General features: G+C 36.4%; 2 protein-coding genes and 1 non-coding gene across 3 annotated transcripts; 2 read left to right on the top strand and 1 right to left on the bottom strand.

Annotated features, from left to right (window-relative positions):
- Positions 1-25,104: 25,104 nt before the first annotated feature.
- LOC122676211 lies at positions 25,105-25,213 on the top strand. Its single transcript, XR_006335495.1, has one exon. It is a non-coding gene; the product is annotated as a U6 spliceosomal RNA (small nuclear RNA).
- A 930-nt stretch (positions 25,214-26,143) lies between these two features.
- Positions 26,144-42,059, top strand: UTS2B (urotensin 2B). Its single transcript, XM_043874596.1, has 5 exons — positions 26,144-26,281; positions 31,162-31,260; positions 32,442-32,479; positions 33,669-33,762; positions 40,759-42,059. Exons 1-5 carry the CDS (start codon positions 26,179-26,181, stop codon positions 40,782-40,784), a joined length of 360 nt encoding a protein of 119 aa, XP_043730531.1. The 5' UTR covers positions 26,144-26,178; the 3' UTR covers positions 40,785-42,059.
- Positions 42,060-43,846: 1,787 nt separating this feature from the next.
- OSTN (osteocrin) lies at positions 43,847-85,870 on the bottom strand. Its single transcript, XM_043874595.1, has 5 exons — positions 85,768-85,870; positions 70,352-70,450; positions 67,630-67,844; positions 48,577-48,673; positions 43,847-44,823 (listed from the first exon to the last, which is right to left on the bottom strand). Exons 2-4 carry the CDS (start codon positions 70,448-70,450, stop codon positions 48,589-48,591), a joined length of 399 nt encoding a protein of 132 aa, XP_043730530.1. The 5' UTR covers positions 85,768-85,870; the 3' UTR covers positions 43,847-44,823; positions 48,577-48,588.
- Between the last annotated feature and the right edge of the window lie 37,542 nt (positions 85,871-123,412).

Raw genomic sequence — 123,412 nt, 5'->3', positions numbered from 1 at the left:
GCAAGCACAAACATTATTTTGGAATCATGCCTTGAAGCACCATTGTACAAATTAAAGACTGTAAGGTTCTCTTGGTTCTTATACCCTACCCAAATAAGAGTGGGGAATTTCTTTAAAATATTTCAGCCAATTCACATATCTATATATTTCAAATATCCCCAAATTTAAACCGATTTCTAATATTCACTATATTGTGCTATGAAATTTCTGTTATTAATCTAAAATTTTTGAAAATAGCTTAATGTTCCTATTACAATTTTCTTTAGGGTGTAGCCTTCTGGTAAAAGCCTAGGTTATAACACCTGCAGTTTGTATTCCTAGTCAGGCAACTGACCACCCCTAGAATGTACACCAAAACTAAACACACATACACACACACTCCTATGTGACATTCTTTAAGGGTTCCTCCCAATTTCCTAGACCTTCAAATGCTGGAGTGTTTCAGACCACACTTTAGTATTCAAACTATTCCTTCCTAACTATTCTCATTACTTTTAGTTACTAACCCAGTCTCTTTGCTTTAATTATTAAGTCTCGGGTAAATGAAATTGCCAGTATGGCAAAATTTGACTGAAAAATAATTGACAATTAATGTGATTCAACCTAATATTCCGACAAACCCCAAAACTTGTATTTTCAACCCAAATTCTCCATGAGTTCTACCTTCATGTATCCAACTGCTAAGTTTCATATTCATTTAAAGGTTTGATTGGCTGTAGTGTCAAACATGTTGACAAAATAAGGGCAACAAGGACTGGAAAAGAGAACTTTTGGTTGACATCCAGGTTATTCATAAGGAAGTAGTAATAGGAGAGTTGAGAGAGAGTAATCAGATTACAAAGTTTTTTGTGTACATATCAGTTCAGTTCAGTTGGCCGTGTCCAACTCTTTGCATCACCATGAACCACAGCACGCCAGGCCTCCCTGTCCATCACCAACTCCCGGAGTTCACCAAAACTCATGTCCATTGAGTTGGTGATGCCATCCAGCCATCTCATCCTCTGTCGTCCCCTTCTCCTCCTGCCCTCAATCTTTCCCAGCATCAGGGTCTTTTCAAATGAGTCAACTCTCCGCATCAGGTGGCCAAAGTATTGGAGTTTCAGCTTCAGCATCAGTCCTTCAGTGAATATTCAGGACTGATCTCCTGGTTCAAAAGCATCAATTCTTCGGCACTCAGCTCGCTTTATAGTCCAACTCTCACATCCATACATGACCACTGGAAAAACCATAACCTTGACTAGACGGGCCTTTGTTGACAAAGTATTGTCTCTGCTTTTTAATATGCTATATAGGTTGGTCATAACTTTCCTTCCAAGGAGTTATACATATATACATATATATATATATATATATATATATATATATATAGTATGTATAATATTTATATTTTAGAAAACATGAGTTTTTGCCTAACTAAAAAATTTGTGATGTTTTGATTCCACCTGTTTGACTCAGTATGAATAGAATGCTAGATTTCTACTTTAAAAAAATGGACATGTAACAAGCAACAAAGGGAATAACCTATAATGGAAAATAATCTGAAAAAAATTGATGTGTATATGTGTAACCAAATCACCTTACTGTGCACCTGAAACATAATAAGGCAATTAAACATCAATAAAATATATTTATTAAGAAGAAAAAAGTGAGTGGAGATGTTTCAGTAAAGATGGGGGATTGAATCCAGGTATCCAATTCACTCTCTGCTGAAAATGCACCAAAGCCACACTCCCATTGAAATATAAATTAAAAATAATTTTTTTAGTGTGTGTGTGTGTGTTTGGTTTTATTATCTCCATTTGACAGAGGAGGAAGCTGAAGAAGGGAGAGGTAAGGTCATGTGCAGAGTCATTGGTGAGGATCTAAGATGCAGATCCTGTCTGGCAGCAGGCTGTTGATGCTTATGGTCAATAGACTAGAATTCCTTTCAAACTGATGACAATCAAGACAACTGGGGAGAACAGTCTCCGGGAAGCTCACCCTATGGCAATCCTAAAAGATCTCAAGTGCCTAGCAGAGGATTTACTGGGACTGGAATGTCAGGCCCGTACCTGCCAGCTGAACTCAGCCCTGGGACCCCTTGGGGTTCACCAGCCCCAGGGAAGCGAGGAGAGAAGAAGCCAGGTAGTCCTGTTCATCATGAACCCAAACTGCCCTGAAAGGAGCACAAACTGGTAAAACGTTTGCGGAAATAAGTGTTGAAGCAGGATGTCTGTATTTACAGAGACTGTGATTCAGAATCAGTTTCCACCCCATGCTTCCGGCAACTGGTGGACATGATCATAAACACGTCAGTATCCAGAAGCAAGTTTGCCAAAGACCCTCTGTTTCAGGAAGGACGCCCAGCCCTCACTGCTTGGAGAGCAGCTGAAATCAGCTGATGCCAGGTGATGTTCTCAGCTCTAACAGTTCCTGGGATCCATTCCTCCAGGATTTTGAACAGTGTATCCTCCAAAGGTGGTCTTTCCTCTCTCAGAACATGATGTGACTCTCCAAACCTAAGCCTCAAATGGTTTGCAGATCTTCTGGGGTGACTGTTTCCTGTGTTCTGAGATGCCAGGTGGTGACAGCTTTCTGCCTGAGAACTGTGGACAGCATGTACATGGAAAGCTGCTCCTAGCAGGCAGGAGGTGCCTGGTGGCAAGTATCAGAAAACATGGCCCATACTGATGTGCACGAGAGAGGGAAGCTTGTTGGCTCCTGTAACTGAACATCTCTGGACAGATTTCAGGTGAGGATGGATATAGTGACTCAATCATGTGAAACACACAAAGAAATACCTTTCTTTTTATCTCTTTTCTCTGCTTTCTGAGTTTTTAATGAGTTATAGTTTATATAAGATATTATACATTACAGGTGTGTAATAGAGTGATTCACAGTTTTAAGGGTTGTACTTCATTTATAGTTGTTATAAAATACTGGCTACATTTCCTGTGTGGTACCATATATCCTGTGGTTTATTTTATACTTTATGGTTTGTAGCTCTTAATTTCCCATCTCTATGTTGCTCCTGTCTCCTTCCCATTCCCTCCCCACTGGTAACTACTAGTTTTTTCTCTATATCTGCAGAATCACCCACATTTTCAAATATGAGTCAAAGAATGTCACTCCTTTGTACCTGAATCTCTGTGGCATTCCATCTTCTTTAGAATATAATCCAAAGTGCATACCATAGTCTACTGGAATCACCCTTACCACTCTGATTTCATTTCCTTCCTCTTGTAGGAAAGGAAGAGGCCTTCTCTCATCCTGACACCTTGCTGTTCCTCCTAGGCTGTGCATATTCTTGCATCAGTACCTTTGACTTAAGTGGTCCCTCTTCCTGGAAAGCCTTCGCCCTACACAACCTCGTGCCAAACAACTTCATGACGTGATCCCCTAATTTCATTCAAGTGTCTACTCAAATGCTACCTTCTCAGAGAGATATTTCCTGACCTTATCTGTCATTCTGTATTTGTCCACTCATTTTTTCTCTCTACATCAGTTATTCTTGCAGATATTACAGGTTTATTTGTTTATTCAATACATCTGTCTAGTTGGGTGAGAAGATTGGATCTTTGCCTATGTGAATTATTACTGAATCCTAAGTACATAGAATACTGTTGGCACATAATAATTGCTCATGAAACTGTACTGAATACATTGTTGAAGGAAGTATTTGGTAAAGAAGTATTAAAATGCTGATCAAACAATATTTTAAAAGTAAATTTCTTAATATTTTCTTTTCAAAAATGAGTTTTAAGAAAAAAATCTAGACCTTACCAGATTGTTGACATCCTTGAAAAGATTTAGAGAAACAACTAGGTTAAAAAGACAGAACTCTAACTTTGCCAGGAGGAAACTTTAACTTATTTATAACCATGGCTTGAAGTCTAACTTATGGGGCATTTATTTCTTACATACAAATACATTTCTTAAGTGAAATAATAAGGACCATAAAAAGTAAGTATGGATACCACTGTCATTTGGAAGATTTTTCATGGCTGCCACGAGAGAACAGGTAAGAGACGACAATGAAGAAAGTGACTCCACGTGGAGCCAGAGCAAGGGATTCTCATCCAAGAGACTTGGCAGCAATGAGGTAAGATGCCAACAGGCTTCACATCCAGGGGTGTTAAGTACTCTGGCACAGGTTCTGACTCATGCAAGGAGGAGGATCATGACCTAAGACAGAGCTAAAGCAAGATACAGTGGTGTGAGCTATGGCAAAAAATTCCTAGCCTCTGGGGGAAGAATATCTTGTGTGATGGAGTTACTATCATTTCTGCAAATTGTATAAATAATAAATCTCTCATAAAACATAATTCCATTTTTTTACTGAACTCAGGTACATTTGTGATTCACATATAAAATTGTTTATAAACATCACTAAGATCAGCATAACTTTCTGTGGATATATTTTTTTTCAACCAAAAGTAACTGCAAACAATTATGAATGAAGGAAGGTCTAAATTAAAAGATCTTCCACCTAGAAAAGATTGGAATGCACTCTTAAAGATGAACTGCATACTCAGTTTTTCTGCAGGACACCCATAATTTAGGAATCTTCTTTCTCCATGTTATTTTCCCCATGGTACCTATAACTAAAAGGGCAAGACTATAAATTCAAATTGAGAGAAGGAAATAGGATAAACTTGTGTAACTCAAGTTGTTAGCACTGTAATGGCCTTAGAAGATTCTTAGATAAATACATCTAAGGAATTTCTGTCATGTTACACATTTGTGAAATTTCTTTAATATTTTGTTTGGCTCTATGTAAAGAATGCTTGAAGTATGAAAGGTGTTCAGTGCTAGAGAGAGCTTTAATAAAGGTGTAAAAATATGAATAAGAAGTTTAAACATTGATTACAGTGGCTACCTCTGAGTAGAGGAGGAGGGGAAGGAATAAGGAATGCAGAAGATTATGAGTTGTAGATTATATTTGCAGAAAATGACCACAATCTTGGTTCCTATCATACATGCCCTCTTGTATAATAACATCATAGACCTTCATCGACACATGGAGTCTAATTCTCCTCCCACTGAATCTGGGCTGGATCTGTGACTACATTGACCAGTAAAATGCAGCAGAAATAACATTCTGAGACTTGAAAGCCCTGGCATTAAGACTAGGCAATTTCTGCTTCGATTCTCTGAGAGAAGTAAGTTGCCTTGTAAGAAATGTGACTATCCTAACATCTCCATGCTGTGAGAAGCTCATCTAGCCATGTGGAGAGGCTTTCTGTAGGGGAACAAAGATCCCAAGCCTGAATCCCTAGTGGAGCTCCCAATTGACAGCTAACACCAAGAGGACTGCCAAGCATTTTGAAAATGAATCTTCAAAATCCAGATGAGACATTCCAGATAAAATCATGTGGCAAAGAGATAAACTATCTCACTGATCTGGAGCAGTTTGTCAAAAAGTGAAATTGATAGTTGCTCAGTCGTGTCTGACTCTTTGTGACCCCATGGACTATAGCCCACCAGGCTCCTCTGTCCATGGGATTTCCCAGGCAAGAATACTGGAGTGGGTTGCCATTTCCTTCTCCAGAGGATCTAGATGACCCAGGGATCAAACCTTCATCTCCTGCATTGCAGGCAGATTCTTTACTGTCTGAGCCACCAGGGAAGCCCCCAGTTTGCTGAATATCGAATAAAGAAATGAATGTTGTTTAAAATTAAGAAGCTGTAGAATGGTATATAGTGCTCACTTGCTTCAGTTGTGTCTGACTCTTTGCAACACCATTGACTATAGCCTGTCAAGCTCCTGTATCCATGGGAATTTCCAGGCAATACTGGAGTGGACTCCCATGTCCTCCTCCATGGGATCTTCTCAACCCAGGGATTGAACATGAGTCTCTTGCATCTCCTGCATTGCAGTTGGAGTCTTTACCACTAAGCCATTAGAGAAGCCCTGAGTGGTATACACAGCAGTAAATAACCAAAAGAGTGTATTTCAATTATATCTGCAAAGTTTTGATTCTTTGAGAAAAAGCCACATATTTGAGGCAAGTATGGAAAAATACTGACTTTGGTCTGGGTGTGGTGATATTTTCCATTTTTTTCTTTACATATAAAATATTACATATTTCATCATTCAAAATTTAAAAGCCTATTTAGACTTGCACTTCTTGCTCGGATAGAGTCAATAGTTCCAAGTATGTCCTCCTTCTGTAACAAGTATAATGTTGGAAAAAACATATATGGCAAATGTTTTAAAGTCCTGGGCTTTAGGCAATGTGATCCCTGGGAGAAGGCAAATATGTGAATGAGCTCCCATGCTCTTATTAACTTTTTAGTTTGGTACAAATTCCCAACTTTTATAAAGGGAGTGGAGTCCCAGCACTCTCCCTGGGGAATCATAAAAGAGAGTTCAGGGCTTCTGACACAATTAGAACTTGTGGGGCAGGGGATTGAAGAAGTAGGAACTGCAGATAGGAGTTCCCAAGTCCTTGGTCAAAACTGGCATTGCATATCTGTCTGATGAAACCAACCCTATGAGGCCTCACAGAAAGCAGCATCCACAAAATAGAGGATGGAATGGCCATTTTAGAGGGCACCAGATGCAGGAAAATGTTAAAGATCCACTGAGAGTGGAGAGATCTCTCCACTGGTAACACACCTGGTATTCAGGTAAACTACAAAGAGGCCGTAAATTATATGGATACCCTACTTGTAAAGAATATTCTGTAGCTAATCTAATCTAACACACCCTAAAACCAAGCTTTGACAGAACTTCTGGCATATAACTGCCTGCTGAAACAAAACTCAACAGTCATTAAAAAAAAAAAAAAGGTTAATTTAACCCAGATTCTTTAAAATGTATCATTCAAAATGTTCAGGAGGGAAGCAAAGTTTTCCCACCCAAAATTACTAGACAGGTAAAAGAGTAGGAAAATGTGATGAATAATCCAGAAAAAGGCAATCGGGGAAACAAACACCAAGATGACCCAGATGTTGAATTTAGCAGTCAAGGACGTAAAAGGACTATTTTTAGCAGTTATTAGAAATATTTTTAGGGACTTAAAGCAAAATATGTGGTCATAATGAATAAATAGCTAGAAACTCTCAGTTGTTCAGTCACTAAGTCATGTCCGACTCTTCTGCAAGCTCATGAACTATAGCCTGCCAGGCTCCTTTGTCCATGGCATTTCCCAGTCAAGAATACTGGCCTGGGTTGTCCTTTCCTTCTGCAGGCCATCTTCTCAACTCAGGGATCAAACCTGCATCTCCTGCATTAGCAGGCAGATTCTTTACCACTAAGCCACAAGGGGAGCCCTTGTGAAATCGAAATTCTAAAAACAGACAGTGAACAAATATAGAATTTTAGCAGATAAAAACCAAAAACATAAGTGGAAATCCTAGAAACAAAAATTACAATTTCTAAAGTGAAAAAAATCACTGATGAACTTAATGATATATTGGAGATGGCAGATACAGACTCAGTGAACTTGAGAACAGATGAATAGAAGTTATTTAATCATAAAAAGAGAGAAAACAGATTTCTTTTTTTTTTAAAAAGCCCTTATTACCAGTGGAATAATACCATACTGTTTATAACACAGGGACTTAAGGACCCAAGATAGGAGAGAAAGATAATGAGGGGAAAAAAAAAAAAAAAACCTTGAGAAAATAATGGTTGAATATTTCCCAGACTTTATCTCAAAGCATCAGTCTGCAGGTCCATGAAGCTCAGAAAAACCCAAGAAGGAGAAATACGAAGAAAAAGCACTTAGACCACTTTAGTCGAAATGGGTAACAACCACAGAGGAACAGAAAGTCTTCAAAACATCCAAAGAAAAATGACATATTATTGGGCTGGGCAAAAAGTTGGTTTGGATTTTTCTGTAACATTATATGGAAAAACCGGAAAGAAATTTTTGACCAATCCAATATATACAAGGGAAAATGTATGTAAATGATGACTGACTTCTAACCAGAAACAATATAGGTCAGAAAATAAAAATTATTACTGTAAAGTAATAACAACAAAAAATACCTATCAAATGAATATTCAATATATTACAAAATGGCTCTTCAAGAATAAAATAAAGGTAACTTATGAAAGATGAAAGCTCAGAAAATGTGTAGCCATCATATGTACACTACAAGAAATACTAAAAGAAGTTCAAGAGGCTGAAGGAAGACTAGCTTCTTTTCTTTTTTCCTTTATTTCCCTAAAAGACAACTCATTGCTTAAAGCAAATAGTTCATTACAGGTAGTGTTTATAAAGTATTTAAAAATAAGATTCATGATAACAAAAGCATGAAGTAATATATGGAAAAATGAATTAAAGTACTATGAGGTTGAAGTGTGAAAAGACTTGAATAAATCAGGCGGTGGAAGCATGACCCTATTTATTTTATGTGTGCAGCTTAACACTGAATACAAAACCTGACAAAGATATTATGTGAAGAGAGTAATATGGACCAATAACCCTGATGAAGATAAATGCAAAAGTTCTCAACAAATGTTAGTAGGTCAGTAGAAATATACAAAAGGAATAACACATAGACGCCAATTGAGGTTACTTCTAGGAATGCAAAATTGACTTAAAAAATCAGTCACTGTAACTCAACATCTTAATCATCTCAATATAAAGTATCAAAAATAATCCTGAGAAAATGGAAAACCAATTCACACTTTTAAGAGAAGCGACTCTTACCAGGCCAAGAATAGAAAGAAGCCTCTTCAATATTGTGAAAGGTATTTATGAAAAATAAGAAGAAAAAATAGAGGTTCATGAAATATTTCACTGTTTGCTCCTAAGCTGGGAACAGTGAAAGGATATAAATTCTCCTTATTTTTATTCAGTATTTTACTGTGCAACATTCCACAGTGCAGTAGGATAGAAAATAAAGTCCACTTAGATTGGAAAAGAAATCGACTCTAGTTATATTTGACATGATTCTTTAAATAGAAACTAGAAGCAAAGCAGCTATTAGAAGTAATATATTAATAAAGGCATAGAATACAAGTTCAATACACAAAAATCATTTGTATTTTTGTATACTAGCAACATTTAGAGAATAAAAAATTTTAAATCAATTTCCTATAGCATTACCAGCAAACTTATAAGTAAGAAGCAATATCACATTCCAAAGGAACTGAAGAGATTTGAACCACCATCAGATATCTAAAAGATCTAAAAGATGTATCCTTTGGCCTTCCCATGCAAGGCAAGACACCTGGGTTCGATCCCATTAAAAGGGAATGGCTACCTACTCCAGTATTCTTTCCTGGAGAATTCCATGGACAGAGCAGACTGGCAGGCTACTCCATGGGGTCACCAAGAGTCGGACACAACTGAGAAACTAACACTTTCCCTTTCACCCTTTGGATCCACCATGGACTCTTGAGGTGCAGCGCTTCCTTGAACTCAGTCCAGATTCATCTGGCCGGACTCAGATGAGTTGTGGAAGACTGTGGCCAGCACCGCAGCACATTGCTCTGTATTTGGTTTCACTCTTTCCATACCTTACCGTCTCTTTTTGTACCATTTGGGAAGCAAAATGTTACCTCTAAGCCTCTTAGGTTTTTGGCTGGGACTCAGAATTAAATTAACATAGACAGATTAATGGAGAAATGTAAAAAATGAATTTAACATGTGTTTTACAGGCTAGAGAGCCCTCAAAAGTAACTGAAGACCCAATGAATCGGTTAGATTTGAATGCATATTTATTCTGAATTGGACGAAGAGCAGTAAATCATAAGAACGTGGCAAGATAGAGGGGCTAAGCTAGGGTAGTTAATTGAGTAGAAAAGTGACCAGCAAGATAATTGTTAGTTTAACAAGGTTTATTTTTATAGTTTTCTCTCAGATAAGAAAGTTACTATCCTCTCGGTATGAGGAGGGCATATGGGGGTTTTATTTCCTGCTTTCAGGAAGAAAAAGCGGAGGGCACAGCATCCATCTTTCACTTGCTTTTAATTTTCAAGTGTCTTTAGCTCAAAATAATCCTTATGTCAAAGTGGTATATTTTAAGGTGGTATATTCTGTCACCCTTCAGTACCATCCAATAAAACACCAGCATGTAATTTTGCCACAAGTTTTCTTTTGTAACGTACTTGGTCTAAAACACAGTGTACTGGCATATGGAGGGTATGTGGAAATGTAGTCAGCAAGGAACCTATAGGGATAGGTTGAGGCAGGCTAGGCTAGGTCAGGGAGAGCCTTCAGTGTCAAGTTTAGCATTCAAAGTAAGCACAGGTTCCAAGAAGCTATGATTCTGTATTCACACAGAGTGGTTGGAATGGAATTCTGCATCAATAAAGTGACTCGGTGCCTGTCCGGGCATTCATTAGCTAATTAAACTAGGGAACGAAGATTGCTGATTCTTTCTCTTCACATAATTCCTATGAACCTCTCTTTCACTTAATTACGTGGGTTGCACTCTCATTCCTGTCAGTAGCCCATCTCTCATGTGCTGGAGAGAAAAGGTCTGCCAGAGGTGAAGCAAAGCTTCTTTAGGGAATTAGTTAATGAGAATTCTGCAGCAACCTCCAGGGTGAAATTTCCCCATCCTTACTGGAGGGGATGATTTAGTGCTTAAGCAGCTAAAGAACCCCAAAGCAGGTCTTTTGTCCACTTATCAATATCTCTATCACACTTTAGGCAACTTCTGAAACTGATACAAATCTAGTGGTTATTGTATATTTCTGACTTAAATTTGGGCCGAGGCATAAAACAAGAAAAGATCTAAACTAAAAAAAATGCATGACAAGCAGATCTTTGCAGGACATTTGGTCCTGTCCAAAATGTCTATAAGATACTTTGTTATTGTTGTTTTTATTGTTTGCTCATTAAGTCATATCTGACTCTTTTGCATCCCCATGGACTGTAGCCCCCCCAGGCTTCTCTGGCCTTGGGATAATCCTGGCAAGAGTACTGGAGTGAGTTGCCATTTCCTTCTCCAGGGAATCTTCCCAACCCAGGGATCAAACCTGCGTCTCCTGCATTGGCAGGTGGATTCCTTACCACTGAGCCACCACGGAAACTCCATAAGACATTTGGTCCATGCCAAAATGTTTTTATATTTGCATGACCATTTGGTCCTGTCCAAAACCATTTGGTGTGGACCAAATATGCCATTGGACATTTTAGATAAGAAATGTCTATTAACCCAAACAGATTATCTGCAAATTGTAAATGTACTAGAGTTAAATCATCATTACGCCTAATCTATAGATGATGAAATCAGTGAACAGGTTGACTATGTCTCTGGAGTGAATTTGTGCTCTTTAAGTTTTTATGTTAATGTAGTCCTTCTTTATTTTATAGGGTAAGTGAGGGAAAAGATAAACAATATGTACATAACTTGTTTTTGTTGAATTTATGTACACTGGAGTTTTGAGGTTAATATTTGATGTTAATATTATATATACACTGCATTAAAGGTGTCTTGATTTGCTTTCAGCCGAAGTACAACTTTGGACAAGGATTCAATAACAGTTTATTTGGGAGGAAATACCAGAAGAGATTGATGGGGAGAGGAGAAATGAGCCTAGGAAAGGAAGAAAGCTGATAGAGTATGTTATCAAGTAGATTACTATTGTGGACACCTGGAGCATAATCTATGAGGGAACTTGGGCTGTCAGTGAAGAACATGCTTCAGAGTTGTCCCAATCAAGATCAAGGAAGCCAACACAATTATTTCTTGAATCCCTTTCATTGGATTAAGGCTGTCTCAGGAACTCTACTAGACATAATTTGAAAGCCATCAGTTAAGTCTCTTTTCTACAATAGATCCTTCACCAAGTTGGCCCTAAACAAGTATGTCTCATCTTATTCTATGTCTCAGTTCAGTTCACTTCAGTCACTCAGTTGTGTCTGACTCTTTGTAACCCCATGGACTGTGACATGCCAGGCCTCCCTGTCCATCACCAACTCCCGGAGTTTGCTCAAACTTATGTCCGTTGAGTCGGTGATGCCATCCAATGATCTCATCCTCTGTCGTCCCCTTCTCCTCCTGCCTTCAATCTTTCCGAGAATCAGGGTCTTTCCAAATGAGTCAGTTCTTTGCATCAGGTGGCCAAAGTATTGGAGTTTCAGCCTCAGCATCAGTCCTTCCAACGAACATTCAGGAATGATTTCCTTTAGGATGGACTGGTTGGATCTCCTTGCAGTCCAAGGGACTCTCAAGAGTCTTCTCCAACACCACAGTTCAAAAACATCAATTCTTCGGCACTCAGCTTTCTTTATAGTCCAACTCTCACATCCATCCATGCCACTGGAGAAACCATAGCCTTGACCAGGCAGACCTTTGTTGGCAAAGTAATGTCTCTGGCTACACAGAAAACTGTAACTCCAGGTGGCTTGGGTGCAGGTCTATATCATATGTATAATGTTCCACAGACAATGGACAGTTGCTCATTGTACCATCAGCTTGAAATACTGGGAAGAAGAGTGGATGAGGAAGAAGATAAAGAAATCAGGATTCACCGGGCATCATGACATTCATGAATAGTGCATCACAAATTGAACTTAGGCATTCTGAACCTTAGTGATAGGTTCTTACTATTATGTAGCACAGCTTATTAAATGATTTTGTCAGGGGAGTGTAATCTGCTCGGTTCTGTCTCGTCTCAATAAAAATTTGAAGCGACGGATGTTAAAGCCCTTGGCGCATCACAGCTCTTGGACAGTCTGTGTTACAGTTCTCGGACAGAGCAGTTTTATTTAGAAAATAAAGGAGAATACATCCTTGAGGTGTGAGGGCGTGCTGACCCAAAAGGCACGAAGAAAAGAGAGAGAGAGAAAGAGAGACAGCACGTGTACGTGGGGGAGAGAGACCCCCAGCCCTTTGGCTCCTCTTTTTATGTTTTTTCCTCCTCCTGGGCCTGCCCTATGTAAATTGGGCTAACCAGGAGTGCTGTTTCTTCTACCGGAGGTCCTCACTCTGGCCTTCGGACCTTCCTTTGTTCTATTTTTGCAGGCTTTTCCCTTCCTTTTCCTTTACTCACCGTCATTCTGGATTCCTTTTCCCTATTCTACCTGCCTAACATTTTTATCCTTTATATCACTTGGCTCACTGATGGTTACATCAGTTCAGTTCAGTTCAGTTGCTCAGTCGTGTCCGACTGACTTTTTGCGACCCCATGAATTGCAGCACGCCAGGCCTCCCTGTCCATCACCAACTCCCGGAGTTTACTCAAACTCATGCCCATCGACTCGGTGATGCCATCCAGCCATCTCATCCTCTGTCGTCCCCTTCTCCTCCTGCCCCCAATCCCTCCCAGCATCAGGGTCTTTTCCAATGAGTCAACTCTTCGCATGAGGTGGCCAAAGTATTGGAGTTTCAGCTTCAGCATCAGTCCCTCCAATGAACACCCAGAACTGATCTCCTTTAGGATGGACTGGATGGATCTCCTTGCAGTCCAAGGGACTCTCAAGAGTCTTCTCGAACACCACATGGTTGGGGTTAAATAGGTATTTGTGAATTAACTGTGAGATTTTTTTTTTTTTTTATAAAGAGAATATGTTCCTAGGCACGACTGTCCAATTCTTAAGTTCTCCATTCCCAGAGAAAATATTTCTTCCACGGGGTACTGATGAAGATATGTATGGAGGTGAATCTCAGCAGTCAACAAAATTGATTATTTCTACATCTTCACTTCCCAAGGGCTCTTTTCCTCTCAACTCACACATCTTAGAAAAGCTCTCAGTAGTGGCAATAAATCTGAGTTCATCCTGTTATAGAACTTAATGGACTTAAGAATAGCTGAGCTGAAAAGTCATACCCAGGCAGGAGTTACAAATTATACAAGTGAGGATAAAAGCTTCATAAATACTGACTCCACCTAATGGTTTATGTCAGAGGAAGAAATCTCATTATGATAATGGCATCTTCTTCCAAAAGCACTGCTCTTTGCACTGAAGTTCGCTGGATGCACTAATATCATCAAGAATTTACTTAATAAAACTGAATTGTTCAACATCTAATTTCATCCATTACTTAATGTATTGATAGCATAGAAAATTTCTCACAGTGAAATCATGAAAAATAATGTGATGAGAAATAAGAGGAAATTTGTGGGTGGCAAGGTAGCATTGTGAATGAACTAAAACTGAGCGAAATGGATTATGTGAAGCCAAGCAAATTTGAATGACTATGTTCCATTCAAATCTTTAGGTCACCAGTTAAAATGAGACAAATTCTTTTGCTGGTTTGACTAAGTCTTACATAAATTCTTACATTTGTTTAGCCACCCAGAAAGACTTCCTGGAATTCAACAAAAGGGGTGGAGATGACTCAGTCAAGGAGAGGAAAGTGACATATTGTGGTAACGAGTAAGTCACTACTATAAATGGAAGAAAAAGAATAATAAACTAGAATACACACACAGACACACAAAATAGACTTAGTGAGAAAAAAAAGAGTAACCATTTTAAGTTAAGGGCTTCCCTGACAATTCAGACAATAAAGAATCTGCCTGGAATGCAGGAGACCCAGGTTTGATCTCTGGGTCCAGAAGATCCCCTGGAGAAGGGAATGGCTATCCACTCCAGTTTTCTTGCCTTGAGAATTCCATGGACAGAGGAGGCTGGTGGATGACAGTCTATGGGGTTGCAAAGAGTCAGACATGATTGGGTGACTAACACACATACATATTCTAAGTTAAACAAAACAGTGATGTTTTCATAGCTTAAATTGATGAATTTTTTATGAGGCTATACTGATCTATTGTGTTCATTACTATGTTGGGTATGAAAATAAATGACAAGAATTTAGCATTATTTTAAAGATGATTTTACATGACAATATAGCTTATAAGAAAGTGTTTAGTAAAATTTTGCACAGACTATTTAAGGAGAAAGAATCTAAGATATACTTACTCTCAGCATCTTACATGGGGAAGACTGGAGTCCAGATCTTCAAAGTCCCAATATTACACGTAGAACAAATTGTATTCATTGTTTTTCTAAGGTAAGCGACAAAAGAATATTGAACCTGACTGGATAAAAATGAGCATATTTCTTTAAGTACATTTTATAATGAATAATGCTTTCTTAAATTAATTTCCTTAGTAAATAGAGATCATCTAAATGAAGATAATGAATGGTGAAATTCATTAATTCACTTTGACCAACATTTATAACCACAAACTATGTGACATGAACCATGCTAATTTTTTTACATCTCATATTTTCTTGCTTCATTCTCACCACAGGCTGGAAGATACATGTTACAGTGAAAAATAAGGAATAGCTATCCTTGTCCTCAAGCAACTCAGATTTAGACAGTGATCCAGACACTGACTTAAGTAGCAACCAATATTGTGCAACAAGTGCAGTAACACATCGAATTATATTATACTATAAATATATGGAAAAGAAACCATTTATTCTTCCCTAAGGAGATTTTATAACTGTTAATTGAAAAATACAATCTTGGATTTCTGTTTTTTAAAAATGGATTTCCAAGGTAGGTTAAACGAAGGTTAAGAATCTTCTCAATGAGGGAACTGTAGGAACAAAAGAATGATCTCTTGAAAGTATTTTCCTAACTCCACTGCAGAGTGAGGCAAATTTTAAGAAACCAGATCTCAGAGCCAAAAAAGCTGAAATCAGGGTTAGAGAAGGGCAAATAGGACTCCTGAGATTAGTTCCTAACAGGAATAAAGTCAGGAAAATGGCCAAACATATATGAATTACTCTATGAGTCAGACACTTACAAGGGACAAAATCTTAAAGTTAATCTGCAGTCCAAATCCCAAAGTCACACACAAGGAGAAAGAGAAAAACACTTATAGGGAAGCTCTTTATTTGAAGAGATTCTCATTAAAAACTGCTTTTTGCTCCTGAGCTTCTCTAAGAGAAGCCTTGATTCAGGCTGTAAGTGAACTGCAGGAAGCCTGCCAGGTTCCTTTTCTGATATCATTTGGTTTCCAACCCTGTTCTTCCCTACAGATAATAACATTCTTTCTCAAGGATAGCAAGCATAATTATAGTTTATTGCTTGGTCTATAGACACATTAAGATATTCATATATATATTATTAATTAGTTTGCCTATTAATTCAAAGTCATGCTCAATGCCAGCTATTTCCTAACTTAGGAGAACAACAAAAAATGAAACATAATATATGCCAGCCTTTGTTTTCTCTTGTCCTCTTTTCCTCTGGGCTCTGAGATTCTGAATTTGGAAATCTCAGCCCTGCCTAGTTTTAGGCATCCTCCCACTTTTCTTGAAATAGCCCTATTCTATGTCTAGAATAGTTGAGAGCCTTCTTGCCTCTAGCAGGTGGAGTTTAAATTAGTCATACTAATGGAAGACACCCAAGCACAAACAGGACTACAAATGGACCTTAATCATTAGATATTCTGTGGAAGACTGTTATGGACTAGGATCTCTTCTGGATGCTGAGGATATAGTTATAAGCAAGACAAACATAAACCTTATAGGCATAGTGAATCTTATAGTGCAATGGAGACAGTCAAGCACAAAAATGTACATGAGTAATTTATTTCAAGTTCAGATACATGCCATTCATAAAAGTATGGCACAGTGGGAGACTATGATGGGAGGACTCATCCGGTATGGAAAAATCAGAGATTTTGCTAAGGAAATGATGATTTTAACTGAGGAATGTGTGTGTGGGGGTGGGGGGGGGCAGAGAGGAGAGTGTGACTTCTTGCTGGTGCTAAGACCCTGTGGCAGAAAAAATGACATTTTTGAAGAACTGAAAGAAGGTTGTTGTGGCTGAACTGTGGTAAGAGAAAGGTGGGTCTGGACAAGATGGAAGATGTAGCTAGAAGTGGAGAGTGTAGGACCTCATCGACCATATTATGCCTTTTGATCTTTATCCTAAGTGTAATGGAAAGAAGTTGAAGGGTTTTAAGTAGGAGTATTACAGACTGGTATTTTCAGTTTCGAAAGATTACTCTAAAAGCTTTCTGGAAAATGGATTGAAAGGGACAAAAGTGGATGTGAAGAGACTTGGTAAAAAGTGTACTTCAGTAACCTAAGTGTGAATGATAGCTTGTTAGTCTAGGGAGGTGGTATTAAAGATAGAAATGGAAAGATCTGAAAAATACTTATGAGGTTTAGACAGAACTTTGTTGTTGGTTGGAAAAGATGGAAAGGAAGGGTTTTCCTGAATGAGTAACTTGGTAAGGGCCCTACAACTTACTCAGGTTGTAAACATTAGAAGAGAAACAAAGCACTAGAGTGAAAAATGAAAGGTTCTCTTTTGTAAATGGTTAAAAAAATTGTAAGAAAACCAGGTATGGTAACCAAAGAACAGTGAGGTGAGAGATACATTTTTGAGTCCCTGGTATGTAGATAATTAAAGTTATACATTTCCTAGAAGAGATTGAAGCCTGATAAGAAAAAAGAATCTAGAATCAAACCCTCAGGAGGTTCATCTTTTAAAGGTCAGAGAAGGAGGAAATGGTAAAAGAAAGTGAAGAAGAATGACTAGCAAAGTAGGAGAACACCAGGGAGTTTTTCAGTAAGAAGAGTGTGGTCAACCAAGGAGATTCTGAAAAGATATCCACGAAAAGGAAAACCTAAGTGGTAACAAGGTCATTGGGAAGGACCATTTCAATAGAGTTGGGAAGAGGAAGCTGAAAGCAAGATTGAAATAGGCTAAAGTAAATATATGAGAAAGAACTGGCAGCAGGAAATTATTTCAGGAAGTTTGGCCTTGGTGGAATGGAGAAACTTGGAATATAGTTGAAAGACTATGTGAGTAGTCTAATAAAGTTTATTTCCTGTTTGTTTTAAGATGGGAGAGAAAAAAGCCTGGAGTAAGTGATAGTGGCACATGGAATTCCTGATCCATGATAGAAGGATAGACTGTCTTCACAGCTACCATCTCCATGGAAACTGAAGGAAGATGGTGAATTTTGAGACATTTTTTATAACCCAGGTCCCCTGTTGGCCAAGGAGACCCAAACTTAAAATGAGGCCCAAACTTCTTGAGAGACTTTTCCTCTCATCTCAATTCTAAGAGTCTAACTTCCTGCTGTTTACAACATCTTTGCACTTAGAGACAGAGAAAGCAATGGCACCCCACCCCAGTACTCTTGGCCTGGAAAATCCCATGGATGGAGGAGCCTGGTAGGCTGCAGTCCATGGGGTCACAAAGAGTCGGACATGACTGAGCGACTTCCCTTTCACTTTTCACTTTCATGCATTGGAGAAGGAAATGGCAACCCACTCCAGTGTTCTTGCCTGGAGAATCCCAGGGATGGGGGAGCCTGGTGGGTTGGTGTCTATGGGGTGGCACAGAGTCGGACAGGACTGAAGCGACTTAGCAGCAGCAGCACTTAGAGAAACTTTTTTCTGTCACAAACACTGCTAATTTAATTTTACATCCTCTGGTAAATCCTGGATTTTGAACCCAAATTTTCTTTTTCTGTTCCCATAGGCTGTATTTCATATGATTTATTGCTCTGTGGTTTCACCTTGGTTACAGTTCTGAATGATGTTCTGTCTTGCATCAAGTAGTATAGGTGTGGGAGCATATATTTTAAGATCCCAATCTGGGCCAGAGTCTAAGCCCCTACTTAACTTCTACTCAAATATTTACCATGCTGTCAAACATGATAAAAAATGCTACTTGAAAATAAGCTAAACTCCCACGTTATATAATGCAGGTACCTAGAAATTCCTGCTTGGAGAAGGAAATGGCAGCCCACTCTAGTATTCTTGCCTGGAGAACCCTGTGGACAGAGGAGCCTGGTGGGCTGCTTTCCATAGGGTCACACAGAGTCGGACACAGCTGAAGCGACTTAGCATGCTTGCTTGCATTGGAGAAGGAAATGGCAACCCACTCCAGTGTTCTTGCCTGGAGAATCCCAGGGACAGAGGAACCTGGTGGGCTGCCGTCTATGGGGTTGCACAGAGTCAGACACGACTGAAGCGACTTAGCAGCAGCAGCAGCAATTCCTGCAGTAAAGCCTTTTCTGGATTCAGTTCTTATTGCTGTTTAGTATATGCTATATATGTTATTATTACTATTACTCTGCATTGGATTCTGCCAGAGAGGTCTCCATATCTTATGGCTCTTCTTGATAAAAAGTGACAAGTATCTCAGTGTTTTGTTTTTAGATTTAAAACATGTATAATCAAATTATTTATTCCAGAAATAGAAAGGCATATAAAAGAATACTATGAAAAAAATTTATGCCAACAATTAGATAATCTAGATGAAATGGATGAATTCCTAGATATACACAGACTGCTAAAACTAAATCAAGAAGTAGAATAGCCCTATGAGAAATAAGATTGAGCTAGTATTTCAGAAAAAATTTCCACCAAGAAAAGTACAGGAACAGATGGTTCTGCTGTCAAATTCTACCAAATATTTAAAGAAGAGTAAACACTAATCCTTTAGAAACTCTTTTAAAAATTAAAAGATAAGCGAACACTTCCCAGTTAATTCTATGATGCCGTTGTTCTCTTATACCAAAGCTGGAAAATGACACAGCAAGGAAAGGAAAACTACAGGATAATATCCCTTAAATGTAGGTGTAAAAAAACCCATAAAATACTAGAAAACTGAGTTTAGTAACATAGTAAAAAAAATCATATACCACGGCCAAATGGAATTTACCCCAGGAATACAAATGTCATTTAGTTCAGTTTAGTTCAGTTCAGTCGCTCAGTCATGTCTGACTCTTTGTGACCCCATGAACTGCACCACGCCAGGCTTCCCTGTCCATCACCAACTCCCGGAGTCCACCCAAACCCATGTCCACTGAGTCAGTGATGCCATCCAATCATCTCATCCTCTGTCGTCCCCTCTCCTCCTGCCCTCAGTCTTTCCCAGCATCAGGGTCTTTTCCAATGAGTCAATTCTTTGCATCAGGTGGCCAAAGTATTGGAGCTTCAGCTTCAACATCAGTCCTTCAAATGAACACCCAGGACTGATCTCCTTTAGGATTGACTGGTTGGATCTCCTTGCAGTCCAAGGGACTCTCAAGAGTCTTCTCCAACACCACAGTTCAAAAGCATCAATTCTTCGGTCCTCAGTTTTCTTTACAGTCCAACTCTCACATCCATACATGAATACTGGAAAAACCATAGCCTTGACTAGACGGACATTTGTTGACAAAGTAATGTCTCTGCTTTTTAATATGCTGTCTAGGTTGGTCATAACTTTCCTTCCAAGGAGTAAGCGTCTTTTAATTTCATGGCTGCAGTCACCATCTGCAGTGATTTTGGAGCCCAGAAAAATAAAGTCAGCCACTGTTTCCACTGTTTCCCCGTCTATTTGCCATGAAGTGATGGGACCGGATGCCATGATCTTAGTTTTCTGAATGTTGAGCTTTAAGCCAACTTTTTCACTCTCTTCTTTCACCTTCATCAAGAGGCTCTTTAGTTCTTCTTCTGCCATAAGGATGGTGTCATCTGCATATCTGAGGTTATTGATATTTTTCCCGGCAATCTTGATTCCAACTTGTGCTTCCTCCAGCCCAGTGTTTCTCATGATGTACTCTGCATGTAAGTTAAAGAAGCAGGGTGGCAATATACAGCCTTGGCGTACTCCTTTCCCTATTTGGAACCAGTCTGTTGTTCCATGTCCAGTTCTAACTGTTGCTTCCTGACCTGCATACAGATTTCTCAAGAGGCAGGTCAGATGGTTGGGTATTCCCATCTCTTTAAGGATTTTCCACAGTTAAATGTCATTTAACACACAAAAATCAATGTAATACAACATATCAGTAGAATAAAGAATAAAACCACATGACCACAATAGATGAGAAAAACCACAGTGGATGAGAGAAAAATTTGACAAAATCCAACACTCTTTTATAGTAGCAACACTCAACAAACTAGGAGTTGAAGGGAATTTCTTCAGCCTGGTGAAGGGCATCTACAAAAAGTCCAGAACTAATACCAAACTTAAAGGTGAAAGACTGAAAGCTTTTCCACCTAATATCAGAACAAGGCAAATCTATTCTCACCACTTCTATTCAACATTGTACTAAAGATTATAGCCAGAAAATTGGTGGGGAAAGTAAATAAAGTCACCTAGATTGGAAAGGATAGAGTACAACCATAGTTGTGGATAATATGACCTTCTAATTAGAAACTCTGCAGAAATCTACAAAGCAAACAAGCAAATAAAAATGTCAGGGCTAATAAGTGAGGTCAGCAAGTTTGCAAGAAATAAGACCATCAATTATATTTTATACACTGGCAATGAACAGTGCAAATATTGAGTTAAAAAAATAATTCCATTTATTATATCAACAAAAAGCTATGTAGCAGTAAATTCAGCAAAATTACTGTAATACTTGTTCACTGAAAACTACAAGACAGCTTTGGAAGTAATAAAATACATAAATAGTTAGATATCCTGGATTTATGGATTGAAAGACTTGGCGGTGATATTTCCCAAATTGATCCTACAAATTCAAGACCATTCCTGTCAAAATCCCAGTTGCTTTTTTTTTTTTCACAGATATTGACAAGCTAATCCAAAAATTTATATAGAAGTACAAGTGATACAGAATAAATGAAAATGTTGGAAGTCTCACACTCCCTGATTTCACAGCTTACTACAAAGCTACATTAATCAAGACAATATGGTATTAACAAAAAGACAATTGAATAATGAAATAATATTGAGAATCTGGAAATAAAGCCACATATCTATAGTCAACTGAGGGTAAAAGAGGAGAGTGAAAAAGCTGGCTTAAAACTCAACATTCAAGAAACTAAGATCATGGCATCCAGTCCCATCACTTCATGGCAAATAGACAAGGAAAAGTGGAAGCAGTGACAGATTTTATATTCTTGGGCTCCAAAATCACTATGAATGGTGACTGCCACCGTGAAATTAAAAGACACTTGCTCCTTGGTAGAAAAGCTGTGACAAACATAGACAGCATATTAAAAAGCAGAGACACCACTTTGCCAACAAAGGGTCATATAGTCAAAACAATGGTTTTTCCAGTAGTCATGTATGGATGTGAGAGTTGGACCATACAGAAGGCTGGGTCCTGAAGAATTGATGCTTTTGAACTGTGGTGTTGGAGAAGACTCTTGAGAGTCCCTTGGATGGCAAGGAGATCAAACCAGTCCATCCTAGAGGAAATCAGTCCTGAACATTCACTTGGAAGGACTGATGTTGAAGCTGAAGCTCCAATACTTTGACCGCCTGATGTGAAGAGCCAACTCTTTGAAAAAGACCCTGATGCTGTGAAAGATTGAAGGCAAAAGGAGAAGAAGGCAGCAGAGAATGAGATGTTTAGATAATATCACCAACTCAATGGACATGAGTTCGAGTAAACTTTGGGAGATAGTGAAAGACAAGGAAGCTTGGCATGCTGCAGTCCATGAGGTCACAAAGAGTGAGACACAGCTTGGTGATCTGAACAACAGTAACGTAGTCAATTGATACAGACACGGTGCTGAGATCATTCAATGGGGAAATTTCCACAAATGCTGCTGAGACAACTAAACGTCCACTTGTAAAAGAATAAGCTGGACCCCTTCCTCACATCATATGCAAAACTTAATACAAAATGGGTCAAATGCCTACATTTTAGAGCCAGAACTACAAAACTCAAAAAAAAAAAAAAAAAGGCCCCATGACTTTGTATTAGGCAATGGTTTCTTAGATACAATACTCAAAACACAAAATGACAGGAAAAAAAAAAAAGATAAGTTGGACTTTATCCAAATAAAAACTTTTGTGCTTCAAAGGACACTATCAACAAAGTGAAAAGACAGTTGACAGAATATAAACTAAGATCATGGCATCTGGTCCCATCATTTCATGGCAAATAGATGGAGAAACAGTGGAAGCAGTGTCAGACTATTTTTTGGGGCTCCAAAATCACTGCAGATGGTGACTGCAGCCATGAAATTAAAAGACGCTTACTCCTTGGATGGATAGTTATGACCAACCTAGACAACATATTAAAAAGTAGAGACAATACAAAGACGCTTACTCCTTGGATGGATAGTTATGACCAACCTAGACAACATATTAAAAAGTAGAGACAATACTTTGCCAAAAAAGGTCCATCTAGTCAAGTCTATGGTTTTTCCAGTAGTCATGTATGGATGTGAGATTTGGACTATAAAGAAAGCTGAGTGCCGAAAAATTGATGCTTTTGAACTGTGGTGTTGGAGAAGACTCTCGAGAGTCCCTTGGACTGTAAGGAGATCCAACCAGTCCATCCTAAAGGAGATCAGTCCTGGGTGTTCATTGGAAGGACTGATGTTGAAGCTGAAGCTCCAATACTTTGGCCACCTGATGCGAAGAACTGACTCATTGGAAAAGACCCTGATGCTGGGAGGGATTGGGGGCAGGAGGAGAAGGGGATGACAGAGGATGAGATGGCTGGATGGCATCACCAACTCAATGGACATGAGTTTGAGTAAACTCCAGGAGTTGGTGATGGACAGGGAGGCCTGGTGTGCTGTGATTCATGGGGTTACAAAGAGTCAGACATGACTGAGCGACTGAACTGAACTGAAAGTAAGTTTGCAAATCATACATCTGATAAGGCACTAGTATCTGGAATTTGAAGAAGCCTCCCAACTTAATAATAAAAAGAGAAAAAACTCAATTTAAAAAAATTTTCAAGGTATTTGGACAGATATTTCTATTTAATCTTGACAAATAAAGGCCATTCGGAATTCTTAAAAAAATCTATGTACTGACGTCAGAATTCCAGAGTCTCTGCTTTTGCCTTCTTTCTCCTGCCTGCTGCTTTTATTCACTAATTTAACTGATGTGTCAGGAATTTTACCAAGAACTAACAGGGTCAGAAAGAGGTCAGAATGAAATAGTTCAATTTTTCTACTTACTGGAAAAAAAGTCCAAGAGTTTAATAGAGTCAAAAAGTGATTATTCAAGTGTGTTAGAGTCACCATATGGACCCTGACTGTTTGCTCTTTTCCTGTTGCTCATGAGAAACAGATAAAATATATGTGAATCTTAAAGCTATCTATAAATTATAACTTGAAAATGTCTTCACTGAAAAAAATGTTATTTATCTGCTGTAATTGAAATACAGATTAAGTGACTAAAAAAACTTGTCTTCAAAATGTGAAGTGAAAGTGTTGTAAGTTTCTTAAAATTGCATGTGTGCATGCTCAGTCACTTCAGTTGTGTCCGACTCTTTGTGACCCCATGGACTGTAACCCCCAGGGTCCTCTATCCATGAGATTCTTCAGGCAATAATACTGGAGTGAGTTGCCATTTCCTCCTCTAGGGAATCTTCCCAACCCAAGCATCGAACCCTTATCTCCTGTGTCTCCTACATTGCAGGTGGATTCTTTAACCACTAGGTTACCTGGGAAGCCTCTCTTAAAGATCAGGTCTCTGTTATTGGAACAATCTGTTTTTCCCTATTTATGGACAAGAGACAACTTGGGTTAAGAATGTGACTTTGCAGTTGGATAGATCTAGGTTTCACTTTTAGTTCCACAACTTTCTCCCTTTGCCAATAAAGGTGAAATGTTACAACAATTATATAATTATTGAGGGATTGAGGTGGGAATTAAATAAGATACAGTAATGTAAAGTGCTTAGAACAGGAGCTGACATGGGATGACTGCTCACTGAATGGCAACAATAACGTCAGTATATAATATTACTGTGTCTACTAATGGCAGGCCTCCCTGGTGACCCAGCAGTAACGAATCTGCCTGCAATGCAGGAGACCCGTGTTCAATCCCTAGGTCAAGAAGATCCCCTGGGGGAGGACATGGCAACCCATTGGGTACTCTTGCCTAGAGAATCACGTGGACAGAGGAGCCTGGCAGGCTGCAGACCATAGGGTCGCACAGAGTCAGACAACTGAAGCGACTAATGGTTCCAGGAACAAACATGCTAATTTCATTTATCTAACACAGTCAATAGTGAAAACTTGTTTTTCTTTGAACAATTAATTTGGCTATACACTCATGTGAAGAATTCAGTAAAATAATTTGATTGTTAGGGAGAGAGGATTGAATGATTTAATGAAAGGTCTTTGTAAGTTTTTTTCCCAAAGAGAATGGGTGGTCGTGAATAAGGAACTTATTTGTCATTAAATTGCCAACATCAACTAAAACATAACAGAAGAAAAGGTTCAGAAAGTTGTATCAGATATCCTGAAAAAGCCTTTGTGGAAAGAAACATAACATAATGTTGTTTAAAAAGAAGTCATCAGTGCTCGCTTCGGCAGCACATATACCAAAAAATTGGAACGATACAGAGAAGATTAGCATGGCCCCTGCGCAAGGATGACACGCAAATTCGTGAAAAAAAAAAAAGTCATCAGTACCTAACCTTATCTGAGAAGACAAGTCAATTATTTAGCCTCTTATTAGAAGGCAAACCCTGTGAGAATAGGGTTCCTTGTTTTGTATAACAGAATTAAAGAAAAAAATTCAGAATAACCTTATTTACATTTAAAAACATTTTTTTTTTAAATTAGGGAACCATGAGCTGAACTTGTCTCTAATACAGTTTTAGAGCATATACATCTTAAGTCTCTTGTGAGAAAAAGTGAATGCCAAGACCAGAGGTCACTACTGCATCTTCAGTCGTAAAATTGCAACTATAGATATACCAAAAGACTTTTACTTAAAAAGAAAAGTACAATTAAAGCAAGTATTAAAGAGAGTAATTGATGGGACATCTGCCAACTTTGAATTAATTAGATTCAGCCTTAATTTTTTAAAGTGTTGGCTGCAGCAAAATGATAGAGTAAGACATTAATGTTCCCATTATGATTCACTTCAAATTTGAACTCTTCCCAGCTCAAATCTGTTTGGTTGGTTAAAAATGAAGTGATGGTTGCAAATAACAACAGTAGCCGGAAAACTATACCCAGTTCTAAATTAGCCAGATGAAAGGCATTGTTCCCATTTCATTGTTATGAAAATCTAACTGGCAGGTTCTCTAGTCTTAGTTTTAGCTTTATGAGGTGCATGTGTCTGACCACGTGTGCATGAGCAGGAACGCCTGCTTTTAGTGAAATGGGCAGATATGAGATATATTGATTGGGTTCTTCCTGCCATTGAATGAGTAGAAAACCTGTCACTTCTCCAAGTAGTGAATCATGTTGACAGAGAGCAATACATTTTATAAGGTTTTTTTTTTTTCTTTGTTCAGATCATTTGTAGTTGAAGCACATTTGCCACCTTTTAAAAGTGATCTCTGCAGCATTCCAGAGCCATTGAAATATTCGTCTTGACCTGGATAGTCAGTTTCTCTGCTAGCGCACAGAAGATTTTTAACATGAACGTGATTCTATCAACCACTCTTTGTTTTGGACTCCTAACTTTGTTATCTGTAATGATCTTTTTAGAATCGGTGCATGGGCTGCCATATTTTATTCAAGGTATGTACACATGAATGCAAAATCCTACAGGTGGGTAAATAATCCTTATTCTCTTATTTGCATTGCTTTGATTTTTCTATCATTATGGCAATAATGTTTTAAACATCAATATAATTTAATCTTCAGACAACCCTTTAGTAGTTGCTGTTTTAAATTAAATGTAATCTGTGATGCTGTTCTCAAGTTAATTAATTTTAACTGACACTGTACTAAATTAATTTCAACTGCACTTGAAATTGCATTTGAAAGGGAAATCTCTTATTTCTATTCCATTAACAAAGACGGGGATGTATAAATAGTAATACAGTGCAATGCACATTTCAAAAGTAGATCTTCAGGAAAAAATAAAAGAGTTTCATCCAGTGAGATTATTAGTAAATTACTTATAAAAGGAGAATGACTCCGAGAACATATCAAGACAACATTTTTATGTGCAGAGACCTAGGGAGAATGATACACTGGGAAATTTATATAGTACTTTCAGGAGGAGGATGTTAACACCCACATAATTCATTGACTGTAATCAGATTTCTAAATACTTAGGGTACTTATATTAAATGAAATAATGTAATTTTTGACATCTACAAATACCATGATAAATTTAGAGAAAATAAGTTTCTATTCTGGTCATATTGGAACTTGATCTTTTAAAAAAAATTTTCATTGCATTCTGTAGTGGAAATAGCTTTTAATCTGGGAATCAGTGGAGTTAGATTTAATGCTGATTTACTAGGCAAACAACCTAATCTCACTGAAACTTTTATATATGTCTTTACCTTTTAAAAATAATAACTTAAAAATAGTGCTGTTTAATATCTTGTCCAATTTGAATCAATCATCTAACTGACCTCTTTGTCAGGAAGAGGGAGACAGACAGCCTTTGCTTTTGTCTTTCTTAGGCAAACCAAGACAGAATTTAATAAATTTTGTTTACATGACTCTGGGTTGAGAAAAGGGATTAAGTTTCCTCTTTCAGATCTAATCCAACTTTACTAGACCGTTTTGCCTCAAATGTGGTTTTAAAAGTCAATGAAAATTAGAACAGTTCTTTTGATAGTGGAAATAAAATTGCATAAACCCTTGTTATTTATTTATCGGGATTTTCCCTTTGAAAAACAAATACAAGCCTGGGACCTAACTGCAAGACCTAAATACAAGCTTGGGGATGAAAATCTGGATTTTATTTTAGGCACTCACATTTTGTCTTTGGCCAGCCAAAATCATTGTACTTGGTAGGCCTTCATTGCTTTTCCTATGAAATAATGGGATTTTCAATGTTCTTAACAGCATAAATGTGTGAGGAAGGAAACATCTGGCCATTCACAGAAGACTCTGCAAAATGAGGATGTTAGTGGTAACTGTATTATAACTTCTGATATCATGTATATGAAATACAGAAAAATCCAACTCAAACTTTTTACTAGATTACAAATAGATAACATCTCTGAAACCAGAATACCACACACTGATGTCAATATATCATTGGCAACATATAGGAAAGGTTTCTCTCTGGGACCCCTTGATCTCAGTTTCACTATATGTAAATAGAGAAGACAAGTTATTGGGAAGTTTATTTTCTAATCTAAATTGTCCAGGATTAGAGTAAACTTCTCACCATTTTTCAAAGCAACTAAATGTTTGACTTATTTTAGTCTTTTAACACACTGTTTTCAAATAAGCATTTGTCCACTGATAGACCAAAGGTGGAGTATCATCCTCTCTGTGTTAGATGCCACCCAAGACCAAGAACACAATCTTCCAGCTTTCCTATGGTTTTGGGGTCACATGAAAGGTGCCTCATAAGCCTGAAACTGGGCAAATTGCCTACCGTGAAATGAACAGCTGTGAATATCATGACTAGAAAGACTATTTAAAAATTTTTTGGTATATTATCATTTGAGGATGTTCCAGGTTTCTTTCTGGCAAAATTTCTTATCTATACCCCATAAAAAGCATCACATTCAAATGACAAGCAAGGACACAACTGCATCTTTTAAGCTTCAGTGTCTCAGGTGGTCATGAGTCTTTTTTTTCCTTGTATATTGCAAAAGTAATCACTCATTTCTGAGTAACTTTGCCATCCTTTCTGGTAAAGGGACATTGGCACTTGGGTAGTTTTTTTATTCAAACAGTTTCTTTATCAACACTAACTTTTAATTCAAAGACAGAAATATTAAAAGTACATGCATCTTTTCTTTTAAAGCTGTATCTGTTTTAAGACTAAAAATAAAAATGAGAAAAAATATTTATTTTCTATTATTTTTCTTATCTTTCTAATGTCTTAATTAGAAAAAAAATTTTTTTTTAATTTCTTAAAAAAAAACTTTTCCTCAGAGTTTCCTTTAAAAGGTGGTTTTCTTAAAAGGTAGTGACAAGAATTTCTGAGGACAGTGTGTAGTCACTGGAAACCAAATGGGTAAAGAATGGTAAATACATTAATTTTCTCTTTTGAAAATGTTCCACTTAAACACACAGAGAAAGGGACTGTAAATTAAGCCAACAAAAGGTTCAGAAGGTAACATTTTCTAATTACCTTCCTCCTAGTTTTATAAATTCCCTAAATTGAAGGCAATGAATCTGTTTCTTTTATCACAGTTCTCTTTCTAAAACAAATAATCATTATCACCTGGCTTCACAGTGTCCCTCATTTTTTCAATGAAAGCATTTTAAAGATTATAGTTTAACATTTTAATGAATAGATGTAATAAAAATTGCTATACTATTGCATAGTCATATCTTTTTCTTAAACTAAATTATTCCTGAGGGTCTTTGTTTAATTGATGTTAAGCAAAAGTTCCATTGATAGTCTATTATTTTAACTACTCAAAGAAAAAAGAACCCCAGAATTTCACAAATAATTTCTATGCCTATGAAGTAATGGAAATTGAGGAACTTTAAAACTGAGGAAATTGAGCAACAATAAATGTGATTGTCAATGTAGAAACTTTGATGATGCCACCTACCCCAGGTCATTTATTGTCTTTCTAAGCAAATTGTTTGTTCCTTTAGTTAGCCATTTAGTTATCTGAGTTCATTAATTGACATTTTGGAGACACAGGGAATAGGAGACAATTTAAAGGAAGAGCCTAGTTAAATTATGAGCCATTTCTCTAACTGAAGCCTCAATATTCCCACTTTTAAATTTTAAGCTCACTAATCTATCTTTTGTCCACACAATATCAGTTATTATGACTGAACTGGAACAGGATCTTATGGTCCTTGCCCCCTAACCCCCTTGCCCATGTCCTCAGACTTTCCTTTTTTTTGTGGAAAAACTTTAGACAAAGAATAAGTTGAATCGGAGAACTGAGAAATGAAGAAACAAAGGGAAACAGTCAAAGGAAGCCCAGTAACAATAATGTAGTCTTTGAGCATAATCAAGGACCTTTAGTTCCTCCTCAAAGGCCATAGATAATATTCTGAGCCATATCCTGTGAGCTGTCTTATAGATACTGAAACATCAGGTGGAGAAATTAACCACCTGCCGACCAGACTGTAGTCATGACATAAGCAGCCACAATTCTGAGAACTGGCCTCAAAGAAATTGAAACAAACTGACACTGGAACTGAAGATTAGCAGTACCTAAAATAAGCAAGATTACACTGGTCAGACCACTGAAGACCAATTTCAAGATGACTGTCAGAGCTGACATGTTATGCATGTAGCCCCCTCCCTCAGCCTATAAAAGCTCTTGCCCCCTGACAATTAGGGGGCAGTCAGACATTGGACAGTTCTCTGCCCTCCACAACCCTCCTGGCTGCTGGCATCCAAAATAAAGCAAACTTTCCTTTCCACTAAGCTGGCCTCTTTGAATGGCTTTTGAGTGGCAGCAGCTGGGCCTGGGTTTGGTAACATGAGGAGAAAAAGAGGGAAGAATGATCCTATAGAAATTATATGACAAAGGTTTGATTATTTTAGGCCACCTTACAAAGTTCATTTTGTTTATAAGACACTAATTATTATTTTAATTCCATTACAATCCTGTTGAATCTTCATTTTTTATAGCTTGAATAAAGTCTATTGTCCTAATTTCTACCCCAGAATCAAAATATTTAGGAAAATTTGGTTGATTTTTTCTGTTTTTAGAGTGCTGAGAGAGTGGGCTGGGAGGTAAATGGACAAAGATCTAAAGCTATGAACACAGAGAAACTAGGCACCATCTGACCACTTCCACAAGGTTGCCTTGGATGGTTCAAGGCAATTCCCAGAACACAAAATAGCTCATATTTATATGTGTATAAAATCTCAAAGTCAAATTTTACATTTTTATCTTAAAAACAACTTTTAATTTATATTTTTTATGTTAAACACAATAGTAGAAAAAATTTTTAAAATACAGATGAAAAAACAAAGTACAGCTTACTATAATTCTACTAAAGCAGAAATAATTACAGGTAAATTTTAGACTGTAAACTTCCAGGTATATTCTCCATCTTTGCTTCCTTCTCTTTCTCACAATCTCTCTTTGAGGGTTCATATACATTCAATGATTTTTAAAACAGTTTGTCTTTATTTATTACACATCTCCCTCTATACACATTTTATTGGCAAGTATACACACTTTCCAGGTTGTGCAGTGGTAAGGAATCTGCCTGTCAATGCAGGAGATGCAAGAGACTCAGGTACTATCCATGGGTCAGGAAGATCACCTGGAGGAGGAAATGACAACCCACTCCATTATTCTTCCCTGGAAAATTCTATGGAAAGAGGGGCCTAGCGGGTTACACTATAGTCCGTGGCATCGCAAAGAGTCGGACATGATTGAGCAACTGAGGACACATATGCATTAATAGTTACCTGTAAAATCTATTTAATCAGAAACACATTCAAGTGACACAGATTGAAAAGAGCTTTCACTTCACTGAGGTAATTATTACAGGAAATGAATTGCTTCCAGAAAAAGAAGATACAGATGGTGAAGAACTATTGCGGGCTCTACTGAACAAAAATTTTGGCTTCCAAAGACCTTCCAACATTGGTGAGTTAAGAATAAAGTCAAACATTATTTATTCCATCTTCTGACCTGTTTTCTCTACATGTTAATTTATATTAAAGAAAGTAATAATTACTAATTTAAAGCTGCACTGAAGGCTTAAGTGTCTGTTATTTCATATTCATGCTAAAAGCAATGGCATTAATAAAAAACATTAAAATCTTATTTTGTTCAATTACAGTATTCTAATGGGGTTAGTAACTGTCGAGTTACAAAACAGTTATCCTTACTTATATTTTTCCCTCTCATCTGTGTCACTCCCCACAGGTACAGTTAGTATTTTCTTTTACTAAATGCTTCCAGGGTATTATTAAATCTTTTGAAATAGGTTTCCACTAGAAATATCTCAAGTTATCTGTGGTTTTGTGGCACTTTTTTTGCAATCAGATTCTTAGGATTTGGGAAATGACTGGAGAAGAAACCATTGAGAAATTTAGGCTCCACCAAGCTTTTCTTTTCTTTGAGGTACAGGATAATCTGATTTACAATTATGCATCAGATTGGTCTCCAAGAAATGATAGATACTGTCAGAAATTTAGCAAGTCTAACCTGAGAGACAGTGTGACAATATGATAATGTACTGCTCTCTCGGAAAACATCTCTTCTAAAAAAATGTCTATTCATGGGACAGGGTACTGGTTAAAACAATACCTTAATAAATACTTAAAAATACAGGATTTAAAAATTAGAAATAAGATGCTTCATTGAGGAAAATGGACATGATTATAAAAAGAAAAATCTGTACTCAAATTGTAAAACCCAGAGAGATTACTATTAGTATTTTGGGAAATTTCCTTCTTGATTAAATTTTACAGATAAGATTTGTGGCCTACTGTTTTTTTTTTTTCACTTAATATTTTTTCATGAGAATGTCCCCATGCCAGTGTAAAAATTTACTTCAAAAGGGTAGTCCTGATTAGAACTATGAAAAGTCTCTATTTAAGAAAACTCCATATTTATGATAGAAATTAGATGCTTGCTCATTATATTACTGATTATATTTCAACATTACAGGCACTGAAAAAATGTTTGGGCTTTATATTGGAGATACATGGATGATTTCAAATCATACCAAAAAAATACCTTATCTTTCTGAATGTGTGACCTGAAGTGAATTAAATATTACTTGCAATGTACATTTTTCATATGACAAATGTGTCTTGCAGATATAGAACTGGCTAACAAGTTGGAGGAACTTAACCAGGTGAGAATGTGAAACACATGAAATCTCAATTTTCATAATTATTATAAGACAATTTCTTTTGAAACAGTAGTTTTTAAAATTATTAATACTATATTTTAAAAAAAATACTATATTTAAAAAAGGAAAACAAGACAAAACTATAACTGAAGTGATCATGGGATAAAATGTCTAGAAATCTGGATTTTAGATCCAGCTCTCCAATTACCTAGGAGACCATGGAAGAATTAAAATTCTCTGGATCTAAATCTCCTTATCTATAAAATAGGAGGCTATAATTAGATTGGTGGTTTTCAAAAGCTATTATTACTTTTCAAAGTGGAAATATTTTTTTCCAAACAAAATTGTATGTGGTCCCAGTAAATGAAATATAAAAGTGGAGCTGTTCTCCTTGAAGCAGCTAGTTTGGGAGGAAAGGAAGTGAAGTGCTGCATCCTTGACCTATCTTTGGCCTCGGGACAGGGAACCCCTTGGCAACCTTATCCCCCAACTTCTCTCTATGAGGAAAATTGGAAAATCATTGCATTAGATTATTTCTTAACTCTTTCAAACACAACTGCATGCAAATTCATTATCATATAAAGCATGTGGCTGTGACAGAAGTATGCCCCATCAATTATTAGCAGCTAGGATATGGATACATGCAGTAGCTCAAGTTGAATTCTGTTTTGATAGAGCTAGATCTCCAGGGTTTAGGCAATCAGTGATCTTGCTAAAGATCAACTTGGCTTACGCTCTGGATGGAAACCTTCAGGTCTCAAAATACTTCTCCTTTCCCACTAGGAAGGACAAATATTTCAGGAAATTTGAACATACACATAAGTCTTCGAAACTCCTTGAAAAGGACTGGTCATTTTGGGTGACATCAAATCAGTTCCAGCTACACAGGCTGTGTTTACAGGCTTCCCATTAATGAACACTGAGACTTGACTTCCTTCACCATAAACCTGTTTGTTCCTGATTGTCTGTTGAGTCATGGACCTTTCCCAGCCAGTTACTAAATGCAAGTTTCCTTTTATTTTTCTGTTTAATTATTTTTATTTTTTTATTACTCATTTCTTTTTCTGTTGCTCTTTCCTCCTTCCTTTTGTCCATCTTTCCTTCGTCCTCCTTTTCTTGCTCTTTCTTCTTTCATAGAAAATGGTATTGCTGTTATTAAAGACTAATAATTTTCATATTTGATTTTTAACAGCTGGAAAAGCTGAAAGATCAGCTCATGGAAGCGAAGGATGCTGAGATGTCTTATGCGATAGATGGTCTATCTTCTTCCCATCCTAATAAGCGAGGTAAGTTTTCCCTTCAAAGTCTTAACATTGAATTCTAAGATTACTTTTGCAAGTATTTCTGAGAGGAAGAAATTAAGTTGACACTTCTTTATCTTATGTTGATGATCAGATCAAAGTTCATATTTAAAAAAAAAAATTCCAATGAAGGCTTCCCCAATGGCTCAGATGATAAAGAATCTGCCTGCAATGTGGGAGATCGGGTTTCAATCCCTGGATTGGGAAGATCCCTTGGAGAAGGGAATGGCTACCCACTCCAGTATTCTTACCTGGAGAATTCCATGGACAGAGGAGCCTGGTGGGCTACAGTCCTTGTGATCTCAGAGTAGGACATGACTGAGTGACTGAACACACAGACATTCAAATGAAGGCATTAAATGTCTGTGAACTCTGTCACATATACAACATGGTTAGCAAGGTCATATGTTCCAGATTTAAGTAAAATTAGACTTTCATGGTTTAAAACTGTGTCTCACCCTTGCCATTTTGCTTAAACACTGGACAGTAAGGAGTACTCTCATTGCTATAACACTTAGCCTAGGTTTTGATTCATAATATTTAATTTTAGAGAGATTTGTCTTTTGGATCCCTATAACTTTTTATAACATTCCTGGAAAATTCTTGTGTATTAAAAAATTGAATGTATGTCTCTTTATTCACGTTGTGATATGAGATTTGCTAAGGCATGCCTTATTCATTTTCATTTGAGCCCTTCCTCTCAGGTTTGTCTTTAACTGCTGTAAAAAGCAGTTTTTACAATGGAAGAGGATGAAACAGCATTCTTTAGACACTTAGCATATACTAGACATTTTATATTTTACTATTTCAGGTTGTTATGGTTAAGTATATAGAGTCTATAGTTAGACTGTCTGGGTTTAAATTGTAATATTGATATATCCTACGTGTGTGACCTTGGGCAATAATCTAACTTCCTGTGACTCATTTTCTTTGCCCCCAAATGCAAATAATAATAATCATCTTTATGGGATTGTTAGGGGGATTTTATAAGTTAATATATGAATGTCACTTAGAACAATATCTGGTATGTAATCAGTATTATGTAAGCCTCACTTTAAAAATTCATATTGATCATTATTACTATAATTATTATTTTATTTTCATCATAATCACCATAAGATAGCTTTTACTATGCCTATATTATAGATGGGAAAATTACATCTCAGAGGGGTTAAATAGCATGCTGAAAATAACCCAATTACTAAGTGATTTAACCAGTGAGCCTGAAGGACATAGATAGAGGATATATTGGAAGGTGGAAGGGAGAGAATCTTCAGGCTTTCTAAGGACTTTAGCTTTTACTAACTGTCATACTGGGTAAGACTGAAGGCAAAATGAGAAAGGGATGGCAGAGGATGAGATGGTTAGTTGACATCACCGACTCCAGGAAATAGTGGAGGATGGAGGAGTCTGGTTGCTTCTCTCAATCCTTATAATCAATTCATAGAATCACAGAGTTGGACACGACTTAGTGGCTGAACAACAATTATCATATGGGAAATCACTAAAATTTGGAGCAAGTGAGTGCTAAGAAATGTTTCAACAGAACCACTTTTGATGTTTAATGGAGAATATACTGCTGCTGCTGCTGCTAAGTCGATTCAGTTGTGTCCAACTCTGTGTGACCCCATAGACGGCAGCCCACCAGGCTCCTCTGTCCCTGCGATTCTCCAGGCAAGAATGCTGGAGTGGGTTGCCATTTCCTTCTCCAATGCATGCATGCATGCCAAGCAGCCTACCAGGTTTCTCTGTCCACAGGATTCTCCAGGCAAGAACACTGGAGTGTGTTGCCATTTCCTTCTCCAGAATACACTGCAAAGAGGAGCAAAAATGGAAGCAGAGAGACCTTTAAAGAGGCTAATTTAAGGATCTAGATAATAAATGGTGGTAACTTTAGTTAGGGTGGCAGTAGTGAATTGATAAGGAGTCTGATACCAGATATATTTTGAAAAAGGAAAAAAAAGTCAACAAAATTTGCTCTAAAATTATCTATGAGTTGTAGAAAAAAGAGGAAGGTTTGTAAATGACTCCAAGGTTTTGCTCTAAGTGACTAGGGATAAAAGGGCAATTTCTGTTTATTGAGGGCTTCCCTGATGGCTCAGAAGGTAAATAATCTGCCTGCAATGCAGGAAACTCAGGTTTGATCTCTCGGTGGCGAAGATCCCCTGAAGAAGGGAATGGCTACCCACTTCAGTATTCTTGCCTGGAGAATTCCATGGACAGAGAGTTGGAGGAGGCAACATGGAGCAAGAGTTTGGTGATGGAAAAGAGTTGGTATAGAGATTTGTTGAATCTTTTCATAGTCAATATGGCCTAGGCTATGATATGTTACAAATTTTAGTCCAAATCTCAGAGACTTAATATAAGGAAATCCATAAAGTTCAATGCACATAGTATTAATGCAAGCCTCTTTTAGTTTGTGGCTGTATCATCTAGATTGTTGCTGTAACTTGACTGCCTCCAAGATTACCAAGATGAAGGAGAGGGATAGAGGCTGCATCTCAGCTCTCAGCTGCCTCCGTTCAGGGACATGCATCACCTCTACTGATCCACTGCCTTTAATTAGTCACTTGAGCTGCCACCAAAATATTGGAAGAACAAGCTAATAAAAGTTAGAAAGCACTTATAAAAGTACATGGGGAATACCGCCTCCACCACAGTCAATCCTTTGATCTTTTCTTAACCACATAGATTATACTCAACTGACTCTCTGTTAGAGACAAGCCCAAATTCCTTTCACTGCTGCACCCCAAACAAAGAACAGGCTCTCCAGGAGATACTAAGCTTTGTCAAATACAATGTGGCTCCACTTCATTCACAGACTTATTAGCTAAAAGGACAAATTCAATAATCAGAATGGGAATAGGGAAAGGATAACAACAATCAATCATCTTATTCATAAGGGAAAAGAATGTGAGACATGAGTGGTAACCTCTAGCAATTCTGAAATCCCACAGGGCAAATATTATATAGGTCTCTTACCCTGGAGATGGAGAAAAGTTTCTTGCTTAGGACCTGCTAGTGTGTAGGAGGAGTCCTTTGTCCATAGTGTTGTTTCTCCTTTCTCTACCTTTTCCCAAGCTTTTGCTTTTTTTTTTTTTCCATTTTTTCATTTTTCAACCCTCAACACAGCTTATGTGCTTTTGGGGGACTGTTCTCTTTGAGACCTGAATGGTTTTCTCAGGCCTCCTCCTACTTTCACAAAATTGGAGGCCCAAGGTTTATTTCATTTTAAAGTGTCAAAGATGTTTTTAGTTCTAGGGTTTATGGTGTCTTTGACAATGATTTCTTCTCCCAATTTAGACAGCCTCTCAACTGTTGCTACATAGTTTTTAAAAAACTACTGTAACTATTTTGTATTCTTACCCCCAACTGAATTGCCTTGAAGAATATACTTTGAAAACTAACACTTAATCTAATTTTTTTGCCCTGAATTCCTTATTTCAATTGATTCTTACCTGACTTCACTCATTTAGAATCATTTTAAATCCCTTTTTATAGTTTTGGTATCTAGAAACAGCTCTTGAAATATTTCAAGGTCTTGTATTTCTGAACTACCTTTGTTTCTTTTTTATTTATTTGTAAAGATTCCATTTTCCCCTAAGCTTACTATTTCTTGTAATACCTGGCTAAGTGAATGCACCAGAAACCTAAAAATACTGCTAGTGTTCTATTTCCTTACCTTTTTCTTCTAGAAGTTCCAGAGGAACACATTCTGAATCTGAACTGTTCTAGATGTCAGTTTTACCACACGTTTTGCTACTTTGTAAAATGACTCTTCTTGTTTCCAGCCTGTGGTATCAATTTCCTTGTCTGCCATTAATCAGTTGCTGAGGCTGTGCCATGATTTAGCTTCCTCTTAGAGTAGCACCCTCCTTCAAGTTATTAAGGTGTATTTTGGGATAAATTAGGCAGACCACATCAACAAAAAAACCTTAAAAATTCAGTGGTGTAACCTGGTTTAAGATTTACTTCATGTTTACATGAAGCTTTGTGTACCTTGATTATTTTCCTTCACTCATGTGTCCCTATAGCAGGATAGGAAAGATATGGAGGAAAACACATCCTCACCTTCCAAAATTAGGCACATGTTCTCAATCTAACTTAATGGGATTAGGGGAGCACCCGGGAAATGTCAAGAAACCCAATGAACAGTTGGAGAATCCTATCTCTACTATAGATATTTTGAGCTTGTTATGCCATGTATAACAAAATCTTCCCAGTAGTGATTTGAGTAAACCCCTGAGTATATAAATTTGGAGCTTAGGGAAGTAGCCCAGACTGGAGATCTACCAGCTACCAGACTGGAGATCTATGATAGCTACCTGCATGTCAGTATTGCTTGGTATTGTGATGAGACTCTCTAGGGAATCATTCTGCTGCTGCTGCTGCTGCTGCTAAGTTGCTTCAGTTGTGTCTGACTCTGTGTGACCCCATAGACGGCAGCTCACCAGGCTTCCCCATCCCTGGGATTCTCCAGGGAAGAACACTGGAGTGGGTTGCCATTTCCTTCTCCAATGCATGAAAGTGAAAAGTGAAAGGGAAGTCGCTCAGTCGTGTCCGACTCTTTGTGACCCCATGGACTGCAGCCTACCAGCCTCCTCCGTCCATGGGATTTTCCAGGCAAGAGTACTGGAGTGGGGTGCCATTGCCTTCTCCAAGGGAATCACTCTAGATAGATATAAAACAGAAGACATCCAAGGACAAATGCCAGGCCATACCAAGGTTAGAGACTGGGCAGATAAGAAAGAATTAGCAAAACAGACTGAGAAGGAGCAGCTACTGTTTAGAAAGGCCATAAGGAGAAAAATGCCTCAGATGTCAAACAGAAAAACTGTTTCCAGGAAGACATAGTTTGGCTGCTCCTAAAGCTATGGTAGGTCCAGTAAAATGAGAGCTGAGAATTTCCATCTGAATAGCAACGGGAAGGGTTTTAATTGTTTTGACAAGAATTATTTGATGGACTTTTGGTTAAGGAGAATATGATAAAACAACAGAAATGGCTAACAATAGACAACTCTTTTGAGGAATTTTGTTCTGAAGGGTAGTAAAAATTGAAATATTAATTGGAGTAACTTGGAGGAGTCAAGGAAGCTTTGTGATTGTTTTTAAGCAAGGAGATATTAAAGCATTTATGCATGTAGTAGGAACAAAGTAAATATTTGTGGTGATAAACATATGAATTAGATGCCCAGGTTAGGTGACAGAAACAACCCACATCACATCTGTCATTTTCATTGGGATAACTAGAAACAGTCTACCATGAATAACAATATATGAAGGTGAAATGAACTCAGAGATTCAGCTTAAAGCTAGGATATCTTAAACTTCTGTGAAATAATGTTATTTGTTTAACCATTTAATATATACTTGACAGACACCCGGTAAATCCTTCCTTTCATTAAAGATACAGCTGTCCAACACCAAGCCTCATGCTAAAAACAGGGATTAGAAGAGAGAACCAGATAGATGTCAAGAGACAGAAGAATGCTGGCTAGGGTCTTCCCCCCAACCCCCACATAAATGATAAATGATAGATAAGCATTGAGGAGTTGGTTCTACTGGTGATATCATTCACGAAGATTTCCTTCAACTGGGAAGTATATTCCAGTGTACCAGAACTGAGCTGCTCTTGAGGTGCAAGTCTTGAATATGTGTAGATTTATATTTTCCTTCTTGATTGAGATATTCAAAGATATCCAAAGGGACAGAAAGGGACTTTCCAAAATATAAAAAGAATATTGGATTAGAGGGCCAAGCTCCTCAGTTTACTGTCTGAAAATAAATTTCTGCTTTCATAGGATTTGAATGTGTTTTGTTGAAAGAAAACTCTGGCTCTTTTAGGAATGAGAAGTAAACTCTGAGTACTATCATTAACACTCTGTGTATATGTGGTGATGAGCACTAAGGCCACAGTTTAAAGAGTAAGTGGAGTTAGGGAGAGATAACCTGGGCAGGAAGATAGGCTTTTATCATTTATGGCAAAGAGTGTCTTAACTGTTCTATGAGTTTTTCAACTCATTTTTATTGTGCATCCTATTAATCAATAGTGAATCAAAGACCTTTATCCCCAAGGTCTTCATTTTATAAAACATTTAGTTTGAAGGAAATTAGAGAAATTTTAATTAACTAGATGAAGCTGATGTTAAGTCAGACAATTGATTGAGAACAACCCACAGAAGATTTAAAATCACTCATTCATGCATCTAAAGATTTAAAATGCTGCTTGAATTAGTTTGATTTTTTTCTGAAGAATCACTTTATGATCAGAGTGTGAGATTCAATTTGACAATCAAATTACATAAATATCATATGGTGGTTTGCAAAGGGAAGTTTAAATTCTCTTCCTTCTTTTTCTTCCAGTTGATAGAAGCATATTTATCACTGATTTTGCTTATTTGCTTAGTCCTCTTTGGGACTTAAGTTATGCCAACTCTAAATAGAAAGTGAAAGTTGCTCAGTCGTGTCTGACTCTTTGTGACCCCACGGAATAGTCTATGAAGTTCTCCAGGCCAGAATACTGGAGTGGGTAATCTTCTCAACCCAGGGATCGAACCCAGGTCTCCTACACTGCAGACAGATTCTTCACCAGTTGAGCTACCAGGGAAGCCCCCCTAAAATAGAGGAGTACATCTAGTGGGATGGCCTATTGTATTCTTTGAATTGTATTACATGCATTATAATGTAAAACAGAGCTGTCCACTAGAACTTTCTTTAACGAGGTGACCATTCTCTAACTTGCACTGCCTGTTATGGTCATCTATTGAGCACTTAAAAGTTGGTTAGTATTATAGAGAAGCTGAATCTTCAAAAATTTATTTAATTTTAATTAATTTAAAGATCCATATGAGTCTGACCACCACTAAATATCTGTTTTAGAAAACTTTCTCATACTCAGGCATACTTAAACTATTTTATTTAAGTGTAATATTTTTATCGAAAATCTTTTTAATAAAAAATTGTTTTTTTTTTTTTTTTTAGCTTGTTTTTGGAAATACTGTGTCTAAAGTTTTTGCTCTGGGTGCAAAAAAGGATAAGAACATTAGAAAAAGTTACATATCTACCTACTCTACTGTTTAAAGATCAAAGCTATTTCAAGCATAAAAAAATAGTGGCAGAATTTATACAGCTGGTTACATGCTTAAAGTTTATGTTGTGAATTGTAGTGACAAATTAGTTGCCCTTGAATGGCATGAACTATCAGAATGACTCTGTAGAGCTAAAGTTGAGAGTTCTGTACCTATTGTATGCTTTCCATAAATTCATTGTCTACATATCATTTGGTTCAGTGATGACTAAGTTGTTGAGCTATCAATTAAAAAATTCAAAAATTGCTTTGGAAAATTAAATTATATTGCCTGAATCTATGTGGAAAATATGTATCTTTGTTCTTTCTCTTTTTTTGTGATTCTGCTGGCTACTATCTCTTTTCTGTTCATTAGGATAATTGTTAATAAGACTCTTAGTACCAAATGAATGTATTACTAGGGAGCAGACGTCTTGTTTATCGGACTCTAGGAAAAAGTAGTACTAGGTGTTTGAGAGAGAGATATTAAGAACATTTTCTTACATAACAATTTGCCTTTGGGCCCCTTAATTCTTATCTCTGCCTTCATCACAGTATCAGAAATTGAGACTTTTAGCATGTCTGTGAGAGACTAGATTCAGTGTGCTAAAAACATCAAACAAAACACAAAAACTCATTGAGTTTTTTTTTTTCATTCATTTCTTTCTCACATCTTACCATTAAACTGCTCTTGCTTATGTCTGAACAAACTTATTTAATCAATTCAAGGCTAGGAATCCAACTTCACTTTTATTTGCCACCTGTGGTGACACCGAAACATTGTCAAAGAAAGTTTATAATTAAAAAATATCAGTGGTAGACTATCAATGGCCAGATAGTCTACAGGCATTCCCTTATATCACAGTACGGGGGAAATGTAGTTTATCTACATATGTTAATTGTGTGGTTCTTAACAATAAGACTATCTTATGACTTAGAATGAGCACTATTACTTAAGTGAAAAACAATTTAAAAATTCTTAAATCAGACCAAGTTGAGTAATATACCTGTAGTGCTTAAATAAACTTGTTAGGAGCCACTTGAATGTACATAAATATATAGTTGCTTAACAATGCCTGAATGTTTCTCACATGTTTACACCTGCTGTGAACACAAGCATGATATTATTGTTTTCATCATTTCATGTTTATTAACTTTCACTTAGCTGAATGATATTCAAGCATTTTTAAACTTTAGGGGTAATGTTATTCAAAAAGTTTCTGATACTTTTTCCCTTTAGAGAAAATTATTAATAGTTTTCCTTATAATTTATTATTTTTTTAAATTTGCCTTAAGAAGTTTAATTCCCTAACAATATCTGTAAAGTAAAGGTAGAATTCCTTAGATATTTTTTGTTTTTGTAGTCAGCAATTAACATCCCCCGTGAAAAATTAGTTATGTAATTGACACCAGAATTCAGAAATCCCTATTCACTGCTTCATGAAGCTTCACACAGGAACAAAGAGGAAGAAAAGGTAATCTATTTCTTTGAAACTAGATGAAAAGTCCCTTCAAGCTGGTAACTTTCAATGACATATAGCTGGATTTAGTAATACACAATACATTGTACAAATGGATGAGATGACTTGTCATATTCTTAAGAGAAATTATTATTTAATTTCCTGATATGTTAAACAAATATCTTATTTTAAACTAGAATACCGCTCATGATTTTTCTACTCTATATAAAGTAGTTGTAGAAATTAAAATATGAAATCAAATAGTTACAAGTAGAGAAAACATTTTTCTTTTTTTCTTCATGTAAATCTGGTGTATATGCTATGAGACAAATGCATTGCACATCAGAACAAAGTGTAAATCAATATATTGTGACTTCTTACTTTAGTTAAAATGGAAGCACAAAAGCATAATTTTGAATTTAAAAATTAAAGAAGATAGGAAATCAATTTGTTTAATCCAACTTTAAATCTTTACCATGATAAATTTTTAGGCTACGCTAGGTTTTAATACCTTTTGTCAAAGCATGAAACAGCAGCACCCAGAGTGTTAATCACTCAGTCATGTCCAACTCTTTGTGACTCCATGGACTGTAGCCTGCCAGTCTCTTCCGTCCATGGAATTCTCCAGGCAAGAATACTGGAGTGGGTAGCCATTCCCTTCTCCAGGAGATCTTCCTGACCCAGGGATCAAAGCCAGGTTTTCTGCATTGCAGACAGAGTCTGACAAATATTCAAAAGGGAGAAAAATGAAAGAGTTGCTAAGGAATAGGATACATTTCTATACATCATCACAAAGTTGGGCAAGATAAATTGTAACTTAAAAATTCTTTCAAATAGTAAGTCCTGCAGGATCTTTGTCTGTGTACCACTGCTAAATTTCTAGTACAAGAATATGAACAGAAATCAAAGAATCTGTGAGCTTTCTAAAAATTTACTTTTCTTTGCTAAGGCTCCTCTATTACAATTCAAAGAATATCTCATTTTCAGTTTTTTTTCTAAATTAAATTTAAAGATTTTCAGCAGTTAGAAAATGTCTCCCCCAAAGAAACTACACACAAATCACTTTGTGTACAATGCTAACTATATATGTTCATTTCTGTGTTTTGAGTTTATTTTATTCTTTGGATTGTATGTTGATTTATTTTTAGTTAAAATCAACAACTACCCACTTCTCTCCTCTTCTTCCAGTATAACTGTACCTTCTCATTACACTCTTCCTTTTTAGCTAAAATAAACCTTTCTCTACTGGTCAAACTTTTTTTTTCTCACATATCAGGTCTGCTTGACAGTGCTTACTAGAGTTTAAAGAAGTGTTTTCAGAGGCTTTTTAAACTTCTGCTAATTTATGCTAACTCTCTTGTTCAAGTCATAAATTCTCTGCATGTTTTTAAAGCATATACAATGCACAATGGGCTTATGCACTTAAATTACAGCAACAATGCAGTTTTTGCTGAGGACTGCTTCCCAGAATACCAAACCTTGTGCTTTCATAGGCAAATTAAAAATAATTTGAATCATTTTAAAGAAATCATTCTCAAATATATTATACTCTTCAATGCTTTATTAAACACAATATATGAAACAGATTAAATGGATTCATAGATGGGTGGTTAACATTAAGAAGACTGCTTATTGTAATGTGCTAAAATGTACTGTGCTTCAATTAGGTGAACTGAACTGGCCCCAAGAGCTCTGGTGGTTTCCTATTTGACTTCCCCCACAATTTCATGTTATTTCTGTAAATAGCTCTCCTAATCAGCCACTGCTACTCTCAGTTAACTATAAGTTATAATTTAGAGAAATGGAAAGATGTTAGGGGACACGAGATAGCCAAACTTGGCAAATGAATAATATTCTTCGATTCCTGATTCTAAGTCAGTATGCTCTGACCTGCAGTGTTTCTCAATTTATAGGGAGAATAAAATTTATGGGCTTAATTACTGCTGTTTTTTTCTTGCTCAGAGAGTTTTTCTCTTATATCTGGAACTGGGATTGTGTTTTATTTGGTTGAACCAAATTGACATTTGAATGTAAAATAAGCCTAATTTCATAATCATTACCCAAGAGGCTCACAGACAAAAGATAAGGGAGGAGTAAAAGTCTTCGAGAGAAAATACACAGCATCGTCTTTCCTTGTTCCCCAGTGATGATCAAATGGACTGTACCTAAATTCTACTGAAATAAATCAGTCAATCTTTAGTTATTATTCCTCAATTTCATATATGTAAATGGTAAAGGCACACAGAAAGCATTTCAATGTATTGTGTTTCTTAGAAAAGTAATGTTTGGCGTGTAGTAACCATTCATGAATAACTAAAATATATATTTTAAAAATATCCATGCATTGAAATTATCTGCACAATTTAATTGAAGTTATAACAATACTGTGATGTGATGAACAGAAGTTCAAGCTCTGGAAAGGATGACAGAAGTTTCCTTAGAAGTTTAATCATTAAGGAGTGTGAAGAACTTCAAAATATCTTCCATGTTTCTGTGACATTTCACCCAAGGAAGTTGTGTCTGCAAAAATGAAAGTTGAAAATGTTACAGCTAATGAGAACTCTGCATAAGGGGAAATCCATCAGCTTCAGTTGATAAGAGCTAAAACTTTAATTACATGAGGTTTCATTATAGCTTTTATTTAAGTGCCATGTCTTTTATGGCAGAGACAATAATGCAAAATGATAATTTCAGATCAAAATTTAGTAAAAAGTGTACTTTAAATGTAATAGGTAGGTGCTTATGTTGAAACCACACCTCCTTTCTTCTCGTACCTCTTTCTTTTGAGTTTCCAATCTTAGGTCAAAGGATGTTGCCGTTACAAGGGAAAGATAAAGAAAATTTGATTACTACTTTCTGTTTATTGTTAACATGCTGATAACTGTTGTATATTTTGCTCTCTTTAAAGGACCCAAATATATGCTGGTATTTAAGCATAGTATTTCTGTTATTTGAGAGGTATGTTGCTTTATCAGAATGATATGTGTCAATATTGTTCTAAAATAAAAATTGTCGGTATAATTGCAGCAACATGTGTTTTACATTATTAAAAGTCTTAAGGTACTGTAGCAGCAAGGGGTAGCACAATTAATGATCATATTTACCACATTTCATTAAGTTGGCATCCTGTTTCAACAGCAGGGACCTAGAACTTTGCTAACTGCAGCTAGAGAAGCTGCGTCTTACCACTCTGAATCTGAGTTGCTTAGAACTGAAACCTATTAAAAACTAAAAAATTTGGTCCAATATATTAACAATTTGAGGAGGACATTGTGTAAAAAGAAGATTATCATCCTTTCCAAAATGTGTATCAGGAAGAGACAAACATTTATTCTGGAAACTAAGTAACACACAGCAGCTGTCCCTAGACTTGACCTCAAACCAAGAAAAACTTCCATGTAAGTACCAGTTTCATTATTAGTGTGAAGACTTACAGTGAAACCCAGAAGGTGAAAACCCACAAACAAAACTGCCTCCAAAGAGTGTATATTAGCTCTCACAGAAGTGAAACAAAGATTTTCATAAAGTCTGAGATACTATTTCTGTTTGTTTAAGAAATGGATAATCAGTGCAGTCAGCAATAACAATTTAGCACACAGATCTTATGGGCCACGAAGAGAATGTTGGCTTACAAGTCCAGAGGTTGGGACCTGGAGCTTGCTTTGTCCAAAAGTGTGTAAAATCTTGGGCAAATCAGTTTCCTCTCAAAGCCTGTGTTCTCATTCATTTACAAAAATGATTTAGGTTGAAGGAGACTTTATATCCTTGGATTTCAAGTGATTTCGTTGCGTGATTATGTGAAAATTATTTAATTATTCATGTTATCTATTAAATGATTCACATATTATATCTCCTATTTAATTCAAAGGAATATTGTGACAATAAGAAATAACACAGCAAAAATAATTTTGAAAAGTTAAATGGAAATTAAAACCATATTTTGATAGCCTTTATTATTCTTAAAATATAAAAACATGAAACTTTACACGAGGAAGTAAAAAAATGTCTGAGAAATCTTGGTGCTAGTGGCAGGAAGTAAAGAATAGAAACAATGGTTGAGCAGGTGAACCCACAATGATTGAAGAAAGGGAAAGAGAAAAATGTATGATATTAAACTCTCTTCTCAACATATTTTTATGATATTGCTATCTTTAGGTTTTAATAATAAGGACAGTGATGGGGATCTTCCCTAACCAGGGATTGAACCTAGGTCTCCTGCATTGCAGGCAGATTCTTTACCAACTAGGGAAACCCTTAATGCTCTATAAAATCTATTAAGTGAAGGACATAATATATTAATTTGTATTTCACATAACAATGATTCAGAAAACAGTAATTCAACTCCCTTTTCATAGTTTAGTAACTCTCTGGAGATTTTATGGTCTAAAACATATGTAAAATTTATAGGAAAAATGAACTTATATGATTTTTTTGTCATACACGTGTTTTGGTTAAACTCAGAAATATTAAAATGAGTGATAACCCAGAGTTGCAAAGGTGATGAGATATATGTGGAAACCAACTGAATTTAATTATTTTAATCTCAGTGTCATAATGTTCTCAATATATCAAGAAACTGCAGGGTTGTGGCCCCGATTTCTAGGAGTTACTTAACTTTTAATAGCAATTAGTTTCTACTCAAATATAATGTGGTGATTTTTTAGCATCCCTGAAGAGTAACCATCCTTCTTAGTATATCTCTAGAAATAAAAAAATTTCAGCCTGAGTTTTGAAGATGGCGTTGCTCAAATGGCAGTGTCATTGGTTATTTTCAGTAAGCCCTCCTGTAGTTATGGACATTCAGTAACCTTGCTACTTCACTGACCAATGATTCCATAGAGGAAAAAATTATTTTAATTGACATTCTGTGAATGAGATAGTTGAGGTAAAATATTGATTTTTCATTGTGATTGAGAGTATTTGATGAGGAGGCCAAACAGCATGGCAAATTAAGAGGGTCAAGGCTAATGTGATGCTCTGGGCCTCTTCATCATTGGTCTGAGGATTATCTTGAGAAAAGCAAAAAGCAGTTTTCTCTCTGTAGTCTGAAATTGTCAAAATAGTTCTTAGCTGTCTTAATCTGTTTGGGAGAAAGGACGCATCCTCTCTGTAAGCCTTATTGGGAGTGCCTAGATTGTGTGTCCAAAAAATATTTACTGTTTAAAACATATAATATGTACAATTAAATATATTTAAAATATAAGCTAATCATTTAAGCTTTCTGGAATTGAATTCTACTTGTATCACTAGCTGTGGGGCATTGTGAGTTAATTAATATAAGCTTTCCACTTATTTGTACAATAATAATTATTATTGAGTACTTAATTATGTCTGGCACAATTCTAGGTGCTTAATGTATACCAATTCATTTATCCCCAGGACAATGCAATGTAGTTGAAATTATTATTATCCCCATTTTATGAAGGAGGATTTCAGCATTTAAGCAAGTTGCCACAGCTAATAGATAGATGACCCAGGATGTGACCCACAAAACCAGACCTGTCCATCTGGTAGTTGTACCCCTTATACTGTATTACTTTTCAAGATATTGGAATAGTAACAGTACTTACTTTACAGAACATGATGAGTAAATAAAACTAAGTATAGGGCTCAGCATAGAGCTAATTTTCAGAACTGTAATACAAGCTCTTCTCACTTGCACATATTGTGTGTCTAATACAATTTAGAATTAGTACAGGCATCTAATGTAATCTTCACAACACCCTTAATGTTATTATCTAAATGTCCAAGCTGCATAGAAATCAGTTATCTTGATGGAAATGAGATAATGAATGACAGAACCAGGATTTGGATTAAATGTCCTGATTTCAGGCCTGATACTCTTTCTGCTATATCATTTTCTCTCCTGGTTCATGATGATAATTGGGTAGTTTAGTCATGAGCAACAAGATGGTGTATATCACCAGAATGTGTCTTCTTAATAATAGAGGGATTGCTACATGTTTATTTATATTTATGAAAATGATTTATTGCTAATTAGGGCTTTAATCTTTGTCTGCATATTAATACTCAATATGCAAGTTTGTGAGAATAAGTCTTCTTTTTAGGGCAAAGTAAATCTAGGCATTGTTTTTTAATGTTATTTAAATTATTTAACATCAATATACTAATCAAGTAAGAAATGTTTGAAAAACTGAGTTTATAAGCCAAGAGATCCAAAGGGGGATTTATAAACCAAGATGGATCAATTAGCCCACTGTGAAATATTAATCAAAGCCTGCAGGTATTGTTATTTCTTCAAATTTTACTCACGATTGGAATCCATTAGCCTCTGGAATTTGAAAGCCGGTTTCTTCCAATCCGATCCACAGGGATACCAAATCGCCTTTTTGGATGATCTACTACTTTCCTGAAACAAACCAAAAATAACATATTTAAGCTAATGTTCAATTAGTTTTGCTCTTTTTATTTCCCGCAGATCTGGGGCCTTTCTTCTGGAGTAGGAATGACTAGTAGTTCTTGTTCATCAGCACCCAGGATATGTCAGACACTATCTCTTATCTTTTGGACATCCGTTGAAGTAGGTATGCCCACTTCCATTTTACATCTGAGGACACTGAGGCTTAGAGAAATTAAACAACTTATCCAAAATCAAATAGATGAAAAGCCAGATCTTACCAGCATACCAATCTGCTAAGTGTTTAGTTTGGGTAAGTCCCTTTCCCCTCTTCAGATTTTGGTGTGTTCCTGTCAGTTGAGGGAGGTTGCACTAGGTCAGTGGTTTTCCCCAATCTCTTCCTTACAATGGTTTTCCTGGGGAAGGATGGTGTTGGAAGAGGAACAGATACTGAAGCCAAGACTGGATATGGAGTAAGTGAGCCCCTCAGGTCTTCACTCAGAGTTTTCCTAGAGAAGCTTTGTGTGTGATAGTCTATATTTGTTATATATGTTCAGATATTGTTTGGGGGAAAAAAAGTTTCATTATTAAAATAAAGTTAAAAAATTCTACAAGAGGCCTTACAATTTGTGTGTTTTATGAATTATCTGTTTAAAAAGACACATTTTAATTTGATTTGTTATTGCCTTTACTTGGTTCTATTAAGTCAAAATGCTAATAGGAAAGATCCCAGAGCTGTGAATGCATAACTTTCACTGACCTTGGATTTAAAAGTTTTTATCTTCTTAAGAAAGATAGAAATAGGGAGAAACTAAGAAAGCCATGTAAGTAAGTGACTTGTCTCACAGCTGAGGGGAATTGACTTAACAGATTTGTTGGGTTTTTTTATTGACATAATATGCATACAGAAAATAGGATAAGTATTTTGTAAGTGAACAATATGAGATATATACAGATTATAAACACAATTACTACCCAGATCAAGAAATAGAACATTACCAGCAATTAAATATTTTAGAATAGGAAAGAGTCTTAAAGTTAATTTTTGCACCAAACGTAAGAATATCAGCTCCAATTTTTGATCAGCGATGATACAGCTTATCACTTGAAAATCTCAATGAGGAAGATCTAATTGCCTCTCAAGACAACTTCATCAATATTCAACAGCTTAAAGAGTTTGAAGATTTGATTCAGAGCATTTTCAATAGTTTTTTTGGTTCTTTCTAATTACTTGCATTATATTGTCAGTATTAGACTACATAATTTAAACACTAAAACTACATCATCTATAAAGGCTTCCAGGTGGAAAAGAGGTAGAGAATTCAAATGCCAATATAGGAGATGCAAGAGATGTGGGTTCAATCCCTGGGTTGGGAAGATGCCCTGGAGGAGGAAATGGCAAACCACTCCAGTATCCTTGCCTGGAAAATTCCATGGACAGAGGAGCCTGGCAGGCTGCAGTCGATGGTGTCTCAAAGAGTCAGACACAACTGAACGATTGAACAAGATGATATACGGCACTTCTGACCTACACAGTTGTAAGATAATACATAAATTTGTGGGTTTTTTAAACCCAGATGTTTGTGTTAATTTATTACCACAGCAATAAAAAACTGAATATGTTTGTTTGTATGATTTAGGGCTGATGTCTGAGTGTATTACAGCTAATACCTAAAAACAGGAAATGTGATTTTTATTCCTTGAGTCCTCAAATTCCTTCATGAACAACTCCCATTATAACTCCAGGGAAGGGATAAGGTAGAAGCCATCCTGGGATAGAGAAGAATGCTCTGGGGAAGTCCCAGAGAGTAGAAGAGGAAGTGAAAAACCAGCATTTCCAGGTGTTTAAAGGACTGAGGAGAAGAGAAAGGAAATGGCAGCTGGGAAAAGAGTAGTGGCCCACATGTGAACTGACCTCTGAAAGCTTCTGTGGAGTGAATAGTGTCACCAGAAATAATCCTTTTACTTTTTTAGAGAAGTGTGATGGTTTCAGGGCTTCCCAGGTGGCCCAGTGGTAAAGAATCTGCCTGCCAATGCAGGAGACACAAGAGGTGGGTTTGATCCCTGGGTGGGGAAGGTCTCCTGGAGTTGGAAATGGCAACCCACTCCAGTATTCTTGCCTGGAGAATTCCACGGACAGAGAAGCCTGGAGAACTAAAGTCCGTGGGGCCACAGAGAGTCCAACACGAGTGATCACAGCACAGCATGGCGCAACAGCACGATGGTTTGGTTTCATGCATTATTATAAATTAGAACATGTATGGGTCCATATTACCAACATATACTTTCAAAAGTGAAAGTAAAATAAATGAAAATAGCATTTTTTTCTTTCTGTACTACAGTTAATCTACTTTTCCTGCTCAAGTAGATGGGAGGACACTACAGTCTTTCCTGGTGGCTCAGACAGTAAAGAGTCTGCCTGCAATGCAGGAGACCCTAGGAGACCCTAGGTCAGGAAGATTCCCTGGAGAAGGAAATGGCTACCCACTGTTGCATGCTTGCCTGGAAAATCACATGGAAGGAGGACTCTGGTGGACTACACCCCATATGGTTGCAAAGAGACACTACTGAGCGACTAAAACACACAATGTCTGATAAAAAGAAAATAAACTCTTTCTCGTTTTCCCTCATTCCCTGTTCTTTCCTTCCTTTCTTTCCCCCAGATTCGATCCAAAAAAGTATTAGAAATCAGGAGATATTGACTTGTATTCTATTTATTTCTTCTACTTACCAAAAAATGAGAATAGCTAAGTCAAATAATTTCTATATAGTTATCTATCAATTCAGAAGTAAAATGGCAAGCTAACATTTATCTTAACATTTTTGCTGATATGAAATATATATAACAATACTACACTCTTCAGCACATACACTGACATGAATACAGAGTGTGTGAAACTTAAATGCTAACACAGAAAAATAATCTTAAGACCAAAAGGGAAAACTATACTTTCTAACCATCTAGTCCCTCTTGTGACAAAATAATGGAATGACATGGCTTATATATTCATTGAAAACAGTCCATCTTTTCCATTCTAAAATATTCTGAAAGTAGTATAAGGATTCAGAATATAGATCAAAGTAATATAATGAGGATGGATTATTTTAAATATAATTTTAAACTTCACACTAAAATATAGACAGCCTAAGTCATTTATATTCTTTGATAATTCAATTTCTAAAGATGTTCACCATTCTAAAACAACTGTTGGAAAGCTTGTATTTATACTTTTTGTTTAGAATCACACATATCAAAGAGTCTATAAATTTATCTATGTTCAGTTTTAGAAAATAAAAGAAACATCCTTATTGGTAGCACCAAATTAAGAAATAAAATATTACCAACACTTAGAAGTCCTCCGTGTTCTTCCTCCCAAATTGATTCCCCCCATAACTTAGTCACAGAGGTAATCTGAAGGATGAATTTTTATCTAATAGTTCCTTTGATTTTCTTTATAATCTATATGTATTCTTCCAAACTCTCTTGATTAGTTCAGATGGTTCTAGAATTTTATTTGGAAGAAATGATGTGTGAATTCTTCTTGACTTCTTTCAACAAATATGTGTTTCATGTTTTGAGATTTGTCCATGTTGACTTGTGTAGATGTAGTTCTTTTATGTTCACTGTTGTATAGTATTTCATTGTAAGGATAATGAATAGGCAACAGCTTATTAACACATTTTACTGATAGTAATTTGAGGTATTTCCTCTTTTGTTACTATTGTTATGTACTGTTCAGCTAATTTTTTTCATTCACATGCCTGTAATGCACATTTGAGGATTTCTCTATGGTAAATTTTTAGTAGAATTGCTAGCTATTCTTATACTTATTTTTATTACATAATGCCATACTGTTTTTCAAAATGGTACCTATTTACACACCCGAGAGCAGTGTATGACAATTTCTATTGTTTCATATCTATGCCAACCCTTGCATTGTGGACTTTTAATTTTGCCAGTCTATTGCATTGTCAACTTAGTGGTCATTGCATTGTGACTTCTCTGTGATCTTAGTTTGGTTTCCATGGCTACTATTGAATGAATTTGCTCACCTCTTCCTTTGCTTATCGACCACTTGAATTTCTTCTTTTGGAAGTACTTATTTGTCTGTTGCCTACTTTTCTCTTGCTTTGGTTTTTTATTTTTTAAGTATTGATTTGTAGGAGAGTTTCGTATACTCTGAATATTAGACTTTGTCAGTTATAAGCAAATATCCTTTCCCATTTGTGGTTAATTTTTTTTACTGAGTCTTTATGAAAATCTTTAGTATTGTTTTGAAACTTATCAATATTTTTACATTCGTTTGATTAAATCACCTCTAATGGCATCACTGACTTGATGGACATGAGTTTGAGTAAACTCCGGGAGTTGGTGATGGACAAGGAGGACTGGCGTGTTCATGGGGTCACAGAGTCGGACACGACTGAGCAACTGGACTGAACTGAACTGAATGTTATAAAAGCACCCCACTCCAGTACTCTTGCCTGGAGAATCTCATGAACAGAGGAGCCTGGTAGGCTGCAGTCCGTGGGGTCGCTAAGAGTCGGACACGACTGAGTGGCTTCACTTTCACTTTTCACTTTCATGCATTGGAGAAGGAAATGGCAACCAACTCCAGTGCTCCTGCCTGGCGGATCCCAGGGACGGGGGAGCCTGGTGGGCTGACATCTATGGGGTCGCACAGAGTCAGACACGACTGAAGTGACTTAGCAGCAGCAGCAGCAGCAAAGTTATAAAATATTTTCCTATGTTGTTCTAAATATTTTTTTTCAGTTCTGTCCTTCATATTTACATATTTAATCCTTTTGAAGTTATTTTTTATTTATGCAGTGACATGGTCATGTTCCTTTTCTTTTTTTCCTATATTCACACTTAATTATTTATATATTCCAAATTCAGTGTCAAGTTTCATGGGAAATCCTCTTGCAGTTTTACCTGGAATTGTGTTGAATCAAAGGTATAAATCAATTTGGAGAAAATTGAATTCTTTACAATATTGACTCTAACTATCCAAGAATAGCTGTTTAGATTGTCTTTAATGCCTTCTCATGTATTTCTATAATTTTATCCATAAAAAAATTTATTGGATTTGTTGTTGCTTATCATTTAAGAATATGTGTTGTAGGTTTTTTAATAGTTGGTCCTTCCTTGGTTAAAAAAGATTTCCTTCTGTTATTAGTCCACTGGTGATTTAGATCATAAATAGATGTTTAGCTTTATTGAGTGTTATTTCTGGATCTATTGGATGATATGACTTTACTCTTCAATTTGTTAGTTCTATTAGTTGGCTTTCTAAAGCAAATCAAACTTTTATTTATTTATTTTTTTAGAAAAATACACTCTTTTGCAAAAGAAACAAAAGAGACCATAGCAAAAATCAACAAAGCTCAAAGCTGGTTTTTTGAAAAGATAAACAAAATTGACAAACCATTAGCAAGACTCATTAAGAAACAAAGGGAGAAGAACCAAATCAACAAAATTAGAAATGAAAATGGAGAGATCACAACAGACAACACTGAAATACAAAGGATCATAAAGAGATTACCACCAGCAGCTCCATGCCAATAAAATGGACAACTTGGAAGAAATGGACAAATTCCTAGAAAAGTATAACTTTCCAAAACTGAACCAGGAAGAAATAGAAGATCTTAACAGACCCATCACAAGCATGGAAATTGAAACTGTAATCAGAAATCTTCCAGCAAACAAAAGCCCAGGACCAGATGGCTTCACAGCTGAATTCTACCAAAAATTTAGAGAAGAGCTAACACCTATCTTACTCAAACTCTTCTAGAAAATTGCAGAAGATGGCAAACTTCCAAACTCATTCTATGAGGCCACTGTCACCCTAATTCCAAAACCAGACAAAGATGCCACAAAAAAATAAAACTACAGGCCAATATCACTGATGAACATAAATGCAAAAATCCTTAACAAAATTCTAGCAAACAGAATCCAACAACATATTAAAAAGATCATACATCATGACCAAGTGGGCTTTATCCCAGGAATGCAAGGATTCTTTAATATCCACAAATCAATCAATGTAATACACCACATTAACAAATTGAAAGATAAAAACCATATGATTATCTCAATAGATGCAAAAAAACATTTGACAAAATTAAACATCCATTTATGATAAAAACTCTCCAGAAAGCAAGCATAGAGGGAACATACCTCAACATAATAAAAGCTATATATGACAAACCCACAACAAACATTATCCTCAATGGTGAAAAATTGAAAGCATTTCCCCTAAAATCAGGAACAGGACAAGGGTGCCCAGTCTCACCACTACTATTCAACATAGTTTTGGAAGTGTTGGCCATAGCAGTCAGAGCAGAAAAAGAAATAAAAGGAGTCCAGATAGGAAAAGAAGTGAAACTCTCACTGTTTGCAGATGACATGATCCTCTACATAGAAAACCCTAAAGACTCTACCAGAAAATTACTAGAGCTAATCAATGAATATAGTAAAGTTGCAGGATATAAAATAAACACACAGAAATCCCTTGCATTCCTATACACTAATAATGTGAAAACAGAAAGAGAAGTTAAGGAAACAATACCATTCATCACTGCAACAAAAAGAATAAAATACTTAGGAGTATATCTACCTAAAGAAACAAAAGACCTATACATAGAAAACTATAAGACACTGATGAAAGAAATCAAAGAGGACACAAATAGATGGAGAAATATACCGTGTTCATGGATTGGAAGAATCAATACTGTGAAAATGAGTATACTACCCAAAGGAATTTATAGATTCAATGCAATCCCTATCAAGCTACCAACGGTATTCTTCACAGAACTAGAACAAATAACTTCACAATTTGTATGAAAATACAAAAAACCTCGAATAGCTAAAGCAATCTCGAGAAAGAAGAATGGAACTGGAGGAATCAACCTGCCTGACTTCAGACTATACTACAAAGCTACAGTCATCAAGACAGTATGGTACTGGCACAAAGACAGAAATACAGATAAATGGAACAAAACAGAAAGCCCAGAGATAAATCCATGCATCTATGAACACCTTTGACAAAGGAGGCAAGAATATACAATGGAAAAAATACAACCTCTTTAACAAGTGGTGCTGGGAAAGCTGGTCAACCACTTGTAAAAGAATGAAACTAGAACACTTTCTAACACCATACACAAAAATAAACTCAAAATGGATTAAAGATCTAAATGTAAGACAAGAAACTATAAAACTCCTAGAGGAGAACATAGGCAAAATGCTCCTTGACATTAATCACAGCAAGATCCTCTATGACCCACCTCCCAGAATATTGGAAATAAAAGCAAAAATAAACAAATGGGACCTAATGTAACTTAAAAGCTTTTGCACAACAAAGGAAACTATAAGTAAGGTGAAAAGACAGCCTTCAGAATGGGAGAAAATAATAGCAAATGAAGAAACAGACAAAGGATTAATCTCAAAAATATACAAGCAACTCCTGAAGCTCAATTCCAGAAAAATAAATGACCCAATCAAAAAATGGGCCAAAGATCTAAACAGATATTACTCCAAAGAAGACATACAGATGACTAGTAAACACATGAAAAGATGCTCAACATTGCTCATTATCAGAGAAATGCAAATCAAAACCTCAATGAGGTACCATTACAAGCCAGTCAGGATGGCTGCTATCCAAAAGTCTACAAGCAATAAATGCTGGAGAGGCTGTGGAGAAAAGGGAACCCTCTTACACTGTTGGTGGGAATGCAAACTAACACAGCCATTATGGAGAACAGTGTGGAGATTTCTTAAAAAACTGGAAGTAAAACTGCCATATGACCCAGCAATCCCACTCCTGGGCATACACACCGAGGAAACCAGATCTGAAAGAGACACGTGTACCACAATGTTCATCGCAGCACTGTTTATAATAGCCAGGACATGGAAGCAACCTAGATGCCCATCCGCAGATGAATGGATAAGGAAGCTGTGGTACATATACACAATGGAATATTACGCAGCTGTTAAAAAGAATTCATTTGAATCAGTTCTAATGAGATGGATGAAACTGGAGCCCATTATACAGAGTGAAGGAAGTCAGAAAGATAAAGACCAGTACAGTATACTAACGCTTATATATGGAATTTAAAAAGATGATAACTATAACCCTATATGCAAAACAGAAAAAGAGACACAGATGTACAGAACAGACTTTTAGACTCTGTGGGAGAAGGCGAGGGTGGGATGTTCTGAGAGAATAGCATTGAAACAAGTATACTCTCAAGGGTGAAACAGATCACCGCCCAGGTTGGATGCATGAGACAAGTGTTCAAGACTGGTGCACTGGAAAGACCCAGAGTGATGGGATGGGGAGGGAGGCAGGAGGGGGAATCGGGATGGGGAACACATGTAAATCCATGGCTGATTCATGTCAATGTATGGCAAAAACCACTACAATATTGTAATTAGCCTCCAACTAATAAAAATAAATGGAAAAGAAATGATAGTGGGTTATCTTTTGATACATTAGTAGAATTGTTTTGCTGATTTTTTTGGGTATAATTTATATCCGTAATTATTGATGAAGTTATTCTGTAATTTTCTTTTCTTACTCTTTTCACACATGGTTTTGGTGTTCAAATAATGCTATTCTCATGAATTGAGAACTATACCTTCTCTCTTAGGTATTATTTTGTTATTTATTGAATTTTTTCATGCTCTGAGACTATGTTCTGTATGACAACTAAGCTTTTAAAAATGATAAAGCTTATTTTGTGAACAGATACTTATTTAAACAGTTGTTTCATGTGAACGTATTCATTTTTTCTCACCAATTGTAGGATACACAACAACTTGTATTGATTCTGCTTATAGTTTTGAGTTTCAAAGAAAGAAACTTAGGACTAAGTTTAGTGTGGAGAGTGTTCTCTCAAAACAATGATTTGCTACTACATCTTTAAGGGACAATAAAATACCCGGACTCTTTCAAGAAGGGCATATAGCTCCACCAACGTTGAGTAACAACAAAAAGGGGTAAATACTGTAATGGCTAACAGAGGATGCTCATTTAAATAGTTCAGTAATTGGGACTTCCCTGGCAGTCCAGTGGTTAAGACTCCGAGCTTCTACTTAGGTCCCTGGCGGGGGAACTAAGATCCTGCATGCTGTATGGTGTGGCCAAATAAATAAATAAATAGTTCAGTAATTTAGATTAGTAAAACACAGAATTAAATATGTATACTTTAAAGGTTAGGTGCATATAGTAGCCACGCTCCAAGATAAACTCCCATAATTCTACTATAATGCAGTCTCCTCCCACATTGAACAAGACTGACCTCTGTCACCAATAGCATATTGTGGAAATGACTTCTAGAGCTAAGTAATGAAAAATGCTGCAGCTTCTGCCTTGCTTTGTTGGATTACTCACTCTAGGGGAAATCACTTACCATTTTCTAAGGCCATCCTACAGTCCTTTAGAGAGGTTTACATGACAAGGAACTAAGGCTTCCTGCCAAGATCTAGCAAGGGCCTGAGACTTCCTGCCATTAGCCTGTGAGTGGGCCATTTTGAAAATGGATATCCCCAGGCCCCATGCAACCTTCAGATTACTGCAATCCTGGCCAGCTTCTTCACTGTAACCTTGAGACAGACTCTGAGCCAGAATCACTCAGGCAAACTTTTCCTAGATTTGTGATGCACAAAAACCGAGTGAGAACATAGATGTGTATTATTGTCTTGCTGCTGCTGCTGTCACTGAGTCATGTCCATCTCTTTCTGACCCCCTGGACTGTATGCACCAGGCTCCTCTGTCCATAGGATTCCCTAGGCAAGAATACTGGAGTGGGTTGCCATTTCCTTATTGTCTTAAGCTGCTGTATTTGGGTAACTTGTTTGCATAGCAATAGATACCTAATACAGTAAGACTCAAAGGGCTGTGGGATTCCACAAGAGAAGAGATCATAGCCAAATTTGAGGGTTCCAGGAGGAACTTATGGAACACATGAAAACAATAAGACAAACGGTGACCCCCGAACTCTGCAATCTTGTTAATCACAACTTAAAATTATAGAATTAATAAATGACATAAGAAGTTAGATATAAATGTAAGAGCTTAGAAAAACTAATATATGAGACAGACTAATACTGCTGAAGGAGACTCAGCAAGGGCCTGTAAAAATGAGAATGAATGAAAGGTTAACTTTTAAATGGATTTTTAAATTTAGAAGAGATCATTGGGCTTTCAAATTCAAATTCCAGAATGTTCTGATGAAAGACCACACAAGTCTTAGTGATGATGTAATCTTTTTAGGGACCAATACATAATGCCCCCCACTTTTTCTGAGTCCATCTTTAGACACAAAATAGAAATAAGATATGAATGATCAATGCATAGAAATCAAAATGCCATTTTGTTTAAGCTGAATGTAGAGTAAGATTTCAATTTGCATTTAAATGACTTTCCTACATTTCCTCTGAGGATTAGACAGATTTACACAATTAGTCCTTATTATCAAATAAAAACAAGAAGAAAGTGGATGAGCTGAACATGCTCAACTCTTCCTTCCAAATTAACCTATCTGGTGCATGATTACTTCTCCTTTGGGAAAGAATAAATAAAGGATTAGTGTTTGGGGTCAGTATTTTTCTAACTGGAGTTCCTCTACTTGGAAACATGAGGCTGGAAAATATGACTTAATAAATGCGATATGTTTGGAATGATGAAAGAAACTGCTACTTCATTAGCACACAGTTGACTTATGACTTTTGGAATTCTACCTCAAAAGTGGTAATTCAATCTTAAGTAGATTCTATTAAATTTTTGATGATGGTGCTGACTAGGCATACTGTCAGCTTCTGAAATAGTACCCCCCAAATGGGCCATATTAACAGGCATTCAGAAACAAACCAGGAGCTCTGGAATTAAATAGTGAGATTTAAAGGGTTCCAAATCAGACATGCCTGATTTGGAAGCTACTGTAGATTTGTAGGACTAGGCAGAAAGGATTTTCATTTACTTGGCTCATGAGCCTCTTTGAGGGTCTAATGACAGTTGAAATTTCTATCCAGCAAATGAATTTACACAAAAATATCTTCTATAATTTTCTTTTGTGGGGAGTGGATAGTGTACATTTCAAAACCCATATATGGAATTAAGTATTATCCCTTTTGGGGGAAAGTTTTAAACCTTCATGCATGAGTTAGGTTAGAAGTAAAAGGTAAAGAGACTGTTTCTTTTCATGGACCTGAGTTGGGGTGTAAGAGGCAAGCCATAAAGAACAATTATTGGGGAAAATGGCCCAAGATCAATGCTCAAGGGCATGTCCTATAGAACAGACTTTTGAATATGAGGATGGAAACATGAAAATAGGGCACCACATTCTGAGTTCTTTCTCTGTGTTCTTCACCATGAAATTGAGCCCATTTTGAACTATCTGCTTTAGACATTAACAATTAAAAGCTGGAAAGGAGTAAAAAAAATCGTGGAATAACTGGATTGGCCTTAGTCTGTGGCATTGTTTTACAATGAATTAAAAAGGTGAAATCTTAGGATTTTTTACCCTTAATCTTTGGCATGGTTAAGAAGGGCAATTGTGTCTGACAAATTGAAGTTGGAATTGCTATTCTCAATTTAGTTTAAACTTTATGTCTGGCTTAGGATAGAAACATATATATCATTGGTACAGTTTTTCCAAAATGATTTATTTAATGTAGTCACTCTAAGTGAATTTCACTTTTTCTGGCCTTGGACAAATGCCTTATTCACACATAATTTAATTTCTTTATCATAAGCAGCTTATTTCTCTAGAAAGTTATTGGACTTGAGGTTCAAGAACCTGGTCTAGCTAGATTATAGCCAGGAAGTCATTTTATATCTGTGAAAATACACCAATAAAAGGGGGATAATATTTTCTTAGGGTGTCAGGAATTTTAAAAACCCAGTGTATTGGAATGTTAAAATGGGATTCTTTCTGTCACAGTTTTGGCTGTGGCCCAGAAAAACTGAGGGGGAAAAAAGCATGGTATTTCCTCTTGCATTCCAAAGTAGGGTGCTAGAGTTATGCAGTATTTGTGAAAAAGGTTGCTATAAACTATTTTTCCAAACTTAAACACCCCTCCCCCCCAAAAAAAAGAAAGAAAAAGAAAAAAGATTGATACTGAATATCAGGTAAATAGAATTTCTCTGGAGCAAGTTATTGGAGAACAGGGACATTTCCCTCTTTTTTCATATGGAGAAAGGGCTTCAAGAAAATCTTGTTTCTCTGTCAGTCTCTATGCTTTGGCGGAGGAGCCTGGGGGGCTGCAGTCCATGGGTACGCAAAAGAGTTGGACATGACTGAGCAACTAAATGACAACAAATACCCTTTAAAGCAGGGTAGACCTCATAGAACAGACTATGAAATCTAAAGGGCAGGAAGCTGTGAGAATTGGCTCAATTCCAGAGTGAAGAGATGGTTACATAAGCAACAGCTTTACTTTCAGTGACCAGAGTCAAGGATGTGGGTTTTCTGTGGAACAGATGTAGAGCAAGCATGTGGGTAGAGTTGGCCTAGGTTGATTATAAAAGGAAAGTTCCCCTGCTTTTGGCCAGGGGTTATGGGTGATGCGGCCTCAGCAGGATGCTGGTGGTGTCAAATGAAGAAACCAAGCGAATAGGATGAAGGTGAGGAGCAAAACTGATCTACTGGAAGAGAAGCATTGCTGGAGGCAAGGGAATTTATGTCAGTGTTCACAATGGTTATGCAGGGACCCCACAAAAACAGCTGATGGTGAGGAGTCAGCTTTGAGCATTCACTAAGGGCAGAGAACATAAAAGTCAAGTCATGATAGTATCAATAAAGTAAAGACTTTTCTTTGCACCCTCTTCCCCAGTACTGGAGGAGACTTAAGACAGCCCAGAGTGAAGGGGAAGGAGTGAGGGTAAATTGACACAAACCATTTCCCACTGCAGCTTTCCAGCTTGAAAAGGAGAAACACTCTTAATACTTATAATTTGGTCTAAGACTGCTGCTGAAGCTGCAATACTCTGGCCACCTGATGTGAAGAGCCGACTCATTGGAAAAGACCCTGATACTGGTAAAGACTGAGGGCAAGAGGAGAAGGGGGTGACAGAGGATGAGATGGTTGGATGGCATCATTGACTCGATGGACATGAGTTTGAGCAAACTCAGGGAGATAGTGAAGGACAGGGAAGACTGGCATGCTACAGATCATGGGGTCGCAAAGATTTAGACAGGACTTAGTGACTGAATAACAGCTAAGACATATGAATAGTTATTTTAATTACTGAAATAAGATTGTTTTTCTAATAAAAGTGATCAGACAAATTTTTGTTATTTCAATGTGACCCACAGAGTCATAGTACCTTCTTTTGTTTTTACCCAAAAGATAGACAATAACAACTTCTATTGAATGTGAGTGCCTATGGGTGAGGGACAAAGCTGCTTTTCTATTTATGTTCTATAAAGTCCTTCTCTTTCAATTAAGTGATTATAGTAACAGTGTTAAAAGTAAAGTGTTTATTGACCTGAATCTATAGAATGTATATAACTGTTCTGGGTAACTTCCATCTGTTCTCCAGATACACTCTCTGCCTTTTCAGTCCAGGAAATTAACCTTTCTGGATCCCACAAACATTCCTGTACTCCCTGGCTTTGGTTTGGGGCAGGCAACGGGCAACCTTGGCAGAAGAGACTGGAAGGAGAGAGGAAGTGAAATCAGGATAATTTTCCACTTGCTCCCTCCTTGCAAGATCACTTCCTCTTAACAGGAGGTCACAGCTTCTCCCAAGGAATCTGACTCTTCAAAAACCAGGTCCCTGGGCTATTGTGCCATACATTACGATTTGCCTCTCCCAGAATTTCATAGTCTTGCTGTGTCTAAACCCTTCTCAAATTTTCCTGTTTCAAATGTCCTGCCTGTTTCCTGTGGAAATGCTGACTGACACCATGATATTACTTCCCTTCCTGACCTCAAAGTATTAATGGGAGAATTAGAACAATACAGTTGTGAAAATATTTAACCTAATTAAATTTAAATATAAGTATTATTATTGTTAATATTTTACAAGGCATTTTCAGTGTTGTGTGAAGAAGAGAGAGAAACCACTTTTTAGGAACATTCCAATATCTTCTAATGTTAAAGGTCATTCAAATAGTAGATATTATTTTGCTAGGGAAGTGGTCGAAGCTACTTCCTTTTATTTTTCATAAACTGAATGTCCACTTCAGGCTTTAAACAAGTGAGTTGAATGGAGAAAATATTTTGAATTTCAAAGCATATTTGAGATAACCCTGCTCTGAGAATTAAAGTAACTTACACATTCAATTGAAGATGAAGCTAGTGTCATAATCAAGTGGAATAAATATTAAATATAATGTAAAATAGGAAATAATAGATGGTTCTTTGCTTCATTTTATTATAATCTGACATAGACTTTGTCCTGTGTTTTTTTATGCTTGTTTTCTTTTTTATTTTTCTCTAGCTGTTCATTCATTCTTCCATTTCCATCTCTTACGGACCTTTCCAAAAGCAGATTTAAAAATTTTTCTTTTCTGAATATTTTATAGTAACTGAAAATAAACCAATGCATTTCATATGCTTGAGACAGAGCTTTAAAATCTGGGGTCATGTACCAATATAATTCAAGGATCCATAAACATGGATGGGAAATGTTACGTCTTTAGTCTCATTACTCTCTAATTGAAATACAGCATTGTTTCAGTTATAAATGTACAGAATAAATTGCAATAATATTAGTAGTAAGTAGACCTTGTCACAGTAGAAATCACAGATACACTCGGATCACATTTTTGTCATTACAGATACTTCGAAAATGCTGTGATACTCAACCCTACTTGAAATTATTATTTTTTAGACATGTCTTTCAGATCTTATTTTATACATTAATAGATTAGTATATATGCTGTCATTGCAAATTCATTATTAAGTATTTTGATAATTCTGTTGCTATATAGTTTATTGATAACTTTTCAACTCTTGAAGTTTGTCTATTTAAAAACAGTATTCTGAGAAAAGGTCCATAGTGGCCTTTGACACAAAAAGAACTTATGAATTCCTAGGCTAAGTGATGGGTGAAATCTTTGGCTACAGTACGAAAAATGGAGCTCAGACCTATAACCTTATATTGGTGAATATGAGATGATAGACAATGAAAAATTATTGAAGAACCCACTCATAATTTCTTTAAACAGTGATTTTCTTCTACTTATCACCACTAAATTCTAACTAGATTAAATTGTATGTTATAATTTCTCATTCTAGTCTCCATATCTTTGTGGTATATTCTGAGTCATTTTCTTAAGATTATTATATGATGAATGTAATTACTCTTTTGCCAGGTCTAATCTGTGGTTTATCTTATTGTTTAGTTTTGTTTCTTTACTTTGTTTTGAAATATTTCAAATACAGTTCAAAATAGAATAGTATAATGGACTTTTATGTAGGTATCATTCTAAATCAACAGTTACTGACTATGGTGAGTCTTGTTTCATTTATTCCATTCTTACTCCTGTATTATTTTGAAGCAAATCCCAGAAAAATACTTTCAGCTGAATATTTAAATGACAGTAAATCTAATTTTAAAGTAGCTGCAGTACAATTTTCTTATTTAAAAGTAAACAATAATTAAAATCAAGTAGCCATAGTTCATATTCACAATTCTCTTAACACTTGTTAATTTTAAAACAAATCATTGTTTGAATAAGGACCCCGACCCCTCAAATTGTGACTGGTTAATAACTCCTTTGTTGTTGAGTTCGTAAGTCATGTCCAGCTCTTTTGCAACCCATGGACTGTAGTTCTCCAGGCTCCTCTGTCCATAGGATTTCCCAGGCGAGAACACTGGAGCGGGTTGCCATTTCCTTTTACAGGGGACCTTCCAGACCCAGGGATTGAACTCATGGGTTCTGTCATGTCGCTTGCATTGTAGATGGAATTTTTACCACTGAGCCACCAGGGAAGCATAGTAAGTCCCTTGAATCTACTTTAATCTTTTCAATCCCTAATCCCCCCATCTCTTGTTTTTCTTCAAATCTTTGTAATGTATTTATGGAAGAAACTATGTTATTTATTCTTATTTTCTACAGTCTGATTTGCTGGTTGCTTCCTTCTAGTATTGTTTTTAAAGATTTTTTTGATGTGGACCACTTTTAAAGTCTTTATTGAATTTGTTACAACATTGCTTCTGTTATATGTTTATGATTTTTCTGGCTGCAAGGCAGGTGGAGTCTTATCTCTCTGACCAGGGATAGAATTGGCACACTCTGCATTGCAAAGTGTATTATTAACTAGTGGACTGCCAGGGAAGCCCCAGATTCCCTGTATTGTTTCTGGTCATTTCTAGTCTTCTCATATTTCCTGAAAATTGGCAGAAGGAACTCGAGGCAAGAATTTTCTTTTGTAATTCTGTTACATAAGTAGTACTGAGTTAGTCCAATATAGGGCATATAATGACTTGCTCTTTTTTCTCTTGTGATGTTAGCAGAAAATTGACAATCATTGTCTAGAGGCATCATTTCGTTAGGGTTTGCAAAATGGAGACACTCTAATACTATCATTCCTCCTTCACTTATTAGCTGGAATAATTATATAAAGGGGAATTTCAACCTCATCTAATATGTGTATTGTTTCTTCATTGCTATAGCTGTACAAATTTTATAAAGAGGAAATTCCACCTTTTCTTCTTTGTGTTTGCAAGCAACTATTTGTTGTAATATCCTTTTGTGCTCAGTTAATAGCCAAGAAGCAATCAAAAACTTACCTAAATTTTATATGGTCTCACTAATGACCCTAAATTGCTTGATATTTTGCTACATGTATCTTATCAGACTGCATAACTATAATACATGACACTTTTTTTTTTTTTGAAACCACTCTAATTCTAAAGTTATGCTTGCATCAGTTCTTGTGGGGGTAACTCTAGAGTCATTTTGACTGAACAAATTCATCCAGTAGCTTCCTCAGGAAGTACTACTTATGAGAACAATATTCCCTAATCTTTTAAACAGTTGTAATAGTTTATTTTTAGCTTTCAAATGTGAAATGCTGTTTAAATGAATATTAATGTTCACCAATTTCCCCTTATTGCCTATAAATTGAGCTATGTTAGGTAGATTATATCTCCTGATAGCTTAAAGAAATCATTATGATGAAAGCTCCATGTAGATTATATATATTTATATTTATGCAATATTATAAATTCATATACAAGTTTTACATAAACATTTACATACTGATTTTCAAATTATTTTGTAGACTGTGCTGCAAGATCCAAGAATCAAAGAAATTCTCTTTATTAGAAGGCACAATCTTTTCTCTTATCCTTTGCACTTCCATAATCTTTATAAATTGCTTTTAAATGTATCTCTTGCTTTGTGTTATAATTGGTTAAAAATATTTTTGCTTTTAATTGGCATGTGATTTATTTGAGGGACAGAGACTATATTTTTCTTCTTTTTTCCGCCATCGTCCAACAGTGCCTAGAACATAGGTGAAACTAACTTGTATTTTTTAAATTAGAATAGGATCTGAATTTCAAAATACAAGTGTGGAATTTTTGTCAAGTATATGTAGGATAAATCTAGGCCCAGAATGATTTTATTTCCCAGGGTTGCTTTGAGAATCTTTCAGAACAGAAGTCTAGCAATTGCATCCTGCATGTTGAAAATCACAGTGAAAGCAAAATCATTCACCAGGAACAAATGTGACAAGTCCCAGAATTCCAAGTGACCAAGTAAAACTGGACTAAAGGATGTGGAGTTGAGGGCAGGAAGAAATGAGGTGTCAGTAAATGAAACTCTCCATAGGATTTCCTAAGGAGTTTGCTTTTCTCTTGTTAGCAATGGGAACTTTTCACGAAAAAATTTTTGTGTTAGATGATTCCTCTGGTAGTAAAAGATACAATTGGTGATCTAAAGAAGTGAGGACGGTGGTGGAAGAAGAGATGAGGGAAGACTGGAGAAAGAAAAGGTGAAAAGATCATTTAGGCCAGAATTAAGAAAGTCTTCATGTGAAAGGCTCTCTCGGAGATATTTAACATATAAAACAAACAAGATTTAAAGAATTTAGTGAAAAACGAAGTGTTTCAAGTGAAGAGGATTCCTGTGAGCAAAAGGGATCCTAGTATAGTCCCCAAATTCCGGACTATGGGAACCATGTAGTCTCTTGGGCCACTGCTAATATGAAGTGTCTAGCACAAGGAATAGATTTTGAAGAGGTAGAAAATGAATTATGTTTGGAATGAACTGCTTTAAAGTACTGACAATTGCTCAATGATTAAAGAGAGATTTAATTACTTTAATTTTATTATAATAATTAACAGTTTGCAAAGTTCCCATTTGATTTTTATGGAGGTAAGTAATTATCCCCTTTTTCCAAACAAGCTGAGGAACACAGAGTGTAAGATACTTATACAAATCACATGGCTAGAAATAAAAAGAAAATTAACATAGACACATTTGTTTTAACTCTAGGTCCTGAGAGATCTTCACTACCTTCTTGGTATAGGAGAGGGGACTTACTCATATCATTTGGAAAGCTTTGTTAAAAAAAAAGGGTAAAAATAAAAATGGAATTCTAGTTACCTCTATTAAAGGGAAAACTTAATTGACGGGAACATTTATCTCACAGTATACACTTTTGACCTTACCTCCCAAATGCTGTATGTCTTTAGTAATAATTACTTTATATCTACATGCAACAGAATCTTCTTCAGAAAATATTTTGACAAAAGTATTAGTGCATATTAGTGGCAAATTCAATTTTAAGTACTTTGATAATTCAAAAGTGGCAGTCATTTTGTTTCCCAAACTTTATTTCCAAAATGATGCCTTTCAGCTCAGAAATGGGCTAAGACACTTTCAAATCTGTTTACCTACAAGACTTTCATTGTACTTTTTTCTAGGTAGGATTCTCTCTGTTTCTCCACCCAGTGTGGAGGAATTAGAAAATGAAAATGTTCCTTCTCCAAGAATTCACTTACCTCTGTTTACCTTTATGACTTACAGAGCCAGCTGAGAGTCTGTCCAGGGGAGAACCAAACCCAGAGAAGCTTCTTTTCTTCTTTGTTTCAATCACGTCATTCTCCAGAGATACAAGTTCATCAAGAAGTAAGAGTTTTGCTGCCAGGTCAGTGGCCGACTTCTCTTCTCTGACTGTGGGTGATGACTGAACACCTAAGATTCCAGAATCAAAGGCCTGTTGGGCAAGAAAGGTGAGTCCATTCATTAAGAGAAAGAGTATACATGCAATCATCTATATTTGGATTTTACTATTTTTTAGCTGACATGCCATGAAACTTGGTTGCTCACAGAGCTATGATCTAGAGAGAAATACTTTTGAGGAGAAAAACACATAAGGTTGAAGTTTATCCAAAAGAAATGAAACCAACACACACACACATACACACAAAGAAAGAAAGGATGAACTCCAGATCTACCTCTAAAATTTAGTGTGTTAACTAATTATTCTTTCAGATTCTTTCCCAGTAACAACTGCATTCTTATTACTCTAATAGCATTTTATCTATACTTCTTCCATCTCTACAATTATTACATTTTCCCTTGTATTATATTAACTACAACACATGTATGTTGCATATTAGATTGTGAGTAACTTGAGGTCAAAGACTATGTCTAATCAGCATTTTCTTTGTGCTGTTTAATCCCTATTCTGGTATTTTGCTCATTATTATTGCACCAATTAGTAATTATTTCTGATGAATATTTATTGAATGAATTCTGAAAAAATATAAACCTCTTGCTGTTTTCTTTTCACTACTCATTCATTCATTCAAGTCACTAAACATCCACTATGTAGGTCCTGTATTTGACCGAAGAGATACAAAAATAAGAAAAATCCAATCTGTGCTTTGAGGGAGCTTACCATCTCTACCAGTGTGATTTACCAATAAATAGCAATCAGTATCTATGGAGAGTCAGAGCTATCCCAAGGATTTTATTGTCCCATGTCAAATTTCTTAATTGTATATTTACACATATTGCCACTTGGTAGTCCATCCAAGTCATAAAAGTGTAAGTGTCTGGTTTATGAAGTCTATCTTCCTTTCTCAGGCCCAATCACAGCACTTTAAAAAAATGCTCCTATTAGCAATCTGGAGTCATTCTGTAGTCCAGGGGATGTAACTTCTTTCCCAAGAGTTTGAGAATATTCCCCTCTGAGAAGAAACATTAACTACAGCCAGACTCTTGGTGTGAGCAGGACTCATTTTTTTTCACATCCTGTCTTTGTTTTTGAATTGTTTATCTCATTCTCTTTCTCTTCCGTTCATTTTTTTTTCCACAATAAAATGAAAGAGTAGCATTTTCTAAACCTTTTCATCATCGACTCAAACATTTTTCTTTTGGAATTCTTGCAGTCTGCCTCAAAGCTCTTGAGACTAATGGCCATTGAACTTCTTTCCTTAAACAAGTCAAATCTGCTCTAAGTATGGCTAGTTCTTCTTGGAAAATCCCTCTTGCCCTGCTCTTTCTGATTCCTATCAGGAGTGATTGATATCAGATCCTCTTGGCAGCAGAGGATGAGATGGTTAGATATAATCCCCAACTCAATGAACAAGAATTTGAGCAAACTCTGAGAGATAGTGAAGGACAAGGGAGCCTTGTATGCTGTGGTTCATGGGGTCTCAAAGAATCAGACACGACTCAGCAACTGAACAACTGCAACGACCTCTTCACTCAGTGCACCCTCTGAATCCCCATATAATTTATTTATCCCCTCTCTCTGTCTCTTTTCTAGTCTGTCCTGAGTACTGCCACGAAGTAAATCATCTCCAAACACTACTTTCATCATATAAAGAAATTAAAAATCTGTATAACCCTTCGTTACTTACAGTGTAAAGTCCAGAACTCCTTTTAAAAAAAGCTTAACTTCTATTATTTCCCTATATAAACTGGGAAGCATAGAAACTAAAGAGGGAATAATCATGAGAAAGAAATTATGAAGATCAGGAGAAAAACCAAAGGGCAAAGTTAAGAGGTCTTTTATTATCTCTCAGAGGGTCCTCCAAAAAATATGTGTTCATTCTTCCTACTGATATACGTACAAAGTCAAGTTTTCTTTCTTTTTAAAGATATTCTTAATCCTCAGGAAAAAAGGCACAAACCTTTTATAAAATTTGCCCTTCAGTAAAATGCATTTCAGATTCTCACTTCATACTATTTAAGAAAGTACAAAGAATGCATATTTCTCTTAAGATCAAATGAGCCAAGTTAACTTTTCTCTGTGTCAAGATGTCCTCACATTTCTTTTTCTTTGTAGTTTAGTATTGGCAGCAAGAAAACATTTATAGAGTGATAAAATTTTGGCCAAGCGACTCAAATCCTGACATGTAGACAACTTTAAATTTCACATAAAAGCACTTCATCTTTATATAATTCATTCAATTATATATATATATATATATATATATGGCTGAAATTATAATGAATTTTCTCCTAAAGTTTTTGGTTTATGGAATACCAATCTTTGTTTGTTACTTACAGTTTCTTTTTTTTTTCTCTTTTAAATATTTAGATACCGGATTTTCTCTGAATCCATTGTGAGGACACAGCATAGAAAGAAATGTCTATTTACTTGATTTTTGTGTTATTGAAATTTCTCCATATTTGTCAGCAGCACCTGCTACTGACCTTAAGAAAAATGATTTAAGTTCACTAAAAAATACGGCCCCTGGTTTCCATTACCTCTGTTGTGACACCCACTGGGAGCACTTTTCCTGAGCTCCAGAGCATCAGTGTCATAGCCAGGATAAAATGTGCGCTTGCTAATCTCCAGTCCAGCATCTAAGGGCCACACACAACAGGGTTAACATTCATTAGTTTGACATATAAAGACAGGAAACAAAAATGCCTGTAAAGCTTGTTATAGGCAGGTAATAAACTAGATTATTCAGTTTCTCTACATTGGAGTGCACCTTTGCAATGCTTAAATTATACTTAATAGAGGCTGTCAGTCTCCCAGAATGAATTCTATCAAGGTTTCATTTCCATGGAAACCTAGACTGGGGCTGTACAGCTATAATCATAATTTAACTCAAAAAAATCGAAGTCTGAGAAATCTAGTTTGTGGAACCTTATTCTTTGAGTGTCTAATCCACAGGTTACAACATCATGTACCTAAAGAGAAATGTGTTAAATTGACTAGGTATGATAAACCAACTCCTGCTGGGGTTTGTGGTGAACAAGAGAGAATGTGCTGTGTCTAAAAGCAATTTTATATGAAATTTCAAAAACACCACTGTTCCAATAGTAGAATATCTTTATGTCCCATGATTTAAAATGATTTTTTGAGCAAGATTCAAAAGGTGAACTTCATAGAAAAAATTAACAAATTACACTATATAAAAATTGAAATTTTCCATGTGATAAAGTAAGTAAACAAATTGCAATAAATAACAAATTACAAATGAAATGTATTTTGAACAGATATAAAAAAGTAAGACTAGCATTTGAAACATTTAAGTAACTCTGATAAATAAAATTTAAAAAACAGACACAATTAAATAAAAATGGGCCAAAGTTTATAAGAAAACATGTATTTGAAAGTTCACAGCCTCGTTGTTTATAGCAGTGAAAAAATGAATCAACCCAAGTACCTTACTCAGAAGGAAATGGATTTGTCAGTTGAAGTACATTCATAATGTGGACTTAACGCAAACAATTTAAATATGTGTGTTATCTATGGTTCAAACAAATGACGTAAATGTTATGTGTAATTGTATGCATGGATTTAAAATAGAGCAGATTTGAGGGGAAATTAGAAATTCTAGAACAGTGTATATGCCATGCTACCATTTACCTAAATTGGAAATACATAAAGCAATTTGCTGTATTTTGAAATCTATGAAAGTGAAGTTGAAAATGAAAATGAAGTCGCTCAGTCGTGTCTGACTCTTTGCGACCCCATGGACTGCAGGCTCCCAGGCTCCTCCATCCATGGGATTTTCCAGGCAAGAATACTGGAGTGGGTTGCCATTTCCCAAATTGGAAATACATAAAGCAATTTACTGTATTTTGTTTTGTTTTTTTTTTTTAATTTACTGTATTTTGAAATCTATACCTATAATTAAAATAGAGACCAATGGAAGTTGATTCATGGCTGATTGCTTGCGGGGAAAGTGGGGAAGAATATAAGATTATGAAGAAAACATAAGGGACTCAGGTTTTACCTATATATACACAGGAGAGCAAACAAGTCAAAAGGTTACATTTATTAATTCTGTGTAGTAAGCACAAACGTGTGTCATTGATACTTTTATGAATTTTTACATTAATAAAGCACTATAAATCCAATTAAAGCTTATTTACAGTATAGATTAGACCTCTGACTGCCAGTCTGACTGCTGGTTAAAATGAGAGGCCTTGCCCCTCTGGGAGAAAATCTCTGGCTCTGGGTTACTAATAAAAGCAGCTTGACTTCTCCACTTAGAAGTGGAGTGACTTCTCCACATGACACTGGGAAGTCCCCCAGCTCATCATTAATAAGAATTCTCAGCAAACTTTTGTTTCCTTAAAAAACATCATTTGAAAACCTGCAGGGAGCAAAAAGAAGAATTATTCAATCTGAATAATTGTAATTGAGACTCATATTTGCTTTAGTAATAGTATGACCTTGGGTTTGTGTTACTTAACCTGTTGAAGTTTATTTCCCATATTGGTGAAATGAAGAGTAATTCTGACTTCAAAAGAACTTTGAGAGGTTTGGATTAATTCACATATAAACTCTTCACCGCATATATTGTTGTTCAGTTGCTCAGTTGTGTCAGACTTTTTGCGACTCCATGGACTGCAGCATGCCAGGCCTCCCTGTCCACCACCAACTCCCAGAACTTGAACAGACTCATGTCCATTGAGTCAATGATGCCATACAATCATCTCATCCTCTGTTCTCTCCTTCTCCTCCTGCTCTCAATCTTTCCCAGCCTCAGGGTCTTTTCCAATCAGTTGACTCTTCATATCAGGTGGTCAAAGTATTGGAGCTTCAGCTTCAGCATCAGTCCTTCCAATGAATATTCAGGACTGATTTCCTTTAGGATCGACTAGTTTGAGGTCCTTGCAGTCCAAAGGACTCTCAAAAGGCTTTTCCAACAGCACAGTTCAAAAGTGTCAATTCTTCAGCACTCAGCTTTCTTTCTGGTCCAACTCTCACATCCATACATGACTGCTGGAAAAACCATAGCTTTGACTAGGTGGACCTTTGTTGGCAAATTAATGTCTCTGCTTTTTAATATGCTGTCTAGGTTGGTCATAGCTTTTCTTCCAAAGATCAAGCATCTTTTAATTTCATGGCTGCAGTCACCACCTGCAGTGATTTTGAAGCCCAAGGAAAGAAAGTATGTCACTGTTTCCATTGTATCCACATTTGTTTGCCACGAATTGATGGGAAAGGATGCCATGATCTTCATTTTTTGAATGTTGAATTTTAAGCCAACTTTTTCACTCTCCTTTTTCACTTTCATCAAGAGGTTCTTTAGTTCCTCTTCATTATCTGCTATAAGTGTGGTGTCATCTGCAGATCTGAGGTTATTGATATTTCTCCTGGCAATCTTGATTCCAGCTTGTGCTTCATCCAGGCCAGCGTTTCTCATGATGTACTCTGCATATAAATTAAATAAGCAGGGTGACCATATACAGCCTTGACGTACTCCTTTCTCAATTTGGAACCAGACTGCTGTTCCATGTCCTGTTCTAACTGTTGCTTCTTGTCCTGCATACAGATTTCTCAGGAGGAAGGTAAGGTGGTTTGGTATTCCCATCTCTAGAAGGATTTTCCACAGTTTGTTGTGATCCACACAATCAAAGGCTTTGGCACAGTCAATGAAGCAGAGTAGATGCTTTTCTGGAACTCTCTTGTTTTGTCTATGATCCAACAGATGTTGGCAATTTGATCTCTAGTTTTTCTGCCTTTTCTTTTAAATCCAGTTTGAGCATCTGGAATTTCATGGTTCACGTACCGTTGAAGCCTGGCTTGGAGAATTTTGAGCACTACTTTGCTAGCATGTGAGATGAGTGCAATTGTGCAGTAGTCTGAACGTTCTTTGGCATTGCCTTTCTTTGGGTTTGGAACGAAAATTGACCTTTTCCAGCCCTGTGGCCACTGCTGAGTTTTCCAAATTTGCTGGCATATTGAGTGCAGTACTTTCAGAGCATCATCTTTTAGGATTTGAAATAGCTCAACTGGAATTCCATCACCTCCACTAGCTTTGTTCATAGTGATGCTTCTTAAGGCCCACTTGACTTTGCATTCCAGGATGTCTGGCTCTAGGTGAGTGATCACACCATTAAGATATTTTTTTGTGTAGTTCTTCTGTGTATTCTTGCCACCTCCTCTAATATCTTCTACTTTTGTTAGGTCCATACTGTTTCTGTCCTTTATTGTGCCCATCTTTGCATGAGATATTCTCTTGGTATCTCTAATTTTCTTGAAGAAATCTCTAGTCTTTCCCATCCTATTGTTTTTCCTTGATTTTTTTGTATTGATCTCTGAGGAAGGCTTTCTTACCTCTCCTTGCTATTCTTTGGAATTCTGCATTCAGATGGGTATATCTTTCCTTTTCTCCTTTGCCCCATAGCTTCTCTTCTAAAACAGCATCTAGGCTCTAAAAAGAGCTGATCGTGATTATTTCTCTAAATTAGGACAGAAGAAAACTAACAGGAAGAAATGTAAACGTTATCTGGTAAAAAATACCAACCAAAAACTGCATTACTTATTCTTTCAGAAAATCAGGTGTTGAATCTTATTTTTCCTTCTGATTTTGTTGATGTCTTTGACTTTCCTCAGCAAAAGGTAAGCTATATTAAAAATATAACTTTTTTTTACAATGACCTCATACTTCTGGCATATCTTTTAAAGAATAACTCTTCCATTCACTCAAAGATAAGCTTATAATTGTGATGTTTTCTTTCCACTCTTTTTTTAAACAGTTTTAAAGTGTGAAATTTTTCAATTTTAAAAGCTTTCCTGTGTTGACTTTCTTCATCTATTTTTATGCACATTTTACTAACCAGGTTTCTCTTCATCTCTGCAATCTTATAAATGGCACAGGATGGTGGATGTTTATAATATTGATGATTATGTCTGAGGCATATATTTTTGTTCTTGGGTGTAGATAGGAAAAAAGTCGTAATGTGTCATCTTACAGATAACCACATCCTGATTATTTGGATAGGGAGAAATAAAAATAAATGCTGAGTTTAAATACACACATTTAACGGTTTAAAGCCATGCTTATAGCCAGCTAACCAAAAGGCCAAGTTCCTAAATATGGCATTTGGTACACTAATGAAAACAAACACCCTGGCACCTGCCACACAAAAGACATTTGATTAACTAGTTGAAACTTGATTGCTACAAAATTAGAAACAGAGGAAATTATAGGGAGGGAAGGGAAAGACCAGGTTCAGCTCCATTTCCCTATTTTGTTGATAGTGGATAAATATAGTCCATGACTAAAAATCTACTCAGCACCATGTACACTGCAAATTACAGAAAGAACACTCAAAGCATGTTCATTGTGTGACTATATGACAGTGGAGGCACCTACAGCCATAATTTTCATTGAGAAATTTTTGAATTATAGTTCTCTAATGTGAGGAGTTTCCAAATAGACCATGGGCATGAGATCTACCTTATAAGATTAGGTGTGTACTTCATTTTCAGTCAGTTGGTCTAGCATGTGCACATATTGTCACTAATGATTTTGCTGAATAAACAAACATCTTACATTGTGTAACATCTTAACCTTTGTTTCAAAGACTTCTCACATGCAAGAACTCATTTACCCTGAAGGGATCATCCAATCTGTGGCTGGAGTGGTGGTGGGTGGAGGAAGACCTGATGTTTTGTCACTGAAGTTTGGGTTGCAGATAGGCATTTATTATAGCCACAAGGCTTCCCTTGCGGCTCAGCTGGTAAAGAATCTGCCTGCAATGTGGGAGATATGGGTTGGATCCCTGGGTTGGGAAGATCCCCTGGAGAAGGGAAAGGCTTCCCACTCCAGTATTCTGGCCTGGAGAATTCCACGGACTACAGTCCATGGGGTTGCAAAGAGCCGGACACGGCTGAGCAACTTTCACTTTCACATATATTCCCTTAAAACATTGACAGTGCACACTGACATATTAAAAATTCTGGTTTAATTATATTTAAAATAGGACTAAATGAGAAGTCTGCTAAGACAAAAAAGATGTTTGCATTATTGACTATCAGTGCTGCGGTGAGTCATCGTTATTATGGAAAATAATCTCTAATGTGGGCTGGGCTAGGAAAAGACTGGCAACCATTCTTTGATGGTTGCCAATGTCTTTGGGGCTGGTGTTGAAGAAAACCAAATCACTCAGGTGACTAAGGAAATTTCTCCTCAACAAGTTCTAACTTAGAGATAGTGGATCTAGCCATTAGAAATTCATGAGAGGACTAAATTTTTAGGTTGAGTCGATAATTTTTTGGATGTTTTATTTTACTAATTTCTTAATTGGAAATATACAAAATAGACTCTACCCACCTTACTTTAAACAGAAATTAAAGTCTTAATTAAAGATAAAGTACTTAGAAAAGTAATTAAACTTAAAAATCCTCTCCCATTGTGACATTGCAGGCACATAAATGAGATTTAACAGGACATGTTGTGAAAGGTCCCTAGTTCTGTCACTGGGAAATGGCCTTGTGAGCCTGCACATAACACTCCTCAAACCTTCTTTCTCTGAAAACAGGGGTGGTCTTCTAGGCAAGTGGTGGGTCAGCTTGGTCCCACAGTAAAACTGAAAAGCAGAGTAAATTCTAAAGCGTACCCTTTGCATGCTAAGTTGCTTCAGTTGTGTCCGAATCTGTGTGACCCTGTGGTCTGTAGACCCCCGAGATCCTCTGTCCGTGAGGTTCTCCAGGCATGAATACTGGAATGGGTTGCCATGCCCTTCTCCTGGGGATCTTTCCAACCCAGGGATCCAACCCGAGTCTCTTATGTCTCATGCATGGGCAGGTGGGTTCTTTACCACTATCATAACCTGGGAAGCCTGATATTGTAGGCTACTTTTACAGTGTAGCCTTTACCCTTCTCCACAACGTCATGCTCACCTGAGTCTTTTTAATAATAGAGGAAAGCTTCCAGAATAGTTGATAATAGAGTAACTACCTTTTTTCTTATTGTAAAGGCGAGTCTAAGGGACAATGGTGAACACAAAGTCTGTATGAGAGAGACCTGAGCTAGGGGTTCTGAGACTCAGGCCCTGCTCTTGCTTGGCTGCTGGTTCACTATATGATTCTGGGCAAACGACCTCTAAAGTTGCTTCTAGCTTTAGTAAAGACTGTTGCTGAATTTGACTCTTTTCCGATGGAAGTACAGACATTGTATGTTGTTGGTGTCGGTTTGGCTGAGAAAACCTTTCCGCCCTTCCTCAAATCAGGTGAGTCTATGCATAAGACTTTGCATTTAGGTTTTCAAGTAAAAATTCTCCTCATGAATTTTAAGTATTTCTAGCTGAAAAGAGAGGGCCTTCAAGTCTTCGATTTTAAGATTTTATTTGCAGTGATTCTATTTTATAAGTGTATTTTAAGAAAGAAAAAAATGCTATCAATTAAGTTATGACATGCAATCAGGTATAAGGGCTTCCCTGTGTCTCAGTGGTAAAGAACCTGTCTGCCAATTTAGGAGACACAAATTTGATCCCTGTGTTGGGAAGATCCCCTAGAGAAGAAAATGGCAACCCGCTCCAGTGTTCTTGCCTGGGAAATCGCATGGACAGAAGAGTCTGACGGGCGACAGTTCATGGGGTCGCAAAAGAGTCGGACAAGATTGAGCGACTAAACAATAGCAATCAAGTGTAAGGCATTCCAATCTCAGAGATGTTAGAGGTGCACAGAATGGATGAAATATGCTAGATCTATTTACCTTCAATTATTTACTTGAAGTTTTTTTTCTCATCTTTCTTAGGACTGTATACTCAGTTCCCCCACACTTTAGAAATAATGTTAGAGCTGAAGGAGGATCCAGATGCCCCAGTATGCAGCAGTTATATCTGCTTTTTGGGGGTGAGAGAAAGGATTGTGCAATATTTAACGCATTATTAGCTTTAAATTAAAAAAAAATCACATAATGTTGGGAGTTCCCTAGTAGTCCAGTGGTTGAGAATCCAGCTTACAATGCACGGGACATGGGTTCAATCTCTGGTCAGGGAACTAAGATCCCACATGCCTCGGGGCAACCAGTGTTGCCCAGGCACAGCCAGTGTTCCCCAACAAAGATCCTGCATGCTGCAACTAAGACCTGATGCAGCCAGAAAATGACTAAATTTTTTTTTTAATCACAGAATGTTAAAAAATTTAAAGATTTGACTGAGTTCCTATTCCTCTGCATTTGTTATTAACAGTGTGTCTATCAAGGTAGAATAATCATTTGAATATTTTCAGAGTACTCACAAGTGTTAGTATTAGTGGATGTGCCCAGTCTTTTCAGTTCTGTCCAACTCTTTGCGACTCCACCAAAGTTGGTGGACTATACTCCACCAACCCCATAGACTATAAATAGCCCACCAGGCTCCTCTGACAGTGGGATTTTCCAGTCAAGAATACTAGGGTGTGTTGCTGTTTCTACTTCATATATTAATGGATACAAAATTAGTATTACCAGTACCAAAAGTTCTTATTTTTAAATACAAAAATAGGAATTTTTGATAATAGAAAATTTCAGATATATAGAAAACATATATTTCTGTGATGGAGAGTGGTGAGGAAAACTCAGAATCAGACTTGAAGGATAGGGATAACTGTCCTTGTTGTGTTAGTTAACCTTGAGCAAGATGCCTAAACTGTCAAGTTGTCTAATAAACCTCATGTATGATCTCACATTTTAATTAATTGAATTTTTTAAATTTAGAATTGTTTAATTTACAAATAGCACAAATCATTACGGATTTGCCTTGTTTGCTGAAAAAGAGCAATAAAACATGTACTTTTATATTTAGTATTATTATTGAGAATGTATAAAGATATACATTTATCTGTGAAAAAACACTGTGTCATTCTTATTTGATCATAGGTAAAACTTTTCAATGGAAACTCTAAATTTTGCACGAAACCATTTTGTATAAAAATGATTATTACTGAGTGCAGGTATTTGAAGTCAAGTCCTTCCGGGGAAGTAAAGCTTATACCCACAATGAGTTAGGGAACTTGGGGTCATCTTTAAAGTCAATCAGCAAAGTCTATGTTAAAAAATCAAGAAGATACCTAACAGTTTGACATTATAGGGATAATCTTAATGTTTCAACGAGTGACATTTGAACAGGGCGTTAAGGTTGTTCTCAGTTTTCATTGATGAGAGAAGAAACCAGGTGCTTGAGACACTTCCCTGCTTGAAAGCAGAGACTTGGATGCTGGAATCTTTGCTTTATTGGTGCTGCCTTGCCACAACCTTTGGTGCAATTGGCTCCACAAACAAGAGATCTCATGGCTAAGGCACTTAGAACTTCAGAAGTGGGGATTAATTTCAGATCATCTTAAACTCAAATACTAAATTTGAAGTCATTGAGGATTTTCACCCAAGAACAACTGAACTACAACTGGTTGCTTCTATCACTAGCATATACATTGTCTATATCATTCTCACTGAAATACGTCTGAGAAATACTCATGGTGTTTATTTTATTTAAAATTCTCTTTGTGAAATTTGCTCTTTTCAGTAGATTGCGTGATGGGCATTTGCTTGATAGATTGAGTATGATTTTGAAAGGAAGGTGCAAATTGAGACTGAGAAATTTAACATTTTTTTTTAAATGAAAATGTCAGGAGTGCGTTCTTTCTCATTTCTCATTGTTCTTCCATCAGGAGTAGTCAATTTTCCAAAGTCACAAAGCCAGTTAGAAGAGCCAGAACAACAACGTAATGCTTTCAGCCTCTCAGTTTCATGCTCCTTCAAGTTTAACTTATTTGTGGAAGTATAAAGCATTTTCCCATCTCCAAAACAAATTGCTTATAAAGTCAGATGTGTATGGATGAGGTGTTCTTAATGTGGCAGACACCTGCATTTTAAAATGACTTTCCCTGAGTACTATAAATCAGGAAGAATGATAATTTACTAGTATACATGTGTTAACTGACTTTATTCTGTCTGGCACCATTTTTGTTCTTTTTCAGACACTATTGCCTTCCAAAATCATAAAACTTTGTTGTTGAATACCTCATTTTTTTTAAATTTTGAATTTTCAACCATACTGCTAGTATCTTTCTCACACAAATTTAAGAAGGTAGAAACCTACCATGATATTAGTAAGATCACATTATTAAAAAGCCCAGATAAGTAATGTACATAAATGTTGCTATAAACTCCTTGAGGGTAGGAACTATGTCATGTTCACTATTTTATCTCAGCACCCAACATAATGCCTGGCAGGGAGTCAGTATTATGTGTTGAAAGAATGAATGAAGGAAGCAGCGCTTTGTGGTAGGTAAACAGAAATGTGGGACAGATACTAACTGATATGGAAACTAATGGGAAGAGATTTGCCCAACTTTTATACTTACAATAATATGTGATGAAGTTACGCCAAACTCCTGGTATGTCTGTTCATGCTCCACATCACAGATTCTCATTCTAATGAGAGGGACTTGTGTCCTTATTCCCTAATCATTAATCCAGTAAAGTTTAAGATTTCTCCTTATCAAACACTAATTTGCATTCTGATCCCTGAAATATTGTAAATTTCTTCATAGAAAACTATGTCCTCTAGAAATAGAAGAGAACTTCATGTATGATTGTGTACAGTACTGGTAAGGGGACTTGCTGTTTAATTCTAACAGTTAATAATGGGAGAAAAAAGAATCTTCAAAACTAGAGATGGGGAAATGTTGATAGAATTGCACTTACACATGCTATTTGGTCATTTGATGCAAGCCATTTTTATGTGGTATGAAAAGGCAATCAGAGAGTAAAGTTGGGTAAATGCAGTTAAATATGGCATATATATGCATCAGGATAATGTGGACTATTACCACTCCTTCAGTTTTTACTCCACTTTGTACTTGCGTATACTATTTATGGGCTTTCCAGGTGGCGCTAGTGGTAAAGAACCCACCTGCCAACGCAGGACACATGAGAGACGTGGGCTTGATCCCTGAGTCAGGAAGATTCCCTGAAGGAGGGCATGGCAACCTGCTCCAGTATTCTTGCCTGGAATTCTCGCCTCTGTCCCCTGGACAGAGGAACCTGGGGGGGCTACAGTCCATGGGGTCACACAGATTTGCACACGACTAAGCAATGGCACCCCACTCCAGTACTCTTGCCTGGAAAATTCCATGGACGGAGAAGCCTGGTAGGCTGCAGTCCCTGGGGTCGCTGCGAGTCAGACACAACTGAGTGGCTTCGCTTTCACTTTTCACTTTCATGCATTGGAGAATTAAATGGCACCCACTCCAGTGTTCTTGCCTGGAGAATCCCAGGGACGGGGGAGCCTGGTGGGCTGCCGTCTATGGGGTCGCACAGAGTCGGACACGACTGAAGCGACTCAGCAGCAGCAAAGCGACTCAGCATGTATGAATACTATTTAATAAAATAGTAAATTACATTTCAATTACATTAAATTAGACAATATAATCAATGAAAAAATACTCTAAAATATAAATAAAAGCCCAAAATATATTTTATAATACTCAACAACAAGATGTATTTTTTAGGTATATGCTGTTTATCAGGCACCAGGGATATAGACATGAATGAGACAGTCTTTCTGTCATCCAGTTGCTCACAGCCTGGCGGAGACGAAAACTCCTTGGCCACTGGCCCTGCCCAGCCAATGATTTCTTCCTGCACGAGCAGACTTTTCCTGTAATGCTTTCATTTCCTTCAAGTACAGTTGTTGTAAATAACAATTTTTATTTTAATGTCTGCAAGGTACCTTATTATTCTGAAATCTGTCTATCTCCTTTCATCCTCCTAATAGTCAAGTTATGATTTATATGGAAAATATTATAATTCCACTTTTTAATAGATGAACTGACCCAACTCAGGTTGCTTCCTCATCTCCTGGCTCCTGGTATTGTAGTTATACTTTCTAATCCAAGAAAAGTGAGTTAGTAGAAAGAGATTGGTTGTTCTTAAGTTACACAGACTTGAATATGACTCTTGACTGGAAATGTTACTTCGCTTCATTGTTTTAATATCTTCACCAGGAAAATGGGGCAAAAGCTTACTTTTTAGCTTTATTATAAGGATGAGAAATAATACAGGTAAAGGGACAGGCATAATAAGTGATAGCTTATTAAATAATAGCTACTATTATCCTGATATTAGGGGCTTCCCTCATAGCTCAGTCAGTAAAGAATCTGCCTGCAGTGCAGGAGACCTGGGTTCTATTCCTGGGTTGGGAAGATCCCCTGGAGAAGGAAATGACAGCCCACTCCTGTGTTCTTACCTGGAGAATCCCATGGAAAGAGGACCCTGGCAGGCTACAGTCCTTGGGTTTGCAAGAGTTGGAAATGGCTTAGCGACTAAACCGCCACATCCTGATATTGCCTTCTAAAAACGGCAACTTGTCAAAATATTTCTTTTTATTCTTTTATTTTTATGAAAAAATTTTATCCTTGTTCATTTTAAGGAATAAAATTGGACCTTGGAATCTAGAATTATAGCATAGTGATAGAAAATAAAATATAATAAAATAATATTGACTGAGGGAAGGAAATTTTACTAAAGAGAGTTATAAATGGCAATCACTTTTAACATTTAATGTTATAGTATACTATGCATTAGCATTAATTTCAGCCATAATATTTCTATTAAAATATTAGTGTAAAACTATGAACAATATCTGGCTTCCCAGGTGATACTAGTGGTAAAGAGCTTGACTGCCAATGCAGGAGACATAAGAGATGTGAGTTTGATCCCTGGGCCAGGCAGATCCCTTGCAACTCAGTCCAGTATTCTTGCCTGGAGGATCCTACGGACAGAGGAGACCAGTGAGCTATAGTCTCTGGGGCCCGCAAAGAGTCGGATATGACTAAAGCAACTTAGCAAGCTTGCACACATGAACAAATCATAATGAAAAGAAGACAAAGGGAAGAAATCTGTTATACTTAAAATATAATTATTTTTCAAACTCTTATATTAACCAAAGTAAATTTTTAATTGAATTTTAAATTTATATTTTGTTTTATGGTTCATAAAATATCTCTATTAATTTTCTTTTTTAAAAAAATCGTTAATTATGTTGAGTCATGGTTTTCCCACAGTTTTTGTAATGTTGACAGTATAGCAGAGTCAGGCTGGGTAATGGAAGCGGAGCCAACATGGTTGTTATTGTGGTCAAGGACTTCTCTACAGGAACTAAACTGTACACAAACATGGGAGCAGCCAGGGAGGGATGGACTGTGGAAGAGGAAGAGGAAGAGACGCCACTTTTTAAACATCTTAGTGCCCTGGCATGGATGGACAAGTCAGAGTTTGCAAGGAAATGCAACCACCAGTGTGGGAACACAGGGAAGTCATGGAGAAGTACATGGAAAGGCTCTTGGAGAGGACTATGGAAAGCCACAGCTCTTACTTGGTGGGCCAACAGCCAAGTTATCGGTGGTGGCCCAGCTGATATTTTAAAGGTGCATTTTTCACAATGGTTAGAGCTTTGTGTTGTAGGAACAAAGAGTTTTAGAAAAGAAGGAGGCTATCATCAGAAACTGGAATTTACTCTTTTCAGCAAGGGTTTCCCTCATAGCTCAGCTGGTAGAGAACCCACCTGCAATGCAGGAGACCTCAGTTTGATTCCTGGGTCGGGAAGATCCCCTGGAGAAGGGATAGGTTACTTACTCCAGTATTGGGCTTCCCTTGTGGCTCAGCTGGAAAAAAATTCGCCTGCAATGTGGGAGACCTGGGTTGGATCCTTGGGTTGGGAAGATCCTCTGGAGAAAGGAAAGGCTACTCACTCCAGTATTCTGACCTGGAGAATTCCATGGACTGTATAGTCCATGGGGTAGCAAAGAGTTAAATATGACTGAGCGACTTTCACTTTCACTTTCATTCTCAGTAATTGGAGAGAGCCAGACTCAAAGGTAATTAACTTGTCTAAGGAAGAGGAGATGAAAGGGAGATATAAAATGGATGAAGCGGGGTAAGCAGAAGGAGGCGTGGCAGAAGAGTTGGTTCTGGAGGGAGTGTCTGCTCTGTGCTGAGACCAGAGCTGATGAGGCATTGATAAAGGAGAAAAGGCAAAACTGAGCAACAGCCAGTTCATGCCAACCATTACAACAGTAATTACTGGCCAGTGATGTTAACCACTGCTCCTGTGAGGTGCCCTGAGAATTATTTGGAGAAAGGAGGAGAACTCAGTTAAAAACATCTCTAATCAGAGAGATCTTCAGGGACAAGTTGGCCCATGTAGAGAGGTGCCCAGGGCTAGGAGGGAACTTGTGACTCCTCATTTGTATACACGCAAACTCTAGTTTTACTAGGAGAGAAGGAAGCCCCTGGGAAGCTGAGGAAAAGCTGATGAAGTCAGGACTGAGATTAGAAGGCTGTTTTCCTGACTCCAAAGCTTGTGTTCCTCTGATAACACTGAATCTAAGCGAAGATTGGCTGGTGGGTACAGATCACAGTGGATGAACTGTTGGTAAGAAGGTCAAATTAGATGATGTCTAAGGATTAGCCCCAAGATTCTGTGATTCTTCATTCTCTAATATGGTGAAAAGGGATAGATGTGGGAGCTTCCCAGGTCATTCTCACATTCAGTATCACTGGCACTTTTAGTTCTTTTGTCGTTTTCAATGATAACAAAATGTTATGGAGCACTACTCTGTGCTTAAGCTTGCCTGAAGTTGCACAATTGCATAATGACAGAGTTGGGTTAATATTTTGAGACTACTCAATTTGAGCTCTGTTCCAATCTAATTTTATTAACTAATGTTCAAATCATGAAAATATTTGAAGAAGTTAAAAGTGTACCCCTAAGGTCCCCAAACCTAGTCTCTAAACATAACTGCTTCTTTATTGCCCATGATTCATTGTATCAGAATCAGTTAAAAACCCTGAGAAATACAGGGAGAAAGCAAATAACCTTAAATCCCTTAAGTAACTTACTGAATGAAGCCACATTCAATTAACTTATAAAGAGGAGACTTGAATGCATATCTACAGGAAGCTCTCCTTAGAAAAGTTCTATAAGAGTGCTGAAGAGTAATACCAAATTAAAGAGAAGACATAAAAATGTGCCTGATGTTTGTGAGAGGCCATTAAATATACTGCTATCAATTCTATAGCTTACCTGAGCACTGAAATCATCGTAAATCATTGTTTATCTAATTTCTAGAAAGATAACTCAGGAATATATAGTAATCACTTTCCTAAACCTATAGAACATATAATTGGAATTCAAAGGAGTCATATTTTGTTTTGCTAGAACTGAATTTGTAGACTGTACACTGTTTCCACAGATCAAAACTTGAAACAGCATTTTAAATTTCTTCTTAAACAGAACTCTAACGTATGTTTCATATTAACACTTAATTCAATCATTAATAGCAAGAGCACTTCAAATACTGAAGAATAAACATGACCTAAGTCTATTTTAAACTAGGTTATTAGTATCATATTTGCCTATTTGAGTTTCATAAGAATAAAAGCGCTGGATAGTATAGGTCTGAAGAACATAGAGCATATACTTTGGTTAATTTAGGGATGTTTCTTAAGTTCTAATTTTAATAGAAATAAAGATAAGAGAGAAACTTTCTTTTCTACCTAGGTCTTTAGAATCAGGCCACTTTGTAACTTTAAAAATTTCCTAACACTGGACATATTTGATAAAAGCAAAATTAATATATCTAACACTCTTATAGGATCATTATTTTGAGTTCCCTTTCTCTTTATTTTGAAATAGAATATAAAAGCAAAAACAATATAACAAGTATAAAATGCCTGAGCAAACAATTATCTCTACCCTAAGTTTGCATCACAAAATATCTTAGATAGTTTACTCATTTTTAGAGAGGATAATATTCCCAAAAACATTTCTAATTTTAACAAAATCAAGATATAATGAAAGCATTTGAAAAGTATTCAAAAACTTTAAAAAGACAGTTAAAAGGGAAAAGCCTAACTCTTTATCAGGTTTTGTATTTAACTTACCTTGTGAAAAATCAGGAGAGTCTAACTTTAGAGTCCTGTCTGTGCAGTTTCTCCCAAACTCAGCTCTGATGGTGAGTTTTCTCTCTGAGTTTTTATAGTCTCAGTTATACACCCCTCACTCCAATCCCTGCCTTTGCTTTCTCTTACATCATTTCTACAGATTTTCCACTGAACATTTTCCCAAGCTTCTTCTCAATCTCTCTCTCTCATTCTTTTCTCTCTTTCCTCACTGCTGTCTCTCTTTCTCTGTTTCCCTTCCCTATTCTTCTTTTTCATATTTATTCTATCTATTGCTTTGACCATGGAATTTAAATAGCAATGGGAGCATGAGCTCTGGAAAATTTAAGTACACATTTAATATTGTGTTTAGTCTTAGACTCATCACCTCTTCCTGAGGTTTCAGTCCAGCTCTAATCATTACAAATCACATTTGTGAAATAAAATGCACTAGTATTCATTAAATAGAAAGTCACTAGGCCATTTCAAAAGAAGATTTAGGGAAGCAAAATCAGAAACACAAACTGATTTATTGGTGTATATTTTGGACTCTTAAAATGATCATGTGTGGAAATGGTGAATTGTTTCAGCCTCAGTCAGGTGCACAAGTTTGAAACTGACAGCTACTTCATAATTAACATTGCTATACTGGGAAGGCTGTCACTTACAAACCTATAAATACTGAACTGTGACATGTGGGCTATAAATGCATACATTTTGTACTCATTTTTATCTTGCTTTTGTTCTCTTGTATTTTAATTTCCTTTTAACTAAAACATTGCTGCCTCTGTCTGAGTTTCCTTCATTCCCATTTCTTACTAATCACATTTGAAACTTTACATACATGAATTATAAAAAATAAGCTATTAAGTCCTTAAAGGAATATGTTGTCAGATCATTATTAGCTCACTTAAGTCACCAGTAGATCCCCATTTGACAGATAGAGACTGAGGCTAGATAAGTGATTAAATGAGATCACACAGCTAGCAAGCAACATTAGAGCTAGATTTCAAATACAGATCTTCTTAATTCCATATCCAGTTCTTTTCCCACAACTTCATTCTGTCTCATTATTTAAAAAGCTGGAAAAGAGAATCCAAACCAGATTAATTGGCACAAATAGAAATAAATTTGTTCTTTTTGGTTTTACTTTAAAAGCCATTTAAAATAACTACTTGCTTGTGTAGGAACTATTACATGGTTTACTTAGTTCGAGATGGAGAACTGACCAGACTATACTGAATTGATTGGACAGTAAAATACTTCATTTTTATGAAGGGTTTCCAGGGATAACATATGTCTCAACAAGCTTGAAATTTGAGTAGTTGGCAGCAGTAGTTCACAAGTCAAGATAAAAATACAACCTAATTGTGGATCCTTGTTTAGACATTACTGCAATAAAGTGATTATGTTAACTTGAATCCACATGATGGAAAACTCTCAATATAGATTTAATGGTTTCATCATAATGTTACTAGAAGCTGATATTTTTGATGTACCTTCTACCCTTATTTGCAAGGCCTCCCTTAGAGTGCTGACAAGTGATATCTGTGGCTGATTTGTTCCAGATCTACCCCTGCTTAGACAGTCCAAAGATTCCACCCTATTTGTGGATTTTGTTGACCTAATTCAAAAATTTGACTTAACTGTTCTGTAGCAGTAGAAATAGCAACAGTTTATTCCAGGAACATAACCATGGTACATTTAAGCCATTTATACAGGCTTCTGCACATTATAAAGCCCTATGTAAATTACTTATGCATTTATGCATAATAAAGAAATTGTTACTTAAAAGAGAGAGTAGAAATAAGAGCATACGAAGACGCTGAAGGAGAATAAACACCCAGTAATAGAGAGACTAAGATGAAAAAGGGGAAAAGTATTACTAAAAACTTACATCATTATTTAAGTCTCATAATAACCTTGCTAATGAGGCATTATTATTATATAACAGATGGAGAAACTAAATACCAAATTTGTGAAAGGGTAGCCAAAGTGCTCACACTTAAAATGATACACACTGCTGTGTATAAAATTGATAGCTGGTGAGAACCTAGTCTATAGCACAGGGGACTCATCTCAATGCGCTGAAGTGATCTAAATGGGAGGAAAATTTTTTTAAAAATGGGATGTATGTATACATAAAACTGATTCATTACTAGCAGAAACTAGTACAACATTGTAAAGCAATTATACTCCAATAAATTTTTTTTAAAAAGTGATGAGGCCAGAAGACTTAGCTTTTTGTATCATTCAGGATTCTGGCAATAAAGAAATGATAGATTCAAATTGAATAATTTGAGAATAATTTATTGTGGGCAGGGTGTGGAGGAACCAGAAAGGATTGTGCAGTATACTGAACCCCCAATAATAACCAGGTATTCCTAAACCTGAAGGATTAAAAGTGAGATTACAGGGACCCAGGATAGAGGGACCTTGGTAGAGAAAGTTGCTTGGTAGAAGTGTAGCTTTTCATCAAGGGACACATGTAGTTAAGAGTGACCTACAAGGGAGGGAAACAGGGAAACAAACACTGAGATTTCACTCTGCTTCCTGGACACAATCTCCTGTTGTATTTACCTCTGGTCAAACCTGAGAGATAAAGGACTCACCATGTTGTTTAACCTCAAAATTGCATTAAGAGGCATATAAATGGCATTCCTTATAAAGATCAACTTGAGTGTGAATGCCACTATTGCCCACACTGTTATGCCACACTTCCTGATGCCTTTTTCTGGTCAGGTTTATTGAAGGATAATTTACATGAACTAAATTCACCTTTTTAAAGTGCACCGTTTGATGAGTTTTGACAAATGTAGACAGTATGTAGCCTACGCTACAATCTAGATAAAGACCATCTCTATAGCCACCCCCACCCCCACTGCCCTTTACAGTTAATCCTCTACCCCACTCCTAGGTCCTGGTAACCACCCATCTGATTTCTGTCTCTATAATTTTGCTTTTTCCAGAAGGCTTTAGGAAATTATACAGTATGTAGTCTTTGGTGTCTGGCTTCTTTTACTCAGAATAAAGCTTCTGAGATACATCCATGTTACTAAATGTATCAGTACTTGGTTTCTTTTTAAAAATGGGAATGTTCTATTGGGTGGATGCGCCACATTTGCTTAATCATTTACCAGCTGGTGAAAATTTGAATTGCTTCCAATTTTTGGTGATTCTGAATAAAGCTGCCATAATCATTAATATAGAAGTCTTTGAGTGGATATACATTTTAATTTCACCTGGGCAAATACAAAGAAATGGGATTTCTAGATCACATGGGGAGGGTATGTTTAACTTAATAAGAAATAGCCAACATGATTTCCAAAGTGGCCCTACCATTTTGCATCTGCACCAGAAATGTATGAGAGTTCCAGTTACTCAGCATCCTTGCTAGTGTTGGACAGTCATTGCCAATTCCAAAAATTTAGCGTTTCTAATAAATGTATACTGGTATCTAGATGTACTTGAGATTTCCTCAGGGGCTCAGTGCTAAGAATCCATCTGGAATGTAGGAGACGTAGGAGACATGGGTCCAATCCCTGGTTGGGGAAGATCCCCTGGAGGAGGGCACGGCAACCCATTCCAGTATTCTTGTCAGGAAAATCCATTGACACAGAAGCCTGGTGGTCTATAGTCCATGGGGTAGCAAAGAATCAGACACGACTGAGCACAAGCACTATACTCTATACTATCTTACTGTGTTTAATTTGTATCTCCATAAAAAACTAAGGGATGTTGATAATCTTTACATGTAGTTACTTCTCCGTGTATATCTTCTTTGGTAAAGTGTTGGTTCAAATCTTTTGCTTAATATTCAGTTGTGAGACTTCTCTATACATTCTAGATACAAGATTTTTTAAATGAGATTTGTGTTTTGCAATTTTTTTTCCCATTCTATAGCTTGTCTTTTCACTCTCATAGCAGCTTTGTTTCATAGAGCAGGCATTTATAATTTTAATAAAGTACAATTTGCCATTTTTAAAAAACAGAGCATGCTTTATATAGCCTAAGAAATCATTTCCTCACTCAGGTTTGCAGTAATTTTTTCTTGTGTTTCCTTCTTGAAGTTTTCAAAATTATTTGGCTATTCTTAGTCATTTCCATTTCCATTTAGGTTTTAAAATCAGCTTATCAATGTGTACCAAACAACTAGCTGGGATTTTATTGCTATTTCTTTGAATCTATAGATCAATTGGAGGAAAACTGACATTTTTCAAGTATTCTGATATGTGAACTTAATATGCTTCTCTTTTATTTAGCTCTTTGATTTCTCTTTATGATGCTTTTAAACTTCTACTAATCTTGTATTTATTTTATTAAATATTTCAGTAATTGTTTGATATTTTTGATGCTATTACAAATGTAGCTTCTAAAATTTCAATATCTAAGTGGACATCTCTAGTTTACAAAAATACAATTGATTATTGTCTATTGATCTTTTATACTGTGACCTTTTAAAACTTATTTATCAGTCCTAGTAGGTTTTTATAGATTAAACAGGATTTTATGTACATATATAAAATCCTATGGTTCAGGAAGGAAACTTGTTTTGTATCTTCTACTTCAATTTGTATGTCTCTCATATTTTTGTAATTGTTTATTGCCTCATCCAGCCCCTCCAGTGTAATATTCAATAGAAGGGGAGGGTGAACATCCCCACCTTGTTCCTGATCTTGTGGTTAAGAAGGCATTCATTTTTCATTAAATATGAAATATTTACATTAAATACATTAAATATGATAATGTAGGGTTTTATAACTGCCCTTTATCAGGTTGTAGAAGTTTCCTTCTGTTATTAGTTTTCTGAAAGTGAATTATAACCTCGTTCTTCTGAGATAAATTCCACTTGATCACAATGAATACATTTAAGGGTATTTATTTATGAGGGAGATAGGCTTTTTGCTTCCTTAAAATGTATTTTTCAGCTTTTGGTATCAGAATTACAGTGGTCTCACAAAATAACTGGGAAGAATTATGCCCTTGTCTTAGTTCATTCAGGATGTTATAATGAAAGTACTATAGACTGGAAGGCTTAACAACAAATATTTATTTCTAATTTTCTGGAAGCTGGGCAGTCCAAGATTAAAGTGCCTGCAGATTTGGAGTCTAACGGGAGCCTATTTCCTGGTTCATATGTGATGAACTTCTCAATGTGTCCTCACATGACAGGAAGTTTGAGAGAGATCTATGTGGTCTCTTTTGCATGTATTCTCAGTCTCTCAGTCGTGTCTGACTCTTTGAGACCCTATGGACTGTAGCCAACCAGGCTCCTGTGTCCCGTGTCCATGGGATTTTCCAGGCAAGAATATACTGGAGTGGGTTGCCATTTCCTCCTCCAGGGGATCTTCCTGACCCAGGGATCGAACCTGTGTCTCCTGCATTGGCAAGTGGATTCTTTATCACTGAGCCATCTGGGAAACCCATTGGGTCTGTTTTGTAAGAGCACTAATTCTATACACGAAGGTTCCACCATTATGACCTAGTCACTTCTCAAAGACCAGCTCCCCCCCCCCCCCCATCTCCTAATACTGTCACATTTGGGGTTAGGATGAAAAGTGAAAGTGTTAGTCGCTCAATCCGACTCTTTGCGACCCTATGGACTGTAGTCCTCTAGGCTCCTCTGTTCATGGGATACTCCAGGCAAGAATACTGGAGTGGGTTGCCATGCCCTTGCCCAAGGAATCTTCTCAACCCAGGGATCAAACCAGTCTCCTGCATTGCAGACAGATTTTTTACCCTCTGAGCCACCTGGGAAGACCCTGCAATTATTGATATACTTATTTTTAAAGCTACAATCTTAAAACTGGTGTTTTTTGTCTCACCTATTTTCTACTATTCAACTTTAATTTGGATTATTGTTCATACCTATGTTTTAAGTTGTTGCTATAGATTTACAATATGCCAATCCTTATATTGCCACAGCTTACCTTCAAGTCATATTTTTTCACTTCACATATAGGGTAACAATCTTAATTTCATATTATTCTTCTGATCCTTTGTAGTATTATTGTCACACTTTTTAATTTTTACTTTTATAAACCCAATTATTTTTTCTATATTTATTTTACAAAGTCAATAATTTTTAGTGATTTAAAATTTTTTAAATTTATATTTGCCTATATTTACCATTGCTGATACAGCTTTTTGTGTTTGTGTGTGTTTAGATTTACACTTCTAAGTAATATTTTTCTTTTGCTTAAAGAACATTCTTTAACATTTCTCATAGTATTTTTGTTCAAGAGAGTGTTTAACTTATCTTCATTTTTAACTTTTATTACTGCTCATGATATAATTCTGAGATGATAGCTTTTCTTCTTTAATGTTTTAAAGTTATTATTACTACTTTTTGCTTTGCATAGTGTATGTTTGGAAACCTGTTCATCTGTGATATACTTTATGATGTGCTTAGTTGTATTTTTCTTTCCATTTGTAATCCTGAAGGTTTCTGAGTTTCTTGATTGTTTTCTTTCATTAATTTTGGGGGAAATTGACCATTACCTCCTCAAATATTTTTTGTCTCATTCTTTCTTTTTTCTTCTGCGACTCTAAGTACATGTTTGTTAGAACATTTGATGTTGTCCTACACCTCTTGGAAAGTCTGCTTTTTAAAAAATATCTTTCCTCCATATTATTCAGTTGAAATGGTTTCTATTGACCTAGTTTTTAAATTCATTTACTGTGTGTTTGTGTACACATGTGTGTGCCCATGTGCCTGTGTGTATTTAATTTTAGCATATTATAGACCTAGCAAATGAATGAGGACTTCACTTATACATTGACTTCTGGGAACTCTAAACTCTCATGCCAATGACACATTTACTTTAAAAATTTGTTAAAATTTCAATTGTTCTTTTGTTCTTAACCACTTTTATGTTGGCTTCCTATTTTTCAAATGCTGTACCCAAGGTGAGACAATTTGTACGTCCTCTCTCCCCTCAGAAGAACTGCAAGAATTTGAAATTTACGAACCCTGATTATTATTGACCTCAGATCCCTGATGGTCTCAAACAAAGTTAAAATTTTGCATGATTTTGTGAAAGTGACATTGTCTTATGGCTTCCATATACCAAATGAAAGTATGTTTTCTTCCTAATATTTTATGCTTGTTTGGCTGTATAACAATATTTCAATAATTCTTTTCCATTTTTGACAATATTGTATTTATTATCACTCCAGTTTTGTAGATGTTAAAACAGATTTTAAAGCACTCACACAGTAGAAATAAGATGCACAGCTTGTCTCTTAGCTATGTCCTTTTCCACTGCATTTTTCATCTGTATAAATTATCCCTTTAATGATGAAATTCAGAGGTGTAAGAATTGCATTCACAAGCCTCCTCATATTTCCTTTGCATTTAGCTTGAAGTGAATTGAGAAGGCTAAATTTTCATACTCTAATCTCCCACATCAGAAGCCTCATTTCTACTTCTAAACTCTATAGAACACCTTGTGTGACTCTGGTTTGCATTGATTTTTGATGTACCCCATGCCTAGGGCACACTGCTTTTATATAGTTGCAGTGGTGGGGGTTTTAAAAAATAGACTGGAGGTTTATAGATCACTTTTGAGCCAAAGTACATTATCTTTCACCTTTATTTTATGGGGCTTGAGCCTCAACCTGACTTGCTGGCCTTATTTCAAGAATTGTTTTTATAGCCATGACATTTGCTGACCCTGATTGAATGCTCTTGCTTTTTTATATCCCTGTCCTTCACATCCTTCCTTTATTATGATCACCCTACTGTTATGTTAACTACAGGAGTCTATCTGCTAAATTATAACAGTTCAAAGCACTGACTTCAATTTAAAGGACTACCAGAAGCCACACTAGAAAACCAAACTGTCATATATTTCCTCAGTTTCATTACACACACACACACACACACACACACACACACAGGGCTACAGGAGGAAATCACTTGCCTGTAATGATATACTAATAAAATAATAATAATAACCTATTAACTTCTCTAGTAACTCAGCTGGTAAAGAATCTGCCTGCAGTGTAGGAGACCCCAGTTCAGATCTTGGGTCAGAAAGATCCCCTGGAGAAGGGATAGACTACCCACTCAGTATTCTTGGGCTTCCCTGGTGGCTCAGATGGTAAAGAATCCACCTGCAATATGGGAGGCCTGGATTCAATCCCTGGGTTTGGAACATTCCCTGGAGAAAGGTATGGCAACCCACTCCAGTATTCTTGCCTGGACAGAGGAGCCTTGGCGGGCCACAGTTCATGGGATTTTGAAGAGTTGGACATGACTGAGTGACTAAACACATTAACATATAGCACTTCAAAATTTATAAATCTTTTTACTTCTATGCACTGGAGAAATTATTATTATCTTCCTTTTACCAGAGAAGAAATAAAAACTTAGCTAAAGTCAATAAACTAGTTAGTGGTAAAGCCAAAATTTAAAGAAAAATTTTCTGACCTTGAAGTTTATGGTTTTAACAACTACACTGTATTGTCTCTCCATCTAATCCTTGACACATCTTACAAGGTAGGAATTATCCATAATTAAATCATGGGGAAATAAGGTTTGGAATATGTTCAAAGTCATACAAGTATAAAGGTGAGAGCTGGGATTTGTGTTTGTGAGTGACTCCTCTAAAACTTTTCTTTAAAACTTCTTCAATACTGCTTTCCACTGTGCTATACCAATGATGCTGAGAAGTCAGCCTGACAGTCCTGGGTATACCCAATATTCCTGGAATGATCTATTTAGGTCATCAACTTTCATCGTTGTGGAGAAGTCATGTCTCTATGAATTATATACACTTTAAATTCCTCTCTACAAATTCACACTGGGAAGGAGACTCAGGTATCACAAAATAAATAAACTTTGCTCAATGTGCAATAGTAAATAAGACAAGTAAATTAGAACCTCTTAAGTAAGTAGGAAGTGCTGCTGGTGGACTGCACCTTTCAGGCCTACAAGTCTTGTACTTTCCCAGCTTCAGGACCAACGAAAGAGCCTGGAGTCTGAGGCTGAGATGTCAATGGTTTAATGGATGGAGGAGCTTACATGTCGGAAGCAAGGTCCTAGAGTGACATCCCACTGTGTGTGGCAGATGGGGCAGGACATGGCAGGAGACTTCCCTCTCTCTCGAGGGTGGAGAGAAGTTACCAGTTCTGAGGGAATTGACATCAAGTGGGTCCACAGGTTGGGCTTTCCTGGTGGGTCAGTGGTTGAAAATCTACCTACCAATGCGGAAGCCATAGCTTCAACTCCTGAGTTGGAAAGATCCCCTAGAGAAGGAAATGGCAACCCTGTCCAGTATTCTTGCCTGGGAAGCCCCATGGACAGAGGAACCTGGCAGGGTCTATGAGATCACAAAAACATGTCCATGGGGTCACATAAGAGTAGGACACGAATTAGCAACTGGACAACAGCAACGACAATGGGCTCACTGGTTACTGGAAACCAGAAGAGAGGCATGCCTCTTACCCTTCCTTTTGGTAAGAGTTATCACTAGCGGGGGCCTGGGGCAAGTGTGTAGAAAAGTCAGTCACGTGAGCAGAGTATAGGTGAGGTATGCATTGGTTGAGCAGGGGATGTAGGGAGGGCAGGAGAACAGCCACCTTAGGTGGCCTGACTATACAGCCAGTAACAAGATACAAGATTATTAAATTCTCTGTCGATTGTTCAGTCACTAAGTTGTATCCGACTCTTTGCACCTCCATGAACTGCAGCATACTAGGCTCCCCTGTCCTTCACTGTCTCCTGGAGTTTGCTCAAATTCTTGTCCATTGAGTTGGTGATGCTATTCAGCCATCTCATCCTCTGCACCCACCACCCACCCCCCCAACCCCTACCCAACCTTGCCACATTTTGCCTTCAATCTTTCCCAGCATCAGGCTCTTTTCCAATGAGTCAGCTCTTTTCAACAGGTGGCCAAAGTATTGGAACTTCAACCTCAGCATCTGTCCTTCCAATGCACATTCAGGGTTGATTTCCTTTAGGATTGACTGATTTGATCTCCTTGCAGTCCAGGGGACTCTCAAGAGTCTTCTCCAGCACCACAATTCAAAAGCACCAATAAAGCAAGACTTTAAGTAAGATAACCAGTGCAAATTAACTATAGTATGAATGCTATAGCACAGGGGACTCATCTCAATGCGCTGAAGTGATCTAAATGGGAGGAAAATTTTTTTAAAAATGGGATGTATGTATACATAAAACTGATTCATTACTAGCAGAAACTAGTACAACATTGTAAAGCAATTATACTCCAATAAATTTTTTTTAAAAAGTGATGAGGCCAGAAGACTTAGCTTTTTGTATCATTCAGGATTCTGGCAATAAAGAAATGATAGATTCAAATTGAATAATTTGAGAATAATTTATTGTGGGCAGGGTGTGGAGGAACCAGAAAGGATTGTGCAGTATACTGAACCCCCAATAATAACCAGGTATTCCTAAACCTGAAGGATTAAAAGTGAGATTACAGGGACCCAGGATAGAGGGACCTTGGTAGAGAAAGTTGCTTGGTAGAAGTGTAGCTTTTCATCAAGGGACACATGTAGTTAAGAGTGACCTACAAGGGAGGGAAACAGGGAAACAAACACTGAGATTTCACTCTGCTTCCTGGACACAATCTCCTGTTGTATTTACCTCTGGTCAAACCTGAGAGATAAAGGACTCACCATGTTGTTTAACCTCAAAATTGCATTAAGAGGCATATAAATGGCATTCCTTATAAAGATCAACTTGAGTGTGAATGCCACTATTGCCCACACTGTTATGCCACACTTCCTGATGCCTTTTTCTGGTCAGGTTTATTGAAGGATAATTTACATGAACTAAATTCACCTTTTTAAAGTGCACCGTTTGATGAGTTTTGACAAATGTAGACAGTATGTAGCCTACGCTACAATCTAGATAAAGACCATCTCTATAGCCACCCCCACCCCCACTGCCCTTTACAGTTAATCCTCTACCCCACTCCTAGGTCCTGGTAACCACCCATCTGATTTCTGTCTCTATAATTTTGCTTTTTCCAGAAGGCTTTAGGAAATTATACAGTATGTAGTCTTTGGTGTCTGGCTTCTTTTACTCAGAATAAAGCTTCTGAGATACATCCATGTTACTAAATGTATCAGTACTTGGTTTCTTTTTAAAAATGGGAATGTTCTATTGGGTGGATGCGCCACATTTGCTTAATCATTTACCAGCTGGTGAAAATTTGAATTGCTTCCAATTTTTGGTGATTCTGAATAAAGCTGCCATAATCATTAATATAGAAGTCTTTGAGTGGATATACATTTTAATTTCACCTGGGCAAATACAAAGAAATGGGATTTCTAGATCACATGGGGAGGGTATGTTTAACTTAATAAGAAATAGCCAACATGATTTCCAAAGTGGCCCTACCATTTTGCATCTGCACCAGAAATGTATGAGAGTTCCAGTTACTCAGCATCCTTGCTAGTGTTGGACAGTCATTGCCAATTCCAAAAATTTAGCGTTTCTAATAAATGTATACTGGTATCTAGATGTACTTGAGATTTCCTCAGGGGCTCAGTGCTAAGAATCCATCTGGAATGTAGGAGACGTAGGAGACATGGGTCCAATCCCTGGTTGGGGAAGATCCCCTGGAGGAGGGCACGGCAACCCATTCCAGTATTCTTGTCAGGAAAATCCATTGACACAGAAGCCTGGTGGTCTATAGTCCATGGGGTAGCAAAGAATCAGACACGACTGAGCACAAGCACTATACTCTATACTATCTTACTGTGTTTAATTTGTATCTCCATAAAAAACTAAGGGATGTTGATAATCTTTACATGTAGTTACTTCTCCGTGTATATCTTCTTTGGTAAAGTGTTGGTTCAAATCTTTTGCTTAATATTCAGTTGTGAGACTTCTCTATACATTCTAGATACAAGATTTTTTAAATGAGATTTGTGTTTTGCAATTTTTTTTCCCATTCTATAGCTTGTCTTTTCACTCTCATAGCAGCTTTGTTTCATAGAGCAGGCATTTATAATTTTAATAAAGTACAATTTGCCATTTTTAAAAAACAGAGCATGCTTTATATAGCCTAAGAAATCATTTCCTCACTCAGGTTTGCAGTAATTTTTTCTTGTGTTTCCTTCTTGAAGTTTTCAAAATTATTTGGCTATTCTTAGTCATTTCCATTTCCATTTAGGTTTTAAAATCAGCTTATCAATGTGTACCAAACAACTAGCTGGGATTTTATTGCTATTTCTTTGAATCTATAGATCAATTGGAGGAAAACTGACATTTTTCAAGTATTCTGATATGTGAACTTAATATGCTTCTCTTTTATTTAGCTCTTTGATTTCTCTTTATGATGCTTTTAAACTTCTACTAATCTTGTATTTATTTTATTAAATATTTCAGTAATTGTTTGATATTTTTGATGCTATTACAAATGTAGCTTCTAAAATTTCAATATCTAAGTGGACATCTCTAGTTTACAAAAATACAATTGATTATTGTCTATTGATCTTTTATACTGTGACCTTTTAAAACTTATTTATCAGTCCTAGTAGGTTTTTATAGATTAAACAGGATTTTATGTACATATATAAAATCCTATGGTTCAGGAAGGAAACTTGTTTTGTATCTTCTACTTCAATTTGTATGTCTCTCATATTTTTGTAATTGTTTATTGCCTCATCCAGCCCCTCCAGTGTAATATTCAATAGAAGGGGAGGGTGAACATCCCCACCTTGTTCCTGATCTTGTGGTTAAGAAGGCATTCATTTTTCATTAAATATGAAATATTTACATTAAATACATTAAATATGATAATGTAGGGTTTTATAACTGCCCTTTATCAGGTTGTAGAAGTTTCCTTCTGTTATTAGTTTTCTGAAAGTGAATTATAACCTCGTTCTTCTGAGATAAATTCCACTTGATCACAATGAATACATTTAAGGGTATTTATTTATGAGGGAGATAGGCTTTTTGCTTCCTTAAAATGTATTTTTCAGCTTTTGGTATCAGAATTACAGTGGTCTCACAAAATAACTGGGAAGAATTATGCCCTTGTCTTAGTTCATTCAGGATGTTATAATGAAAGTACTATAGACTGGAAGGCTTAACAACAAATATTTATTTCTAATTTTCTGGAAGCTGGGCAGTCCAAGATTAAAGTGCCTGCAGATTTGGAGTCTAACGGGAGCCTATTTCCTGGTTCATATGTGATGAACTTCTCAATGTGTCCTCACATGACAGGAAGTTTGAGAGAGATCTATGTGGTCTCTTTTGCATGTATTCTCAGTCTCTCAGTCGTGTCTGACTCTTTGAGACCCTATGGACTGTAGCCAACCAGGCTCCTGTGTCCCGTGTCCATGGGATTTTCCAGGCAAGAATATACTGGAGTGGGTTGCCATTTCCTCCTCCAGGGGATCTTCCTGACCCAGGGATCGAACCTGTGTCTCCTGCATTGGCAAGTGGATTCTTTATCACTGAGCCATCTGGGAAACCCATTGGGTCTGTTTTGTAAGAGCACTAATTCTATACACGAAGGTTCCACCATTATGACCTAGTCACTTCTCAAAGACCAGCTCCCCCCCCCCCCCATCTCCTAATACTGTCACATTTGGGGTTAGGATGAAAAGTGAAAGTGTTAGTCGCTCAATCCGACTCTTTGCGACCCTATGGACTGTAGTCCTCTAGGCTCCTCTGTTCATGGGATACTCCAGGCAAGAATACTGGAGTGGGTTGCCATGCCCTTGCCCAAGGAATCTTCTCAACCCAGGGATCAAACCAGTCTCCTGCATTGCAGACAGATTTTTTACCCTCTGAGCCACCTGGGAAGACCCTGCAATTATTGATATACTTATTTTTAAAGCTACAATCTTAAAACTGGTGTTTTTTGTCTCACCTATTTTCTACTATTCAACTTTAATTTGGATTATTGTTCATACCTATGTTTTAAGTTGTTGCTATAGATTTACAATATGCCAATCCTTATATTGCCACAGCTTACCTTCAAGTCATATTTTTTCACTTCACATATAGGGTAACAATCTTAATTTCATATTATTCTTCTGATCCTTTGTAGTATTATTGTCACACTTTTTAATTTTTACTTTTATAAACCCAATTATTTTTTCTATATTTATTTTACAAAGTCAATAATTTTTAGTGATTTAAAATTTTTTAAATTTATATTTGCCTATATTTACCATTGCTGATACAGCTTTTTGTGTTTGTGTGTGTTTAGATTTACACTTCTAAGTAATATTTTTCTTTTGCTTAAAGAACATTCTTTAACATTTCTCATAGTATTTTTGTTCAAGAGAGTGTTTAACTTATCTTCATTTTTAACTTTTATTACTGCTCATGATATAATTCTGAGATGATAGCTTTTCTTCTTTAATGTTTTAAAGTTATTATTACTACTTTTTGCTTTGCATAGTGTATGTTTGGAAACCTGTTCATCTGTGATATACTTTATGATGTGCTTAGTTGTATTTTTCTTTCCATTTGTAATCCTGAAGGTTTCTGAGTTTCTTGATTGTTTTCTTTCATTAATTTTGGGGGAAATTGACCATTACCTCCTCAAATATTTTTTGTCTCATTCTTTCTTTTTTCTTCTGCGACTCTAAGTACATGTTTGTTAGAACATTTGATGTTGTCCTACACCTCTTGGAAAGTCTGCTTTTTAAAAAATATCTTTCCTCCATATTATTCAGTTGAAATGGTTTCTATTGACCTAGTTTTTAAATTCATTTACTGTGTGTTTGTGTACACATGTGTGTGCCCATGTGCCTGTGTGTATTTAATTTTAGCATATTATAGACCTAGCAAATGAATGAGGACTTCACTTATACATTGACTTCTGGGAACTCTAAACTCTCATGCCAATGACACATTTACTTTAAAAATTTGTTAAAATTTCAATTGTTCTTTTGTTCTTAACCACTTTTATGTTGGCTTCCTATTTTTCAAATGCTGTACCCAAGGTGAGACAATTTGTACGTCCTCTCTCCCCTCAGAAGAACTGCAAGAATTTGAAATTTACGAACCCTGATTATTATTGACCTCAGATCCCTGATGGTCTCAAACAAAGTTAAAATTTTGCATGATTTTGTGAAAGTGACATTGTCTTATGGCTTCCATATACCAAATGAAAGTATGTTTTCTTCCTAATATTTTATGCTTGTTTGGCTGTATAACAATATTTCAATAATTCTTTTCCATTTTTGACAATATTGTATTTATTATCACTCCAGTTTTGTAGATGTTAAAACAGATTTTAAAGCACTCACACAGTAGAAATAAGATGCACAGCTTGTCTCTTAGCTATGTCCTTTTCCACTGCATTTTTCATCTGTATAAATTATCCCTTTAATGATGAAATTCAGAGGTGTAAGAATTGCATTCACAAGCCTCCTCATATTTCCTTTGCATTTAGCTTGAAGTGAATTGAGAAGGCTAAATTTTCATACTCTAATCTCCCACATCAGAAGCCTCATTTCTACTTCTAAACTCTATAGAACACCTTGTGTGACTCTGGTTTGCATTGATTTTTGATGTACCCCATGCCTAGGGCACACTGCTTTTATATAGTTGCAGTGGTGGGGGTTTTAAAAAATAGACTGGAGGTTTATAGATCACTTTTGAGCCAAAGTACATTATCTTTCACCTTTATTTTATGGGGCTTGAGCCTCAACCTGACTTGCTGGCCTTATTTCAAGAATTGTTTTTATAGCCATGACATTTGCTGACCCTGATTGAATGCTCTTGCTTTTTTATATCCCTGTCCTTCACATCCTTCCTTTATTATGATCACCCTACTGTTATGTTAACTACAGGAGTCTATCTGCTAAATTATAACAGTTCAAAGCACTGACTTCAATTTAAAGGACTACCAGAAGCCACACTAGAAAACCAAACTGTCATATATTTCCTCAGTTTCATTACACACACACACACACACACACACACACACACAGGGCTACAGGAGGAAATCACTTGCCTGTAATGATATACTAATAAAATAATAATAATAACCTATTAACTTCTCTAGTAACTCAGCTGGTAAAGAATCTGCCTGCAGTGTAGGAGACCCCAGTTCAGATCTTGGGTCAGAAAGATCCCCTGGAGAAGGGATAGACTACCCACTCAGTATTCTTGGGCTTCCCTGGTGGCTCAGATGGTAAAGAATCCACCTGCAATATGGGAGGCCTGGATTCAATCCCTGGGTTTGGAACATTCCCTGGAGAAAGGTATGGCAACCCACTCCAGTATTCTTGCCTGGACAGAGGAGCCTTGGCGGGCCACAGTTCATGGGATTTTGAAGAGTTGGACATGACTGAGTGACTAAACACATTAACATATAGCACTTCAAAATTTATAAATCTTTTTACTTCTATGCACTGGAGAAATTATTATTATCTTCCTTTTACCAGAGAAGAAATAAAAACTTAGCTAAAGTCAATAAACTAGTTAGTGGTAAAGCCAAAATTTAAAGAAAAATTTTCTGACCTTGAAGTTTATGGTTTTAACAACTACACTGTATTGTCTCTCCATCTAATCCTTGACACATCTTACAAGGTAGGAATTATCCATAATTAAATCATGGGGAAATAAGGTTTGGAATATGTTCAAAGTCATACAAGTATAAAGGTGAGAGCTGGGATTTGTGTTTGTGAGTGACTCCTCTAAAACTTTTCTTTAAAACTTCTTCAATACTGCTTTCCACTGTGCTATACCAATGATGCTGAGAAGTCAGCCTGACAGTCCTGGGTATACCCAATATTCCTGGAATGATCTATTTAGGTCATCAACTTTCATCGTTGTGGAGAAGTCATGTCTCTATGAATTATATACACTTTAAATTCCTCTCTACAAATTCACACTGGGAAGGAGACTCAGGTATCACAAAATAAATAAACTTTGCTCAATGTGCAATAGTAAATAAGACAAGTAAATTAGAACCTCTTAAGTAAGTAGGAAGTGCTGCTGGTGGACTGCACCTTTCAGGCCTACAAGTCTTGTACTTTCCCAGCTTCAGGACCAACGAAAGAGCCTGGAGTCTGAGGCTGAGATGTCAATGGTTTAATGGATGGAGGAGCTTACATGTCGGAAGCAAGGTCCTAGAGTGACATCCCACTGTGTGTGGCAGATGGGGCAGGACATGGCAGGAGACTTCCCTCTCTCTCGAGGGTGGAGAGAAGTTACCAGTTCTGAGGGAATTGACATCAAGTGGGTCCACAGGTTGGGCTTTCCTGGTGGGTCAGTGGTTGAAAATCTACCTACCAATGCGGAAGCCATAGCTTCAACTCCTGAGTTGGAAAGATCCCCTAGAGAAGGAAATGGCAACCCTGTCCAGTATTCTTGCCTGGGAAGCCCCATGGACAGAGGAACCTGGCAGGGTCTATGAGATCACAAAAACATGTCCATGGGGTCACATAAGAGTAGGACACGAATTAGCAACTGGACAACAGCAACGACAATGGGCTCACTGGTTACTGGAAACCAGAAGAGAGGCATGCCTCTTACCCTTCCTTTTGGTAAGAGTTATCACTAGCGGGGGCCTGGGGCAAGTGTGTAGAAAAGTCAGTCACGTGAGCAGAGTATAGGTGAGGTATGCATTGGTTGAGCAGGGGATGTAGGGAGGGCAGGAGAACAGCCACCTTAGGTGGCCTGACTATACAGCCAGTAACAAGATACAAGATTATTAAATTCTCTGTCGATTGTTCAGTCACTAAGTTGTATCCGACTCTTTGCACCTCCATGAACTGCAGCATACTAGGCTCCCCTGTCCTTCACTGTCTCCTGGAGTTTGCTCAAATTCTTGTCCATTGAGTTGGTGATGCTATTCAGCCATCTCATCCTCTGCACCCACCACCCACCCCCCCAACCCCTACCCAACCTTGCCACATTTTGCCTTCAATCTTTCCCAGCATCAGGCTCTTTTCCAATGAGTCAGCTCTTTTCAACAGGTGGCCAAAGTATTGGAACTTCAACCTCAGCATCTGTCCTTCCAATGCACATTCAGGGTTGATTTCCTTTAGGATTGACTGATTTGATCTCCTTGCAGTCCAGGGGACTCTCAAGAGTCTTCTCCAGCACCACAATTCAAAAGCACCAATAAAGCAAGACTTTAAGTAAGATAACCAGTGCAAATTAACTATAGTATGAATGCTTAAAAACCTCTAACATAGACATAGTATCCAAAGGATGAAGGTAATCATCTTACTCTACTCTACACTTGTCAGATTGTACCATACTTTGAGAGAGTTGCAGACAAATTAGAGTGTCTCAAAATGAGGACCCAGCTCAGGGTGGTATCTGGAAGACAGTTGCTTTAATAACCATATAGAAGAATGCATATGTTTAATTTGAGGGGCAAAAAATTAAAACAAGCAAACAAACTATAGAGGGTCCTAATACTGATTATGGGTCACAAAATACAGGAAGAGAGATTATTTTAATTCAATAGGAACAAAACACTGTCAGTAACATTTTATTTAGATCTTTTGATAATAGAATTATTTCCCTCAAAGAACAATTAGTCCCAACATCAAAAAGGAAAAGTGAATTTGTTGAGTGTGTTGAAAAAAAGATTGCACTTCTAATCTCTTAGATTAGAGAACTAGTAAGGTTCTAAACCTGATTCTCTTAACAAAAATTGAAAAGTATATATTGCTGCAAACTTGCATTCAAATATACGGAGTGACTTGTTTATATCATCTGTCATATATTGATCAAAGTTATTACCATGTGGAACTTTTAAAATATAAAACACACTCCTTAGTGTGGTTGCCAGACATATTGGACAAGTTAAAATAAATTTTCATTTGATAATGACCATCTTTGCCCTAAAATCAATTTATATCTTATTACCTAAACAAATACACTAGTTGAATAAAACATACATGTAATATGTGATACAATCATTAATCTCTTTTGCTTCAGAATCATTCTCTTATTATACTTGCTCACAAAATTATAAATATTTTCATTCTAAATGGGAGTAGATAAGGTATAGGCATGAATGTAAGTCCTAGTCAAGAATATTTCTTATCAGATTTCACTCATCTCCCTAGTTACTACCTCCATATATTAAATAATAGTAATTTACTCTTACCTCAGGCAGATGGTTCTACAGTAATCATTTTTCGCTTTTTAATTAATTGTTTTCTCAGCAAAAAAGTATATAAGTTTAGTTTTCTTTGTCTTTTTAATAATGAATTCAAATTGAGGAAGGAGGAGGGGATGACTTACAAGTGACTTTGAAATTCTTCAAACACCAAATTTCTTTTCCTTTCCCTTCAAATTTCAAATTAGGAGGTATATTAAAGGATTCAGTGTTTAGGAATCAGAAATATATTTTAAAATATGCTCTGTATTTATTTATGAAAATAAATATTTAAATACAGGTTAAATATATATTTAAAATTTATTGAGTACTTACCATGAACCATATACTGCTCTAAGGTGTTTTACATGTATCAGCTTACTTAAAATCATCACAATAATTCTCTGGGGTTAATTCTTTTATTATATTAATTTTCAAAAATAAGGAAACTGAGATATATTTAGGTTAGTCAACAAATTCAGTTTGGTTCAGAGGCCAGACTCCTGTCCCTCACTTTTTACTGATAAAGTGCGTTGTGCTAAGAGAGTGACAAATGACAATTTTAGCTGGAATAGCAATAGGCTTTAGCCATAAAAATTAGGAATTAGTAAAGGTAATATTTTCCTTTTTGTTTTTAAAAGATATTTATGACTACATGCTATTGTTTATTTTTATATTTTCACAAAATTAATTTCACATCCAATCTTGTTCTCTTTCTTTCATTTTCTCTCTCTCTGTTAGACACACAAACACATACTCTAACATTTTTAATGTTTTAATAACTTTGTGACTGGAGGCCAGTAGATATTTAGCAGAGGCAAGGAAGTTACCTTTTTCTTCACATAGAATCTTTACATCCCATGGCCTCTACAAAACTGGACTTTTGGCTGTCAGCATGATTTAATTGAGGAATATCCCACAGGTTTTCCCTTTGCATATTAGAAGTAAGATACTCACTGGAAAAATTACCCCCGACTACCATGTGGTCTTCCATGGACTGGCATAGTTGGGATTGAAGAGGAAGACTGTCTCCTGTCCTGTGCAGGTCCTGGACAAGTCTTATATTTTCTGAGCTTCTAGTTCCTCATCTGTGAAATAAGGAGCTTTTTTCAAGTGACCCCTATTGGCATTTTCCAGTTCTCAAATGTCTTTGACTCACTAATTCAGGTAACTGCTTATCTGTAAATGTGCTTACATTGACAATACAGTGTAGGGTGTTCATTTCCACAAATATTTCCTTAAAGTCTTTTGTGGACCAGGTCCTTAGAAAGTCGAAGTGTAGGATAAAGAGTTTGTATAGGATAGCCCACATCCTCAAGTAACTTAAGGTCTTGCAGAGAAGAGTGTTAATTTGAAAAATAATAGCATTTCAATGTGATTAGTGCTATACAAATAGTATAAGAACAGTTTTACGGAAGCATATTTTAAACATTATTTGAGAGATTTACCTTCTGTCATATTATTTTAGTTGCCAGGGTGCCTGAAGAGTGACTGACAGGTCTCACCCTAACATTAAGTATGTGCACATATGTTTTCTGAATAAGGATGTATCTTACCATCTGCAAGCTAAGATTAGAAAAAGCCTTCAAGGTGCATGCTATTATGATTGTAAATGAACAAAAGTAACTTTTTTAACATTCAAGATCCATATTATCTTTCAGGGTCCATTGATGTAAAAAAAAATGAAGCTATAAAGTCCATTCTTAATATATCTTACCTACAATTATCACCATGAACTATTTTCTTGAATAGAAATAAAATGTGCTTAGCCTTCTTCTTTTATATTTTTTAGTATATTAAAAAAATTGTTTTTTAAAAAATTGTTCTTGGCTATGCCACCCAGCATGTGGGATCTTAGTTCCCTGACCAAGGATCAAACCTGTGTGCTTCACACTGGAAGCATGGCTTCTTAACCACTGGAACACCAGGGAAGTCCCTAAATACTCTTTCTTACTCTTCACATTGAGCCTTTGTTTCAGCATGTGTGAATCTTGCTCATTATCTGCAATAAACTCTCACTCACTAGTCTGCAAGGTACTAGAATTCACTTATCTGCCAATGTGAAGCAGAACTATATATCTCTCACTAAAACATACACTTTAGCCTTAAATCTAACTATAAATGTGAAAATGGTAATGAACTTGAACATAAAGTTGTGGAATTTGATTTTGCAGAGTTGACAGTGAAAATCAAGACTGTGAGCAAAACCATCCTTGTTCCCAGTCTGTCCCATAACACTTCCCAGTTTCACCCAGTCCTCTCTGAGCAGAACTGGGGCACTAAAATCTCATATTTAGTTTTTACTCATATTTAAAGTCTAGTATGAAATAACAACAAAAATAGGTTAAATCTTTGGAAGAAAAATTGCTTTCATTATTTACATAAAACAAAGTGAAGTAAAAATCACTCAAAATGATAAATATTGAAGTTAACTATTACTGCATTAAAGATTACTTAATTAAAAATTAAAAATAATGTTTAGCTAGTTTAATTATTAAAAGTTTTAAAACACTTTTTCAAGATTCTGAGTTTGTTAAGCAACAAAACTTCCAATAACATGTTTAATTATTTTATTCATGGATCTTTGAGCATAACCTTATTAAATAATTATGATTTATTGAACTTTGTCTCAATAGAAAAATTATCTATCTATTTAATTACCTATTTGGTTATGATTATTTAAAAGCCTCAGGATCCCCCATCCCCATTCCTGTGAACCGAAGGGTGATATTTGATTAAAGAAACAGAAATTGGAACAAAGAATAGCTCATTTCCATATTACCAAAATAGGTGTCTAGTAATAATCATAATAGCCATTAACGTTTATTTAATTCTTCCTCAGAGTCAGCACTCTGCTGATAGTGTCAAATTCCTTGTTTCATCTTCAAGTAGTTTTAAGAGATGGATATTATTATTATTAGTCATAAGTTTGCAAAGCACTAACTTTTCTATGGAATGCTTAAATGCCTTAAGAGAGGTCACAGCTAGTAAGTGGTAAGTGGTGGGGTAGAGGGAGCGGGGGAGGATTCAAACCTAATGTGTTTACAGCCTGTATTCTAACTACATATCATAAGCCTCCTAAATATGAATAATTTCTACTCACCCTTTAAACTAGAGCAAGTTACCTAGAAAGTATCTTTTCATTCTTTCTTTTCTTTTGAGAAACCTGCTAGGATGAAGAAAGCTTCTGCAGAAACTAAGAGAAAGTGAATGGAAGAGGATATACTGATTACATATGTGTATAAAAATCTCCTTTTAGAAACAGGGCTGGATATATTAAGGAAGGAAAAATTGGAGGTAGGGCTGTAGAATCTGGCCCAGTGTCTGTTTACTTTGGTCCAAAGAATTCAAGATCCCAAGGAGAAAGCTCTCTACCAACGCAAGGGCTATTGGTATATCAAACTACTCTGAAATGTGTCTGTTGGAAATGTTTTTCTACATTTAATGTCTTAACATTAAAGTTTTATTGATTGAATTAACTCAGGAAGCAAAAATTGATTTTTAATTTAGGACTTTTTTAAGCTCATTTAAAAATACTGATTCTGGGGTCAAGACGTAATATCTTAAAAAATAGCTTTTACTTTCTCAAAAACCTTGTTTTCTCTATCAACATGCCCTTATTGGGGCAGAGAAAAAACTTTGACTTTCCAAATGCTTATTTTAAAAGATAGGTTTGCACCTACTACAAGAAAGAATTTGCTTCTAAGGACCCTATAAATAGGATAAGTAGATTTAAGTTAATACACGGAAACAAATGTGAAAGGTGGTTTTATTTCTGACATATTGCTCATATCTCCTAATAAGAATGAGTAACTTTCTGTTCTTCTGAGGTTCTATCAGATGCTCCTGAAATACAAAACCCTTACCTGCCTTGGGTTTGGCTACCAGACCCAACCTTGCTCCATCAGGAGCATTTCCAGATCACTTCCGTTTTGTCCCCTCCACAACTTTTTATCCTTAGTTTTTCTGGTTTCTCAAATCACAAGTTAGTTTTGTTACTCATTGTCACTGGTCACTGGTCACCTTGTTATTTGGAATGACTATTTGGTTTTTAAATTTCATTAAATTTTAATCTTTGATTCCTGACTTCTGGGATCTTTCCTCTATTTGCAAGTTATCAAGGTAGAAGTTTCCCATTTTGAGCTCTATTTCAGTTACAGAGAATGTGTCCTATCTGGAATCACCTTTCACTCATACTCGATCTGACAAAGGGATAGAAGTTATTGTTTTCTTCACCAGCATGGAGTAAGATATGTGAAGAAAGTACAGGGGTAGGGTTTGGAAAGAACTGATGTGAAAAGCTTTAATTTATTCATTAAATATTAAGTTATAATTATGGAATTTAATTAGAATTATGGAACTGATTCAATGGACCTGAATTTGAGCAACTCCTAGAATTGGTGATGGACAGGGAATCCTGGAGTGTTGCAGTCCATGGGGTCGCAAAGAATCGGACACGACTGAGCAACTGAACTGAACTGAACTGAACTGATGGAATTTCATTTAATTCCATAACTAATTTGCCTTCAAAAACACAGTCTTCTTACTTCTTTTTACATAGATCTTATTAATAGAGAAACCAGGTATGGTTGTTTTGCACTCCAGACTTGGCTGAATTTCAGGGAGAAATGCAAATCATGAGCTAAATTTGTATCTTTACAGGTTTCACTTCTATCTGGGGATGTACTTTTTAGATAAATTATGAAACAGGATTTTGTTCTGTGGTTTAAATTCTGATGATTAATATATTTTGGTCATGTGATAATAATACCTTACATTGGCCTTGAATTCCATCTTGAGGGGATGTGTCTTTTGGATAAACATTAAATAGAATACAGCACATCATTATTTTTGAAAAGACTAGATCCTCAAGAAGATATAGTCTCCTATACACACACACACATATTTCTGTAACTCCATGGCTGATTCATGTCAATGTATGACAAAACCCACTGCAATGTTGTGAAGTAATTAGCCTCCAACTAATAAAAATAAATGTAAAAAAAAAAAAGAAAGTGGATACCAATACTTATTCCGTAATACTGTAGGAATGATTAAATTTAATAATGTATGTAAAGCAAATGTAAATACTTAATATGTATTCAATAAATGGTGACTATGTTAATAGTTTCACATTGAATTGAATTTTATAAAACAGGTAGTATTTTGAGGTGGTTACTCTCATTAATCAAATTATCTCATGATTTTTTTTAATTGAGGACTCGAGACAAAGTGAAGATAAATGGTCAGCTCCAAAACACATACCCAATAAAGTGTAGAGATTGTTTTGAGCTTTGAGCAAATTGTTCTGTCTCTCAGATAATGTGCACATTGGAAAATATCAGCAGAGAAATTAAATGGTTTGATTTATTTCTAACACGCGGAGAAATTAAATGGTTGATCTTTTTCTAAGTAACTGCAAGTTAATGTAGGACTAGGCAGTGATGGAAATAAAGACACTCTGATGGAAGAGACTCTGGCGACAAAGTTCATTAAAGACAACAGCGCACAGTTCTCCTGTATTGTCTGTCAATGAATGTCTTCTGTCGTAGCCAAGAGAGAGGCCGTGCAGACTGAAACATCTCTTTGAACTGAACTATTGTAACAAAAAATAGGAAATGGTAACTATTCCTCTGTGCCTGAAGCATAATGAAATGCATATGTGGTACTGGGGTGAGGTATTATGAGATAAGATCCACAAGGCAGATTGGCTCATTTAACAAATTCTAAAAAAAAATTTTCAACTATGTCCCAGAGCTAGGCTAAAGAAGCCAGTTCTGCACTTGAGAAACTCAATCCAAGAGAAGAGAAAAATAAGCACACTCTTATAACAAGTGCTATGGCTGCTGTAAATTCAGGGGGAACATGAAGGAAGTCACTTAATTGTCTTTGCCTGGAGGATGGAGGATGGTTTCGTAAGGTAGGAGGTACATGAGTTAAGATATGAAGGATATGTATGGTACTCAGTGATGAGAACCACAGAGAGGTATCTGTGGATGAAAGTGCGTGTTCTAGGGGGAAGGGGTATTATATTTGGGATGGAATATATAATAATTGCATAATTTCTTAATATCAGAAATGGAAAATAAAAAAATCTTAACAAATAACAAGATGGCCACCTAATATTTAAGATAAATTTAACATACCTCTCTTACCAAGTCCATATTTAATGCACATTTGCCTCATGGCTATTATTAGAACATTTTATCACAGACCTGGGTTTTCAAACCAACCTATGAACTGATCAATAATCACAACTTGCTTATTTTCATTGAGCTACCTAATACACTCCATTCTGAAGTCAGGAGAACAGAGCCATATATAGTCGAAAGACTAAAAACCTCAGTAACTAGAACAGACATTTGCTTATTGGCATAGGTACGCTGTAGGATGTTCTCTTCTCACATTACTAACATGTCAGGATTTTTAACAGATGTTATTAAGACACCACAGTAATGTGGAGATGTATGTAAGCTGAGAGCATAATCACTATGAGGACTGAAGGCTGATGATTTGACTGTGTTGAAATTACTCTGGTGCCCCTCTAATTTGTCACATGACTTAATGTCTAACTCCATTATATGGTTTTAAAAACCTGGGTTCTTGATGATTTCTTTTTCTTTTCATGAAGTGGATAATGATTTGTAAACTGACTCTTCCATGTTCCTAAACCACTGAGCATTTAAAAAATTAGTTTCCATGAAATAGATGTGGTTTCGAAGGAAGTCTTGGCTCAAGCAGCTTCTGTTTGTGGACTTTGACTACCAGGATATCCACTGAATGAAAGATGGTGATTTCTAAATTATTCTATTTTTACTTTGATATCCTTTCTTAACTCTTTGGTTTTCTCCATGCTACTTCCCAGGATCTCCTTCTTGTTTGTCCTCATGATATGTTACCACTAGCAACTGTTATTACTGGCCCTCTTTTTTCCATCTACTACCAAATCTTAGGGTAAAAGTGGAAAAACCTTGCAAGTATAATTGCTTAAGGAGATATTTCCACACATATTACTAGGGGCAATCTTTAGCATTCTTTTTCTAATATGTTGAAACATGAAAAGCAGGTGAAAATTGAAAAATGACCTGGATTATTTAGCCTAAACTAAGCCAAAAAAATTAATCGTAATAATAAAAACACAACAGTGGATTTTTCTGTTGTTCTTTTAAGTGGAATTAATTCTCTTCATTTCTATGAAGATTGAACAAAAACATTAACTGAATGCTTGTTTGTACTAGGCACTGTGTTAGTGCTTTGAATATGATTAGAAAGTCAGAATAAACATTCTGCTCTTGAGAAATTCACCAGTTAGAGGGAAAGAGAGACACATATAAAAAGATGATTTTTTAATAAGAATATTAGAATAATTCACATGAGGCAATGCTAAATTTCTGTTCTGGGGGTAGAAAAACAAATTTCTTTTTTATGTATGAGAGACTCACATATTTTAGTATAAACTGTCACTGAAGATTTAGATATGTTTGGGACATGTCTGGAGATCAATAGTAGGGACTCATCTGGAAATTCTTCGCATGACAAACCAAACAGTTTTATAAGAAAGAACTCTGAGTAGCAGAGTGGGTTGAGATGTGTAAAAAAATTGGTTCAAATCTCTTTGGGAGAGGGGATTTTTCTTTGGCTTTCTCTTGTTAACATGTTCTTGAGTCTTAATGAGAGGAATAAAGAAAAAAATAAGATCTGAGTCCCTAACTTTCTGCTTAGGGACAGTGCAGAACTTGGTAGATAGAACTTTAGCTATGGAGTCAGACTTTGAATATGAACTCTGCCATTTTCTATCTGTGTGCTCATGGGTAGTTTAGTTTATCTCTCAAAATTTTATTTTCCTCTTATTTGACATGGAAATATATATAGATTTCACTCGGTCAAGTCTGACTCTTGTGACCCCATGGACTGTAGCTGTCCATGGAATTCTCCAGGCAAGAATACTGGAGTGGGTAGCCCATCCCTTCTCCAGGGGATCTTCCTGACCCAGGGATCGAACACGGGTGTCCCACATTGCAGGCAAATTCTTTACCATCTTAGCCACCAGGGAAGCCCGGAGATATCGATACTTTACCATATAAGCATGTGATGATGATTAATATTCACAAAAACCTAATGAATGCCTAGTCTGTAAAGTAAATTATTTTAGGCAAGGTAATAAAAATAAAAGGAAAGTTAGACGTGAAACCTGCATTTTAGGGGAAATAATATTGATTTGGGGAATAGAAGAGGTACATGAGATAGTTTATATATATAGTCTCAATTAAGTCATGTAGGTGTATTATGAAGTCTACTGTTTTAGCACTGGTTAAATACCATAGCCTTTAAATATTTGTTCAGTATTAATTTAGAGGAGATGCTTGACTATTGTGTCAGGGGAGGGATCTGGGCCAAAGAAGAGAGGACAGCTGGTACTATTTCCAATCTAACTACCCAAAATAGACTATTTTTAAAAGGAAGAGATTGAGACACCTTTATTTGTCAAGGTCAAGGGCTGACAAATAATTTATCAGTTGCCACAGAGCTTGATAGTATGCTTATTTCAATTAGTGAAAGTAAAGTTGTGTCATATCATACTCCCTATTCTGATTATGCATATATATTGTCCCTTATATATAATTATACATTCCTATATATAAATTTAATATATAACACATATATGAAAATAATGTAGAAAAAATTTATTTGTGGAGTTGAATTAAGTATCACAAAGACAGCATCTGTATAATCATCACCCAGTTCAAGAAATGGAATATTACCAGCACCCATTCTACCTTCATTCACTATTTCGTGCCTGCCTCTGAGTAAACATGATGATAATACCAATTTCTAATACTACTCTTTAGTTTTTGAGTTTTGTATAAATGGAAGTATATAGTATTAACATACATTATCCCTGACTGAGTTCTTTTGATAAATATTAGGTTGGTAATATTCAAATATGTTGTTGCTTTTGGCTGTAGTTTGTTTATTTTCATTTCCATATACTATACTAATACATAAATGTATTCTCAGTTAATAGCCATCCTTTTGCTGTTGGATTCTCCCCAGTTCTTGACCATTATGAATACTGCTGCTATGAGTAATTTTATATGTGTCTTTTTGATGCTTCTCTGTATGATTTTTAAAACAATGTAATACTGAGTGGAATTCCTTTGTCATAAAGTAAGGACATGTTACTTCAACTTAAGTAAGAAATGCCAAGAGTGTGTGCTTTAAATTACTTTGTTTAGTCATTTTCTATGGATATTCCAGAGCTTCCCTCGTGGCTCAGATGGTGAAGAATCTGCCTGCAATGTGGGAGACTTGGCTTCCATCCCTGGATTGGGAAGATCCCCTGGAGGAGGGCATGGCATCCCACTCCAGTATTCTTGTCTGGAGAATCCCCATGGACAGAAGAGCCTGGTGGGCTCCACTCCATGGGGTCACAAAGGGTATCAGACACGACGGAGTGACTAAGCATGGATATTCCAAGAGTTTTTGAAAGAAGGTATTTTCTACAGGTGTTGGGTGCAGTGTTGCAAATATTTCAGTTGGATCAAGTTTGCTAACCACATTGTTCAATTTTTTTCTATATATACTGGTTTTCTTTTTTAAATTTATTCTATCAGCCAGTGAATAACTTGCATTGAAATATCCCCTTATCATGTATTTGTCTATTTCTCTTCCATACATTTGTTATTTTTTGTCTCACAAATTTTGAGACAATAGCATTGTGTATAAATGTATATTTTTTGTCTTTATAATCCTAAAAAGTGGGTAACTTTTTACCATTTAATGTGTCTGACTTTATTTCTAATAATGATTGTTTTGTACTAAAGTTTGCTTTGTCTGATACTGATAGAACTTAGAAGCTTTCTTTCAGCTAGTGTTTGTATTCTATATCTTTTTCCAAATTTTTAACTTCAACCTTGCAGTACCTATATATTTTAAAAATGCTTTGTGGGACTTCCCTGGTGGTCCAGTGGTTGGGGGGCTCTGTACTTTCACTGCAGAGGTGTGGGTTTGATCCCTGGTGGGGGAACTAAGATCCTGCCATGCTGCATGATGCAGCCGAAAACAAATAAATAAATTAATTGATTAATTTGAAAAGATTAGCTCTTTGGAGCTCTGTTGTAAAAAAACCCCAAAAAACAGTAAAAAATGCTTTTTTTGTAGGTTGTATATTATTATTTTCTGAGTCTTATAAAAAAAAATGAAGTCCCTCAGCCGTGTCCAACTTTTTGCAATCCCATGGACTGTAGCCTACCAGGCTCCTCCATCCATGGGATTTTTCCGGGCAAGAGTACTGGAGTGGGTTGCCATTTCCTTCTCCAAGGGATCTTCCCAACCCGGGGATCGAACTCAGGTTTCCTGCATTGCAGGCTGACACTTTACCATCTGAGACACCTTAAATTAGAACACAGTCCACTTATAAGCACTAATCCTATTGATATAGTTGTTTTAAAATCTGTCATTTTCCTATTTGTTTTCTATTTATTTCTCCTCTCTCTTATCTTGTTTTCACCTTCTGCTTCTTTGGGGTAGAATACATATTTATCTGGTTCCATTTTTTTTCTCTGTTAGTTGAAAATTACTTTTTATCATTCTTTTTGTAAATACTTTAGGAATACAATATCCTTGACTTAGTCTAAATTAATTGGCACTTATACCTTAAAAAATGAAGGGACATAAAACTTTTTAACTCCTTTTACCTTTACATTTCATATATATGCAGTTGATACATATTTTAATTTTCTTTCTCTCTATATATCTAGCCTAAGACATTATTGTTTGATATAGTCAATCTTTATTTAGACTCACCTTGATATTGACTACTTTTATTGCTCTTCACTCTTTCTTATATCTCTGATTTTCCATCTGAAATTATTTCCCTTCTGCTTAAAAAATACTCCTTTGTAATTAATTTTGTCTGTTGGGAAATATTCTCATAAATTTTAGTTATGTGAAGATAATTTTATTTCACATTAATTTTTGAAGATGCTTGTTTATATCATTTTGTTTTTCTGGGTACAGCAATCTAAAGTTTTATTTATTTTATTTTAGTACTATAAGAGTATATGTTATTGTTTTTATTTTATTACTTCTGTTGAGATTTCAGCTCTCAGTCCAATTATTGCTCCTTTGAAAATATTTTTTTTGTGTGTGTTTTTAGCTTCTTTTATGCTCTGTTATTGTTTCAGGTTTTCAGGAATATCAGTAAAATGTAATTAGGTCAGAATTACTTGGATCACTTGGATCAACTACTTGGATCGCTTGGATCAAACATACCTTCTTAACTTTTGTGTCATTTATCATTGGCGAATTGTCCTGTATTATCTTTTCACATATTGCTGCTGCTTTTGTTCTCTCTTCTCTCTTTCTGAGATTTCAATTATACTTATCTGAGACTGTCTAACTAGATCTTCCTTATGTTTTACCCAACTATTACGCCTTTTTCACTCACTTTGCTCAATGATTGATTAGGACTTATTTCTTGTGATTCACCTTCAAGGTCACTGATTCTCTCTTCAAACCTACTTATTCAAAAGATTCTGAGTTGTTTTGCTTTTTGTGTGTTTGGTTTTAACTTTTTCCTTTTTTTCTTATTTATTAGGAATATGTATGGGAATCAGTTGCTATATAAGAGTAAGACTGCAGATGAAGACTCTATATTTTGCCATATTGCTTATTATGGCAAACGCAAGCTCTGCTTTCATGAGAGTATTAGCAGGCAATTGGCACAAATTAAGTTAGTAAGGATAGAAAATTATAAACCATTTTTATGATAGAAAAGTGTTATGATAAGAAAAATACAGAAAGAAAAGAGGAACAAAAGAGGCTCCGGATGAAAATGAAAAAGGAGAGTGAAAAAGTTGTTTGAAACTCAACATTCAAAACACTAAGATCATGGTGTCCAGTCCCATCACATCACAGCAAATAGCAGGGGAAAAAGTGGGAGCAGTGAAATATTTTATTTTCTTGGGCTCCAAAATCACTGTGGACTGTGAGTGCAGTTGCGAAATTAAGATGCTTGCTCCTTGGAAGGAAAGTTATGACAAACCTAGATGGCATGTTAAAAAGCAGAGGCATCTCTTTGCTGACAATGATCTGTATAGTCAAAGCTATGGTTTTTTCAGTAGTCTTGTAGGGATGTGTGAGTTGGACCATAAATAAAGCTGAGCGCCAAAGGATTGATACTTTTAAAGTGGTGTTAGAGAAGACTCTTGAGAGTTCCTTGGACTGCAAAGTGATCAAACCAGTCAGTTCTAAAGGAAATCAACCTTGAATATTCATTGGAAGGACTGATGTCAATACTTTGGCCAACTGATGTGAAGAGTTGATTCATTGGAAAAGACCCTGATGCTGGGAAAGATTGAAGACAGGAGGAGAAGGGGACAGCAGAGAATGAGATGGTTAGATAGCATCACTGACTCAATGGACAAGAATTTGAGCAAACTCTTGGAGACAGTGGAGGACAGGGGAGTCTGGTATGGTATAATCATGGGGTTGCAAAGAGTGGGACATGATTTAGCAACTGAACACCAACAAGGGGGCAGAGGCAGAAAAATCTAAGCTAGCCTGAGGATTCAAGACATACTTCTCTAAGGAAGAGTAAGCTAACCAGTCATAAGAACAGACATGGGTGATATGTATTCCCAGGGATAGAAGCAATGTAAGGAAAATCTGAGAAGTGAGCATGTGGTCCATTTGAAAGTCTTGATATTCTCAGTCATTGACAGAGATTATCATGAAGGAGTAAGTGGCTTCAGGATGTTAAAGAAGAGACATACAGATCATTACAGCCTCATTGATCTTGGTAAGAAATTGTTTTATAACAAAGGTAATAGCAGACTATTGAAAAATTTTAAGCACATGATAAAAGTGATCCAGTAAGTGATTTGCAAAGATTGCACAGCTGGGAGGAGAATAAAGTAGAAGAGAAATACAGTAGATACAGTAAAAACACTTATAAACCTTGTATATAAGGGAAGAATGTTAGTAACAGATCAGAGTAGTGGAAGTAGGGACATGAAAAACTGAAATGACTTGAGAGCTATTTAAGAAACAAAATGACACGATGAGGTGGTTTGTTGGTAAGGTGGATACTGTGCCATTCAAATCCACTTTTTAGACTGTGCTGCTGCTAAACAGCCCTAGCTTCAGCTGGGAAGCCCTCCCTTGTCTAAGGTTGTACCCCTTCCTAGAGTGGCCACATCCCGTGAATAATCAGGGTGGGGATATAAATATTCATCCATGATTAACCATAGGATTGGGATGGAGCCAGCATCCCAACCCAACTATTCCCTCTACTAGTCCTGTTTCCTTCTTTCCGCCCCCATGCCCGCCCTTCCTTCCCATCCTAGTCACACTTCCTAGTAAACTTCTGAAGGCTAGTTTCTGCCTTAGAGTTTGCTTCCCAGGTTATGAGGCTGAAGAGTGTAGTGAAGAATGATGATTTAATAGACTTTTGTCTTGAAAACTTTCAAGATTTCTGTCTTGAAATCTGGATAATAGATAGGTTATTTAATGAGATAGAGAATCCCAGGAAAAAAGAAGGTGTATGTTAAAATGAAGTTTTAAGTGCCCATGTGACATCTAAGGAGTTATTCAGGCATCTCTTAGCTCTTCAGGTCTGCATTCTAGGAGAGAAACCATGAAGGTTGAGAGTAAAGAAGGTAGGTAAGGGAATTAGAGAACTGACTAGTGTTTGAAATAACAATTAAGTGGATGGGAAAATAAATTGACTAGAATATGAAAACACAGCATAAGCTCTGAACTCCACTGTGAAGAACTGTAATTTGGCACATTTTTTTTTTAATGTGAATTCTTATAAAAATGAGAGGAGTTAAGATGTCATGTCAGGCTAGTTCTTTTTAACATGAGATATAAATTTCAATACTTTGGTAAAAATACCTTCTACCTTAGCACTCTCTGCCTATCTTGAGCCCAGTTGAAATGTTAAGCCCAGTTAAATGTTAAATCTGCAATGCTCAGATTTAACCAGCGAAGAAGGACAAAGAAAGTACTTCAATTTATTTGACAGAAATCTTCTAACAACAAGAATGCATCCCAAAATAAATGTCTCTGGATGAAAAAAACATTACAATACAGTGGAAGTTTGATCCTGTATTTTAAGGTCAAGAGCATATTTTGGCCTGTGTTTGACTCTCAATTCAAAACATCTGTCTTTATTAATAATGTGGTTAAATGGGTCATGTAAGATTTGGCACCAAAGGATTGACTCCCTAAAAGCCAAAAGAGAAGATACTGTTTAGGTGTTTCTTCGGATCTGCTTTGCTGAGAAAAAAAAAAACTTTATATTTATATAAATATATATATATATATATATACACACACACACATACAGGTATATATATATATATACATATATATATATATATACACACACACACACACACACACACCTTTGCTGCACTGAGAATTGCATGGTCTGAAAATTTTTGCTACATAGAAAACTATCTCAGTCATTCATGACTTATTTTTTATTGACCAGAAACTAGATCATAGACTCAATTTTCTAACCCAGGGAAAATAAAACAAGACCTGTGAATGAGAATTCTATCTGAGTGAGTAGAATGTAGTTTTTCCATTTTATTTGAGAATATACTAGATACACAGAGGATAAAGATTGTAATTTTGGGTCAAATAGAAGCTTAGAACCAACACATGGTATTTACTAACAAAAAGCTATTTATCTGCCTACCATGGAAAACAGTGGACATAGATCATATTCTTCCAATCTTGTGAAGTAGAATCTATGCTGGGTAGTTTTTTGCCCCTCCAGAACCTCTATTCCTCTTCCTCCGTTTGCACTTCGGCAGGGAGGCTGACCTCTAAGCTGTATCAGTTGGTTCCCTGTTTTCTAGCATTCAGTTGATTGTGAGGGGTAGCTTGTCCTCCAGGAGATTTGGTGAATGGGAAAAAAGTATCTTCAAGGTTTTATTGCCCCAGTCAGTCTTCCTCAGGGGTTGTTATGAGCTAGCTGTCTATCCAGCAGGTCACATCTCCCGAAAATTAGCCTTCCTGTTCTCTCGAAACTCACTTCACCTCTTTCCCACAGGACTCAGGATGGTGGCAGAACTCCACTGTTATTAGCCTTAGGATATTGTGCTGTCCCTTACAGTTTCCCTACATCAGACCCATGGCTTTGACAAGAATCTGTTTTGAAACTCTCCTCCATTTACTCAATTTGAAAGTGCCAAGTTTTTTTTTTTTTTTTCCTGCCAAGACTCTAGATTGAACTACTCAGATAAAGGTTAATACATTATTCTTAATTGTTCTTCAAACTTCTTTAAAATATTGGCATCAAAAGTGGTGTTTAATCAATCTTAAATGCTATATTTAAAGTATTTTTGCAGTCCTCTAACAAGGTTTCAAAATAGAGTGGACCCTTGAACAAAAGTGTCCACTTTTGAACTATTTGGTTCCACTTTTACTGGATTTTTTTTTCAGTAGTAATTGCTACAGTACTATGTTGTTCATCTGCATCTGTGATTGGTTGAACTGAAGATGTAAAACTGCGGATAAGAAATCGCTAAGGAAGAGTGACTATAAATTAAAGGCAGATTTTTGATTGTGTGAAAGGTCAGCACCTATAATCTCAGCATTGTTCAAGGATGAACTGTATATACATTCATTATAAATTGAGAATTTATTTTTTAGTGCTTACTTGGGTGCACATAACTCGGCAGAAAGATATATTAACCATTAAACCAGCTCTCAAGGTGCCGACAGTAGGATAGGAAACATGGAAAATATTGAATATTGTAGATGACAGGCTTTGGAAATTTAGCACACATTCTGTAGTTCTGATTTCTAATTTTATATTTGACTTTGTTTTCAGTGTTTCTTTTGATCTCATTTACTTTTAGTCCATGTTAGTGTTGCTTCATGTGCTTTTGTTTTTATATTTTTCTGGTTAATTTGGGCAGCTGTATTCTGATTGTAATTACTTCTTTATTTAAAACAGTTCCCTAGTTTAAAAAATTTGAACACTATACTGTTTCTTGCTTTAAAAGAATGAGAAATTTGTGTACATGTATCTTCCTACCTCCTCTGCTTGCTTCCATCACCTAAATTATTTTTAGTGGCATGTTTACAGGGTACATCCTCTTCAATAACCATAATTTTCAAGGCTGTTTAATATGATTAATATTTAAAATAATTCTGTGCTTACACAGTTTTCTTTTGTAGCATAACTTCTCCCCTTTAGAGTTATTTGGGATCATTGTTTATTGTGGTGGGTTTCGATACTAATAAATTTTAAGGGCTCTTTTTATACTCTAGAGATAATTTTGTGCCATGTGATCAGTCGTGCCCAACTTTGTGACCTCATGGACTGTAGTCCGCCAGACTCCCCTGTCCATAGAATTTACCAGGCAAGAATACAGGAATGGGTTGCTATGTCCTCCGCCAGAGCATCTTCCCGACTCAGGGATGGAACCCACATCTCCCGGGGTTGTTGCACTGCAGGCAGATTCTTTACCTGCAGAGCCTTCAGGGATGCCCATGTTGCAAATATCTCCTCCTAGCCTTTTCCTTTTCTATTAACTCTGCCTATGACATCTGTCAGGCTTCCCTGATGGTTCAGCAGGTTAAGAATCTGCGTGTAATGCAAGAGACCCAAGAGATGCGGGTTTGATTCCTGGGTTGGGAAGATCCCCTGGAGGAGGAAATGGCAACCAACTCCTGTATTCTCGCCTGGAACATTCTGTAGACCCAGGAGTCTGGCAGACTACAGCCCGTTGGGTCGCAAAGAATCAGGCACGACTGAGCACAAGGCATATGGCATGACATCTGTCATGAACACAGCTTCTGAACTTTAAGCTAGTCAAGTTTATCAAATATATGCCTTATCATTTATATTTTTAAAATTAAAAAAGAAACTCTTCATAACCTTTATACTTTTGTTGTTCATATTTAGTTTAAAAATTCACCAGTAGTTCTTAGTGTCTTTTTTACTAGATAGTAAAACAGTATGCACAATACCATCTACTAAGGGGTACACATTTTCCTTTCTGACATGTATTTATAATAAAGAAGGTTTACTGAGCACTTACCCTATGCCTACAACATTCTAAGCGCATAGTTCAACTAATTTTTATAAAAACCCTATAACAAAGACTTTAAAAAAATAGTAATGTATGTATTTTTAAATTTTCAGATTTACTGAGGTATAATTGACATATAAAATTGTAAGCTGTTTAAAAGATACACTGTGGTGATTTGCAATACCTGCAAATCCTCCCATTTAGTGAAAGGATGTTAAAGGATTCCTCCCATCTAGTTATTTAACCACACCCATCATTTTACATGTTTACCTTGAAGAAATGCCAAGTGAAATAAGCCAGACCCAGAAAGAAAAATAACTGCATGTTATCACTTTTATGTAGAACATACAATTGTAAAAAAGTTAAATTCAGGATAGAGTATAAAAAATTATTTGGTGGGACCTGGGGAAGGGGTGGGTAAAAGGGTACAAACTTTCAGGTGTAAGATGAATAAGGTCAATATGTTCTTTATTTCATATTGTTTACTTGTTTTATTGCTTTCCTTATCTTTTGGTTTAAACATAAATATAACTCACATCTGGAGAAGAAAATGGCAATCCACTCCAGTATTCTTGCCTGGAAAATCCCATGGACGGAGGAGCCTGGTAACTAAAATATGCATTACTCACATGGTATATATATTTCCTGCTTATTATCATCTGAATATTCAACATCCAGACTTATTATTTGCTAAGTGGGGGAAAGAAGGGGTGAAAGTGGGCACAGGGGGCAATGTCAGCTAGCATACATCTTTAGAACATGTTTCACATAATTTGTGGATATATTTGAGTCAGATTACATTCATGAAGGTCATTATGTCTCACAGCAAACCCTCAAAGAACAGAATTCTCTTCCATTACTTAATGGTTATTTGTATCTTCTCAGTCATTTTAGTTTAGAGCAGCATAGCTGATTTAACGTGAAGATCACATCTTTGTGCTGTCCCTCTTACAGGTTCATCTTCCCTAACGCTCTGTTGAGTGGAAATAGTGACGTGACCCAACAGGAATTGCTTCTCTTCCATTGTGGCTCATTGAAAGCTCTCATTTTCAAAACTAATTATTCCAACAAACAATCCTGATTATGTTATTTAGAAGCTTCTCACAAACTTTTAGTAAAATCTGTAAACTCCTTAATTCTAAAAGCAGATATTTGTTTTAATGTACTCCTACGATTTGCTTCAAATTCTGGCATTAGCATGAAATTTTGTGACATTTAACAAAATCTGCACTTTAGGTAATGGAGAAGACAATGGCACCCCACTCCAGTACTCATGCCTGGAAAATCCCATGGATGGAGGAGCCTGGTAGGCTACAGTCCATGGGGTCACGAAGAGTCGGACATGACTCAGCGACTTCACTTTCACTTTTCACTTTCATTCGTTGGAGAAGGAAATGGCAACTCACTCCAGTGTTCTTGCCTGGAGAATCCCAAGGACGGGGGAGCCTGGTGGGCTGCCATCTATGGGGTCACACAGGGTTGGACACGACTGAAGCGATTTAGCAGCAGCAGCTCTTTAGT

The sequence above is a fragment of the Cervus elaphus genome, chromosome 19, assembly GCF_910594005.1.
Source record: "Cervus elaphus chromosome 19, mCerEla1.1, whole genome shotgun sequence".
Classification (NCBI taxonomy): domain Eukaryota; kingdom Metazoa; phylum Chordata; class Mammalia; order Artiodactyla; family Cervidae; genus Cervus; species Cervus elaphus.
The sequence above is the reverse complement of the archived record's forward strand: the minus strand, read 5'-3'. Positions and strand labels throughout refer to the sequence as shown.

Coding starts and splice junctions, on each gene's coding strand:
- UTS2B (XM_043874596.1), top strand. CDS start 26,179: ATGAACGTGATTCTATCAACCACTCTTTGTTTTGGACTCCTAACTTTG. Junction 31,261..32,441: donor CCAAAGACCTTCCAACATTG/GTGAGTTAAGAA, acceptor TGTGTCTTGCAG/ATATAGAACTGGCTAACAAG. Junction 33,763..40,758: donor TTCCCATCCTAATAAGCGAG/GTAAGTTTTCCC, acceptor TTTTTTTTTTAG/CTTGTTTTTGGAAATACTGT.
- OSTN (XM_043874595.1), bottom strand. CDS start 70,450: ATGCTGGACTGGAGATTAGCAAGCGCACATTTTATCCTGGCTATGACA. Junction 67,845..70,351: donor CAGTGGGTGTCACAACAGAG/GTAATGGAAACC, acceptor CTTGCCCAACAG/GCCTTTGATTCTGGAATCTT. Junction 48,674..67,629: donor AGTCATAAAGGTAAACAGAG/GTAAGTGAATTC, acceptor GGTTTGTTTCAG/GAAAGTAGTAGATCATCCAA.